Source organism: Ostrinia nubilalis, chromosome 10 (assembly GCF_963855985.1).
Source record: "Ostrinia nubilalis chromosome 10, ilOstNubi1.1, whole genome shotgun sequence".
Classification (NCBI taxonomy): domain Eukaryota; kingdom Metazoa; phylum Arthropoda; class Insecta; order Lepidoptera; family Crambidae; genus Ostrinia; species Ostrinia nubilalis.
In genome coordinates, this window is record NC_087097.1 from 13,654,553 (window position 1) to 13,797,588 (window position 143,036).

Genomic DNA, 143,036 nt, shown 5'->3' on the forward strand with positions numbered 1-143,036 from the left:
GGAAGGGTTTTCTTCAAAACTTTTCTCTCTTTTATTATCCTCTTCATATTAATAAAATTTCTGACCCAATGCCAGCTGGGCCCTTTTCTATTTTCCGGGAATCAACGGTTCCCTTAATAAAATCACTTCGCAGAGTGCGGGAAGGGTTAACAGTCATCGTAGGGCTGGCAATTTAGACATTGGACTTAAATTGAAAGAATCGTGTTCAGTATTTTTTTGTTTTGACTGCGAAAATCCGTCAATTATTATTTAATTAAGTAGATCATATCATAAGTAGGTACAGACTCTATGTGTAAATCATTCCTAAGCATAAATTCTCTTGAATGTTAAGATTTTTTTAAAATAATGTTTTTTATACTGCACAAATAACTAACATTTCCCGTAATATTCCCGTAAACCCCAGCAAAATAATGTACTTAAGTTAGGAGTGGATTTACCACAATAGTCAAACGACGGAGTTTGAACTACTGACTTGAATCGACACTGATACCGTTGGGCTGTTGTCGCCTAAATTATTTCATTATTCAATTCCTCAATTCATGAAGTAACATACTTACCAGCCCTAGGGTTAACCCCACAGCTGGAAATAACCCTCTGAGTGCGCGACGTGAGTTGGGGTTGATGGATGAGTTCCCAATCTGACCCGGCTGCAGCTGTATTTCTGTTAACATACAGCTGACAGCATATAGTGGTAAACACCGGCTTCTCATGTTGTTGTAATAATTTCTATTTTTCAACAGAATACCATAGAGTCATGTGTAGATATCATGTAAGATTGTGCAGTTGGAATTCTAGTTTATAACTTCAATAACAAGAAATCGTATGTATTATCGGCAACAGTGTTAACTGCCCATTGCCAGTCATGTCATCTCGTTCTATCGCAAAGATTAATCACCATTTGATTAGAGCGAGAGCAAAAACGGAAATGGATAGTTAACAGTGTGGCCGTGTGTACTTATCAATACAAAAGTGATAGTTGACACTTGTTGTTTTGAAAATTAATTGGTTTTCAGAACTGTATATTCTTTTTTAGATAAATTGCATCAGGTCTAGTTTAACATATTAATTTTACCTCAGATAAACGTTCGTATCAAAAAGTCATAGAAAGGTGATACTCGTAAAGTGATCTTAAGTTTTCTGGAATCATATTAACAATCTTTTTGTAATATTATAAAAACAAAATCCCTTATCTCCAATAGCCCAGAACATTGGAACATCGCGCAAACTGTATCTTCATTGGACTAGTGGTTTCAGGCCACTTGCCCTATTTACAATGGCAGCTCTCAGAAAGGGGTTATGTCATAGCTCAGAAGGGCACTCGATGGGGTCAGAAGTAGCAAATGGACTGGTCACCAGCCAATCAGGTGGAGAAGCCAATTTGAGCTGGATTTATACTTAGAGTCGTTAATTTTACCACTTTAGCGTGAGTTAACGTCTCTAGCTACTTAGTAGTCCCTAGATAGTTTTTTAAGCTAGTCGATAATATAATATTTTTTCTCCAGTTAGCGTTTATTACTTGAATAAATGTGTCATTTATACTAAGTATACTACTACTAGGTACTGATTAAAATTAGTGTAATCGTTTTCTGAAAAGCCTCTCAAAATATAATCAATCTTCTCAAGCGAGATACCTGTAACGGTTAGCGTTACCGCTGACGTTATCTTAGATCTAAATTCTAATTTAATTACTATTATCTACCTAAATAAATAAACTTTAATAATAATATATCTAAATCTACGTAAATTACCTAACTAAATAACTTAATTAAATAATTCATATTGTTCTACACTAATAAAATAAATAAAATAATAAATCTACAAGCAAACCCGCGCGAAACAAGTTGTTCAATATTTCTTTTGTTCTCTGTCGAGCGGGCGGACTGTTTTTTATGTATGCGCAAGCGACGCGCCTACGGCCGCGATGCTCCCGCCGCGTCTCCTAGTCCGAGCCAGAGCGTTATTGAGCACGGACGTATCGCTGTCCGTCACCGCCGGACCCGCGATGTACGTAACTTTATAAAACTCCAAAATGTAATCGCGTATTGGTGAACCCCGCTACCGGGTGAGTGTTGCAAAAGTATTTTTAATGCCTAGATTTTATACTTGTGCTAAATGTAAGTACGTAGCCGCCATTTTGTTCTTCAGGTGTGCAATCCATGTGCTCAGTGTATCTGGACGATGTCATTTCGTAATTTAAACCGTTGCTACAAATTGTTACTCGTAATGTTTTACATCCTACTACATAATAAAATAAATATTTTATGAAATGACATCGACACGTCATGACCTTACATGACCTTGATCGTACTGTAACGACACTCTTTCCAAATTCTATTTAATTTGCTAAATTGAACTATTCTAATCTTATTCTACTTGTTCTAATTATTCTACATTATTGCCTACCTATATTGTTTTACAAATTAATTGCCTACATAGATGATATGCTAAATTATTTTCTACCTACATAATTTAATACTTTTGCCTACTTCACTGCAATCACTTTCACTACTGTAATTCTGTTTGACTGCCACATCATTACATCACCATTTATTACCAAAATCATTCCATCTGCTTCGCTAGTATTTTGATGTCGCAGTCAAACGGACAAAAGCTAGCAACTGCTTTAGTGTCCGCTTTGATTTGCAGGGTTCACGTTTACCTTCACGCTCATCTTCTTCACTACAAAAACCTGCCATGCATGGCCAGCGCACTACAGCCGAACTACCACTTGGCTCCTCAACCCGGCGGAGCTGCCTGCCGTGTCGGACGGCCCGTGCGCACATTCTAAGTGGCCCTACACCACAGTGCGTACGGCCCTAGCCGTCTGGCGCGTCGACAGCACTGCGGGCCCACCACCAGCGAGGAACCAAACCACATCACCATCAATGCTAGCGAGGACAGTGGTTTGAATATACTACCACCGGTGACGAATCTCGTGCGATACGATAGTTTGCTCGTAACTCACACCCTTAAGGTCTCTTTTGCTCTTAAATCTAAATAAATTACTTGTTAACCTAAGTCTATCTTTTATTTATCTAACTATTAATCTAAATTCTAATCATGTCACTTGGCTCTAAAGCTTCAAACCGTGACATTGGCGCCCATACCGGTCTATTCTGTCGCACTTGAGACGTTACCAGTGAGTTTTACTTGTAATAAATGGTTATTTTTGGTGTTGGCATTCAAATAACTTAGTTCTAAGATTGTAACTAATATTGTAATCTCTGTGTGGTAGTACTAAACTTGTAATTTTTGTGGAGAATAGCTACACTATTCTACCTACTATAATTTTCTTAAAAATAAAATGTATCTACCTACATTTTATAATATTAACTAAATTCTACCTACCTTTGGTAATATAATTTATCTTTTACTACTACCTACCACACACAGATTTTGCTTTTGTTAAACTAAATTGTAATGCTTATTGTCTTTTTGTGTAATTTGCAACACACACCCGCGTGCCTACCTAGTATTTTTTTTTATATTACGTACTCGGTAATTCTAACTAAAATATAAATTTAACGTGTAACTTAAAACGTTACTTCTAAATAAACTGTTAAATTAAATAATAAATTGTAAATACTACTAAAAATAAACAATTTATTAGACCTTCTCGTATCTTACCTACTGATATCTCTTAAACCTATAATTTGAAAATCTACCTTAATTTAAAAGTCTTAAACTATTTTTAACTGTCTTGTCTGACGCACCATCTAAAATGGATTGCAAGGTACACTCTACTAAGTACCTCTTTGCATTGCTTAGGACTCAAGATAGGAAGTTGTTGGGTGCAGCAGTTGCTAAACAACTGCGCATACTTGTAATTAGCTGTAGTCTACCCTACAGATAATATTCCGACCTCTTCATTTAATTTATGGTTATCTTATGACTTTCTCTAAATCTTAACTTAATGGATCTTGTGAGTATTATGAGATCTACTAAAAATCATATACTCTGTACGTCAGGTTACAAGTAAACAGACCTAAAATGTTTATTTTGTTAGTCAGACTCAAGATTAGCTAGTACAGTTGAGATAGCGGATTTTCCTTAGGTAAAATCCTACCGTAAAAAGGGGGATATGTAACGGTTAGCGTTACCGCTGACGTTATCTTAGATCTAAATTCTAATTTAATTACTATTATCTACCTAAATAAATAAACTTTAATAATAATATATCTAAATCTACGTAAACTACCTAACTAAATAACTTAATTAAATAATTCATATTGTTCTACACTAATAAAATAAATAAAATAATAAATCTACAAGCAAACCCGCGCGAAACAAGTCGTTCGAGATTTCTTTTGTTCTCTGTCGAGCGGCGGACTGTTTTTTAAGTATGCGCAAGCGACGCGCCTACGGCCGCGATGCTCCCGCCGCGTCTCCTAGTCCGAGCCAGAGCGTTATTGAGCACGGACGTATCGCTGTCCGTCACCGCCGGACCCGCGATGTACGTAACTTTATAAAACTCCAAAATGTAATCGCGTATTGGTGAACCCCGCTACTGGGTGAGTGTTGCAAAAGTATTTTTAATGCCTAGATTTTATACTTGTGCTAAATGTAAGTACGTAGCCGCCATTTTGTTCTTCAGGTGTGCAATCCATGTGCTCAGTGTATCTGGACGATGTCATTTCGTAATTTAAACCGTTGCTACAAATTGTTACTCGTAATGTTTTACATCCTACTACATAATAAAATAAATATTTTATGAAATGACATCGACACGTCATGACCTTACATGACCTTGATCGTACTGTAACGACACTCTTTCCAAATTCTATTTAATTTGCTAAATTGAACTATTCTAATCTTATTCTACTTGTTCTAATTATTCTACATTATTGCCTACCTATATTGTTTTACAAATTAATTGCCTACATAGATGATATGCTAAATTATTTTCTACCTACATAATTTAATACTTTTGCCTACTTCACTGCAATCACTTTCACTACTGTAATTCTGTTTGACTGCCACATCATTACATCACCATTTATTACCAAAATCATTCCATCTGCTTCGCTAGTATTTTGATGTCGCAGTCAAACGGACAAAAGCTAGCAACTGCTTTAGTGTCCGCTTTGATTTGCAGGGTTCACGTTTACCTTCACGCTCATCTTCTTCACTACAAAAACCTGCCATGCATGGCCAGCGCACTACAGCCGAACTACCACTTGGCTCCTCAACCCGGCGGAGCTGCCTGCCGTGTCGGACGGCCCGTGCGCACATTCTAAGTGGCCCTACACCACAGTGCGTACGGCCCTAGCCGTCTGGCGCGTCGACAGCACTGCGGGCCCACCACCAGCGAGGAACCAAACCACATCACCATCAATGCTAGCGAGGACAGTGGTTTGAATATACTACCACCGGTGACGAATCTCGTGCGATACGATAGTTTGCTCGACAACCCACTCCCTAAGAGTTCTCACTTCTCTAAATTGTAATAAATGACTTGTTAACTTAAATCTATCTTTTATTTCTCTAAACTTAAATCTAAAATTCTATTATGTCACTGCTCCTAAAGCACTAACCGTGACATACCTACCATTAAAATGTATATCAATCAATGTACAATTTTTTTCGAACTTAGCTACAACCACATAAAGCGTAAATTTTGTATCATAAGCGTCACGAGTCAATGTGACTTAGCAGTTCCTAAGTTCCATTTAAAAGCCTGGATTTTCCCTCTTTCACACAATATTCTTAAACCTTTTACGTCACTCCAAGTTGTTACGTCACGGACTGGACGTAGGGTCCAGCATTGTTAGACGCCGAGATTACGAGTGACACGGCAATCTCTTAGCTTATTCTATTAAGCCTTGTGTAGGTGTGATTGTTTTTGATTTACGTTGTATTTATTTATGTACCTACAATAAATATTTACTACTAGCGCGTAGCGTACGCGTGGTTCCCGTTTTACATCCTTAGGGGTGGAGTGTCGTAAAATCTTTTCTTAGCGGATGCCTACGTCATAACATCTACCTGCATGCCAAATTTAGTCCAATCCGCCCAGTGGTTTGGGCTGTGCGTTGATAGATCACTATATCAGTCAGTCAGTCACCTTTGAGTTATACAATACATATATTTAGAAGATGTAGGTAGGTATGGTATTATAAGTTTACAACAATTATTATAAGTGTAGAATTGTCGTTTATTCTAGTCATTCTAGATAATACTTGAATACAGAATTTACTTGTTCTATTTATCAAGACATGAGTGGCTATACTAAATGTATAGAAGCTGGAAACATTGAATTTTCGGATAGATCCAGTTAATTCTGTAACCTATTGTTGATACCGTTTAATAGAGCTCGTGAAGCACTTTCAGGATCAGTAACTATGATCGCTATTATGTATAATATTTACAAATAAACGAGTGAGATCACATTATCGTTTCCACCCTGTATACATTTTCCGCCGTTAAATTTTATTCAAACACACAAAGAACATATTTTTTAAAGAACACCGCCGATCTACCTCAGATACGTGCCAAAAAACAGTTGAATTTGACCCAAATACAACACGTTTTATCTGCCATTTATTAAAACTAAAACATGTTCGCTACTTCTTCACAACTTTAATCTTTCTTTTATTGCACTGGAATTGCAAAACTAAAAATATATGGACTCCTATGGGACATTAAACTTTGTGGTAAGACCCAGTTAACTTCGCAGTTAATGCCAACCTAGTTAATTTTATTCGGAGTGCCGAACTTGCAGCGGTTAAGTTTGAACCAAGAATTTAGTGCTTAACCAAACTTCCCGATTAGAAAGTTCGCTGAACTGATAAGATGGTTACATGCCGATGCGGAAATTGAGTTTAGGGTTCTACAAACATTAACTTACGATGGTTGTACGATTTGACAGCTGAGTTACTTAAGGCATTGATAGACAGCGTGCCTTCACGGAAATTACACTTTCAATTGGGTGTTCTTGGTGAGCTAACAACTATGAATAGTAGCATATGCCAGCACATCTCTTGCGTTGATTTCAGCTTATTACAGAAAGTATCTATCAAATTTTTACCACATCACCCAGTCAAAAATGCTTTACATCCCTTATTTACTTGAGAAATGATGAATGAATTGATCCCCGAAGTGAAGACTCATTTTCAGGACTTCGGATGTCGATCCATACTTTTTTTTTTCAAGAGCAATCTTTCAATCAGCTCAACTATAAATTGTCATTACAACATTAAGGCTGAGTTGCACCACCTAACTTTAACGGTAACTATGACGATAACCGGTGCTTTTTGTATGGAGTTTGACAGATTTTTGACGTTTGTCAAAGATAATTATGATGGTACAACCCAGCCTAAATGCTCAAACAAGAAACTATCAGATAATATCTACAGTAAACCTGCATACAATTTATTTGTTACAAAATCGTGCTTATGGCAACTCCACAAGATGTCCCAATTTTGTAACTCTATGTGCCGTCGTTCGTACAGTCGTGGACTGCTACTCTAACGAAGCACTCATAACTTCCCCTAGTTGATAACTATGTGGGCAGAGTGCAAGACCTAAACTCTACCAGGTATTTGTGAGCCTTAATGACATAGTAATACGATTTCTATTAGGAAATACAGTCCACAAGTTCTTGGAATCGTCTCTGGATATTAAAGTGATCTGGAAGGAAGACTTTTAAGTTTTTTATGATTCTAGGTAAAGAATAAAAATTGTGTCTTGCCAAGGTTGTGATTGCTATCACTATCTCATTTTGTTCTATTGAAAGTGAGCGAGATGCAGACCTCTAACGTTGGGGGCGCATTTTGTTTACGTGACTTAAGTTATTTTCTTCACATGCTACATAATATTTGACTAAGTCAAGGAGAGAAGAATAAGGGAGTGTGGAGTTAGAAGCTTGGCTCTACATGAGATCTGATAACTTAAATTCTCAGTGTGAGCCATATGGCTCGTCTTGGTAACAATTTACATAAACACATTTTTGGTAAGACAGAAAACCGATGGCGATTGTTTCTAAGGGTTTCGTACCATCGTCAAGATTTAAGGGACACACTTTTACTCGTATTCTATCGAGAGACCCTAAAAAAGATGTCACGTTAACTTTAAAAATACATTCACATCAATCCGCACAAAACCCAAAAACAAACACATCCCTTTGACGAGGGTTCTTTACACCCTTCCAGCTACTCAAGGACAGTCATTAAAACTTTAAGTCTCTAATCCTGGAAGTATACGACAATTGCGTATTTACTACGGATACAATTCGCTCAAAAATCGGACAAAAAGGTCGCCCTTTACAAACGACAACAAAACGGTCTGTTTCCGGGTAAAAACGGGTGTACGCAAAACCGGGCCATTCCCGTAATTGGCATTGGATGCGGGTGTATTCTGGAATCGATCGATAATTTTTTTATAAATTTTTACAGTGGCAAAAGTAAATCCATTAATTTTTTGATGCAGAACAAAGAAGGTATTTGACTGTGTAATCACACCTGATGAAGTGAGATGCACTCTCACCTTGATGAGGCCCGGATTATAGTGTTCGGAAAAGAGCATCAGGCAGTGAATGTCAGTCCCTAGTTGTTCGCATTATAAAAGAGTATACTGAAACGCTGAGTGCTAAGGTCGCACTCAGCGTTTCAGTAATGTGCAATCTACACAAACAATACACGCTTTTAATATATCCATATCTTCTTATTAGTATTCCTCTCTAGTTCACAAGGTGCTAAATTGCATTGAATCCGATTCTAAAGCCTTCGAAGTATTTGGCTTAGTGGTATCGGCATTTGGTGTTACAGGTGCTCCCGACGCCTGCAAATTGGCCGAACTGCATCCACTAGAAATTCACCAACAATTTCTAACGTCAAAGCTAGTTTGGTTTCGTTAGAAGCGAAATATCGGGGAGCTTGTTAGAATAACCCGTAACTTTTGATTTAACGGCTTGTAGTATTATTTTAACTGCCATGAAATATACAGGGTGGAATTTTGTAATGCCACCTGAAGAGAAAGTACTCTTAATACTGTAGATAGAAAATTTTACTCAAAGAAAACATTCCTTTATTTTTGAAAAGAAAGAGAACTGCATTCAAAGATTTCCGAAAATTTGCTTGCCACACCCGAGAAGTGATCCAACTAAAATCTGTTAAAAATAACACCCTGTATTTTTAAATAAGTAAAATTAAGCAAATAAAATTTTATATCTACAGTATTATGAGTACTTTCCCTCCAGGTGGAATTACAAAATGCTACCCTGTATAATAATTATGTGGTCCAGTGAATAAAAATGGAGTCTCTCGAATTTTTGTATTAGTTCCTAGTTTGGTTATAATATTGCAAGTTTGACTGTCCAAAAAATATGATTCCGTGCTTTGGCTATCTAAATAGAGCCATATAGGCAGTGTAGCCTTAATTGTAACCATCGTTAATGGTTCAAACAGATACTATAATGCTCCTTGTATGAGAATGAGGGCTCTCTCATCAAGTAAAAATAGCCAAAATAACTTAATTTTCTTATTGTGATTGAATTACATGTCAGCTTTCAAGGAGGAAATTGAATTTAAAGTCATAAAATACAAAGATTAAAATCGCTCGACAGCAATAAGAGCGCTTCCAAAATACCCGCCTTCCTGAGCTTACCCAGCGATCCAGCTCCCAAATGAGTTGTCAGCCTTTGAAATATAGTTCTATTCCCATTTCCAGTAAGCAATTTGTTATTTATGCTTTGGGCCTCAGATAAGATGCAAACACTTTTGTGTTTGTCTTTTTCAATCGGCGCTTACTTTTTATTGTCTTTTTACCTGCGTTCATATTTTTAGAGGACTATTTAAAACAGAATTTAGAAAAAAAAGTATTGTTTACTCGTATGAAAACTAGTGGATGGTCGCCATTCAATTTTATGTGCCAAGTCTTCAAATCTTGGTATCAATTGAATTTCATTTTTTAAAAATATCAGTCTAAATGCTCTAGTTAACGTGCAACTTTTGATGTAGTTAGGTTTTTCAGGTTTTCATAAAATTATTCACCACAATCACAATACACACACTGTTTTACCTACCTAGTATCATTTTACATACATAGATAATTATGTGATATTTAACTTATAGAAATTTACTGTAAAAATAACTTTATAATCAAGTTTATCCTATAAAAAGCTGTCCAGTGATAGAGTTCGTTTATAAAAGTTCCCTTTAACTACTTTAACTAGAAATTGCATTCTCAATTCAGCCGAGTTTTTCCAATTCGCTTGTGTCAGAGGCAAAGATTCGATGTGCGATACCATCTCACGCGCTGGTGACGTAGCTCAAACACAGCAGTCAGCCCATTCACATGAAAAAACTGTGAAACTGTGAGACTGACTTTCGTTATTATTATAATAGATAGATAGATGATAGACTTAAGGTTTATTTGCAAAATACATTGACACACAATAAGCAAAAAGTTTATATGAGTAAAAAACACAGGAGTAGCAGAAACAAACACATAAGTGAGATTATAAAGTACTTTGATTTGCTATTTGTAAGGCTAAGCGTGATGTAGTTAGTAATAAATTACACTATCTAATAAATTTATTGCAAAATGATACCTATTAAAACCATATATTATAAGATCTTGCTTCATGTGCTGTCGACTCTACTTCGGAACACAATTTTGGAACAGTGTGAATGTAAAGTTTCCATCGTTTATTGTTTCACTCAATCTTTTAAATTATTCACACTGTCTGTGTGTCTCCACTACATTTATTATTAGTGAGGTTAATTATTATAAAACGATTTATCTACTAATACTAATCTACACTACCACTTACATTTATTATTTATTGATGTGTCTCGTGTTAACCACAAACTTACTGTTACTTATTTAAATTTCCAAGGTCAGAAAGCTAGCTAACCCAATGACTACTCTGATGGGCAATTGTATTAACTTCTTATCATTTGAATCTTTCATAAACTTTGTAAAATAGCCTTTTATACTAACGGCTTCACTTATCCTCTAAAGTCTAAGCACATAATAGAATTAAAAAATTCACTTATCCTCTAAAGTGTGTCTCATCGGAATTTAATCGCAGGAACGAACCAGGAAAGAGGAGAAAGTAATAAATTAAATAGAGAGTGAGAGAAAGGGTGAACTGGCTGATTTTATTGTTCTATGTCTGTTTGAAACTCGAAACTTTTTGCTTTCGCGTTGTACTGACCGAGATATCGACTCGGACAGGCTGGACCGATAACACCATCGATTTTAAAATACCCAGTTGTAAGCTTCTCTTTAAATGTAGATCAACTGTGCACTACATACAGTATGTACAGTCAGTATCCAAAGTGACCAAAAAGACCCAACAAAACCTTATTCCATTTGTAACAAAGACGTGTTGCAAACTTTTCGGATACTTTGGGTGTCACTATTTTTGACGCTGACTGTACACAATTAATTAGACTGACTGAAGTGCATTTCAATACTTAAAAAAATATTAAAATCACTGACACAACCTGTGAATAAGAAAAAAAAAACAAAATCTTAAAGGAAAAAAACATTCCTAGTGAAAACTGATAAAAGAAGAACAAAGTCAAATCTTTATTTGGCTAAAAATTGCGGAATGAATGTTAATAAAATACAACCGGCAGGAGAGCACGGCATAATACTCTACATTTTAGAGCTCGTTATAAAATAATTCAACGTTGCATTTGATCCGTGGTTCGCTCCACAATAATATTTTCGGATGCACTTTATATCCGGCTGGCAGATCTCCAGGGTGATATCTTGGATATATCGCTCGAGGCTCCTTTATATCTGTCCGCGGTAGACTTGCAGGCGACTTGCTTTATGGCGTTTTTCATGGCTAAGGTGCCTGTAGATTAGGTCGTTACGAGCGAATGTGTTTCCGGAATGTGCTGGTTACGAGCATCATGAGGTTGAACGTATTTGGATATTCTCTTGGTTGTTTTTGGAAGTGTAGAGTGTTATTGGATGAATTGAAATAAAATATTGAAATAAAATACTTTATCTCAAGTTTGATTTCATGTGCAATAAATTGTGGAGTATCGGTGGCATGTGATGTGAATCTAGTAAGAAATATTTTTATGACATACCAACTGAACGAAATTGCTGCTCATATTTTGGTAAATAATGCTTTTTAGTTTCTTACAAAGTAAACTAAAGTGATACTTACACTTTTCAATAAGTAAACTTATTATGCGTAATAATTTATCTTTTAGTATTCAACTTACTTTTTATTTAAAAAAATATTGAATACATCTACTTTTAAGTCCAATGATATTTTGGGTTATGGGACATCTGGCCCATGCAGAAACTGGGCTTCGGGTTGAACTGCATTGTAACTAAAATAAATTAGGCAGCCCAATAATGTCTCTCCACCTTTATTCAACTTTTCAGCTACGAAACTGTTTTCCTTTTCGTAGCTCGTAGCAGTGATAAGCGTCGTAGCGTCTAATAAAGTTAGTATTATCGCGATGAAGGAATTTATTTCACCGTCTAGTGATACCTTTGTAACTTGTTTTACATACATTTCTGTTTTGTTTTGCAAAACAACGTTGTCTTTCTACAAAAGTGATATATGTATAGCATGATGTTTGATAGTGTCATTTGTTGTAAAAGAAACAAAGTTGTAGCTTCCTTCTAAATTTTTTGCTGTGATATCTTGTAAGTTGGTTTCATGCCAAGATTCTCTGTGACATGCTTTTGTCATTGTAAGTTATGTGATGCTATATCACGGCATGATTTTGTAAATTATATACAACTAGCTGACCCGGCGAACTTTGTTCCGCCTTAATGGCAATAAAAAGTATCCTATGTCCTTCTCCTGGCTCTAAACTACCTCCCTGACAATTTTCAGCTAAATCGGTTCAGCCGTTCTTGAGTTATAAGTGGTGTAACTAACACGACTTTCTTTTATATATATAGATAAGTACATTAAGTACAAGTCACACTGCTACAGAAGAATTTCAATTTAATTATTTATCCATCATTAACAGTCATAGTTACACACAGTTGTTTACATAATACATCGGTAGTGTCTCAAAGTACATCAGTAGCGAGGTAAAATTAAATCAAATAAGTACCTTACGAGTAAATTGCGAACCATAATAATATTTAATGTAAATCTGGGTACCTCTTAACGTCACTTAACGTTAATCCTGCTTTATCTTATCACCTAAAGGGTTATAACAAGAAAACCACATTTTGTTAAGCCAATCCAGCCAAATAATTTATTCAAACCGACTGCGTTGGCGGACTCTACACAATAAAACAGAAAACAGTAACTTAACTCTCATACTGCTTTCTTTAATGCTTAATTATCTATTTTCTTTTCAATATTTTTTGAGTGTGTGAGAACACTTTAACTTTTTTTCTCTTTTGGGTTAGTCCCACTAGGGAACTTACTTTGGTTGGGTTTTCTTTGCAACCAAGCTGCAGATCCTGGCTATATGGGAGTTATGAGGCGGGTCTTCGTAAATAAGTATTTATGGATTGTCTGTATTGCGTTTATGTCCAAAATCTTGAAAACCGGCTCTGGTAGCTGGGAAAACGTGGAAAATGTGACAAAAAAAATTATACGACTGATTATTTTCCCTTACGACAGTGGAGGTTTCAGTTATCAATATCTAGCTGAAGTATAGTGGAGATACCACAGATCACAGAAACTAAAGGGAGATGTGAAAAGGGGGCGGGGCCGGTGTCGCAGCAATATGCCCAAAAACAGAACACATTGCTGCAGACGTCATAATGTAAACAATATACATTGCTTGCGTAGTACTAAAGATTTCGAACGTTGAGTACTCATACCGCAGTGGATAATGAGCACATATTTTGATTACTTTGTGTCAATTTCTAATGCAACACTGAGTTTCGAACTCAGCGCATTAGTTGGCATCTCTCTATATCTCTATGGGAGATACGTTTCTGTATGTATTTGTCTTATGCCTGCATAGACGGCCGGGTGACCGCGTACCGAAATTGGATAACTTCGAGCCCGAATCTCGCCTATGATGAAATTGTGGGTACGCTACCCCATTTTTGGGGTAACCCTCTGACAGTCGCGGCCGGGGAATATGCATAAGTAATGTATTCGGGCAGTTTGGTCTCATGAATAGTTCTTTGGTTTGATGAAATACCAGCTGACGTTACAGTTGGGTACGGTAGATGAGGAAGTAAATTAGTGAATCAGTTTAGATCAGCGAATTAACCTACCCTTAATTTAATATTTTGGCTTGAGTCTTATGTCACAGCATGAGACTTGTTTTATCATGGAACATTTTGATAATTTTTGAAACATTTATTTATATTTTAAATTTATTCGCGTTTTTATACTCAAGGTCTCAATCAGCATGGTTTAGTTAAATATTCATTTCTTTAACACTGATAGAAAATATACCTATACTGCTACGATTGTAAAAGACACATTAAAAATAACATTCATTAATGTATAATTCCTAAGGCTGGGTTGCACCACCCAACTTTGACCGTAACTTTGACGATAACTGGTGCTTTTTGTATGGATATTAACAGTTGTTTAGTTAAAGTAAGATGGTGCAACCCAGCCATAGTGTCGTTTTTCAATAACTGATTAAATTTTTTTTTTTTTAAATATCTTTGGACAATCTCACACAGCGCCATCTAGCCCCAAAGTAAGCAATTAATATGCTTGTGTTATGGGTGCTAGATTAACGGATATACTACTTATATACTTTTTTTTTTAAATACATATATTATACATAGTAACACCCAGACCCGTCACAGAAATTAAAATTCATCATTTCAATTTCTGCCCGGCCGGGAATCGAACCCGGGACCTCTCGGCATAGTAGTCCGTTCTGAACCACTACACCAAACGGCCGAAAAATTTAGGACTATACAATTTGTGTGCAGCTTCTCTACTGTATAATCAAACAGTTACAACTACTAATATAATCGACTATACAAGCATGGCTTAACTATATCGATCGATATTGATCGCACACGAGAATAGGTTCATACGTTATTGAGCAATTGGCGAACGAGGCTTGTAATATCCGTGCATTGTTACTGCATAACATAGTTCCTGCTCACAGTGTCACGCTACACAGTGCACGAATCAACAGAAGACTCTAGTCCAAGCGCTGACGAAGAAGCGGCTATCTGTCTACTCACTAACTACTTTCTTGTGCGTGAAAAGTACAATAAATATACGTAGATCACGTGACAGTTTTAGATTAAAATAAATTAAAGGTTAGATACACACTTTCAAAGTCACAAGAACTGTTAGAGCCCCCTCTCTCCTAACCCCTAATTTTCGTGCCCATGAGAGTTCTTAATACTGGTCTCAATGCTTCAAAAATGCTTGCTTAGCGGTCAGAGCACTCGCTATGACTACATTTATTATCATACACTCACTTAAATAGTGCAGTGACAAAAATATCGAAACTTAACTTTTGCCTTGACTCGTAATTTAAAATCTCTCGAGTTTAGTTTATATTTGGAGATTTGAAGGCCCCGTCTTTAGGGTTTTTCGACCATCCCTTACCCTTCTTGTTAGTTGAGAACGGCGAAAATCTATATCTCATCCCTTTAGAATTTACTCCTAGCGAGATAAACTAGCACATAAACGCAATTAATATTGTTCGATACTCGATACGATCTACCAATCCATGCGTCCATTATTTAAAACTAGCTGGGCCCCGCGGCGTTACCCACGGTAAAACGTAGCCTATGTGGTAATCCAGGGTGTCAGCTAACTTCATACCAAATTTTATTAAAATCGCTCCAGCTATTTAGACGTGAAGAAGTAACGTGTGAATGTACACACTCACAAACTTTCGCGTTTATAATATTAGTGTGATGTGTTAATTAAAGTAATTACAATAATACTTATAGCTTCCAGAATAAATACTATGTGTCTCATTAATAAAATATAATGGCGTATACGTTTAACATAGACAATAATATGTTTGTATGTGATTAGGCCTACTGTTAGATCTTATGACATTGCAAGCATACTAAAGTGGTTGCCCTGACGGATGATGGCGGTTACTTGGCATTTACAACGATGTCAGTCTTGGGGTCTGACTGTTAAGACGTTGTCAAGCTCAGTGGAAATTAACTGCATGGACTAATAGTCCAGTCATTTGGTACTGTTACCTTGAAAGTTATCTGGGAGTGCTGAAAATGGGTATTGATTTAAATACCATTAACATCTTTCTTTATTTTTCATGGATCGTCATAAGAATCAATCACTGTTATCGCAGACTGTCTACTCACGGACATTGCCCGCGGGCGGCGTGACCGGAGGGAGCGGCGAGCGTTCGGCGAACGAACGAGCAATGTTTGGTTCGCGAGAGAACATCGAACGATCCTGACGCACTCTCTTCAACGACTTTGCACTAAACGGTCTCAATATCATTGTTAATTTATACCGAATAGACAATTAATTGTATACAGTCCACTCTTTCATTTAATTAACTTCCACTACACTCACTATCGAAGTAACACAGACAAAATTAACAATTCTTACGTACAAAGCGACTTAAACTCATATAATCTATCATTTATGACGCCTAACGATGGTACTCAAGAGCATTGACTTATCCGAGTGAAATGCTTAATTTTGTACATAACTTTTGAGTCTAAAGCCCTCAGACCCCTCAAAACTCTCAAGTATGTCTGTATACAAATCAAATACAAACGTTTTGAAAGAAATCTATAAATAATTCACACAATTGTCACCGAGGAGTGCTCTCATGCCTAACCCTACATTTGTTGAGAGTAACAAAGTCTTGGAGGGACTGGAGTGAGGTCCTCCACGTCACTCCAAACCAGAGGGAACAAACACGAGGGAATTTCAACTCTATCCCTTCATAATTAAACACGAAAAACCTGTGGAATCCGTGGAAAATGAAATGAAAAGAATGTTTCGTTTTTTGTGGCAAGGTGTTAATATTTTAATAATAGACACTTCGGTAAGCTTTATCTTTGTAAGGGGTGCTTACTTTGCCCAAGCTCGTAAAATTATGGCGATGTTTATTAAATTTGCCAATTCATAGCAAGTCCAGAATTTGAAGACGTATTTTGAGTTGTATGGTCCTGAAGTACCTATACATTTTTCTAGTTTGGGAGTAGTAGTAGATGGTATTGCATAGTGTCTAAGACCCTATTCCTGAATTGAGGTTTCCAGCTTGAGCGTGATTATCTTCTACATACCAAAGGAAGAATTTATAAGCATGTTCAAGCCAAAAATATCAATACAGAAACCTGGTCTAAGGGTATAATCTACATCATCATCATTATTATTCTATCTATGGCAATCCACTGCTGATTGTAAAAATCAGCACAAATCACATAGGTGGAGTTATCAGGCCTTCGAATAGACACCAAGCAAGCAACGTAGGTAATACCATAGAACGCTTACCTGTTCCATAGACCGACGACCTCAAAAAAAAGCTGAAAATGGTTGGATGACTAATTTTGATAAAACTATCAAAGATCTAATGTGAATCATAGAGTTCACAAAGGGTTAGCACTTCACCTGAACATGACAAAGCAGAAAAAAATCAATTAATTATACCCCTCATTTGCAACCAATACATTGTTCATTTGTTCAAGTTTGATGCGTTGGCATATCGACCAAAGCATACACGAGTCATCGATCCGGCCGTGACCCGATGAACTGATGCAACCGATGACTGTTGTGTTTGTTAAGTCTTAATTATTCAAATGCGGTTTTACTATTTCCAAGTTCACTTTTTTGAGACAAATCGAGAACCAAATAAGAGATGTCTTCGTCATCATTATCAGCTAAACATATGGTGTACCTACATGAGAGGTACTTTTCATTTAGGTGAATACAAAAAAATCTTAAATCTTTTGCGATGCTAATGTCCGTTTTCACCATCAATTCATAATTTTTAAGTGACCCCTATGAAATCAAAATTCCTGTTATGTGTTACCATAGGGGTCACTTAAAAATTAGGGACTGATGGTGAAAACGGGCATAAATACTGTTTTTATTAGGACACTCATTAGATCCGAATTATGATTATAATGAATATCCTACGGGTTGGGCATAATATTAGTAATTGCTATACAATAAATATCAATATTTTTAAAAAAAGTTGAGCCAATTACGTTTAAATTATAATAACAGTCCCTAATTACTTAAATACCATCGACACTATTAACTCCAATTATTTATTTAATTGATACTTTAATTGGTCAATAACGTCCTCAAAATCGTGTTACAGAAACACTCAACCGTTATAATAACAGGGTTCGGGAAAAACCTTATTTTCCAAATTAAAATGTGTATTTGAAGAAATAAGGTCCTTAGCGTAATGAGAAACCCCGGAGAGTATTGGGGTCAAATTACATTAATAAGCGGGGCGGATGGGAATTGAGAGAGTGGTTTTAGCCTGTCAAAAATTATAAAATAAATGGATTTTTTGATGATGGAATTATTGTAAAATAGAAATACAATACGGTTCTTATTACAAGAAGACACGAGAATAAGAAATGGAAGTTAATAAATTGATTTCAATTCATCCTAAAATGACTTATGTAGGTATGTATAGAGAATGACAAAAGAAAAATTAGGGTTTAGCCTATCAGAAAAGAGAAATAACAAATATAATTTAAAATAGAAGAAAAAATTATGACGTTAAAGCTCCATAAATTGTATGTTGAATAAAATGGACAAAATAAATAAATAATTTAAAATGTACTACCTACTACTCATGACCCTTACAGGCTTTGTAATGTATTAAGAATCACGTATTTCCGTAGTTTGATTTCTTTATAACTCAAGATATCATTTGAAATTGTAACGTAGCCCGCTACCGCCACCGCTTCAGCTTCTCAACAACTGCTTGTATAAAGAACGTACATACTTCGTAATATTGAGCTCACAAGCCAGTGAACTAATTAGAAAGCTCCTTTCAAAGCTGCCGCTTTTGTGTGTAACGTTCTCTTTCGAATTTTCTTATTATTTCCACTCAGCCCCTAATATACAGTGTGAGTCACGTTAAAGTGTACATATGAAAATAGATGAAACTAGACCTATTTTTATCGACAAAAAAGAGGTCAAAATTTTTTTTAAATTTTTTAAAAAAATTTTATAGAATTTTTTTTCTTCCAATTACTTATTGTAAAGAAAACGTAATAACTTTTAAACTAAGCGGTATATCCTGATGAAATAAAAACAGTAATAATGCTAAATAACAGGCAATACTAAAAAAATACATAAAATACATAAAAAAGGCCTACAAATAATAAAAAATGACACTTTTTGAAAAAAATCTGCTTTTAAATTCGTGTTTTTTTCGGTTATTTGATAAATATCTCCAAAAAATGCCCCTATAACCGGTAGTTTTTATTACTTTGTATTATTCTCTATCGTATTACCTTCGTAAAACCAAAAATCGCATGTCTCTATCCCTATCACAACGTTTGCAATGATCGTTTGAACTAAGCCTCTCCGGGCGCGCCATTCAACGCTTCGTTAACAACGAAACTGAAAATGGCTCTAGATTTGTTATTTTGATAAAGACGAGTTAGATTTCAAATAAAAACAAAAGATTTCGAAGCAAAATAAGCATTTTAGTTAAAATTAAAATTGTCTCTAACTGTAGCGGAGAATAATGTTGTGGCAGGCCTTTGTTCAAACGATCATAGCAAATGTTGTGATAGGGATAGAGACGTGCGATTTTTGGTTTTACAAAGATAATACGATAGAGAATAATAAAAAGTAATAAAAGCCACCTGTTATAGGGGCATTTTTTGGAGAAATTTATCAAATAACCAAAAAAACACGAATTTCAAAGCAGATTTTTATCAAAAAGTATCATTTTTTATTATTTGTTGGCCTTTTTTATGTATTTTATGTATTTTTTTAGTATCGCCTGTTATTTAGCATTATTACTGTTTTTGTTTTATTAGGATATACCGCTTAGTTTAAAAGTTATTACGTTTTCTTTACAATAAGTAATTGGAAGAAAAAAAATTCTATAAAAAATTAAAAAAAAATCTCAAAAATTTTTTGACCTCTTTTTTGTCGATAAAAATAGGTCTAGTTTCATCTATTTTCATATGTACACTTTAACGTGACTCACACTGTATTTGTTTCACTGGCAAATGTATGGTTTACATTAAATTCTCCTCTGCAAGCTTCACGTTATTTTTTAACATTCCAAATGTTTGAACAGTCTGCGATTTTCAATGTAACCAATAGCGAAACGATTCTAAAACCAATTTTATTTTTTGCAGATTTTAGAGAAATAGCGAGTTCAATTAGCAAGTTCAATTAAAGTGATATTGTTGTTCGAATCAATTGTTATATTGAAACAACGAAAACGGCAATAATTTGTTAAGTTTCTTCGCGATATTCAAATAAGTGTTACTCGAGTGTTAGTGCGGAGTAGTTTTAGTGAATAATTCTAAATATTAAAGAAAAGCAATTTTAAGTCAATTCTAAATTTTAAATCTGTGATTTGGTTCAATTGAAAGTTAAAGTCAAGTTTGTGGACTGAATTTTGGGACTCAAGTGTTTTTGGGACTAAAGTGTTTCGGACCTCAAAGTGTTTTGGACCTCAAAGTGTTTCTGGAACTAAAGTGTTTTGGACCTATAAGTGGTTCTGGGACTAACGTGCTTTAGACTCCAGTGAAGTGTTGGGTAGAAAGTGAACAGTGGCATACGAGTCGAGGACGCTTCTCAGCATCAAGATGGCGTTCGCAGCAGCCCGGATGATCCTGAAGGACAAGAGGAGGAAGGCTTCCAAAGAGGACTTCAGGGATACACGGAACAGAAGCAAGGTATTTTTTTCTAATTTATTAACCCAATTATAGCTAATTTGATAATGAATTCGTGGGATTTAAAAGCGATGTTTCTCCCAAACATTTTTTTTTTAACTTTAAAATAAATGTAAAAAGTTGTATCCCATTTGTTAACCGCAGATTTTAATATTTCTATATTTTTAATGTCAAAAGAAAGTTTATTTTTGAGATCAAGAATAAAAATAATTCAAATTTTTAATATCAAAATCCGTCAGCCACAGAATTACTAGTAGAAAATGTTCATCTAAAAAAGCCTATCGTCACATAAAATGTATTAATTTATTTATTAATTAGGTACAGGATAAAATCGTTTGCCAACATCTAGTTATAAATATATTTTTTTAAATGAAAGATGAATGAGCTTGCTTAATAAAATAAATTATGTCTAAATGTACCAGTCATTTCACAAAGAAAACTTAGTTCTGTTATAAATTGAAGTAAGTATTTATGATGCAAATAACACCACATCGTTTTTTAAATCCTCTATTTTAGTAACAATGTGATTCGTGTAGAACAAGCTAGCTGGACAAAAGTCATTGTTGATTTTCTGATTATCGTTTATAAAAAACGATAAACAACATCTTAGACATTAAGGATTCCACAATTTTTTACTTTGTTAATTACCTAGTCGTGAGTAATTAACATGGTAAGTAAGGATATGAGGATAGTGTAATTTTTAATTCCTAATTTTGCTCGACTTTCGACAACACCTGACATTATTTTTTACTATGGTGACCAAATATTTGTGTGATGGATTTTGAAGATAAGGGTAAGTACTTTTTATTTTCTGTACAATAAGGTGCATAATAATGCACATAGTTTTAAAAAGTATGGCGAAATGTTGACCTTTATATTTTTCTCAAAATTTTATGTTTGGAAGACTAGAAGTTGTATGCCCCCACTTGACCCCAGTCTGGAATTTATATATATTGTAGCTGTAACCCTCTAGTATTCAAGTATACCAGTTTCAGTTTGCACACTTTTGCACAACAATTTTATTTTTTCAGATTAATAAAAAATCAAGTTTTTTGATTAATGATTAAAACATTGAAAAAGTGACCAGAATAGCATGATTTTTAATTTATATTCTCAAAATGTGATGTACTGGGATCACGAAAATTCGCTGAGAGAGTTGAAGAATAGCATCAGTCGCATTTCAATTTCATTTCAATGGACGAAATACGGCAAAACAGGGAACGCTTCATGAAAAACAAAACTGAGTGGATTCCCGGAGCCATAGTGTTACATGTTTCTGTTCATAAAGCTCAGTCTTCCACGTCGAAAGATTCTACACCTGGACGACCACTCCAAGAGTTCGACGAGTCCAGCAAAAAGACGAAAAGAAGAAGACTTTTAGACCTCATTTCCTCAAGAAGTACTTGAGAACTGATATTGGCTGCTGAAGCTGCAGCGCAAATGTCTGCTGGCCACAGCAACTTGGCAAGTCATTAATGTTGTCCCAGTCTACCCACTAAATTAAAAAAAACTGAGATTCTTTGTTCCATATAAATCGCAAAAATGTTTATATCGAAAAATTGATTTTCATTAAATTCTCCATAAAAAACGGGAATTTCATACTTTAACACCTAATACATCATAAGACCAATTATTATTATACTGTAAAGTTAGTTTCTTCTTTCCTTTTTAGCCTGTTTCTCTTGATTTTAGGAAATAAATATTTTATTACCAAAAAAAATTTTTTTTTCAAACCTACCTATAATAATTATAATAACAAGCCTAATTAATCTTAAATTGCACAAAAAAGTAAGTAATGCGTGTATTAAACACATTAAAGTAAAAAAATAATATTGTCCAGCTAGCTTGTTCTACTCGAATCACTGTGAAACGGTTTAAATTCATTGAAATAAAATTATTCGCCAGTGAGAGTTGCCCTCGTAATTAAAAAGCCTTCAGAATCCACAATACTTCATTAGAATCGGTCGGAAATTGCTCATTAGGCTGACAGGCGATGGATAAAAAGGCGTCTGTCACACCGAACCGTGCACACGAACTTAGCTCATAAAGTTTAGCCCACTTTTGTTAGCGAGGATTTCGGGTTTACACAGAAAGTCAATATGGCGTCCATATTATTATAGTATCTATTCATAACATTTATTTATCATCAAAAAAGCAAAAGAAATTTAAGAAATGTAAAAACTTTTTACTGTGAACTCTGATTAATTTTAGAGACTAAATTAAATCCTTCTCGTGTGTCTTCTTATCGAAAATCAACATAATTCAGCGGCTTATGCAGACCACTGTTCTCTTACATTTTCTTAGGCTGAGTTGCACCATCTAGCTTTGACCGTAACTTTAACGATAACCGATGTTTTTTGTATGGAGTTTGACAGATTTATGACGTTTGTCAAAGTTAATGTAAGATGGTGCAAACCAGCCTTAAATTTTCTTTTTCATTGCCGTTATCTATCACTGTTATAAAAAAATCTATGTTTTATTTTACGATAATCGCTCGCTTCAGTGTAACGATCAGCGTTCACCAGTCAGTCACGGAGCGCCTTAATGAGTTGCCGTAGAGTGTATTACCGCGCGCTTTGTCTGCCAAACTCCCATTGAAGGCTGGATTAATACGTGATTCTGATCTAATAATCAAGAAGTACGAACGCTCTTTCTTTGAGAACAGTAAACAATAGCAATCAAAGACTTTTTTGTCACGGCTTTTCTCGCTAGAGTTCATATAGGACCCAGAGAAAATTGATCAGAGATAAATTTGTGTAGATATCGTAAAGGTAGCAGGGAAGCGTTGGACGCAGGCCGCTACCAATCGATCAACGTGGAAATCATTAGGGGAGGCCTATGTTCAGCAGTGGACGTCCTATGGCTGAAATGATGATGATGAAATTTGATGAAATCAGGTCAGGTCCAGTTACAGCAAAAGCCTCAAAAATGATTCAATGCTTTTGCCCCTGGCTTAGATCTACAAGTATTACCTGATATCAGTCTTACTGAATTATTTGAATAACATTTTTAATGGTTACTTATTATGTAAACGGGCCGTTCTTTTCATCACAATAGAAATGGCAATTTCCAGTTGAAAGCTTGGTAAAGCTCGCCCTAAGTTCCGCAGAAAACGCCGCGCCGTGGCAATTTATCTTCCTTTATTATTGTCCCTTTGAAGACACGATATTATTGTTTCCCAAATTCCTCTGTAATAGGTGTGTAATGATATTAAATATTAAATTTTCAAAACGGTCACCCATCCAAAATGGGCCAGAGATAAGGCTGTAATATCAACCGCCTCTGTGGTCTAGTGGCAAGACCACCTGTTTCAGACCCATAGATAACGGGTTTAATTCTCTGTAGGGACAAAATATTCTGCTCAGTTTGGTCGGTGGTAGGGCTTGTGCTATATCCGCCTGACTAGCTATCACCATCTTATCTAAGTCTGTCGCATTAACAATAATGTTAACAGCATTGTTGTGTTCCGGCAGTTGAAAGTAGGATAGCCAATTCTTCTGTGGTTGAAGTTCGCTTCCATATTCGGCCTGATCTTTTTCCATCAGGCCAAGAGCTTCCTCGTGGATGAAAAATAAATTCAATATACCTACAACGCTTAGCTCTTAATTTAGGGTGCCACGAAATTTCCCTATGTATGCAGCCCATCTATACAGCTTCAACCAGACAGAGGATTTATTCACGTGGATAGTGATAAATGCACTCGGATTAAAGCACTCATTAAGGCCCTCGTTAGAGTTCAACAGGAATTCACACCCCCTATAAAAGCGTTTACGCGAAAATTATCCTTATTTACTCAGTATAAAGTCGATTTTGTTAACCTAACAATAATCAAGGGAAAATGGGTCTCTTTACAGAGCTGGCTGGAAATTTTTGCTCTGGATTTTACGTTGGAGAAAAGAAAAAATAGTTGAAAGATTGAATGAAGATTTTTCTTGGAATAGGAAGTCTTTTCATACGAAGATTTCTTTTGTTTGATGATTCTTGTAGGACGATGTCATTTTGGAAAACCATTGTCTCTTTAAAAAAAAAAAAGTTTTAATTTAATAATAATGTAATACGAGCATATTCGTCAATGTCCATTTATCTCGACACACATCCTACTACCTATTATAAATGCGAAAGTTTGGATGTCTGGATGTCAGGATGTCTGGATGTTTGTTACTCTTTTATTTAACTTTACAGTATTATTGTTTATAACCCAGAATAACATATAGGCTATAGTTTATGACGATCTGTGACAAACTAAATTTCACGCGGGTGAAATTTTTATTTTTATTTAACCAATAAAAAATGACAAATAATCCATTACACTAATTTTCTTACCAATGTAGGTACTTTAATAAGGTTTTTTGCAACTAAAAGCATATTAAGTCCTTTTCTAAAGTCTTATTCTATCTCTACCAAAATTCATGATAATTATAGTTAATTGTAGGAATAAAAACATTCGGAGCTACTTTCGTATCTAAGTAATACTTGTTTATACTAATCTGTTAACGTGACTTGTGATTTAAAAGCTTATCCCATGATTACATCTATCATTAATACTAAGTACATCCACGACACTAATACACTGTAATTTCGCTGTATTCAGTGCGAGTGTAATTAACTAATTACAGGCCAACATTTATCAATTGTTAATTAATCACCTCGATCTAACCAAACATTATGTATGAAGTAATTTTGAAGTGTAGTTTGTACATAATCGTACTTCAAACACGGGGAATTTAATGATCATTAAAGTTGTTGTCAATAATTATTTACTTGCCTTTTATAAATTACACGAATTTTTTTTAACAAATTTCAACATGAAACGGTGGTTCGGCCTTTCATTAATAAAGTGTGAATTTCGGTCTGTCTAAAAAATTTTCAGTAGTATTTTCGTGAAAAGTTACACAAACATCCATCCAGCTAGCCTCACAAGCTTTCACATTGATAATTTTTAAATGACATTTGAAAAAAAAATTGAAAGTTTTGTATAGTGAAATAAAAGCCTTCAATAAACCAATGCCAAATACCTAATATTGTTTACCTTAGCCAATATTGTTCTTTACCCAGTAAATACACTCGATATCTATGCTCGGTGCTTCGCTACATGGCCACCGGAAGCGGCGGTACTACCGGATATTGCGGCGCCACCGTCGCTGTTTCCTTAATACACTTGGCAATACCGATGACATGAAAATGTTTGCATTCAGAATATTAGAATACAATACTGAAGAATGTTCACGTTTGTAAGAGGAATTTTATTAATGAAAATTAAATAGTGAAATAAGTACATGACAAATAATGGCCGTCAGTGCTGTGTAATAATATAGGGTATCAAATCCAGGATTTAATACTTTGAAATTTTAATTTATTTTATTTTTACTGACCCGCTTACTATCTGTAATCGGCCCTGACCTTCTTTGAAACATATTTTATTCTGTTTCTTATAGTTTCAATTTAGCTTCCTACACACGGTTCGGTTTGGCAAGGAATAAATTACGGTAATATTTTCGTTTTCGGAGTTTTCTTTCCATTGGTTTTCGCTTTTCACGCCTCATAACGTGTAACACAACAATTGTTACACCTTGCGGTTCTAAGAATAAAGCTCAAAATAGAGGCAATTTTTGCGATTATAGGAATTCCTCTGATGTTACGTGACGCGTAGGATTCAATGGTTGTTACAAAAAAGTGAGAATTTTCAGGGTCTGATTTATTAAAACTTACAACGAATGAACCAATTTTAAATTCCATAAGAAAGATAAATAAAACAGCAGTAACTTTAAAAAATATTGAACAAAATGAACAGAATACATATAAAAATGTTAAAACTATTTATTTGTGATGAGTTGGCAACGATATTATCCTGTATTTACTTTATGCATGAAAAAGTATCAATAGTTATGTAATCTGTGGCTGACGTTTTTTTTCCATTGTGATATTGACAACATGAACGACAAAAAATAAAAACCTACTGGAACCAATGCAATTTCGTTTTATTATTACGAATAGAGCAACACAAGTTGTTCACTATTTTATTATTATTACCTTACCTTTTTATAAGGGGACTGTAGCCTACATAAAATATGAATAAATACAGCACGTGCCCGCATATCTAAACGAGAAATTGAGGAGAATACACGGTCCCCTTACAAAAAGAAATTCTTCAAAGATTGGAGGCTTTAAACCGGTTTCGGGCGGATAAAACTGGATTTACTTCGCAAAGATTCTTTATTAGAATTTAATATTATGATATATTGTTTTTCGTGGAAGTTCCTGTCACGTTACTTTGGAGTTATGGGGATAGCTTCCGAACGTTCGAAGGTTTACTTTCTTTATTATTTTCTGTGAAGGAATATCGACTCACGACGTAACCTGCTCGCACCACGATATTACAGATAGCAGCACATCAAGCTAAACCCAAGGCATCTTATGTCATTGTAATAGGTGGTATTTTGCAATAAAAATGTGTTGTTTGATGTGCTGTTGCCTGTACATATTCAATGAGAATTTTGGTGCGAACAGATAATGAGTTGAGGCATCTACACCTTAAATGTTTACGTTTTCTTTCCTAATCTAGCCTGAACTATGCGTCTAAAACAAAATAAAGTTCTTCAGTTTAAGAATATACATTGACAATTTTTACCACAGGTATGAAACTTCTACCATTTACTATCCACTGGAATGACACTTCCCAACTTTGCTATCACCCAAGTTTCTTTCAGGTACGAACGCGACACTAATCACTACAACGACCAAACTACAAACCTTTAACGCTCAATTTGCACACTGACATCAGCTGATTGTGTACTTATATGTTTACGCAAGATGTATTTGTTGTAAATAATTTGGTGTCGCTGAATGTCTTGGCAAATGCTTTAAATGTTCTAAAAGGACTCTTTACATTTTTGAAAAAAAAAAAAAAACAGCAATTTAAGTCCGTTGTTTAATTACATTCAAAGTTTCAAAAGAGAATAATAAGAAAGTACCCGAATGGGAATTGAATTCTATAACTTTAAGTTCACTTAATAACCAGACCTAAATGAAATTTAACAATGGACTCAAGCTGAAGAAGTATGTAAACTTATTCTTGAGAAAAATAGTTATATGTTGTAAAGAGTCACTTGATGTTGGTTGCAAATCTCTATCTGGCTTCTCTCTGGCGATCCTTATGGATACCTGACTCACTGTTTTCGATTTCTATTTATTAACACGATGAATAACTGCTTGCCTTATTATATTATTTGTTCTATGTTTTGGAGCTACACTTGACTAATAAAACCTTAATTTCATTAATGATGATGATTATTAATTATTTGTAAATTGGTGTCATGTCAGATATGACAGGAAGTAGCACTTAATAATGCAGTTTGTGTCCAAAAAGGCAACGAAAAAATTTAACTTCATACTTTTTTACCTGTTCAAATGTAGCTCCAATTTAACTGTGCATTATATTTATACTGTTCTCTGTGTACCCGACCAACAAGATCACTGCACGTACTATCTCCTTCCCTTCTGAGCTCTGTCACGTATTGCACCGACTATTTAGATGGTAAAACGGTCGCAGCCAAGACTTTTCCTTGAAAACTTTTAACGACCTCTGTTTGTGGGTCAGTGAAAAGATTTCAGTGTCCGACTAAAGAGGTCAGTAGCTTTATATCTATTTGAGAACTCTTCTTTAGAATAAAATAACGTTAAGTTGTTCTTACTGCCCATTTCTATCTTCGACGTCAATATCCTAAAAGACATTTGCTAATACTAATGGATTAAATTACTTATAATAAACTTTACGACCAACTAGCTATTAACCTTTTATGCTTCCAATGCATTAAAACTAATTTCTTTGTCTATATCCTTTTTCTCTTATATGTCACTATATTTTCTCCTATGACAGGAACCAACATTGATTTCTAGAGGTTTATCCCACTCTTCTTATTTCACAATTTTTTGTGTTAAGAACAATGATGTCGTCTAAGTAAGTGACTGGAATTCAAATTGAAAGTCAAGTCCCCAATTAAAAAAAAAACCTAGAGGTGCTTTGCTGAATCAAAATGTTACTCAATGTTGTAAAATAAATATTCAAAATAACTGTTTATGTATTTAGATTCTAGTGTCAATGTTGTAATTCTATTTGATGGAAAGACCGTTGTACCTCAAAATAGATAAATGTTAGCATGTGAATCTTCTTGGTCGCCAAAAGCTGTGTGTGCTAGTGTATAGGAATGAATGTTTCTTCTTACAGGCTCGGAGCGCTAGCACCAGTAGCTTTAGGAGCGTAAGCCAGGTAATGGAAGTACGCTTATCACGCCTCTTCATTTACATTGTCTGTTTGATTTGGTTGGTTGTTTTGGTCGGCAATGATTTTTACTTTAACTACAATCACTAGCACTTTATGTGTAAAAACTTGTCTTAACTTAATTATTAATTTATTAAGTTCCAAGACAGAACACAAGAATTTTCAATGGATGATCCAGTCTGAGTAAGCTTATCAGTTTAAATTTTCTATTTACAGAAATAGTGATACAAGTAAGAGTCGACTTTTCAAAACAATATTAAAAAGTCATTGCCAAAATGATTTTTGTCATGACCCATGAGTCATTCGCGTTACTCTTTGTAGTTTGTTTTAGCTGTAGCAGTAGAATCATCATCATCAGGCGTAGAATCGGCGACGGTAAGTGGCGACACACAATCAGACAAAACATCATCTCATCGTAGAAATTCGATAGTTGAAGAACTAATATTCATTTTGGAATAACAGATTTCAAAACAAAACAACATACCTACCTACTCGTAACAAGCTGATTATACAAATAGTTACAAACTGGAAATAGTGCTAAGTACCTAGTCAAAACAATTTAAGTGCACGGTGTTAACGGATTACGTGTACATACATATAATGTGTATATTAACACTTAAATGGTTTTTGGTCGAACCAGTGATTAATTAAAACAGGGTTTCAGAGTTGCAAAAAGCTTTAGATTTTCGTTAACACTTGATTACATTACTATTACAAACTAGACTGAACTCAAAATTGTAGGCATCAATTTTATTTTTTATCAAAATTAATAGCTCTTCAGAACAAAATAGTACCTGATCATTTATTAACGAAAACTTCATTATGTGAGGAGATTTTCAGGACTTTCTTTTTTACCGTAAGTATTGAGTTATTAATTAACAAATTACGTACATTGTAACTATTTTATTTTAGTTTTTATTCCAGAACCTACCTATTACAGGTCTAGTGTCTTCATTAAGAAAAAGTGATAAATCATTCTCCAAAAATGAAATTCGATTCGTTAGCAAATGCAAAACGAACAATCGCTTGTACTTCGAACTCTGCTCGATCCCGAAATTAGGTCACGAGTCCCACCCAGACTAATGAGCAATTGGTGGAGTACGATCCAATAGTGGGACCGTTATGAACAACGATTTAATGGAGCCGTTATGAGCAGCGCCATTGTTACAACGGGAAAGGCTCTTTTATTACAGCATTAGTCTACGGTACTAATAAATATAGAATTATCACTGATGATTGCTAGATTCATAAACTACTTCTACTTACGAGGTTTTCAATTGCTCACACTTATCAACCCGGAAAGGGATCGTAACTGTATCAACTCGAGGCGGTCAGTATTCTTTGTATGAAAGTCCATACTGCAACGCACACTTATCCGCACCGTAACGTAAACACCTTGCCTCACGGTTGACAGCGCTCAAAAGGCGATGACAGCTCGCGAAAGGCGATACGGCGTTGATCCCTTTCCAAGTTGATAAGTCTGCTATGACCTTTAAATAGCGTTAGAGTACTTGTGAATGCAATACCTTTGGTATTATTCTATAATTTGTAGAGCGATATTTTTTATTTTACTTATATTACGTGGTTAAACTAAATAATTCCAGTACAAAAACAAGTTTTGTATAAACTTGCTAAAGCCTGGTCCGCGAGTCGCGACAGCAATATAATTACGCGCGAGCGATAAGGATGGGTATCTTGGGGTCATTGGACAAAATTCTACGTGCTCAAAAACCGGGCTTTAGTTTATTTATTTAAACTTAGCTGAGAGAAATAAGGGAGTAGTAACCGGAGCTCTTTCGAAGCACTGTGTGATTTCCATGCTAAAGTGTAAAAGGCTTAAGCTCCAGCTTAAACTGGGGCTGGCTTAGTTCGATCCTGTGAAATTTATTCGAAGCCTGAACTAAATCCTTTCCGAACACGTGTAGACAAGTGCTCCAGAAACCTAGTTTCACTCTTGTAATCTCATTTCAGTAATCCTGACTAATTCGAGTAATGCGTGAGCTCGGCCTTTATATGACGCGACTTTTTGCAGAAAACAAGCGCGATATTGTATTGTTGTACTGTCGTAGGTACGGTCGCAAATCGTGTAGGTATTTTTAGGTGTTGTCTCAATATGGTGAAATGAATTTGATCAAGATGAGAAGGTGAACGTAAAAATGTTTACTACCAGCTGCTGCTGGTAGTCCGCTTCACAATGGAGGGAAGTCAAACCTTAACTTCGAACTCCTCCTATGTTCTTCTGATTAATTTCGTTGCGGGTCCAATGACAGTTTAACTTTCCCCCGGGATTGCCGGGACACACTTGACCTTCACTGGTTGGGTTTTTATTGGTGGTCAAGCTGTAGATCCTGGCTACACAGGAGTTGCAGTGGTGGGAACGAGAGGTGGGCATAGTCCCGTACCAGCTGATAGAGCGCAAAAAGTTTTACTCTAACGCGCGCTCTTTGATTCTATGTAGCATCAATAAAGTTGTAAATTATTTACCTTTACATCCACGTTATTAGAAACCGAGCTACTTAACATTCGCTGTCTAGTTTTATACTAAACTTCGCGCTTCGTATTGTATAAACGTGCTGCCAACATAAGGATAAGTCTCAAAGTTGTCACCAGTCATTTGTAAACACGTTCACAAATTAGCCGGATTACCCCGATTCGATATCACAAAAGTTTCGGCAAAGCAGAAAGTCTCATATTTCTTTCGAAAACTTTTCTTTTACGCCCAATTTGTCTTGTGCCACGTTAGCAAAGAATTCGCGCCATTTATTTTTCGGGCACGGAAAATGTTGACGTGTTACTATGCAGGTGATATATTTTTACATCAAATAGGTAACCGTTGGCAACACACACGGCCAACGGTGTGTGTTGCCAGTGTTGCCAGTGATGGTGTACGGATCTGAGACGTGGTCGCTTACTATGGGCCTCATAAGAAGGCTCAAGGAGTTTCCCTGCGTGATCGAATCAGAAATGAGGAGATCCGTAGGAGATCAGTGGGCGGGGCACATAGCTCGAAGAGCTGATGGGGGGCAGGAAAGTTCTTGAGTGGCGACCACGAGCTGGAAGACGTAGCGTGGGCAGGCCTCCCACTAGGTGGACCGACGATCTGGTGAAGGTCGCGGGAGGTACCTGGATGCAAGCGGCGCAGGACCGGTCTTTGTGGAAATCCTTGGTCCCAGGCCTTTGTCCAGCAGTGGACGTCTTTCGGCTGAAACGAAGGTAACCGTTATAAGCAGATTGTTTTTTAAAATAAAGTTCACAAGGCCGGCCATACATTTAAATTTAAACAAGACGAAATTTTCTAGTTTTTTTTCTAAATTATTTTAACACATATTTTTAAATTTTTTACACGAATTAGTTTCTAAAACTAGTTAAGCAGGTAGGGGTCTAAAAAATGTGAACATGTTTTATACCTTTGCGCCATGTAATATAAGTTCATGTTCATGTGTGGTTCATTTCAAATGTTTATACACCACAACACTACATGTTATTTTCAGATCACCTCAGAAATGTGAATTTACCCAAACGGCTGAATTCCAGTCTCACATTAAATTTCTCCCAAGCGGCTCTAGCATTTTATTCAGCGGATCCTTTACACTGTTTTCATTTTCTATTTAAATGCATGAAATTCAAGAATCTTCTTGGGGCCTGCGATACATTATACGTAAATTCAAATTCTCTCAAGTATGTGGTTAAGTGAAAAGATGATAGCTTTGGAAAATATTATATGACGCTTGAGCTTTCAAAGAAAGTGATACTTACCTACAGTGATAATAAATATTTAATGTGGTGTAAGAATTTGTACATGCATGAAGTTTTTAAGGTAAATGCATGACTGTATTGTTTTACTTCAGTTACATGTCTTTTAATTTAGAAGTATCTGAATTTGATAAAAAATAAAACATAAGATTGAAAAAAAAAAAACATGTGTATCGAATACATGAATTTTGTAACAAAACCAAATCTCTATAATTTTTTTTAAATCCAGCAATCAAAATATTAGTTATGCCAAAGTAGCCAAAAAATTTGCAACAATATTTTGTAACGAGCTATTTGACGCTGACTGTACTGTGATGAAGTACTTACACAAGGAAAACTAAACGAAATAGCTAGATTTTAGACTAAACTGCTTCGGCAAAAACTTCAATAGATAGTTAAAAAAAAAAAAATAGGTAGTCGTACTGCTTATGTCAATAGCAGTAATTCAGTAAGTGAACACAAAATGACAGTCCAATGAAATAATATTTAATTCAGTGGTGCAATCAGTGATAAGTGTAGGTCTAGGTTCGATTGCTAACGCTGTCATTATAGTAATTTCTTCAATTCATTTTGAACTTTATTATAAGGTTATAAAGAATATATTGGCCCTTTTATAGTAGGTTGATTTGCTGTCGAACGAAGAGGTGCATAGAGGTGTATTATTTCAGGATAATTGAGGTATTATTATTATTGATTGTAGTTATTCAAACACACGAAGAATATAATATTACCTTTGTACCATGTTATTTATTATTGATGACCATTGCTCGGAGTCGTTTCTTTGGATTTTTTAAACATAAAGGTAACAAAATAAAATAAAGGTTAATGAAGCAAAAGCTATTGTCTCTTGTACTAAATTTTCTAAAATCATAAAGTACTTAATATAGAGTTGTAAAATCGATGTTAAGGGAAGTCAAACCACTTAACCTGATGGGATAAATAAACTAAATTAAACAGTGAAACAGGTCATATAAAAATAATAAACTAAAGCGCTACTACTTAATGACGTTAGGTGCTCTTGTAACGTTTTACCTTTTTAATCGACTTCAAAAAGGAAGAGGTTGTCAGTTCAACTGTTTGTTTGTGTTGTTAATTACTATAATATTGCTGTGCCCTATGAATTACCACACTAAAATTATGCACTAGGCACACCTAAGTTTAAACACTGCTATAGATTTATAGGCTACTAGCGGCCGCTCGCGACTTCGTACGCGTGGATCCCGTTTTACCTCCTTAGGAGTGGAGTTTCGTAAAATCCTGTCATGGATGCCTACGTCATAATATCTACCTGCATGTCTTTCAGCCCGATCCGTCCAGTGGTTTGGGCTGTGCGTTGATAGATCACTATGATCTGATCGGTCAGTCACCTTTGAGTTATAATTTAGATAGTAGAAAGTGAGTGTTCATCTTTATGCTACACCTACTACGCCTCGGGCACGCTGTCAAAGTAAGCTCCCCACAAAGACATGTGAACTCCTGTGACGCTGGCACACTTTGTTTGTTCCAGCGTTTCTTCTCAGCACTTGCCATATCGTTTGTCTCGAAGCGCTGGTAGGGCCCAAAAGATAAGGAGACATGTAAAGTGCCCCATAAGGGCTACCTTTTCTTTTTTTAAGTGCCACTTGTGGTCTAAACTGAATAAATATTTTTGATTTTGATATTTTGATTTTTGACACGACACGTGCGAACGTAGAGGCATTCAGGTTTGCGCTACATTTTATACTTATTCTGAGTTGCACCACCTAACTTTAACCGTAACAATAACGACAACTGTTTTTTTTTATTGTTGACAGATTGTTTTATGTTTGTTAAAGTTAAAGTAGGATAGTGTAACCCAGCCTAAGACATTATAAAAAAAGATCCGTAAAGAACCTAAAATATATCGAGCCCAAGGATTAACAATTTATCGAGGTATTGGCTTTTGGCCACGTCCTCACCTGCGTAAATTTCGGTCTACCTCAGCAGAAAAACTTGCTCGCATGTAAGTCTTTCAAAACCAGGATATAATTTCAATACTCAATAATTTATTGCATCCATTTTTACAAATGGTGATATGTTAAGGTTAGATACAATTATTCACCCTATCGGGCACTGCATTTTAGAAGAGAGGAAGATTTTTTTTAATTGTATTCTATCTAATCTTTTAGTGGGTCTTAAAATATCCACTATCTACACCAAATTTCATAAAAAGCGTAAAGGACTGACAGATAAAGTTTCTTTCGCATAACTCAAGCGTAAAAGGTTGTGTAAAATAATAGAATATACATAATTTTCTCCCCACAACCCCGCAGACAAAAATTAATCTCAACAATGTACCACAGTAACATTTCTCTAGCTTACCGCAGCTTACAAAATGGTGTACGTAAACATCATTTCTTTAGACACACAAAGTAGAAGCACATTTGCCTCCAGCCATGGTCTGAAGTGTCCTCTGCGAAAACACCACAAAGCTCCAGGACGGCGCTTTGACGCGTTTGAAGCTTTCCTGTGTTAATTAAGCTCTAGTTTTGTCGTGCTTGTACGAGTGGTTGGACTTTCGCAAGTTTCTCTAAGTTAAGTTTATTTTTATGAGTATTCCCTGTTTTGCTGATACAAAACGATGTAAGAAACTTTATGTTTATATACCGTATAATATGTTCTAAATAGTTTATACTTACGCGTGGTCAATAAACAAATAAGAAGTAATTCATAGACTTTTTATGCTATAGGTATTCTAAGTTTCCACATACTCGGTATCAATAGTTAAACTAGGCGTTTTCAGTTAAGAGAGCTTAACTTGTCAACCAAGAATGCAAACTAGTCTAGAACATTTAAGATATCATTAATTTAATATCATCATTTTTCCCTAAGAAACTAGTACTTAAGGAAAAGCCAAAATGTTACCCTAATTTTTCGCAAGAAAAGCGAACAATGACTAATAATCTGTCACATCAATAAAAAACGTCTTCCATCACGAAGGTAGCGAAATAAAAATATGCGGCATAAAATAAAAATATCTGTTTATTATAGTGACTAGAGTATCTTTACGTTTAGGTGTTATTTATCACCAACGATCGGGGTTATTGCGTAAATACATCATTCATCGCAATTGCAATCGCTTTGAACTTAAATGGCATTACTGAACTGTCTTTGATAGCGATTTTATTTTGAAAGCAATTGATTTTGAATGATATAATATAATATCTTTATTAGTTGCATCGTTCAATTTATTCATTTTTTATGTCAATTTAGTGAATGAAGAATAATACAAAAACTATTATTTCTGTTACCGCATCATAAAATTCGTATTGCTTGTTATAAATAAAAAAAAAATATGTCTAAAAAAAGTCTTAAAAAAAGCCTAAAAGTTTTTTTTTGGGAAACTAGCCTATTATGAAGCATGCCGAATTCACACACATTTTGTAAATAATTGTAGTTACAAAGTTAAGGATAATTTATTCTATCAAAAACAGATGTAATGTGCAAGATTAAGCTTCGGCACCATTTAAAAGTCGCTATTGCCATTATAATCGCTATCCATTTGAAAGCGATTGCGATGGATGTGTAAATTAGACGGTGAGGGCGCCACCGCTCCAGTTAATCGCCAGTCATCATCTCCATGAACTCTGGAACGAGAAGGTTCATTTATTATTACCCGAGCTAAATTCTGGGGAAACTGGAATTATTATTACAGATTTTAATTTCGGAAACAGTATTTTATGGATTAAGGTCTTGAGTATTTTGATTGGAATTCTAATCATTAATTTTTAAGGAGACAGTGACAGTTTTCTTCTGTAATCAATCAGAAATAGACTCAATTTGTCTTGTGCTTTAATCAGATAATGGACTGAATGAGCTACAGTGTCAGGTGGTTATTTTAGCTACGATGATGTAGTAAAGTCTGGACTGGACTGGAAAGAGTTATAATTAAGGCTGTAAGCAAAACAACTAGGCTTTTCTCACTCACTCTGAAACCTACCATCAATGTCTACAAATAGAGTCCCAGATTAGTTAGTATCAATCTCTGAAGACATCTCGTCAAACTGGTCTGAAGTCATCTAGTAGTTCCAACACTACAATGATGCAGTGGTTCTGCAATGAGATTGAATTTGTTGGCTGCATACCACTGAATCTATTTTTTCACCAAATCCAAGGTATGTACCATCAAAGTCTACAGTCCCAGAATCATCAGTGTTGATGTCAGCGATCATTTCGTTAAGATGTTCTGGAGTCAGCTGGTCGTCCAGCGCTGCGAGGATCTAGCAGAGTCTAGCCATTGGCCTATTATCTGTTGCCTCAGCAACAAGCCACTGGGCTTACTTGCTGACAGTTAGGTCTACCATCAAAGTCTACAATCCCAGAGTCGTCAGTATCGATCTCAGCGATCATTTCGTTGAGCTGGTCCGGAGTCAGCTGGTCGTCCAGCGCTGCGAGGATCTAGCAGTCTTGCAGGTCATAAATCCGTTGCCTATAAGTAATTTTGGCCATTGATCTTACTGGGTAAGTCCAGGGTACCAACCAACAAAGTCCACAGTCCCAGAGTCGTCAGTATTGATCTCAGCGATCATTTCGTTGAGCTGGTCCGGAGTTAACTTATCATCGCTGCGAGTATCTAGCAGTCTACCAATTGACATGAATCCATTGCCTCTAAATAATTTGGCCACTGGCCCCATTATGGGTACATACAAGCAAAGTCGATCTCAGCAATGCTCCATTGAGATGGGTAGCTGACAGCTGCTATAAGCATTTTGACAATAGAATAGTTTTACTATGAAGTCCAAGGTACATACCATCAAAGTCTACAGTCCCAGAGTCGTCAGTATCAATCTCGGCGATCATTTCATGGAGCTGGTCTGGAGTCAGCGACTTAGTCCTTCCAGCATGAGTATAGCAGAGTTTAGTCCGCTGCTTCTAAGCTATTTAGCCACTGACCTTACTGGGTAAGTCTAGGGTACCTACCATCAAAGTCCACAGTCCCAGCCCAGAGTCATCAGTTTCAATCTCGGTGATCATCTCATTGAGCTGGTCCGGAGTCATCTGATCATCGCTGCGAGTATCTAGCAAAGTCTACCAATTGACATGAATCCATTGCCTCTAAATAATTTGGCCACTGGCCCCATTATGGGTACATACCAGCAAAGTCGATCTCAGCAATGTTCCATTGAGATGGGTAGCTAACAGCTGCTGTAAGCATTTTGATAATAGAATAGTTTTACTATGAAGTTCAAGGTACATACCATCAAAGTCCACAGTCCCAGAGTCGTCAGAATCGATCTTATCGATCATTTCGTTGAGCTGATCCGAAGTCAGTTGATCTATCCAGCACAGTTATGGTAGTTGGGATAAATGGAGTGTCTGTAAGTAGCTATTGGGTTTTTTGGCTTTCTCCAGTCCAGGTTACCTACCATCAAAGTCCACAGTCCCAGAGTCGTCAGTATCGATCTCAGCGATCATTTCGTTGAGCTGGTCCGGAGTCAGCTGGTCGTCCAGTGCCGCGAGGATCTCGCGCAGGCTGGATGTGGGTATGTAGCCGTTTCCTGGGAATAAATGTTTTTATTTACATAACTTTTTGGGAGCCTACTGCTTTATCACATACTCTTCTTCTTCTATCATGTAGAGTTACTCTCCTGCAGACTGTTAACATGAAGTGTGAGGAGATCGAAATGAGCATTGAGTTTGTGTTTCGTTTTAACATTTTGACAGTCGTATAGAGGATTAGTAAACTAATTTTAATCGATATACGAGTAACTTAGTAGACGATAACCTGATAACTGTAGTAGTTATAATCGAATTAATTGTCTTGGTTGCTTGTACTTCTTACACGGCAATAAGCTTTCAAACGCATGAATAAAATAACAATACATTACGATTATTTCACGACAAACCCAACTCTATTTCATTAAAACTTCCCTTTCATCCAAAAATCTTCAGCACCAAGTAACAGCAAAACGATTCCAACCCCTCAATCCCAAGGAGAAAGCAAGGTCAAAACTATGTATTTAGTACAATCCTTGTTTACGGACCCACTAGACCAGTAGCTCCACAAACAGCAGGTGAGAACCCCGCAAATAATCTACGGCAAATAGTTGCTTAGGAAGCTTCGCTAGATTGGCAACAGTTTCTTATGCCCGTATTCACAAACGATGCTTGCTTATGTGAAGCAGCAAATCGAACGCACAGCCTTGAATAGGGCTCTGTGATTGGTTCGTGTGTCACCATGTGCGACGTGCGTCCACGCGCACTGTTAGACCTCATAGTAATGTTTGCGAATACGGGCGTTAGACGGCTACTACAGTTAATGTAGTAAGTAGATAAGTGTATTAATATTTAGGAAACTTCCTTTGTAAAATGATAATAAATGAAAAAAATTCTGCTCAGTAAGACCAAACAGTTCCACAAAAGCTGAAGAACTAGGTTGAAAGAACAAATCAAAACCGTAGTGACAAATTGAATCGCTTTAGCGACCAAAAATTGAAAATAAAGATACCTCTTACCATCTGAAGCACGGATTTATACAATGTACTTAACTATTTCGTTAGTTTTTTTTAACTTTATGTTACGACACAAATTAATATTCTTCTTCCTAAATCGCTTGAACTGTGACAATATCTAACGCTATAGAACAGAATTCAGTGACACATTAAATAACTCTTATTAATCCTCTATTTAATAAATGTATACTTAGGTTGATATTCATTCAGTAATTTTTTAATAATTTTGTAAAGAATGCTTGCAGTGCTCTACAAAACAATTGAACATCAATAAGATACAAAAATAGTGTCGTGATATACAGTTCAAGTGTGGTCTTTGTCAAATCGATTTGTTTGCTCTATCGATATAAATGTACAACGGATACAGCATCATATCGTTATTTTGCCAAGCATTTTATAGCCTTAATCGCGCCCATATCAATAGTCGGGCATCGTTTGGAGAGCGTCCAACGAATCGATGCGAGCAATTATCGCCAAAATTCATTGTTTTTTCGTACTCGTAAATTGAAACAGCATTACAATAACGGTTTACAGTAAGCAGTAGTGTGGCAACATTGATTTAAATACTACGAAGTGATATACAAAGTAATTAAATAACCAGCAATTATCTCAACAACTGAAAATATTTAAACCGTTTGTTACTAAACAAAAACTTTGCAAAAATCTAGATCTTCCAATATGTAATTAGCAAATAAGAATAAGGCTGGGTTGCACCGTCTTACATTAACTTCAACAAACGTCAAAAATCTGTCAAGCGCCGTACAAAAAGCACCACTTATCGTCATAGTTACCGTTAAAGTTGTGGTGCAACTCAGCCTGAGTATGACAAACGTAAATATTATTGTAGTTTTTCAACAAATCGAGACACCAAAGAAATATTGTTAGGTGCCGCGGTCTCATACCACTTAATATTATGCTTTTACAAGATATTTCTTTAGAATAATCTGGTTTTTATCATCAATCATCAATATTATGGAATTGATGAAAGTCTTAGGCAGCATTTTTGAAAACATAATTTAACATTGACCATTTAAAAATACAGATTTTTTTAGTTAAAGCTCTATCAATGTATCCCACAAAAAGAAAATAATTACTTACTTTACAATTCCTACAGTTTAACATTTTAATTACATTTCATGCAAAAGTCATCCCGTTAACAATTTATATCATTTTAAATAGCAATTCAATTCACTCGCTCGTGATTTACGATGCCCATTTATGTTTCAATGTTTAATCAAACTACTTCTGTTTTCATGTGGCTCAATATTTATTGTTATTTAATGAGAGAGAATCAACTGCATTGAAATATTATTTATTTTTAAACAGCTTTATACCAAGTTGCTTGCTAGCTTTGCGTGAAAACAAATGACATGAGTATTTTTTCAGGCAAAATTTATTTGAGTAAAAATTTTCAGTAACGGATGCGCGTTCAATTAAATCTACAGGAATAGTTTATCAGTTAAAAAAAAAAGAAACGTTATGAGTAACGACTGTAGTTATTTTACCTACCAAACAGCTGGCTTAACTATTAATAGGTCATACAAGCATACATACACATTATTTAGCATGTTTTCAACAGGAAAACTTATAACGCAAAAAATCACTAAAACGAACTGGTTAAAAATTTATCGGACATATAAATTAACATGTTGGTTTTAAAACGATTTAGCTAGCATGTTGCTGTACACCCGTGTTGCTGAGTGCTATCAGCACGATCGAAATACAAAGCGTGTTTAGTTACTATAGTTTGGGCCAGTAGACTTGCTTACTAAGTGGGGAAACAGCTTAACAAATATCGCTTATCTTGCGTATAGGTCTAGGTATCTCAGAATCATTTAAGTCAAAGTTAAAATTTCATTATTTTGTTTAAGACTATTTAAATAGTACTTACAAATCGTCAAATATTTTGCTCTTCAAAAGCCTCTACATGTCTCATAATCTTTTTACCCTACCAGCGCTTCGAGACCAACATTTGGAAAGTGCTGAGATGTTAAATTCATTGTCGCACTCAAATATTTTTAATTGGAAGGCGATACTCTTCATAGCTTCACAATTTTTGAGATGAGAGCATGAATAATAAGGAATTATTTTGTATGGAAAAAGTACATCTATCAACACATGAATAAAATTACAATATCATGCTATGGTTCTTACTACGGTAGTCCTTCTGTGACAGGATAGCACACCCTGGTCAAAAAGCTCCTTTTAAACTAATATAGCCAAGGTTAAGTGGATAATTTAGGCTCTACTTTTCGTTAGCTTACTATGGCCTGTCTAAAATTTGCCAAACAAATCCCCCGGGCGTCGGTTTGTTTGTTGACAAACAGCAACTGCTTTCATGTCCGTCGGCCAATTTAGCTGGTATCAGTGAGTACAAGGGCGTTACGTAACTTTGTATACTCGTAGCACATACACTTTAAATTGGCAGTTTAGTTGCTTTCAGTAGTCATTAATTTTGTTTTTTAAGAGACACGTTACGACATCGAATCAGAAATGACGAGATCCGTAAACGAACTAAAATCGCTGTCATAGCCCGATGGATTAGCAAGCTGAAGTGGCAATGGGCAGGGCACATAGTACGCAGTACTGACGGGGCAGCAAGGTTCTGGAGTGGAAGCCGCGTACCGGAAAACGCAGCGTGTGATGTCCATCCACAAGTTGGACCGACGACATCATAAAGGTTGTAGCAGGAAGGCGCTGGACGCAGGCCGCTACCAACCGGGCAACATGGGAAGAATTAGGGGCCTATGTTCAGCAGTGGACATCCTATGGCTGAGATGATGATGATGATGATGATGATGATGATGAAGAGACGTCAACTAGAACCTACTCATTCTAAGGGATTTAGCTAGAACGGTAGTAGAACAGTTTTATTTGTTTTCATGATTAAGAGGGATAATCTCAGGTCATTAAAATGGATCGTTTTATCTTTAATGTGGAGTTCGTAAAGTCAATAATATTGTAAAGGGGTTTTAAGGTGAGATATACATAATTTATTTTGACTTTAAACTCGTAAGTCTCATATTTTGGAAAAACTAAACAACATTCCAGTCACTGGTTCTTAGCGGTGATGCCTTTACATTATTTTATGAAATGAATTTTATTGTTCCTTTACATTTTATAAAAAAATTCTCATATTTTCCATACACGTGTTCCTGGCTACCTGTTTGTGACAGCCGTTTATCTACACCGCTTCCAGCTCTTCACAAAATGCAAATCGGAAAAGTTTTCAGCGCGTGTTTGAAAATAACATATTTTATAGGTACTAGCTTCCACGCTTCGCCCGTGGATTTTGATCCGTCACGTGTTTGAGTCACATTTTTATGACCATTTTTAATAAAACCGTTGATGTTATTCTATAAAATTAGCCTAATTTTCTTCTGTATAACATCAGCATCATATTGAAAGGGCCATCAAAATAAGTTTAGCTTTTACGGAGAAATTAAATAAATTCAATTAATTTTACACCCCTCACCAACTATGGTTTACCAGTTAACCATCTTTCTTACAAGTTATTCACGAGTACTACGATGACAATGCGGATGCGGGCAGCGCAGGACCGGTCCTTATGGAAAGCCTTGGGGGAGGCCTTTGTCCAGCAGTGGACGTGATTTGGCTGAAACGAACGTACTATGATGGCAATAATAATATTTTCCCAGAAAAACAGAGACGTTTCCCCTTGGGCAAAACGAGCCGTACAGCAATCTTTCATGTCATACCCACAAATCATATCGCTTCCTCAAAAGTGCGGAGTCAAAGCTTACTGCGTTCCATTTCACGCAGATTAGGCACTCTGAGCGTTTGATGTGAGCGGAACTGAGAGTCTACTCTTTAGTGAAGCAGCCGTCGGTTCGAATTCAAATTTGGAATGGAACTCGCGGAGATGAACAGGCCTGGTACAAGGTAAAGGCATGTCAAAGCAAGTTAAGAGAGTCCTACACCCTTATTCACAAAATTATTATGAGGTCTCACAGTGCGCGTGGACGCATAAGGTGACACACGAACCAATCATAGAGCTCTATTCAACGCTGTGCGTTCGATATGCTGCTTCACTTAAGCAAACATCGTTTTTGAATACGGGCGCTATGCTTACCATGAGTTTACGTGCTGGCTAGCGAGTGCGTCAAAAAAATCTATGAAGATTTTAGTTTTTGAAAGTAGTCGCTAGGGGTGCTGTACAAATTGTCATAAATTTAATGTCTTTTTTTACGTAGTCGATATCGAGCACACCTAATGTAAACTCATGGTAAGCACACTGATCTCAGTTACAACTTGACAGATTCTCACAAGTTATTTATACATCATAGCGCTTCTCCAAACCGACTGTATGCCATTTCACGCCGATTATGTTCTGCATCGAACCGTTTCATGTGAGCGGAACTGATTCTGAGTGGCTCTCGGACAGTTTATGGGACAGGACATATATTAGGACTTCCAAGGGTCTGGCTAGGGCTTCCTTTTGATGTCTGTCAGTGAAATTGCAAGATAAAGTTAATGGAGGATTAGAAAGAGAAATACACTGACAAATAAAACTACACTGTAGGTACTGGAGAGTCAACCTAATGACGTCTGTTAAAAGGTCATGGAGTGGACTGTATGTTGCTGAGATAGGCCTGCTGGTGGTGATTAATGCAAGAAGCAATTTAAGGAAAAACTCCAAAAGGACCGAAACAGTGTATTTGCTCAAGACAAAAAAATAGACCGGCACAAGAGCCAGTAAAAAAGCAACTTCAAAAATCCAAAAACAATATTTTTAAAAAGTAAAAATCCATAAATATTATCAAAAAAGGATTGCTGGCCAAACTGCCAGCAACAACGTCTTTCCGTCAAAATAAAAATAAAACAATTAAGTACCTAGCTATTAACAGTCTTAACTGTAGGACTGTAGGGATATACTTATCTCTAATACGAATAATTACTTTCCCCCCTAGATGTTTAGAATATGTTGCATCGTACTTACTTGTGACCATTACTCAATATGTTTTTATCTAGCTTACAGACAGCTTACGGAGCTGACATCGTGACATCTTATATTTATGATTGTAGGCACTATTTAACATTAAAAGTATAAAGTGCCCAAGCAACTGCACTCAGGAGGATTTGATGAGTGCTACTGACAACGCCACTCTTGTGGCGGAGTTTTGGGCTGACACTGTGTAGGTTTGTTGTCGACACGAAAAAAAGAAGAAGTATAAAGTAAAGAGTAAACTGTTATTAAGGAATAGTTTCTATCACTGACCTTCTTTATCGTAGAGTCTAAAGGCTTCCTTCAGCTCCTTCTGTAAGGCTTCGTCATCCTCGTCCAGGAAATGGGTGGCCACGCGAAGGAAAGAGTCGAAATTCAGCTTGCCACTGCCTGAAAGTAAACAAAAACATATTATGTAGGTATTTATTACTTTCTTAAAAAAGTTTGAAAGATGTTAGTTTAGTCTGGGCGCAGACCATCGATTTTTCGTCGGCCGATAGTTAATTCAGGCAGTTGATCAGTATGGGCATGATGGAAGTGCGCACATTACACCGATTTGATTTGGCCGATTCTTCATACAATTTAAAATCGGGCACAACTATCGGCCAACTAAAAATCGGTGGTCTGCGCCTAGTCTTAAGGACAATATTTATTTATTTTTTTATTTTATTTTTTAGAACTAATTGCCTGAATCGTGCCCTTTCAATTTTGTATTTCTTTATAATGTCAGTTTTGTTTGGTACAATAGTCTAACTACATTTAATTGACTTCCTCAAACCATTAACCGTATGACTGATCTTTTGGGTGTAAGAGAGTCTTTTTCTGACGTAGGTAACGTTACAAAGTCTACTAAAAAGTAAGCAACATCAACTATATTATTATAACACAGAAATATTTAAATGAGAGAGACAGTAATGACAACTGAAAATTTACTAAAACTAATCTTTTAGTGAGTAAAGTGCTACAGCACTCACAACTAAGCATAAACTGTGCTCTTAACTAACCGCACCAGTTAACTGGGGCTGTTAACTCAACTGCTAACATTAAGAGTTTCTGTAAGCTCACAGCAAATAGAGAACAGCTAGCTCATTTATAAAAGGTTGTTGTTGAAATCGTTGAAGTTAACCAATAAAAAAAAACTCCAATTTAAGTTTCGAACCCACGTTTCAAACTTTGGCCGTTTATCGCATCCACGATGTATTGATATTACTGAAAGTCTGCAATTTCAGCTGATGTTCCATCCTACTTAATGTTCGGTGCTGTACTTAATGCAGATTCTTTTATTTAAATCAGCTAACGAAAGAAAAAGATGGGAGGTTTTTATACGAAACAGGCACACATCATATTCACAACGTAATTTTTGTGAGAATTACAATCTAAACAGAAAGTAAAACTGTTAGCACAGCCTCATGCGACCAGCATAATTAAAAGTTGGCTCATATATTCTGGCTGTGTCGCTTATTAGTGTAACGGACTTATCTCCAGCCATTACGCTTGTCGCTAGAGATAAGAGTCGGATGTGGTGACATTACGAGGCTCACTTAGTGATAGTTACCAGTGTGCTAACCATGAGTTTACGTTAGGTGTGGTCGCTAGCGACTGCGTAAAAAAATTAATTAAGGCTGGTTTTAGAGTCACGCTGACCGCACAACTACTACTACCGTATGTAATTGAAGGGAACGTTCCTGAGTGACGCTGATCGCTCGGCGCCGACGCTTCATACAATTCGGCTGTCAGCGCTGACGGTCAGCATGCGTCAGCGTGACTCTAAAACCAGCCTAAATGTATGACATATTGTGCAGCGCCCCTACCGGCTACTTTCAAGAAATAAAATCTTCATAGAGTTTTTTGACGTACTCGCTAGCGAGTTGACTTAACGTAAACCCATGGTAAGCACACAGCTATAATCACAAGTGGTGTTGCTGACTTCTCTGCGCTAGGGGGACTGAATTGAATGTTTTATAAAGTTGGCGGTAACTAAAACTGTTACGTTTAGATTCAGGAAACTGGATTAACAGTTAATGCCTAATTATGAAGTTAGAATGCTTGTACAAATTGTAGTTAGTTAATTGTAACATAGCAAATCTCAAATATTTCAATAGATTTTAATATTGTACATGTATTGTACGTACATTGGCAAAAATAGCTTGTTATTATTTGTTAATTATAACAGAAATAAAATGACCTAAATATAGGTCAATACTCTCTGACTCTCTGTATATTGAAACTACATTTAAATTATTAATACAAATATTATTTAACGCCAACTTTAGCCGTCCAAAATGAAATTAAACTTGGTGATTCATTAAAATTCAGCAATTACTACACTGAAATCAACTGTATTTCAATTATTATAAATTAATTCCGTTCACAATATTTTATTATGTTTAAAATAGTGTTGTATTTTCATTATTGCCAACAAACCTAAAACGAAGTCTAATAACTTCTAATAAAATGTATTTTTAGACCTTTGTGGTGCTTTGTGTAAACACAAAAAAAAGATAATAATGATCATCATTTCAGCCACAGGACGTCCAGTGCTGAACATAGGCCTCCCCCAATGACTTCCACATCGCACGGTTGGTAGCGGCCTGCATCCAGCGCCTTCCCGCTACCTTTATCAGGTCGTCGGTCCACCTTGGCCGATGGGGCAGCAAGGTTCTGGAATGGAGGCCACGTGCCGGAAAACGCTGCGTGGGACGTCCACCCACAAGATGGACCGACGACCTGATAATAATGATGCCAAATATTAATTTTTTGAAGTAAAAAAATATACCCAAAGTACCAAACACAAAATTCGCACTAAAAAAACGAACGGCCAACTCAAAAAATCCAACTCTAATAAGACAAAAACTTTTAAATAAGAACAAAATACCCCTAAAGTATAGCAATGGCGAAACCCCGAAGTCCTGACGTGTGGAAACAAAAATCTAATCACGGAATCGACCCACGAGTTTTTGCTACAGTTTGAACAATTCAAAAGTTGTGGGACGAACTTTTTGAATCTTCTGGTACTGACAAACTGACATACGGGACGAGCTATTTTGATTTGGAATAAAAATATGGGGCTGCCTTTTGATTGATTTAGGTAATATAGCTTTTTTTTGGTAATAATTTTGGTAATAGGTAAGTATGGATGTTTGGTAATAAGTAAGGTATGGATATCAATAGAGCCATTTTTAGTCGGGTTGAATCATTTTTTTATACCACGGGATATTGCAAAGGATTGGGTTTCGAATTAATTTCGACACTCTCATACTATTGTCTGGTCTATTAGACCTTATTTACCAACGTTTTAATTGAAAAACATATCAACTGTAATTTTTATGATTTTAATATTGTATGAAAAATTATTTTATTCATTTCATAACGAATAAAACATATTGTCATAAAAATTACTTATTGTATACTAAATCTTGGCGTTCTTTAGAACCATTGACATCTAGTGTACTTACTAGAATAAAAACTATAATCTGAAAGTCAGTCCCTAAAAACAGGGTACATATCTACCGACTTTCCTTCGATCGAGTAGGGTTGGTAGCTAGTAACTAGACTTGAGAGAAGTTTGATTTATCGCGATTGACTTCGGTTGTAAAATCGTCCTAAATATGACATCAAAATCTAGTACTCAAACTTAGTTATAGCTTTCCCTAGACTTGATTAGATACGAGAATATAAAACGTTAATGCTCAGCTATAAACAATTTTCACAGCTTTATGCATCCATCCTGTCATTTTAGTTCGGAGTAAAGAAATAAATCAGGTTTTCATATCAGGTTGGCGCTCGTTTAAATTCAAAAGTAATTACTAAACTCCCACTGCACTTGCACTCTACCTACCAATTTTTTACTGAATAACAGGTGGTTTAACCTTAATTACATAATTAATAATTAACTTTTAAAAAAAATATAACCGACTTCAAATGCGTGAACACAAAAAAAAACTAAAAATTAAAAAATTTTGATAATACCTATTCAACAAAAAAATAATCGTTCAAATTGGTTTATGATCGGCGGAGATATTGCGTATAAAAAAGTTCATCCCCAATTTTCCACCCTTGGGGGTGAAATATTTTCTTCAAATTCGCATGAAACCACCCTTTTGATAATACCTATTCAACAAAAAAATTATCGTTCAAATTGGTTTATAATCGGCGGAGATATTGCGTATAAAAACGTTCATCCCCAATTTTCCACCCTTGGGGGTTGTTTTTTTATTATTAAATTTAAATGGGACCACCCTTGAGGTATTACCTATACGCCGAAAAAAGATTTGTTCAAATCGGTTCATAATTGACGGAGTTATCGGGTAACAAACATAGAAAAAAAAAAACATACGGGTCGAATTGAGAACCTCCTCCTTTTTTTGAAGTCGGTTGAAAATCAAACCAAAATGTAGGTTACCACAAGAAAAAGTTAAACTAGGAGCAACTCTCCTTTTAAATAAATGGACTTTCCTCTTAAATAGAAGAACTTTTAACATTAATATTATTTTTATACTAGCGGCCGCCCGCGACTTCGTACGCGTGGATCCCGTTTTACCCCCTTCATCTATCTTACGCGGTTTAGATTTTTTCATACAAATGTTTTTTCCCGCTAACTCCCGTTCCCGTGGGAATTTTGCAATATCCTGTTGCAACTAAGCTTTACGTTTACTAAGGTACCTGCATGCCAAATTTCAAGCGTCTAACTTAAGCGGTTTAGATTTTTCATACAAAAGGATTTTCCCGCTAATTCCCGTTCCCGTGGGAATTCCTAAGTATACTATAACCTGCCCAGGAGTATGAAGAATAATTGTACCAAGTTTCGTTAAAATCCGTCAAGTAGTTTTTGTTTCTATAAGGAACATACAGACAGACAGACAGACAGACAGACAGACAGACGGACAGACAGACAGACAGACAAAAATTTTACTGATTGCATTTTTGGCATCAGTATCGATCACTAATCACCCCCTGATAGTTATTTTGAAAATATATTTCATGTACAGAATTGACCTCTCTACAGATTTATTATAAGTATAGATATAGATTACTATTGTTTTATTACAATTTCACATTTTCACCCATTATGTGAATCACCGTTATTTTAGAACAAACAATTTCAAAACACACCCGTGTCAAATGGTTCACTTGCGAACAAACAAACTGCTTACTGGCCAGTGTTACTAAAATGAATTGCATTGAATATTGTTTGGAATGCGAAATGTTTCTGGCGCCAACACTTAACGCTAGTATAATACATGTATTATGTCTGATACATAGATACATACGAGTATAGGTACATTAGCTTAAACGTATAAGCGATCGTACTCATAATAATTTGCTTTTAATTTTTGTCCCTAGTGAAATTAGAGCTCATTATAGCTGTCAATGTAGATTTATAAAAGAGTTGTGTACAAAAAATAGTTTATCTTTAGATTGCATTTTTGCGGTAGGTAATCATGACATTATTAACCATGTTAAAGACTTCTTAGTTTTAGAATAAAACTAGAGATAGAGTGTAAGTTTAGTAGTGACTGCGACTAATAGAGGGCGTTATCCCGTTTTAAGAACACAGTAATGTGCTACTTTTTACTTCATTGTTTTAGACACATAACCTTTAAAAATTGCATTAGAATTCTATAATTTACTATGATACATTAATTAGCTATTATTTTTTCATTTATTTACCAAATAAAAATAGTACAAAATAAACACTAAAATATTTGATTTTCTTTTCATTCACTTCTAAACTTCTGTAACAGCATTCAAAATTGGGTATAATCTTTTATTCGTTTAGGGTCAGGTAGATAATGACCTAGATTTCCTGCTTCGTAGGGAAATTCTCCCGGGTCGGTGAGGTTATAATGAGTCCGTTTCGACCCTTCTTGGACAATAAAATTAACGGCTGGATCAGCGCGAGGTCAAATACTTATCTTTATCCTCATAAGTGAGCTAGCGACCTAAAAATAAATCCCTATTTTAGTAAAAAAAAATGAAAACCTTCCAACTGTGTGAAAGTTGGGGGATCACCCTTAAAATAAATGAACGCCTTGACACAAGATACAAGAATAGTATTATCGCACATAGAGGCCAGACTATTCTATAAATAAATAAACTAACGTATATTGAACAAATTCTCTATTGAAAATCGATTCCAACATCAGTCGTAGGTAGTAAACTTGGCACCGATAATCCCTTGTCCGTTCTGCGTGCTATTCTTTGCCAGCCTTGGCATATGACAAATAAACCAGAGATTTGATGAGGCAGTTATATCACGGAACTGTGTCAGGGCCGCTGTAAAGCTGCCTCAAACTCTTAGATTGTCCCCTCTTGTATTATAAAGGACGTAGCACACTTATCGACCCGCAAAGGGATCAACACCGTATCAACTCGAGGCGGTCAGTATTCTTTGTATGAAACGCCATACTGCAACACACACTTATCAGCACTGTAACATAAACGCCTTGCCTCGCAGTTGACAGCGTGCGAGAGGCGATGACAGCTCGCGAAAGGCGATACGGTGTTGATCCCTTTCCGAGTTGATAAGTGTGCTCCGTCCTTTAGGGTGATCTGCGTATTTATGAGATAGTCTCGGTTTATTCTTTGCCATTCTTTGGGAAGATAAATCTGCCTATGAAATAGGAAATGGATTGGGATTATAAAAACAACAGACAAGTCAAGTGGTTAGAGTTCCAGAATAAAATTATTAGGTTTTTGATCCCTGAATAGAGGTTGGCTTTTGGTCTGATTATTCACTTTTCATCATGGTATTTTGGTCAAGGTATTAGTTCTATCTACAATCTTACAAATTATACAAATTGATCTAGTTACAATATAATTATGTTAAGTTTAGGACTGAGTTAGGAATTAAGCCATGTATTCATTAGGCAACATTTGTTGATAAACTGTTTATGACTATTGTGAAACAAGTTTACCATAAACACAGGTTTCTGAAACTTGGCCGTCCACACTTGCTCTCCACTCATAGCGGGGAACACGGCAACATGTATCATAAACAATGTTTCATCACCTATGTTTATGGACTGTTTACAGAGATAATGCAACATTATGAAACATTGTTTATGAACAGTTTATAAACAGTGTTTATCAACAAATGTTGTCTAATGAATAGGTACATGGCTTTAACTTATTTTTGCATTATTTCATAGACTGCTAAATACACTGTAACCACATAAAACTGATAATCAGAAAAAAATAGGTATAATAGCTACGTTAAAACAGCAAAGTTTATCTTATTGTAACAATCAAAGAAAACTAAAAAGTAGTTTATTTTACTCGTAAACTCTTTTACTTCTAATTTTTAATCAAAAAAATAAACTATACTGCAATCGCAATAAATTCCCAGTCAAGTTTTTTGTGTTGAATTGGGCTAGAACACAGGTGTTCTATGTTGGTATTATTGCCGCTTTTTTTCGGTTTTGTTCTGGTGAAATACTGCGAGAATTTAAACGGCAAGTTTATGTCCTTTCTGAGTCTAATAAACTTGATAAAGTGGTTCTCCCGATGTATTAATGGCTTTCCTATCGAAGATTGCCGTCTCAATTTTGGCAAAAATAGCTTAGGGATTGCTTCAAATTAGGTACCACTCCAATAGGCTTAGTTTTTGTTACTATTGTCTTTACAAAAACTGTAATAGGAAAACTAATTATTCAGGCAAAATGAGCATCTAAAACAAAGGTGATCCGTCTGCTCGTTTGCCTCCTGTCACATAAAAAAAAGGATTGCATGCATCGTAGGATTGACTTTAACCTATCTGACTATTTTGTACTTGTTTTTCGCATATAAAAAATGATATTATCATATTATCATTGTAAGATTTGATAATTTTTGAACAAATAATGACACAATAAGGTTAAATAGGTACAATATTTCCAAAAGTTTGAATTTTATTATTTACGTTTGTGTAGTTGTGGTCGAATTTCACGAACTTATCAAGCTACAACCACTACCATACTCATAAGTGTTTTAGTCGTGGACCACTACTAAAACACCAGGTGATATATTCAAGAACCGATCCCGTGACCCTCTAACGCTCACCACTGGCCCTCGTTAATGGTACCCAAGTTTAATCTTAACTTGTAGATCATTAAGCACACGGGCCTAGTCCCCCTTAAGTCGTGTAACTCCAGTTACACGCGGCGCCGTTTGTATGCAAATTGTGACAATACCTCAGGGATGTACGATGATGTCGACTCTACACGAAACTTTGAAGTTTTAGAGGTTTAGTATTAGAGTATTAAACTAATTGTTTGGAGCAGTTTGTGGTTTTAAGTATAAAGGACGAGGTATGTTTTTCATTGAGCTTTTTTAAGTCACGTGAATGTCGTATGGTCGATTCGAAACATATGATAGCAGCGAAGAAAACTCAGAATACCTATATAAGATGTTCAGATAAAAACTCTGTTACAGTCACCTACAATAACGGAAAAGTAAAGTAGGTACCTACCTAATGAAAGCAAGATTAGTTTATATGTAAGTTTTGCTCGCAAGTTCAAATCCTTCTACGAGTATTTTCTCTTTTTACGAAAAATATTTCAGGAATGGCACCCCGTATTTATAATAAACTGCCACAGGGTATAAGAAATAAGGAGGACTTATTCTCGTTCAGGGAATGTCTTCATAAGTTGTTGGTAGATAAGGCGTATTATTCGATAAGCGAATTCCTCCTGGACAGTTTCATGTGTTTGTAATGTATGTAGTCCAAATCTAATACTTTTGACATACCCAGTACAATGTAGTTGACATTATATAGGTAATTTTAGTATTTTTAATTTATTATTTTTGACTTGACATTAATGTAATTATTGACCCTGAGTTGTCTGACATTAGTTTTTATAAATGTGAATTATATTTTGTTAATGAATGTAAATGACAATTACAGTAATAATTTTGCATGCCTAAAGGTGGAAGATGGAGATACCTACTTGAAAAATTGTAACACCTACTGATGTAAACCCATTTTCGCAAAATAAATGATTTGATTTGATTTGATTTGATTTGATTTGATTTGATTTTGTGATCATACCTCTATCAAGATTGATTTATTTACATTTAGATGGCTATCAATTTGTTACGTGTCCTTAAATACAAAATAATTACATATTTTTGTATTTTTTTTTGTTTATTATAAAAGATTAAAAACAGTTAAATGATGTCACCTTATTTACTATCATCTTCTAACACCTTTAACAATGGTTTCATGACACATTTGTTCAGAATAATATGACTGAATAATTGATAGGTACCTACCATTGTTAAAATATAGTATTCACTTACATGGTGCAGAACTGTGGGTAATATTCCACAAACAAAGTCGTAGATGTCAGGACAGACTGCATTGTGGAAGTTGGACACTGAGGCCGCCATTTGTCGGGGCTGAGGCAGCTTTTGAAGTCGGGTGGGTTGGAATATGCAGCGGAAAATGCTTTTTGTTTATTTCCCATTATACAAGATTTTAAACTTTCGCGTTCAAGCCGAATACACAAGCCGTGACTACATAATGTAACTCATTAATAAACGTCGCGTTAAGACCCGTGTCTTACTATTTCCTATTATTTGACAATAAAAATAGCGCCGTAAACCAAATATTAATAGTTTCATAGTTTTAAACAGATATTAGCCTAAGGCCCTAAGCTATTAGAAAAAATAATAATTAAGGGCAATTAAAGCAAAGTTTAAGGCTAAAAAGAAACTGCTGATCCACGAGTGAAACCTTGCAGTATATTATTTTGTGGTTAAAAAGAGGTTTCCCATACCCCTATAAAACCATGTTAATAACATTTTTGGTTTTGTCTCTAAAATCAAAGTTTCACAGTAAATGACCAAAATAAGCTAAAATGGTTTCTAAACTGTGTTTGCTGTTGGTAAATATAATTTTTGGCATGTTAACATAATTAACACACAATTTATTTGTTTGGTTTGTGTCTTGTTTCGCCGCTAACACTGAGGACCCGCCCGAACTCAAAGCCAGAACATCTGCGAGCGTCTCTAATTACTTTCTTAATTGCTGTTGGTGTCAGTTGAGATGGCACTCTTGTCATATCGCTTTAATTGTCTTTTTATTTTGTCATCAGCGGTCCAGTGGAGAGATTGCTTAGCAATCAAGATGTAATAACAAGCTTATACTGAAAACATGTAATAAATGATAGCTGTAGTGATTACCGTTGTAAACTTATTACTTATGGAAAATCTCCTGGATTTGAAGATAGGTAACTTTAAGCAAAGTTTTCCTTTTCAGGGCCTGTTTTACATTCCAAGCTTACCTGTCACAGAAATATATTCGGCTACCAATGACAGTGTGGTTTTTTTGGCAAAACAAAAAAGAAATGTCAAATAATTTGATCTTTTGTTGGCCATCTAGCACTTTTCAACTAAAATAGAGAATCACGGGTCATTTTTATATGACACATGTAAAAAATGTCGCGTTGAGACCCGTCTTTCTTTATTTTAGTTGAAAAGGAACGCGAAAGTTTGAAATCTTAAACTAGCACTTTTATAGAGCAATTGAAAACATGCCCCTATTAGGGCTTGTTCTTATTTTACGCATTACTGGATCCCGTAAAACGGAATAGCCGTGGGAACGAGCCCTTACTCTTCGACCGTGATTACTGATTAAATTATCCCTCTAACCCATTTCCCGCCGCACGACCCCAAATATAACACATTCCTCTCGTATAAGTACTTTGTATAATTTGGAGTAAGATTTACGACAATCTAATGCACTCCCTAATTAATGTACTAAAGACACTTCGCAGACACGTCCCGTTTCCGTCACAGTACAGTAACTAAAGCAGTAACACAAGTTCGTGCAAACGTGGACTTAAAATCATGTTTGGCATCGAAAGTTTGCCATTTTGATAACATGACATAAGCATATCTAAATATAATGACTACTTTACTATATGACTGAGATTACGATGGCTTATTTTTTATAACTGCTATGCTTATCGGTCATTAACTTATGATAATAATTACATAGTACATATTCCATTTCGCTTCTATCGGTTGTTGATGATGACCCTTGAATGGAGTTGATTTATAGTTACAGCTTTAGATAATAGAGCGTGATTTTGTTACGAAATGTGTCGCTTTTCAACAACGTTGAATTTCAAAGCGAAAATGATCCAATGCACTTGCTTTCCATTAAAAAAATTGTAACATGCGAGCGAGCGAGCGAGCAATTAGCGATTGAAAAATCCGCCAGATGGCAATACGTAGACGCGAGGTCCAAATGCTGCATGATTGGTTATTTTTGACATGACATTGACAGATATGTCAAAATCCACCAATCACGCAGCAGTCAGACCCCACATCCACGTCCCGCCATCTAGCGGATCTTTCATTCGCGAAAACCCTCATTGCAACATCACGTAATTATACAATTTTGTGTATTTTTTCATTAACTAGTGTAGGTTTATGGGCCTTAATAATAAACAGCGGGATGTCAATCAACGCTTCGAATTGAAACAGAAATACCCTAAAGTAGGTCAACTTGACATACTGCTTTATCGATACTGTTCGTTCGAACTAAATACGTCTACCTTACGGCGTCAATTCCGCGCATATTGAAATTCACGCTAATTTGAGACAAGCCAAAGCATTCCTCAATTAACGTCAGGATGACGGGCTGACGGCGCGACGCCGAGTACACGTCAAAGTTGTCACTTGTAGTATCTGATATTGCGTCAAGTTTTAAAGGAGATAAATTGGTTACGATGTTCTGTTGTGTACTAGGTAGTCAATTTTGCTTGATTAAGGATGGTGCGAAAAGAAAATTTTGTGCTTAAGTTAGATCTAAACTTTTAAAAGATTTCTTAAAGATTGATTGTAAGGGAATTTTTCTGTGCACAAAGAAGGTTATTTTCACAAAGATAAAATTACATTAAATATCTTCGAGTATCTCATATATTTATGTAAGTTATTTGTTAGTAACATAAGTGAGTTTAGCAGAGATTATATTATACGAGCAATATTTTCCATAAATTATTTGACAATAACAATCATGCCTGAAGTCAAAAGTCTCCATTGAAGTATACGTAGTACATTATAACTCAATGAAAATCTCTGTCTTTTTTCAGGACAGATATTAGCAGACAGCTAATTCCACTCCCTAGCTCCATTATCAAAGAGTTAGCAATCTAGACAAAGTAACACACCCTGTATACTGAAATTTAAGCGTCGCGACACGCTCGTAAAGTACCCGCAAAGAGGACGCCGTACTGATTAAGAGCAGTTTATTTTTGTAATTTTGTTCGTGGCCAGTTTTATGACCGGACACTGTAACTGTGGGGATTCGGTTGATGCTCTTTGAAGATGGTGACGACATATTTACTGCGGCGCGGTAAGTGTTGTTGCCTGTTTATTGTTGCAAGTGATACAGGGTGTGTCCACTCAAATGTGCGGACATTAAAAATTCACATCAACTATCAGGTATATTCACACTATGACTGAGAGCACGTCTGCGATGATTCAATTCTCAGTAGTAGTCAAGACAATTCAATATTTTGTATAATATGGTATGGTATCCTTATAGACTATGAGATAGATGACACTAATCAATACTGACCAATGTCTCAAATAACTCCCATGTTGCGCAGCACACATTCAGCCGTTTCCCGTGTCCCTCACCAAATCGTTGATCCACTGAGTCGAAGGTGTAACTACGTTATGGCGTGGTTGCCACTAGATATTTTTTTCTGTCCCAAGGGTCAACTATTGAAAGGATCTTTTGGTTAAAAGAAGCTAACCATCAACGTCCTCGCTGCCCAGGATCTGGTCCAGCTCGCGGTCGTCGAAGCTGTGTACCATGGTGTTGAGGATGGTGTGCACCTTATCCTTCTCAATGCAGCCTTGCTTGCTGGAGTGCTAGCATATTAGATAAGTGATAACAACACTAGTAGATAGTGACTCACCATCAACATCCTCGCTGTCCAGGATCTGGTCCAGCTCCCGGTTGCCAAATCTGTTACGCTAAGGCCCAGTTTTTTTATTCATAGTTAAAATAACAAATTGTTAAATTTTGCTACTAATGGTTAAATATTAACAAAATGTTAACTAATAGTTAAAAAATGTACTAAAATTCAAGCTAACCATTGTTCGAAAAACATTTTTTTCTGATATTTAACCACTTGTCATTTGACATCTGTCAAATTTGACCATTGGTTATTTTAACTACGAATCAAAAAACCGGGCCTAAGGTGTTGAGGATAGTCCGAATCTTCTCCTTTAGATGGTCGTAGCTGTATAAGGTGTTGAGGACAGTCCGGATCTTCTTTCAAAGAACCAGTAAACTATGGAGTTTAATATTTCCAACAACTGACCGTCAACGTCCTCGCTGTCCAGGATCTGGTCCAGCTCGCGGTCGTCGAAGCTGTGTACCATGGTGTTGAGGATGGTGCGCACCTTATCCTTCTCGATGCGGCCCTGCTTGCTCGAGTACTAGCATATTAGATAGATAGATAGATAGACCAGTAGGTAGGGACTAGCCATCAACGTCCTCGCTGTCCAGGATCTGGTCCAGCTTCTGATTGCCGAATCTGTTACACTAACGTATTGAGGATCGTCCGAAACTTCTGCTTTAGATGCTTGTAGTTGTAGAGTAAGGTTTCAAAGAACCAGTAAACTGTGGAGTTTTATATTTTCAACAACTGACCGTCAACATCCTCGCTGTCCAGGATCTGGTCCAGCTCGCGGTCGTCGAAGCTGTGCACCATGGTGTTGAGGATCGTGCGCACCTTCTACTTCTCGATGCGGCCCTGCTTTATGGAGTACACCATTATACTATTGCATACGCATCTGTACTGAGTCAGGTACTTACCGTCAACATCCTCGCTGTCCAGGATCTGGTCCAGCTCGCGGTCGTCGAAGCTGTGCACCATGGTGTTAAGGATGGTGCGCACTTTCTCCTTCTCGATGCGGCCCTGCTTGCTCGAGTCGAACATGCTGAACGCTCGCCGGAGCACTGTTAAAAAAGAATTGGTTGTAACTAGACTTTTTCTTTCTTTTTATGGACTTCGTACTTATTTTATAGAGCTTTAGCTGAGAACAGAAAAAGGATACATTTTACTTTAGTTTATTCATTGAGTATGCCAAGAAGTTGAGACAGCTTCTAGTGGGAAAAACAAGAGGTACGAATTTTCCTTTAGATAATAAAAGTTTCCTATTTCCTTCCAAAATTAGTTTGCTCTACCTCTTTACTTCTTTGGGACAATAATAATTTTAGCTACCACAAATTCTGGTTCTAACAAACCAATCTTTTGTAAGTTCAGATATTTTGTCAAATCTGATAAGTTATCCTCATAAGACGGATTTCTAAAGAAGTAAAATGGTTATGATCAATCGTGGCAAAAAAGTACCGTTTGCATCTAAATTCTTATCAATGTGAGTAATACGAACAGGCTCGGCCCATGTGTTAACTAAAAAAACATACGAGGGCTAAAATCGCAGCAAAAACCGTCGGTTCTGTTGGTCCAACGCTTTCGAAGCGTCAGCACGACCCGCCTCAAAATACAGATGTGCGATCAAAAGTAGGCTTTTTTCTATTTTTCTCTGGAAATGTTTAGTTTGAACAGATTTTCCATTATTGGTTCTGAGTCTGGATTTGAGCCGCCATTTTTGTCGTGAAACTGGTGAAACAAAGAAAGTTTCTAGGCTCTGAATGGGCTAGTTTCTTCTGATTTGTGAAAGAGTAAATGTCAGTAGTTACATTAAGCATTTAGTTTTTATAAAAAGGTAGGTATTTTATAATACAATATAAGTGAAATGGAGAAATGGTTAGAGTACTTAAGTGCTTCAAGCTAGGCTTTGATCCATCAATTTAATAAAAATATAGCTTGTTACATAGACATAGTCTGAGGCAGACAAAAGCCAGACAATTTCATATCTATTACAACAAGTTAAATTGAATGGTTTCTTTGTAAAATATTTACATAAACTATTACTAAGATTCTAACAAAAGGGAAATGAGAACTCCATCTTCATTCACAAGCTTCAACAAAGGCTAGGGTTTACTATAGACCGTATATTATTGTTTATCTAGCTACAGGAAACCGCTGTAAGGCTGAGCACTAACACCGGAAACGGAAACGGTTGTGACAACCACGCAGCTGATAATAAATGTCCTCGGTAGAGACAGAGGCGGAGTTAACGTTTCATAACGGTGAAAAATATGATTAAAATAACAAATTAAATTAATACCTAGTATATTAAGATCTTTTCTTTATGAAAAAAAGATGAGAACGATCTTATTATCTGGTAAGGATTATTTATAATAATCTATATAAGATTATTTATTATAACCAAATTGGCTAGATTTTTGCCGCTTTAGTAAAAATGCTGCGTTGTGTTTCTACCGATAGTTGTTAGCCCTTTGGTAAAAGTGCTAAGTTGCTCTTCTAAGAGAAACATAAAATATTTTTAAAAATGAATTGTCTGTTTAGTAATTTTACTATAGTATAGTAATATCAGTTTCCCATTCTTTCTTTCTTTTTTTACCTACCTATAACATGTTATCATTATACCCTTTCAAAGCTACATTTTGTTGTCCTCTCATTCAAAACTCGCAGTCAATCCGTTTGTCAGTCCAAACACAAAAGTTGGCGTTCGTAAGCCGAAACAATTTAAACTGGATCGCACTGGATTGCGCCAGTTCTCACTGGACTGAATTACGAGTAAAGCTCTTCTAACTTTCCGAAGTGCGGGTGGTTTTAGAATACTATACTTTGTGTAAATGTTCAAAGTTACGCGGCCTCGATTCGTGGAATTTTTTGTTTAATTGCTACGTACTACGAGTAGAACCTCTTGCTGAAGAATTTTAGTATCTATTCTTACTTAATACTAAACTACAAATATATTTTTTCATTTATAAAAGTAGATTTTTTCATACAATTTCCATTATGTTATTGAAAACTTGAAATAACCGATTGCTTCAGCTATATGCTAGCTTTTCAAGTAACTCACCCGGTAAGCGTAGGATCGATTTTTTCAAGTTTGAAAAATTGTGTATGAGATGAGAAGTCTTAAATGCTAAAGTATTAATTTGATTGGATTTTAATAGAGGTTTTCTTTTTACATAATCAGTAGGTACGGAACCCTAAAATGCATTTGCTTATTAAATTCCGTGGGGTGGACCGAAATAATAAACGTTTCAGTGCAATCCTCGCATAAGCGCAGCGCGCCATTATTTACGGCTCGCGATAATAGTTTTAATAGAAGTTTCGTTTTTTCATTGATTATGACTGATGATTATGATTCCGCACTAATTGTACGGAACCCTAAAATGCATTTGCTTATTAAATTCCGTGGGTGGACCGAAATAATAAACTTTTCAGTGCAATCCACGCATAAGCGCAGCGCGCGATTATTCACGGCTCGCGCTAATGGCCGTATAATTCATTCGAATCGCATCACAATTCGTTGGAGTGGATTAAACCACTTACCTGCATTCACATTTTGAAATTTAATCATTTTAGCTGCAGCGTGTGAAACATTGTTTTTCATACTCTACCGTTAGTTTCATAAAACCAACAAAAATTATAGAGAAATGTCGTATATTACTACTACTTTAATATTTAGAGGAAAGATTTTGTTTCTTAGTTTGTACCTACTTGGAAAAATTCTTTCACTAATTGTTCATTACTATATCTATTGATTTTTGTACTGTCAACATTCCTGCAGGTATCTTAGTTTAAAAGTTAAACATAAATTAGGAATAAGTTTATCTTGAGACATTGTCTTGATTGCCTAGAAGTAGGTATTTATTGTCTATTGAATTACAAATAGTATGGGTAGATAACATGATGGATTTTATTTCATTCCCGTTTTTTTTTCAAATTCCTACTCAACCCTAAAATGCTTTAAAAATAACTCTACCAAAATACAAATATTTTACGGCAGCTTATATTAATAGCCGTGTAATTCAATTGAATCGCATCGCAGAACTTTTTGGACGAATTAAATGATTCAATCGTGTTCAGCTCCTGAAAACGTTTTCATTCATCTCCAGTTTGAAGGCTTACGTTTGCAGTTGACGTAACAATGTGATTCAAAATACAAAATGATAATTGATATTTTTTATGACGAATGTTGTTTATACATATAATCAAGACTAGCTTCTTGTTGGTATTTAAAAAAGTGTTTCAACCACATCAGAACAAGGGCAAGATCTACCAAGATATCTTTTTGCAAAATATAAAACTATTGTATAATAAATACTACATTGTATAGATTGATAGAGATACTGTTGTTGCTTAGCTATCCCTTTTGGTATTGTGACAAATGATTAATAATACCATAATTTCATCCATTATACCTTCTATAGCATCATCAAGCTAACAATCAACACTGGGGCACCTTAACCCAGATGAACCTACCGACCCATACATGGGTTGTGAGAAATAAAAAAATCTACCGTAATTATTTTATGTTATTTATACAAACCAAAGCATTTTTTTTAAACTTTAGGAGGTACTTGTTGATTATAATGACAACTAAAGCAGTAAACTGAATCATTTCTCTTTTTTATTTGCAAGTGAACAAGTGCAGAGAAAAAAATTTAAAACATGTCTTCAAAATGGTAAGTTTATAATTACTTGATGTTATTATTTTCAAAATACGGAACTATTACTCTAAAATAGAATACATTGTAGATTGATTATGTAAAAAAAAATTAAATCAGCGTAATTTTTTCCCTCTTTTATTTAGCCTTAGATTCCATGGACCCATACATAGGCCCGTCGGCACAACCATAATACATTTGATCTATATGAGTAAATATGCTTGATTTTGCTATTTCAGATCGAAACCTTTGTCCTTGCATGAAATATTGCATGAACTAGAAAATAGCAATGATCCGGTCCCAGAATACATTACATTTGAACCACCTGACAACGCAAATACCGTTGTTACTGATGAAGATTCAGCCGTTGGAAGGACCCAAAAATGAGTTACGCCCTTTTATAAACTATTTTGACCAATTATTCAATGATACAGCGATAAATGTTAGTAGAACTTCGAGAAAGAGGCCAATCGTCGAATCCAACTCCGTTGGGCAGCGTCCGGGAACCTTCGCGATATACTCACGTCCGAAATACCGCAGTGTCTCAAGTCAAAAGTCTTTGACCAGTGTGTGTTGCCAATGATGGTATATGGATCTGAAACGTGGTCGCTTACTATGGGCCTCATAGGAAGGCTCAAGGTCACCCAAAGGGCGATGGAGCGGGCTATGCTCGGAGTTTCCCTGCGTGATCGAATCAGAAATGAGGAGATCCGTAGGAAAACCAAAGTAACCGATATAGCTCGCAGAATTGCTAAAATCAAGTGGCAGTGGGCGGGGCACATAGCTCGTAGAGACGATGGCCGTTAGGGCAGAAAGGTTCTCGACTGGCGACCACGGGCTGGAAGACGTAGCGTGGGCAGACCTCCTACTAGGTTGACCAACGATCTAGTAAAGGTCGCGGGAAGAGCCTGGATGCGGGCAGCGCAGGACCGTTCATTGTGAAAGGCCTTGGGGGAGGCCTTTGTCCAGCAGTGGACGTCATTTGGCTGAAACGAACGATGGTGGAGATCTTGATTACCTAGGTTTTCGCCGGTCTGTTACAAGATCCTTATCAGAAACTTTCAAAAGGTGTGAAAAACGTGGGCCTTGCCCTGTACCTGCCACCTTGGAGATTCAAGATACGATCAAACAGGTCATCTAATCAACTATGTCAGTAAGATTCTAAAATGCAAAATGTGTAAAAAAAATGTAATTACAAATTTTGTGTGAAGTGCAACATAAGAATAAGAATAAGAATAAGAATAAAAAAAATGTAATTACAAATTTTGTGTGAAGTGCAACATACATTTACATCCTAAAGAATGATTTTTTAACTATCACACAATATAAAATACTGTTACAGACTTACATAATTATCATAAAATAAATAAAAATACCTATTCATACTAATACATACATGTTTCATTGATAAAAAGTGTTTTATTTGAATATCTATTTATTGATATTAACAGGTAAGTAAAATGTAGTATTTGTGCCGACCGAACCATCATTTTCCCGCTTTCCCGGGGGTGACTAAATTTTTTAATTATTTTTCGTAGGGTACTGGGATCGTAATAAACCGTATATCCAAAAATCTCAAAATTCTAAGGTAAAAATAGTTTCAGGCTCATCTGGGTTAAGTTTATTTTAGGCTAGAAAAAATTGAAGACATGGGTACCATTTATACTTTTCTTCTTCTTTTCGTGTCGACAACAAACCTACACAGTGTCAGCCCAAAACTCCGCCACAAGAGTAGCGTTGTCAGTAGCACTCATCAAATCCTCCTGAGTGCAGTTGCTTGGGCACTCAGGGGCCAGGGCATGACATCTATACTAATATTATAAATTCGAAAGTAACTCTGTCTGTCTGTCTTGCTTTCAAGCCTAAACCACTGAACCGATTTTGATGAATAGTTTGAGTCCCGGGAAAGGACATAGGATAGTTTTTATCCCGGTTTAAACAGGGACGCGCGATAAAGGTTTTCTGTGACAGACAAATTTCCACGCGGGCGAAGCCGCGGGCGGAAAACTATAAAAATATAGTTCGGAAGTTCACACTCCTTATGTTGATTGTCTCTCTCTTTAGCACCTCTGTCGTTTAGGGTAGGTAAGTATCAAAAAGTCTTCATTATATCATGTATATCCCAAATGTTGTTTGGAAGTCACGACAGCTTGAGCCTATCTCAAAGTCGAGCTTTTTATGAGCTTTCTGCCTGAAGCCTACATTTTCCCAATTTATTCCTAAGTTCATTCGGAAGACAACGGTTACAGTATGGTAATAAAAACTTTGTGCTGATATTCCGAAGGCTGAAATTTAATTGCACTTAGGTTTTATACTCGTACTTAGTCATCTTCGTGTCGAAAGAACAAATTGGATTTTAATTGACGTGTTTTTGTGTTTTAAATTAAGCCTAAATTAATACACTTAGGGCGTATTAATTTAGGCTTTATTTATTTAGAGTTCATCGTAGGTGTAAGGGGTTAGGGTGGATTCGACCAAACAAGAGTAAATATTAAATCTCAGAAAAAATCGTCAGTTTTGCCATATTAATTTCCCATACTGAAACTGTCAATGTGCCGGTTATACCAGGAGTTATTCTCGGATAAAAGTTTGTTCTAATCGGGCCTTAGTAAATGAGACTTATGTGGACAATTCCTACGGGATACTATAACAGATGATGAATAAAAATATTGCACAAACTGAGCTTAGAAACTTGTTTCAAAAGACAAAGTTTTTTTTTTTATACTGTTTCAGTAAAGTTGGCTACATTTTATTTTTGAAGTTAGAGAAATAAATACTACAATATCTGAAAACTATTACTTTCAAAACTCAACTGCTGCTTTTTTCACGAGTGAAATGTCGACTTTTTAACAAATTTTTTCATTCTATATTACTGTTTGTGAACTGCTTTCAAACAGTTTAAATCCTCTGTTTCCTAATATTCTTTTCATAAGTATCGCAAGTTTTTAAAACGAAACTGCACAATATGGCCGCTATATTTCATGTAAATTGATAATGACGCGGCGCCGTGCGGTCTGCTACCGTTTTCATTTCACTTACATATTTTAATTTTTCAATTTGGCACCGTTTTCGGCAGCCCATATCATATTTTAGTTTTCATGAAAACTTTAATTAACTATGCTGTTGTTTTTAAATAACTTAAAAATTAAGCATCTTTTACAATTTGACAAAAATGTATTTAATAACATTACTGAAACGAATGAAAATGGTTATCTCTAGAATGAAACACATTTTATTTAATGTTATTTTATTTGCTTACACAAAAAAGTGACTAGCGAACTGGAGGTTACTATAGTTACACACTAACTACTAATATTGTAGTAAGCTAAACTTGGTTTGGTTATATTTAACAGTTAGTTTCCAAAGTCACTTTTTGTGTACTAAACAATAACCAAACATTTTTTACTACCATTTTTTATATCTAACAGCCTTACGTTATAAATCAAATAATTTCATAAACTTCGACTATTATTCTGTACACAGTAAGAATTCTTTAACGCAATACTTTGGTACAATAAATAACCAGAGCTTAGTTTGTCTTTTTTGTTTATTTCTACTACGTTCTAGAACATAAATAATCTAGGGTCAGCTTATTGTGGCCATAAGTGCCTTGTGTTCTGTAATAACCATCCATTTTCGGAATTACTCCTAAGTACGAAATAAAAATTGCCTTACTTATTATTTCGGTGATAGAGCACCAACAATATTTGACCAAGAAAATACCTACGTATTAGATATACTTTTTGGTTTACTAAATAGTTTTCAATGATAGATAATACGAGTAATAGAAAAACTTACTTGTGATTTGTTCGTCATCTATTTGATTGGTTTGCTGTAATAAAACAAACGAAAGCACACTGAATTATGTTTCTTCTAAAATACACAAAAACAAAAAACAATCATTGACATTAAAATTTTCTAAAACAAATATCTTAACACTGGCCACGAAAGCCATAGAAAAAAATTAAACACACCATTTTGAAAATTTGAATTTCGAAAGTTCCTGAGAATACGCGGGCTTGTCAATGCTTGCGCGCGCACCGAGTCCGTAGAAGAACTGGCCACGTACGAGCTTCGAAATTTGAACCAGATTCTGGAATTCGACATAATTGGATACAATGGACAGTTTTGACGTTAAGAATTTTCAGACAGTCTAACTTTGCCCGGGGGTGTTTTAATTATAGGTGAAACTTGCAAATTGACTGTAAATTGAAAGCAGTTAGAGAAAGATGACTTATGTATTACAAAAAAATACATAATAAACTCACTCTGAGTTAAAATAACGTCCAATAAGTAGGTATTTTGAAAAATCCTTAAATGCTTGCTTTGTTCGTTCATAAATAGAGATTCGAAGTAAATAATAATTATTATGTCGAAGTATCTGTAATTCTGTAAAGAAAGGGAAATAAAGTTTTATACACATAAGTAAGTAGGTAGTACGCAGGATATTTCTTGCACAATTACATACCTAGATAGTGTAAAATAAAGTTTTTGAGGTTTTTTCAAAATTAAATCAACAACTGTCATAACCTTTCATCAGATTCCGTTTGAGAAGAGACATCAGATTCCGTTTATAATGAATTATGATGAAATGATCCATAAGGTACAAGCATCTAGATTTTCACGAAATATGACCTATCTGACATAATTTATTTACACTGCGAAGTATGTTTTCCTCCAGGTGTCAGAGCGCTGCAAACACGTTCCATTACCATAAATATTAGAATAAGTGCTATTGTAACGTCGGGTACAATGGATTTATTCATGGATTCCTTCATGTACGGCCTAGGATATGTGAATTGTAAATGGGTTACGGCTGTGTGACTATCTTTAGAGCTCAGTTCAAGAATTCCTTTGATTTGCGAAAGTTTTTACATTTTATCTAGGGCCACTTCTATGGTTACCATAATGTGCTTTATGAGCTATAATAGTTAAGCACCATAATGTTCACCCAAAGAGCTCTAATTCCAATTCAATTTCAAATTCAAATTATTTATTGCATGTCACATGGTAAGGGTTGATAGAACATAATTTTGCATGTGACGCCCAGTGAATGCGTTGCAAAAACTTAAAAATAACATCAAAATATAGAATTTTATTATTTGTCAATTTAAAATTAAATAAAATAAACATTAAATTATCAAATTAAATATTATACTCATTCAGTTGTTGGTGATTAGTATCAATAACTTCTGCCTGTGCATTTTATTTAGATAGGTAGGTATCCATTTTTTTTATATTTACAACCTGTGCACAGCCGCGTTGTGCCGCAATAATTTCTTCTTCTACATTCTGTTTCTTAGTAATAGGTATAGATACCTAGGTACCTACTTATTTACATAACATATATTAAGGTCAACTAGATCTTATCGTAATGTACCTTTAAATCTTGAAATCTTATTTACAGATACAGACATTCAGCAAGTTCCAACCTTGCAATGTCTCATCCAAACTGGTGACCACGAAACCCATTTTCTTTTCTCCACAATTTAAAATGTAGGACAGACCAGGTCAGGGATGCTTGAGGTAAACAAGTGCAGGACAAATGGCAAGATCCCAATGTCGTATAATATTGCAATTCAGAGGTTTCTGAGGATTACTTATGGGATGGGGGACGTGATGAGATATAGCTAAGGATTTAATTTCCGCAGTTAAATGTATATTGGGGAAAGGATGTAGTGAATTGAATCATTTGAATGATTTACGGATGATATAAATTCTATAAACTGTTTTGCGGTTTCGCCTACACGAATTTTAGTTTGACACGGAAAGATTTTACCGCATGCGTGTACTTAACTGAGATAAAAAAAAACCTTTTGTTTTTCCCTGGGTGTACAATTTTGTTTTTTATTATGATGTTTTGTATGGATTATAATAACAGTCCAACCGGTTGGGTTAGCTACATTAATAAGTACAGGCCATAAAATTAATTAAAGGGGCATTACGGGTACAAGTATAAAATTCCTTAAAAAGAAATTAAAATTCAGAGAATCTCTAGAAAATTGCCAGCATCGCCGCCCGAAAGTCTGTCCATTTACTTAATGGACAAAAAAGGCAATGGGATTGCCTGATAGTCGGTTAACGTGGCTTAAATTGCAGTTCCTACAAAGCTATTTTGTCTTCAAACACAATTTAAAGGAGAATAGAAACAATTTAGTTTTCCGATTGTCTTCGTGGAACGGCAGAGACGACTTTGGTCAATATCAGCACGAAATTCTTTATTATCAGTGCTTCGATTCTTTTAACTATTCAATTTGAACATCAAAATATTATTTATTTTATACTAGTTTTTGCCCGCAGCTTCGCCCGCGTCTAAATTTGACTGTCACAGAAAAACTGTCGGCACGCGTCTCTGGTCCAAAAATCACTCAAACTATCATCGTCACTACACCCATCAAAATCAGTTCAGTGGTTTAGGCGTAAAAGCGTAAAAGACAGATAAACTTTCGCTTTATAAATACTACTAGTTTTCCGCCCACGGCTTCGTCCGCGTGAAATTCAGTCTTTCACAGCAAAACTTGATCGCGCGCGTACCAGCTTCAAAAACCGAGATAAAAACTATCCTATATTAAGTATTTCGTGGAACTCAAACTACTTATTCCTCATAAAAATCAGTTCAGTGGTTTATAGCTAGAGGAACCCTAAGTCGCATGAGATCGCAGTAACAATTAATTTCTAGTGTGCGATTCGCTGGTACTTGGAAGGGTAGTACGTGTGAAAGCGTAACAGACAGACAAAGTTACTTTAGCATTTAAAATATTAGTACGGATTTATATTCGTACGAGTCGATATTCCGTATTTTATTGCACAGTTACCTCAAATCTCATACTCCCCGGGGTGTGCGGTGAAATTATAACTTTCAGATGAGCAATGGCCAATCTGTTGGCTTTATTGCTGTAATCCAATCGCAGACACGAGGGAAGCTGCCGGATTTCTCACGAGACTATAGTCATACTGAGGGTTTGATCAGCAAGCTCGTCTATGGTCAAGTCAATTGAATGATTTCTAAAAGCGCAGTTGCAGCGCTACTAGCTACCGTGATAAACGCAAATGGTAGTGGCGCTGCAACTGCACTTTTAGAAATTCTATGAAAACTAGCAGTGGTGCCGTAAGCGCGCCACAGTGGCGCCACTGCAGCGCTTCCTCAGCCTCTAATTTGAAGGAGCCCTTAGACTTGTAGTTGTGCTTTTAGTCTTTGCGGTAGAAAAGACACTCGCAAGGTTACGGTGAATGACGGATTTTAATTGCGCTCACCAGTTGGAGCCCCTGGCGAGTAAGGTTTTGTCACTTGCTAAATGCTAGTGGCTTGTCGTAATTATTTACATGTTTTGTTACGATTTGAGGGTGTACAATTTTGAGTTAGAATAGCTCGACTAGAAGTAGGTATACATAGAAGAAACGGCCTCCGGCCGCTCCGCTAGCAATCCGCCAGTATTGCAAGGCTCTAAGAGTATTAGTTGGACAACTACCACCTTCACGGGACTCGTGGCCTTCTTTTCTCATACTTACTTGTTGAAAACTTTCTGAACTATATCTACTTGAATAGTATTACGTATAAATCCTTGTCTACTGTTCTTATTTTCACTGTGCTAGAACTGTTGAAAATACGTTTTAAGCTTTTACTAGCTAGACAAAAGAATATCTATTTGTAAAAGTGACAACCTAAAAGGACCTAGTCTGGGAATTCGAGAGCGCTCCTGTGAGCGTGATGTAAATGTAAAACAAAAGCAGATTCCTGATATAAATAAAGATTTGTTAACTTTGAGAGCCAAATATTTTCGTTAGACGGTCCAGAGACTAGAGATAAAAGTAATTTTTAGTGCCTGAAAGAGTTGGAAGTCATAATATCATTTTGTTTTTACAAGTCAAGATCAAACTAATACATGGGTACTAGATGGGCCTTTTATCAAAGTTTGTTTCTCCAAATGTCATCTAAAAAGGTCATTGCAAAATTGAAATTTTATGTTTTTGAAGAGACGGGCCCTCGATCGCAACTTCTTCAAAAATAGGACCTCTAGTCAGTGGCCTACTTGCCGGAATAATATTAGTTTATTTGCATGTCCTCACTCTATTTTGCTAAAGCACACAACACAATCTGTACGTACCTACTATCATAAAGTGAAATTCAACCCAAAGTAAAGTCTTATGACTCTTATAATAAGATATGTCACGTCAAAAACATGACATTTGGGATATTCCCAACGAAGTTTGGGTAAGTCAGTTAATTCATGCATCGTCGCGCAAGTGATGTTGATCCTCGTCACCTCACACTTAAAGTTCCCAAGTTTAGTCAGTTCCATAGTGAAATAGGCATTATGTCAACAGAGAGAAGGTCGACCTTTGTTTGAATTAACTTATTATAAAGGGTTCAACTTTGCTTCAGGCAATTTAAATATTTAAGTAATTTGCATATTTAAATTACCTTAAATATTTATTGTAAGACATTAAGAGAGAAATAATTCTAGAGCCTTATGCCCGTTTTCACCATCAATCCTTATTTTTAAGTGACCTCTATGGTAACACATATTAAAACAGGAATTTTGTTTTCATAGGGGTCACTTAAAAATTAGAGATTGATGGTGAAAACGGGCATGAAAATCACATCTTAAACCTAAAACGATTTCACCCAATATTTTTGCTACTTAACAGCTACTACGCATTTTTCCCGCATTTTCTGAAGAAATTTTGCTAACAAAATTCGCGCCGAAATCCCATAAAAGCATTTTCCTCTTCACGCTCGAGAGAATATTAAAATTCACCTCAATAATCATAATCGGAAAGCCGATTCACGCGGTGCAAAGCCAGCGTGTGTAGCATAGTAATACGCCAAGAATATAGTCCGTTTCAGACAGCCATGGTTGCGGCTAGTGGCGTTAAGGCTCGTGTAGACTAATGCTACTTTTCACTAAACTTGATCCAACCAAACTCATCGTAACTTAACTATTATTAACTATTATTCATATATCATCGTAACTAAACTTGATCCAACCAAACTCATCGTAACTTAACTATTATGTAACTTAAGTAAACATAAAAATAAAATTAAGTAACTAAAGACATCACCTAAGGCAATTGATCTATTTCACCGTTAACCTTTTAACTGTTTGGAATACATTTTGTCTTAGTTTTGGTATGGCGACTCCTGATTATTTAGGAATCGGCTTTAGACGATCCCTGTGACTGTATTATGTTATCTGTTCATATATGAGTGAAAACGTGCAAAATGGCTCTTTAGACGCAGTAATCTAACATATTTGACCTAAGTACAAACATAACAAGCTAGGTTTTTTAATAGCTTTCATCAAAAGCCCTGTTAATCAGACTAATTCATTTAGCCCAAAACATAATTGACTGTAGTTAATATAAGGTAGACTCTAAATAGGCACACACAAAACTGTACCAAAATAACTAATTCTCTACTCATGTGGACTAACCTTTACTACAGTGTTTATTAGGGCCTTTATACCTCGTTAAAAGCGTTTTTGTAAACTGAGGTGTTTACAGTGAAACACGCATTAGAATCACTGAGTTAGTGACCACACGGTATTTGGGGGCTCCGGTTGAAAATAGAGGCTTTAGAAAACAACTGTATCTACAGTTGTAGTAAAAACATAAATAGGTTACAAGTCATCTTGCATTGGACTTGGTTCTTGTGACGTAGTTACGTTATTTAGCTTTTACTTTATCAAGTTACTAGCGGTCGCCTGCGACTTCCTACGCGTGGGTCCCGTTTTACTCCCTTAGAGGTTGAATGTTGCAAGATCCCGTCTTAGTGAGCACCTACGTTCTAAAAGGAACCCCCATGCAAAATTTGAGACTCCTAGCACTTGTAGATTCTGAGATTTCGTGATGAGTGAGTGAGTGAGTGAGTCAGTGACCTTTCGCTTTTATAGATATAGTAGATTTTTAAAAATCTTCCTTAAAAGACGGATAAAGGGTTCCTTAGTTTCAGTAAGGATGTGGCTCTTTGCCATTGTTTGACACGCGGACTTCTTTAGAGAACTTGAAATTATGTACGTTCACTGGTTTGTTTTATTTGCCTACACTTATGTCTATTCACGGACAATTTAATGGTTAATAATCAACCATTATAACACAGTTAATAGTCAGCTAAACACAAATTTTAGAAAATAAAACAAAACTGCTGAACGGCGCTTCACTTTTCCGCCAAGAGTCCCTCTTAACCTTTTGTGTCCATAATTTTTAACCTATTTGTCGCAACCAAATTATCTCAGAGACTTTATGTAACTGAATTATGCCCGGAGTAGTATATAAAATATTGTATTTTTTTATCGTTTTCCTCTTTGCTAATGGCGCGAGAATCAAGGATTTATTGAAGTAATTTCCTTAGCTTGAAGGACACAATGCCAGCCGATTATTTATCATTTTATACCTGTGATTTGGACGCGAAAATATAAGGCTGCATTTATTATTCTTTGTTATTGTTGGTAGAATGAAAATACAATATACGAGCTCTGATAAAATACATTATGTAGCAGATTTGCGCTCCTGCACACAACGCCGCCACCGCGCCGCCGCCGCGCCGTCGCCGCGCCCCTACACTGTTCATACGCACCGAGTAAAGCCCGCCGCCGCGCCGCCAGCGCGCCATCAAAGCATAATTTCGCCAGCGGCGCGGCGGCGGCGCGGCAGCGGGCTTCACGCGGCGCGTATAAACAGTGCAAAGGCGCGGGGGCGGCGTCGTGTGCAGGAGCACTAAGAGAAAAATCAAACGATGTCTCTAGAAAGCGCTTTACTAAAATTGCAACTACGCACAAAGTTTTTATATAAATCTTTTATCTAAATCGCTTTGTAGAGATACCGTTTAATTTTTATTTTATTGAAAAATCTTTGCATTATGATGATATTTTGGTTAGTTTTGAAAGAAAGAAAGAAAAATGGTTTATTTGGTTCAAACAAACGTTTTACACAATTTAAATTACATACATAATTTATTGAACCAAAATGGCTCCTACTCAGCTTGTATCATGTTCCATTCAGAACATGAATGCAGGTATGTTTCCAAGCAATCACATGAAGATCATTGCCTCAATTTGAAACGGTGCAAACCTATCCAATTGGCATAATATAATGTAGTTACTTATTAATAACTTTAAGCAACACAAGCATGAAATAAATCTACCGGAGAACCACTTTAGTACTAGTAGGTATGCTAATTGTATGCACCGATAATCTTAGATTGTGTAATCAATGGATCAAATCCGGATAACCCTTTGATCCGGAAATATCCATCCGGAACCCGGATACACGTATCCCGACGCTGAAAAGAGCGGGCTAACTAAAAAGCGTGCTTAGAATTAAACCTCCATCTATCTCAACTTTAACCAATAAGCCGCAAACTCCTATTTTTAGATAATGAAAGGGAACCCGAACTGTTATTAGTTCCGTAACTTTTGGAAAATGCTGTCTATCCCTTATGAGCCTACAATATTAGAACTAACCAAAAGATAAATTTTGCCTTAACCTATTACCCGCCAACCCCATGGAGGCAAGTCGAATCTTAACTTCGAACTCCTCCTAGTTATGTTCATATAAAGACGTGGCGTGAAGGGCATGGAAACGTTTGTCTTCTTATATTATTGATGAAAGTATAGGTACTAATAAGAAAGTTAAATAATTTAAAACGCGGGTTAATGAAGTCCACTTGAACAAAATAGAAACGAGAATACAGTGGCGCCTCAAGCGGCTAAAGTGGAAAAGTATTCTTTTTAAACTAAGACTAGGCGCAGACCACCGAATTTTATGTGGCCGATAGTTGGGCCCGATTTTACATTGTATGAAGAATCGGCCAAATCAAATCGGTGTAATGTGCGCACTTTCATACATGCCCATACTGATCAACTGCCCGACTAAACTATCGGCCGACGAAAAATCGATGGTCTGCGCCTAGGCTAAGGCAAATGGCGGTTGTAGCAGACCGAAGACCGTGGCGCTGAAAAGGTTAACTGAACAAAACTAGGTGTATGAAGTTTATTACCTGTCAGAAGTGTGAAACTTTGGAAGAGTCCTGGGGGATACCCTAAAGTTTGCGGGATTTTGTCTTCACCGCATGTCTTAGTAAGTTCTACAATCATGATAAATGTTTGGCATGAAAAAATACCAATCGGAAAAATAACACAGAATAGTAACAAGTACCTACCTACTTCGTACAGTGTGCCTACCATGAGTTTACGTTAGGTGTGCTCGCTAGCGACTGCGTAAAAAAATGACACTTAAATGTATGACATATTGTGCAGCGCCCCTAGCGGCTACTTTCAAGAAATAAAATCTTCATAGAATTTTTTGACGTATTCGCTAGCGAGCTCACCTAACGTAAACTCATGGTAGGCACACAGAAGATTTTGTTCGCGAGTGTATTTAAAAAAAATTAGCTTGTCTCAAGAGTCATGCACCATTTTGTTTACAAACGTCGTGACCGGTACTGCGCCGAAGCCATAGGGCTGACTTAGCTTCGGTAAAAGAGCACCTACATTCTAAAAGAAACCCCCATGCAAAAATTGAGACTTCTAGCACTTGCAGTTTCTGAAATTTTATGATGAGTGAGTCAGTCAGTCAGTGATCTTTCGCTTTTATAAATTAGGGTATTTTAAAATTATTCACATACGATTAGAATACAATAAAATACAATCTCATTGACTTTACCCTCTTATCTTATACTTGTACCTAGATATAATGCCTAGGCTCGCTTCCAACTATCTGCCAGGAAGAACGGGCGAAATTCCTAGACTTTACGACTAAATTCTATCTCAAATATCGAAACACAGACGACGTTCGGAAATTGGTGTCCGACAGCGACATCTGGTGCACGGAGTATGACTTACAAGTTTCCCGCGCAATTGGCCGGAAGGCGTTGACAGCGTACTTTTGCAAATATCAAATACACATCACTAGAAGTTTACAGTAATGAACTCTATATGGATGCGGTTAAGGCCTAAAGTCGTATAGTAATTGTGTAGTCATGTGAACTACTTATTATATCATTTCATTCGGAAATATTGGTATCAAATTGAATACACGTTGTGCTCTGTATTAGAAGCTGCACTTGGATTTTGGAACTTTCGGCCTAATTGCATCTGTCTTTAGAGTATGTTCTTCTATTATTTATTTAGATTATTTTCCAACATTGGAAATGGTGACGACTGTCGAGCTGGTGAAACAATCATAATATTGTGTACACTGCAAATTTTTTATCTTAGGATATTTTATGTGAATAAATCAAATCATACCTGATAGATGATAGAAATCCAAATCATATAGTTTCCTAAATCTGCAATTTTTTAGGAAAAATTTGGCGAATTTTTCTATTCTTATTTTTAACTCTAGCCTTTCGTGAGCTTTGCGCTTACTCGTCACTATCTAACTTTGTATTTTGTCTCTACTGTCATTCTCAATATACATCCAGCATTTTACCCGGCTGCGCCAGAAGGAGGGTTATGTTTTTGAACGTATTTTTTAAGATTGTCTTTTGTCTCCAGGCGCGGAACAAGCCAGCAGACGGTGGTGGTCATGTCAACCAGAAGAATGCAGCTGGCCAGAAGTCGCAGCCGGCGTGTCAGAAAGGTATATGAAAATGTACTTTGTAGCGTTGTAGTAGATGCCATTTTGCAATACCTAAAGATGTTTAGACTGGTGTGCTGCTGACTGTAACTTGTTTTATGGACCTTTTGAAGGAAAATAAACTCTTCACACTGTTTCATTATGAATGGATTTCTAGTAAACACTGACTAGTTTTCAATATTTTCGTCTACTAGATGATCCTGATAGAAATTTAAAATGAAATGTATATTAAAAACTTTTAAGAACAGAACATGCCAATTCCGTAAAATGATTCAGGGATAATTTGAAATCTTCAAAAAACATTGTATTTTAATATTGATATTTTTATTCAGCTTTTATACATCTTTGATGACACACCATCCTCATCTTTCAACCTTAAAAAATGAGGAGCTCCTAGCTGGAACTACTAGCAGAAGACAGCATACAAGATACCGCTAGATACATCTTATAGAAGTTGGAAATAATGTACAAAGCAAATAAGAAAGAAAAGTAAGATTAAATACTATTCTTCATCTTCTGTACTGTATCTGATGTACGGAGTATTACACCCCTTCTCATATGACATAATAAACCACTAAAAATAACTTGAATCTGTTTGTCGAATATTGTATTAACAATATAATTTTTTAATGACACTATTAGTGATAAAAAACCTGTTTTCTGGCAATAACGCATCCTATTGTATAAGCCTACCACACATCCTTGGGTGGACCGACGACATCGTAAGGTAGCAGGGAAGCGCTGGACGCAGGCCGCTACCAATCGATCAACGTGGAAAGCATTGGGGGCGGTCTATTGCTGAAATGATGATGATGATGATGATAACATCCTTGGGTTAGCATAAGTATGCAACGAACGCCGCGTGGCTAATTAGCCTTGAAAAATACGTAGATTTTCAATCAATGTATAGTTACTCCGCAAAGATTTCGTCTTTCCAAACTCTACCTTTCCAAGCAAATCTTCCCCGTTAATGGATACTTCACACTTGCAGGCACCAAAGGCGGCCCTAAGACTCCGGTCAAGCCATCAGCGCAGAAGGGGCAAGCGAAGACAGCGCCACCCAAACAGGCGGCGGCGGCGGCGGCCGTCAAAACTCCCCAGGGCAAGAAGAAGAAGGGGCATAAACATCAGCAGTATGAACTCATCGTTACTATCAATTTGGTGAGTGGTTTGTTTTGTAAAATAAATAAATAGTGAACCTGATTTCTAAATTGCAGAATACATTATTATGGTGCTAAAATATATTATGTTTGGCAAGAAAAATTGTAAATTCTTGTGTAAATATTGAGTACTAAGCATAGCGAGTCAATCGTTGCCTGGGGAAAATAAAAAATACATATCTATAGACTGAAACTGAAATGTTCGCAAAAAATAACGTTCAAAACATTGTTATTTTAATGCATCTCAAACTAATTTGAAAATTATAAATAACTCGAAAAACTCAAAACATTATCATTGAATCTCTACTATTTGCCCATAAGTCTGTAAAAAACTCTGTCTCTGTCTCTGCCTAACATAATCAGCTTCATACCCGTCTCTTTCTTCCACCAGTCGTTACAATCCTTGGAAATGTAGTCTCTTCATTGATTAACACACAATATGCTCAACTATCAAACATGCTCTTAGGAACAAAGGACGTTTGTCTTTGAGTTGTCTCAGACCTAGGGCTTTCAAAGTGATCAAAGTCCTAAGTACGAGTAGGTATAGTTTAAAATCGTTTGACTGATATCCCAATTTCTTTTCAATTTAGTGACAAACCGTACAATTAGGAAAGTCCAACATAAAGAAATCTATCCGTCAATCTCGAATCCAACTCGGCTGGGCAGCGTTCGAGAAACTTCGCGACATCTTCTCTTCCAAATTACCTCAGCATCTCAAGACTAAATAAAGTCTTTGGACAGTGAGTGCCACTACGGTCTTTTAAGAGTAGGCGCACACCGTTGATTTTTAGTTGGCCGACAGTTGTGCCCGATTTTAATTTGTATGAAGAATCGGCCAAATCGAATCGGCGTAGTGTGCGCACTCCCATACATGCTCATACTGATCAACTGCCCGACTAAACTATCGGCCGACGAAAAATCAACGGAGTGCGCCTACTCTAAATGAGAATTTTAACTCCCTTTAAATCAATAAATAATCACTAAGGAAAGTATTTTTGAGAAGGCATTCCAACAACGATAAATAACTCCGAAATATCTCCGATTGGTTTTACAGATATTCAATTTCCGATAAAAAATACATTTACACGGTATCTCGCCCGGAAGCATCCGTATCGGATGGTGTAAACGGTCCTAACGACAATGGTTGGCTTTTATCACCAAGAGTCAAGGCAGAAGTATTTGCATCTATATATATAAAAGAAAGTCGTGTTAGTTACTCCACTTATAACTCAAGAACGGCTGAACCGATTTAGCTGAAAATTGTCAGGGAGGTAGTTTAGAGCCAGGAAAAGGACATAGGATACTTTTTATCCCGTTCGAAATAAAAAAAAGTCTGCTTATTTATTGCCATTAAGGCGGAACAAAGTTCGCCGGGTCAGCTAGTTTATTATAAAGAATAAAATACAATTTACATCACTACAGTATTTTTTTCATAAGCAATATTTCTGACTTCTGCCCAGTAAGTACCTAAATATGTCACAGTAATAATATGTAATATTTTAAACGGCACTATCTATTATTATAGACTTTATTCTTTTTACTATCATGCTCATCATCAATAAAAAATTGTTGCGAAAACTTGCCTACGATGTTGCGAGCAAAGCTAGTCAAAATATTTATACATTTTTGCTGAAAACTAGCGTGTTTTACAATTACAGAAGACGCTACAGTGAATTATTAATATGCCGTAGTGTTATTTGCAGAAATAAAAGTTACGTAACTACGTATAAGTAGTTATGGTCAACGTTAGAGAAGTTTAAACGTATGGCAATATGCAGAGAGATTCTATTCTGCACTGTTTGCTATCTCTAAAACTCAGTCTTTTTATTTCTGTCCTTATCATAAAGTTTGAAACAACTTTGGAACTATCAAACTAAATTTAGTCTTGCATTTACGTTTTCGCGATATTTTATCTGTGATAGATGATAATGCTCTCTGAAATTGTCTATGGCTGATTTATTTGAAAGCCTTTTGAGTTTACAAATGGCTGTCCTTTCTCGTTTACATCGGAATAAGAGAGATTTACTGAATTTTAGCTTTAGATACCAACAATTTATTTATTTTAAAGAGTCGTTTGTGAAAGAAAAGTGTGACTGGGCACCTTCGTGTAGGCATATTGTTCTTTATGTACTTTTTCTGGCCACCACTTTGCTGGTGGCTGGCTTCAGGCCTTACTCGTAAGTGGCTTTAATCGGTAAGCCTTATTCCGGTGACATGCCTGAAAATTCTCTGTAATTTGCCATTTTCAGTTCGATGACCTGAATGATTCTGTGAATATTACCTGAAATTAGATGAAATACGCTAAACGATTTCTGGTTCTCTCTTACACCTGTAGGTGTCGAAGTAAACAGAAAGAGACGGCTAGATAGAGTTCAGGTGTTGCTTACCAAAACTACGCGTGAAAAATGAATTGCATTCCATCACGAAGTTCGTGAGAGTATAGCATGCTTTGACTAATGAAAGCTGAAATACATTTATTATTAAATCGTTAATGACCTTAGTGAGTAATTACTTTAGAACATGCAAAAATTGTATTCTAGTTTAGTATGATTCATTTTTATTAATAAATTGTTATTTCCAGGAATTAGGCACTGGCTTGTACAAAACATTGTTACCTATTTTAACATTCGTGATAAATCTATACTAATATTATAAATGCGAAAGTAACTCTGTCTGTCTCGCTTTCACGCTTAAACCACTGAACCGATTTTGATGAAATTTGGTATAGAGATAGTTTGAGTCCCGGAAAAGGACATAGGATAGTTTTAGAAGCCGCGGGCGGAAAGCTAGTACTAAATGATGATCGTAATCTTAGATTCATTTATATAAAATTCGTAGGTACGTTAAAAATGAGGTAGCGAAGTAAGAGTTTGTCTGAACTGCCCGTTCTTTCATTCCAATCTATTGGAGGTTCAGTTCATTATGTTAAAAGTTTTCAAGCATTTACTTTTCTTTTTAACATCCAGGCTACACCATATTTTTTGGAAAGAAAAAGTCGCCGTCTAGTTTCATACAATCAAACATACTTTAAAACTCCAAAAATTTTTATTATATTGTGCGAGAATCGAACCCGGGACCTCTGGCATAATAGTCCAGTACGTGAGCCAACGTTTCAAGCAGTCGTTTTGTGCAAAGAAACTCTTTTAAACTCTTTTACTCTTAAAAATGTAGAGACTAAAATGGGCAATGAGTTTTTGGCCGACCACTTAGTAATATTTCACAATTAGGTTAGTGTTTTAAAACGTTTTCTCTTTAGTCTTGTTGTAGGCTAATGGGTGCCGTAATATCAAACGATAAGGGTTTTTAATATATTAATGTTAAAGGTACTTTTTTCTGTTTAATATATGGTATTGGCAACAATAGCGTCTTCTTTTGGAAAACAAGGTAACAAAACAACGTAAGGTTGAAAAATCAAAATGATTGAACAGGTTTGCTCAAAAAACAATTTAATTAAAGCTCAAAATAAACATAAAATATTAATTACACCATCGGGAAAGGCTGGCAGCATTGAATAAATTATAAATGATTGAGAATTTAAAAAATAAATGTTTTTGAATTTTTAAATTTCGAACATCAATCGTCGATTCCACAAAATAATATTGTTATACTCTTTACTAATTTTACTCGGTTCCTGTGAAAAATATTGTGCTTTATGGATACTTAGTTAAATCCTAAAAATGTATTTAGTTCACAATACAAAATAAAAAAACTGTATTCTGTAGGTTGACTAAAACAATAATTTATTATCAACAAATTACTAGTCAGTTAAAAGGTATTCGGCTACATTTAATTTGAATTTCATTCATTACTAAACGTTTGAAATAACTGCAACTATTTTCAGTTTCCCGGAACCAGTCATTATAGAATTTAACATCAGTCACGAACTTTTACGAGAACTCGGAATAAATAAATTATACGATTCAAACGTCAACAAAAGTAGCAGTAAAAAGTGCCCATTGAACAACTGAAATAGCTTTACGATGTGTTGAGGAAGAAATAATTTGAGTTGCGACTAAAACGTATTATGAAACAACGCTTGAAACTTGATGCAAAAGAAAAGATTTCATAAGTAGTGAATAGGTTGAATTTTAACTGAATGTTAGTTTGAATCTATTGTTTATTACATTAATCTGTATAGCATCATATTTACAGCCGAAAGAACATTTAGATATTTTTTTTTTATTTTATAATAAGTATCCAGGGTGTTCCAAAAACAATGGATAACCCTGCAACTATCGGCCTCCTCATGATCTCTATAATATTAAGTTTTGACCTTAGTTTTCAAGATTTTCATTTTTAGAAAATTGCCACCTGTGATTAGTTTTTCTCATGCAATTCAATAAAGTACCTAGTCAGTTCAAAACTAAGAAAAAAAAAAGAAAATTGCAAAAAAAAGGCTTTAGTTTTTAGGCTTTGATAGAGACGACACGGGCTGTATCTAAGAGACTGTATCCAATGTAAATAAAAGTGCGTATTTATCGTCTATCTACTATAGTGACACGTGTCCAAAAACAAATAAACCTAAGCTCTCTCATTCGATTCTAAAAACTGATCGCATTTTAACACCGCCACATCTTTCTGCCGACTGTCTTGTGTTTTACTTTTTATTGCCTTCAAAAATGTTGCCGCTACAAATAAATAACGTGGCTGTCCAATTACTATGCCTTTGATTGGTTTTAGTCAACAACTCGTTAAATAAGTATTTTTATGATGTGGAGGCAAAAATGGCCATTAAAATTACCATAATATTATGAGATCGATATTAAAATTGCAATTATTGAAATGAAAACTCTATGATGTTTGTAGGACTTTTTTTATGTCGAACTCATACTAAAGGTTATTAAGCTAATAATATTATGACCTTGCATTTAGAAAACTCTTTTCCTAAAGATCGATGGTTCGTCGTATAAAAAAACATCATTTTAAGATATAATTTCGGAATACGGATCATGTTGAAATCTGTAAAAAACGAAAGCCAAAAAGGTAATTTCTTATCTCAGGCTAGGTAGTCGATTAGTAATCCACAGACAGACAGGAAACATTATTATTTTACGCAAATTTCCCAATTTGGCTTTAATGCACTCTACATCATACTGCAAGAAACTACTCGTATCTTCCAATGCTATGATAACAAACATTTTAATATGAAGCATGTCGATAGATGGCGCTTAAAGTATATCTCATCTGATTCTTGAGATTCCGGGAAGAATCTCTTCTACTCAACAATTTTCAAAAGCAATAAATTTAGTGCGACTGCCAATAAAAATATTGTGGTAAATTTAACATTTCAGATTCAATTTTAGTTAAATTCAAATGCCACGCCATAATAATATTCCGATATTATTTATTTGGGACGGCGACCAAAATGCAGTGTTTACGATTTATTTGTAGAATCGCCGGCTATTTGAGACAATTTTCCCGCCAAAATTAACGCGTTCCGCACACGCGCGTGCCAAGATAACAGAAAATATTAATTCGTTCTACAATGGTCACATTTAATTATGAATTAAATATTTATTTATTCAAAAAAAGGCAAACTTAATGCCATATGGCAATATCTCTACTAGTCAACCTTTGGGCCAAGCAGAAAAGAGATATTATATTCTTGATAGCATCTATTTTACAAAAGTATAATAAATTCAACAAAAATTAAATAAACCTTCATCTAAAATTATGTTTAAAAATATTTTGGTAATAAATTAATTGTCCTTTGAAATAACAAAATAAACAATCTGAAACAACTAAAGCAATGAGGGCTTCGGGTTTAAGCAATCATCTCTGATCTAATTTATAATTAATTATTGTTATGTGACACTATTCCTTAAAATATAGCTGCTGAATGCTACGTTAACTTTGCGGACAATGTAGAGCGCCCGGCTAGCATATATCGTGCAAAAATATAATTTAAATATAGAGTTTTACATCCCAGCTGACAATGTCGCGCTCGCCTGTCAATGCTGGCTTGTTTTGATTACCGGCTGTGAAAAAAAAATCAAACCGCTTTTGACCGTACGCGGCGAACGACCTTCTTGGTCCAAACTTTTAATTACCAGTGTTATACAAACTCCTCGATAAAAACTTTTTTATTAGTACGTGATTGAGTGCGCGGGAAAATTGACGTTTCTTTTTTTACATTGTTTGCTGTAAACAAGAGCAAAGAGGTTCAATGATAAAGTTTTGTGGTAGTGTAGTGTAAAGTTTTAACTGCCAGTGTCGTAACTTGAGGATTCTTCGGAGAAACCCAAGTTTTTAAAGGTATTTTGTTACTTTAAACTTTTGAAATGGCTAAAACCATGGCCACAGATGATATTTACAACAAGGAGTATCGGAGACTGAGGAGGTTAACTAGTGATTTGGCTATACGACAAGTTTCGGTAGGTATCTTAATCTTCAAGTTTCTTATAAATTATTGAATATAGCTAATGTTTTGTTTCTTTCGTTTGCAGTCAGAATATGGACTTACAGAGGAGCAAGTTGCAGGTAAGAATAATTTTCTGATTCTTTCTATCTTTTTCTTATGAAAACTGAAGCATCAAATTAACTGTCATGAAAGATTTTATGAATTTTTGTCGATAGGATATCATAAATTATCTTTTGAACATTTCTTTTGAGTTGATAAAGTGTGAAAATATGTAGTTAGATGTTACGGGTTCATGAACGTTAAAATATACCTACGTTTATGTTACGAGTTATTTTGCACGTCCCAATTGATCCGTTTGTAATTTTTCAAGTTCAAATTGAAAAAGTTATCTCGTTAGAAATAAAGGTTCTATTCTGTTCTTCTATTCTAATCTATCATATTTTTATCTATTTATCAAGTGCTAAAACTGTTAGTCCTAAACCGACTTCAATTATTTACAACCGATTTACGTGATTCTTTTTCTGTTCGATGCAAGCTTAAGGCGATAGGTGAGGCAAAACTGCAAAATAGACCTCTCTTTGAATCCCTACTCCTCCTAAATGGATGATCCAAACAAAAAAAAAAAATATGTGTGAGATGTATAATATCTTAAACTAAAAAATTGTTGTTCGTTTTTTTTGTTACAACTATTAGTTTTGACAGAAAAAAATCTTAACTTTCTTCTAATTTCATCAAAGAAATTTCCTACTACTCCTAAACGGCTGAAGCGATTTTAATGATTCTTTCACCAAATGATAGAAAATTTAATTATCTAAAAAATTGTTGTTCATTTTTTTTCAAAAATAATGTATTACGTGTCATACATTCAAAATACCCTGTAATTTCCACACGCGGGCCGCGCGAATGCGGGAGCTCAGTCTTTCACTAGCGTTCGCACGGGGAGGCTGTGTCGCACATCGGCACGCTCCGCTTCTTTGTTTTTCTATAAAGAATTTATAGCGCAGATGGTACACTCGGTACTCATAGTAGTTCGGCGGCTGAATGAAAGTGATCTAAGTACTTACTACGTCATTTTAAATATGTATAGGTATTATAAAATGTTTAAGATAATTTAAATACATAGGTATACAAGATGCTGATTATCTATTTTTTCTAGATTTATTTGTCTGATTATCTATTTATTCTAGATTTATTATATACTTCGAGATATACATAGGTATTTTTTTATTATGTATTAGTAGGTAATAATAATAAAACAACGCACTTAGGTATAGGAAATCACAAGACAACAAAAAATACCTACAAAGGATTATTTAAATTCTGTAATTAGCAAAACCGTATTTTATTAATTTCTTGGAAACAATCACATCACTTTTGTGCATTTTGCGTTTCGATTGGTAATTAATCTACAGGGTACCCCGTTTGGTATATTGGTTTTGGTTGGTATGAGTTTTTTTTATCTCATTGGTCTCCACAAAAACCCAGGGAATTTTCGATTCATCCAGCTCAATCATCTCGTCGCGAATAAGGTCAGGTAAATTGATAGGTATCACCTATTTTGATCCCTGATAATAATATATAAAATATACCTACAGGTGTTTGGTAGAACGTTAGACAAACTTCGCATGTAAGGTTATTTTGAATAAAGGTTCACCCATTTCACCCTAAATGAGCTACTTTTTTTTATTGATATTTTTATAAAAAAAAAAAGCCGAAATTTTACCTAAAACTGCTTCTTTTTTTGACGCGTTTTCAACCGATTTTTTTTATTTGGTATGAAGATCCAATATGTCTTTACTCTAATAAAAACATTTTATATCCAGATAATGATTGGATAGCTAATTACGAGCAGTCAAAGTTTAACAAAAGTATAAAACACGATAAAAAACATAACTTAAATTGATTAAAAAAATGAAAATATGTGTGTTAGTAGATTGTTTTTAAGATCATTAAAAACATCTAATTATCTCTTCTTTCCAACGATAATAACTAAATATCACTTGTAGTAATTAGATATTGGATTTCGACAAAAATTCAAAGTTTAGTGATGAAAATGTGAAAATAATACAAAAAATTATCCATCAAAAGTTTCTTCAAACATCTCCATCTTTTCTGATATACTGTTTTTCATAGCTTTTTTATATGATTTATTTCAAAATCAAATCAAAAATAATAACCGCATAGAAAAAGAAGTCTGTTTTGTATGTGGCTTGATTTACCCTCATATTGTCATAATGTTACATTGTAGTGGCGTTACCTCGACACACAGTATTCGTATTCGTACTTGACATGTAACTCATATAAAAATGTCGCTCAATCCGTGTTTATCTATTTTAGTTGAAATGGAACGCAAAAATCTAAAAACTTATTTTTCTCTCGATCTTACCAAAAAATAATAACGGAGAAAGTAAAGTCTTAAATTGTATTCGATGATCAAACATATTTTATTCAATGTTGACCGATATTTGACCAATATTTTGAATACCTGCACAGACAGACATTTACATTTAGGTAGGTACTCGTACACACACTTAAAAACTGTTTAGAAGCTCACTTAGACACACGAATATCGTCAGCCTAACTTTCAAATTGCTTAGGTATGTCCCTTTTTGCAAACTTTACAGGAGGAAATAACTGTTTATTTTTCATAGTTATGGTACTAATTAAAGTATAATGATGTCTAATTGAAATATAATCATTTATTTCAATTTTGTTTCAGTTTGAAAATATGCTAACGATAATTATTATTGTTCTGTATAATGATTTATTTTCTTTTTTTAAATTCTGTTTTGAAACACAAAATAAGCATCGCAATTTTTTTCGATATGCGTAAATTAAAATCGAGTTAACATTCCCGTAGGCAGTTATGTTAGAATTGGCAGCGCTTCGCATCTGTATTCTGAGCGCACTTTGGTATCGGGCAAGAAGCGCGGGCGCGCGGCGGGTGGCTCGTTGTCTCGCTCTAATGCTCAAGGTCGTTCGGCCATGTAATCGCCTTAAAAAGATTAACTTCTCTTGCAGAATTCAAGGAGGCCTTTATGCTGTTCGACAAAGACGAGGATGGGACGATCACCATGGCCGAGCTGGGGGTGGTGATGCGCTCCCTGGGACAGAGACCTTCAGGTAGTTATTTTATTTATTTATTTACAACTAATTAACATTCATGTCAAACATTTCTCTTATGAGCGTACTTTATAGTTATTTCCATTGTCACAGGCGATACGTCAGCACTGTTGATTTTTACTACAGGTACTTCTCATTTTATAAAACTCGGCATACAATAGGTACTTAGTCGCAGTTTTTATACAAAAGCCTTACAAGTTTTTTATAATTCGCTCTTCTCGAGTGAATGTCTCTATGATCAAGATTGTTTTGTCTGGCATCAAATAGGCTCAATCGACCGGTCGATCGCGATCGACCGGTCGATTGCGAATATTAGTCCAGTCGATCGTGGCAAGGCAAAAAATACTACATGATTGTGTAATAAACTATGCTGTTTCATTTAAGATCGCCAGGGTTTCGTTAGTAAACAGTAGATATTATGTCTAATCATGTTGGCCTCCCCTGATCTAAATCATTGGGGGAGGCCTATGTTCAGCAGTAGACGTCCTATGACTGAAATGATGATGTTCATGACAAAAGCTGTAAATATGGCAAACCATTACGGATCAATGTTAGTCGGCCTTGCTTGTTTTCAAGCTTGTTAATATCTACGAGTATTGACTGACTATACTTATCTACTACGTGTCAAGATGAAGACATTGAACATAAATAAACCAAGACGGACAAACAGTGAGACCGCAAGATGTATTAGTTTCAACGTCTCAATATCGGGTTTCGACAGATAGGCAAGTTCATGATTCATGTGTTTGGGATCTTTAGACGAATTGTTTCTTGCCAAAATTATGTTACTAGTGAAATCACTAGTAACCAAATGTTTTCTAGTGAACGTTAAGAGTTTTATTTTAACTTAAAATATAGCGTACTTTTTAGACAGAGCGTTTGTGAAAATGACTGTTAAAGAGGGAAATACGTGGGACATAATTTATGATCTTGTGACTTTCTTTGGACTAGATAAGAGGTGAACATATCAAAATGAGACACAATTTTAAAACAATAAGCCTGTTTAGATAGGATCTGCTGCTGTAAAGTTTTATTTTAAAAGTTAATTAAAGTATTACCACACAATGTGATTATTACTGAAAATTCGGATAATCATCATCCTCGGCAAAATATTATTGAGTTACAGCAGAAAAACTGCTCATTATTTATTTCATTAACAATCAAATCTCTAACTTTACACGTTTTCTCAATGCGATAGAGTAGTTAAATTATTATTCCTACAAGTATATCAATATTATAATTGCTGTTAAATTAAATTTACCGGAGGCAAATGAAGGATTTGGCCTACAATCAATACGCTGGCCAGACGGGTTGGGAATTCGGACGTAGTCCAAGATTTTAATTCATAAATTGGGATAATAAAGTAGATAACTTATTAAAACAGATTACCATATTTCATTTAACTATTATTTATACCCAAATCTTGGCAACGCCTGCCGCTAACTGGCTAGTTTATTGCACTTGCAGTTATTTTACTATTTTATTATGGAAGGGGAAGCGTAAAAGATTAAAGATATTATTGTATGAACTCTACCATAATTATTAATGTAAGACCTTTTTCTTTTGTAACCAAAATGATTATTATGAATGGAATTATATCTTTGAGTCTTTATGAGAAATATTTTTTAGTTAATTGAGCGTATCTTTTCAGTGTCATAATTAAAACGTTTCTCTTGCCTATTTTCATTAATTTTATTAATTTTACTTGAACTGAAGACTAAAGAAATAAAATAACCAAGATCATTGCTTTTAAAAACGCTTACACCTTTGACTCTACATAGCAAAATCAATAATACTTATCGGTTTAAATGATAAATTAAATAAAACATAAAACATTACCACTGAAAATACATAATATTTATGTAAAATATTATTAGATCAACATGAAATTAAAATTCAAGCCAAGTCAAGCCATATTTTGGTGATTCAGTTAAAATGAATGTCCGAGGCGTTTCGGTACAAATTGGCCGAGTCCACAACAGAATGTTGCCAAATTCCTGAGCCGTCATTAACATTAGCAGAAACAATAAGCTAAAAATACCACAGACAATAACACTCTTTGTCTGTAAGTAACCCTCCTTGTAAAACTAAAAAGGTCTTATTATACCGTTATTTCTTTTGAATAAAGTCAATCTACAGGTAAAACGGTTTTTAGCGCTGTTTTATAAAAGGCGATTTCTAATGGTCACTTTAATCTTTTACTTATCCCTTTTCAAAATAAGCATATTACAAAACTTAGAAAGTGTATTATTTAGATTAGGAAAAATATGCCATGTTGTTTATAATTTAGAACCCTTTTATTGATTTTTTAATAGCTTAAAATGCTAAGATACAAAGTTTTTGAGATTTTGCTTGAGCTCTATGCTACCTTAGCTAGCACATGCCATGGTATGATGGTACCTGGAAGGTCTTAGTTGATTCAAAAACTCAATTTACATGCGTAAGAATCGTATCAATCTTGAGAAAAAAAATTAAAGACGTAAAAATACAAGTTCACAAAAACTGCTATTGGCACATAAAACATAATTTTAAAGATAAAAAGTAATATATACTGTTGAAAAACTAAGGTAAAAATTAAAAATAAAAAGCAAAAACTTGCAACTCAACTTTGCTAGGCCCCGACGAGATTCGAACTCGTGATCTCCTGTTTACTAGACAGGCGCTTTAACCAACTAAGCCACGGCGCCGTTGCTGCGAGTGACGAAATTAGCTTACTAATATTAACAATGGGCGGGGCGACTGGGTTTATGTATGATGAAATCGTGATTTTTATCACCGGAATAAAATTCATTTACAATGTGAATGTGATGATAAATGGATGGATGCTTCTCCTCCATGTGAAAATTATAGGACTTCCAGCATAATATTTTATCTAAATCCATGCCAGCAAAATCTTCTAGTTTTTATTTTCATACGATAAGTAGGTTTGCTTAGGTGAATGGCATGTACACACTATAATAAGTGCATATTGAATTTAGCACAGACAGATAACTCATTCACCTTTTTGTCTTGAAACATTGGTAGAGTTAAAATTACACTAAGAGGTTTAAAAGAGTTCTAATAGAGTGTTTTCGAATAATTTACGACTTTTTATGACTCTACATTTATAATGTTCGTTCGTTTCTGTCAAATGACGTCTAAAATAAAATGTGTTCTATGAAATGCGTATTTACATGCAACATTTACTCTTATTTTTCCTATAAATGATACCCACCAGTGCAGTGTATGGAGTAATTTTATTCATATGTGTATGGTTACACATACTTATTCATCGGATATTCAAACAAACACTCCCGTAAGCGATTCTAATAAATAATTCAACACATATTTTGCGAATGATTTGGGATTTTATTAGGGGACGAAACCCTTTGTCCATTTGCATGATGGAATGAATTTACTCGTAATTTTCATGGAAATGCAATACAAAATATGAATGAAGTATAAATATTTTCATATCTACCTTTTTAGTCATTTGATAATACAAATAGAAGCTAGAGCTATAAGTTACAGTTCACAGGGAGTATTTTGATTGCTTAGGTAATTACACCTGTTCAAACTAGTCTTGTAAATAATGCTAATATAAATGAACAGGAGTTTAAAAATGGTAAAATGTGGGTATTGAACATTAATGATTTATACGTATTACGTCTACGATATTTTGCAACAGACTGTAACTAAAAACTTCATGATCTTAACTAAAATTCTAGAAATAATTTTAAAAAAGCTAGTAAAAATCTAACGATATACATATAAAACATCTAATAAGTTGACAATAATCACTTGTTAGAATTTTGCCAATCATGAAAAACTAATAATTGTAATTTCATTGCGATTTTTGCATTAACTTTATAGAAGAGAAGAAAAAGTATTTTTTGCACAAAAAGCTCGGGTTGCTAGTTGAAAACAATATCTCCCCCTAAAAATGTTGTCGAGGTGAAATAAAAATTTATCCGTAGTCTTTTATTTTTATGACTAAAACCGTGAAATGAAACGCCAGAGTCTGACATTGGTAGTAATTTATCGCCTGTTACATACGAATTTAAATCGCCTACGAAATTATCTAGTCTAGTAGCAGACTGGTTCGCATAGAGGGAAATGATAGAATTAACATTGGGTACAAAAATTATTTAAGTACTCTTAATGGACGCAGGCTATTATAGGCATCTATGGTTAATAATTAAAATCTAAATTTATTGTAATTTGTTATTATTGTAATTTATATTAATGTAAAATGAATTTATTTTTATTATTTAATTTAATTCTTATGGTGCCTTTTTGTTTTTCTCTTTATGTTTGTTTAATTTCTCTTTTTCTATTGCGCCCCCCTGCTGCGTTCTCCCTGCTGCCGGACTTGTGGACTCCTTTCTCCTCTTGCGTCTCCGTCAGCAGGGGTACGCCGTGACAACAGAGGGTCCCCGCTGAAAATCAGTTTCAAGACAAGCCCTGGCGGTCTTGATGTACGCTGAGCGTCCCTTTTTGTCAGAGGGGCACAAGCAGTTAATTGTCCTCTTGTTTATTTCTCTCTGTTTTAATCTATGTCTTGCCTGCTTGTATACCTTTCTTGCAAATAAAAAGTTTTCTATTCTATTCTATTCTACTATCAACCGGTCAACTGCAACATGGAAATCATTGGGGGAGGCTCATCAGCATTGTACGTCCGTGAGTAAGTGACCGCAGGACAAATCATGCTTATGAAGGTTAACGAACTAAACCATTTCAATTAACAATGTAGTGCGACAAACAAAAGTTAGTCACGTATGAAACATGTAAACAATGTTTTGTAGGTAAGGAAGATAAGGAACTTTTTAATTAAAAGCAATTTTAAGTTAAACCTTCAGTAGTTAGCTTACAATTACCTTTATAATGTTTGAATTTTAACCGATATCGATAAAGGCCTGGGGATACATAAAATGCCAAAATCTCGACGGGTGTTAGTCAGGACAATGTAAACGAGGAAGCCTGGTAGGAAATTACGGCATAAAATACTGTCTAAATAAATAAATATCCCAAAAACAATGTCCCAAAAATAGTGTCATGCTGAAATCAAGGTGTAGAGCATCACTAGAGTTATCCGAATCAATCCCATGTACGTTCCGCGAACTCGAAAACTATCAATTTTTTTCGGGACAACCTGTATGTATAACCGAATGGTATATTTGAAATTTCAGAGACTGAACTTCGAGATATGGTGAAGGAGGTGGACCAGGACGGCAACGGGACTATCGAGTTCAACGAGTTCCTCCAAATGATGTCCAAGAAGATGCGCGGGTCTGATGGAGAAGACGAGCTTAGAGAGGCATTCAGGTAAGCATGAAATATGTTGAGGAATCAGGCAAATACCTCAGTTGCACCATCTTAACTGTAACCGTAACTATAAATTTAACCGGTAGTTGAAAAAATACCAAATATTGTGTAAAGCGTGAGTTCACATTTAATTTTATTCGCAGATGCGATAAGTCTCCTCTTAAGTGAAGTCAGAAAAGAATATTTTTGTGTTTATTTTGAAAATGACAGAGTATTCAACCTTTTTTTTAAGAAACTGCGCTCCGCACCTAAAACCTTCACTTTCAGTTAATCGAGCCGATCCGCATATCAATTTAAAAATATTTTTCTTGAGCAGTCCATAATAAACAGGAATGAAGTTTCTGTAAGAAGACTTACAAAGACTAGTAGAGTTTTCTGGACTCTAAGACAATGCCATTAAGTCCAATGTCATCAATTCCAGGGTATTCGACAAGAACAATGACGGTCTGATCTCCTCGGTGGAGCTGCGGCACGTGATGACCAACCTGGGCGAGCGGCTGAGCGAGGAGGAGGTGGACGACATGATCCGCGAGGCCGACCTCGACGGCGACGGCATGGTCAACTACGACGGTAACTATTACGTAGGTTAAAAGGTTCAAGAATGGAGGCAACGTACTGACAAATGCAACGTGGGACATGCAGCCACCAGGTGACCTTATAAAGGTTGCAGGAAGGCGCTAGATGCGGGAGATCTTTGGTCTTTGGGATATCTTATGAGTGACCCTTGTCTTGGTGAACGCAGAGTTTGACGCTTCCATGCAAGATGAAGTAGGTAAATTAGAAGGAGTTGAGATTTTGGGAACAATTTGCCCAAAGTCTCGAGTTGCAAGGTATTGTATTTGTCGATTGCATTAATTGCTCATGACAGACAGGGTTGGCGAGTGCTAAAGTGTCACATATCTTAGCAAAACTTGATACATCACCATCAAGTATGATGGATCAACGATATTTGCACTACGACGGTAACTTGTTCTGACATGAGCAAAGTTGGCGACTTTTGAGGGGCCCAGCGTCTTGACTAAGACAGAGCTTGGCAATTCAAAGCAAGATGATGAAGCAGAAAAAAGTAGCTTCATACTTTTAGAAGTATAAAGTGGAGGAAGTAGTTGTATTTTCTTTCTTTTCTATTTTTTTTTACATGTTTTTATTTATACGCCAGAATCTTATTTTTTTGATTAAAACAAGCTTTTTTTTTTTTAGAGTTCGTAACAATACTGACGTCGAAAAACTAGTATGCAGAGAAAAGGCCCAAGAGAGCCCCTCCCGCGCCCCGCCCTCCCCTCCAGGAGGACCTGTACAAGTTCGGAGGGAAAGAAACTCTTATCTAGTTGAAGTGTTAATGCTCTACCGCAACGGTAACGGTTAACGTTATTTATAACGCTTGGTGGCAGTGTATACGTACATGTGATTTTTGATGTGTTTTGTTTTCGTTAAACTCGTCGCCAACTTCTTAAGTTCGGCGCGTTCTTTTGTTTTTAGCCATGCATGTCAATCAGAACCAGAAGTACTGTCAAATTGAAACCTTTATCTAATACCTAATCTTTCATTTTTTACTAGATACTTGATAGTTCTATCAACAAAACTTTGCAAGATAAATTCTTGCAAAGCAATAAAAACTCAACGAAACAAAGAATAAACGTACACCGATTGAAAATTAAATGTATTCTAAAGATTATTAGAAAAAGGTATCAATTTGTATGACTGTCCTAATGACCTTTATGTACAGTATGCATTAAAAGCAACAAAGTCAAAAAAATTAAAACAAACATACGTAACTTAATTCCAAAAAATCTACCACCCAAAATTCCAATCAACTATTTAAATTGGAATTGTATACACCTCTGCTTAACACGCACTACAAACACAAGAAAATGTATTAATGCTTTTGCATTTTATAATGGCACTTTTTTGGCAAAAATGTTATCACGAACTTTTTACTAACACATTTTTATACTTTGCTACGTGTGCAAAAACAGTGCATTGACCTCACAGAATGTCTTGGGCTCTAGCTGAGTACAGCTAAAATTAGAAATAATGAACTAAATAATATTTAAGAGTAACTTTAAATAAATGAACCACATTTAAAGAGAGAACAACGGATGTTCAAGTATTTATACAGCCCGGTTTTTTTATACATACATGGAGTATGTAATTTCTAAATGTCAACAAGAAACTGCTGAATAGTTACAAAATGTAATGTGGTGTAAATAAAACCGGGCTTTAGATAGCATTTTTTATATTTTATGCCACGGAAAGCAGGGTTGACTGCCATCCATCCTTGTATAAATACTTGAATTATACATTCAGGCCGTTTTTTTCTAAATTATAGGTGTATTGATTTATTTTTTCTTACGTTAATATCGGCAACGAATATTATCATACTTAGTTGAACATTAATAATTTCAAGTGTGTATAAATATTCAAATATTTATACAAGAAAATTTTCTTTTGCCTATTATTTTTACTAGAAAATACGGTAAATAACTGTTAAATTACATACTTAAATGTATGTCGTATAGAATTTTTTATATAATTATTCAAAAGAACTTATACCTCCGAGATTGTAATAGAATTGAAAATAGATTTAGTTTTCGGTGAAATTGAATTGTAGACGTAAAAAATCGATGTCATTGTAGTTATACATTTTAAATACATATTATGAAAACAAGATCCAATGCATAAAATTATGTAATGACCGTATTTTTAACTCTGTCGAAATTTGACACTGTCAAATGGGTCATAACAGTTAAATGTTTAACAATATTGGGTTTTAGATAACCGTGTACCATTAGAAGTAATCGCAAATAGATAAGTAACTTACAACAGATAAATAAAATAGCTGTTAAAAAATTTGGTTGTGTCTACATTCTTTGTAACAATTAACATAACATACTATATCCAGTAAATGTAACATTATAACTAGAGACCCGTACGTATACACGTTGTTTGAATATGTGTAGTTCTAGATAATTGTGTGTATTCGAAATGTTCAATGGAGGTTTTCGTTAGTCTTCCATTTTGCGAAGGTTGACTGAAAAATGTTGAGCCAAAGATACCAGGAGTTCATTAAAGTTACGAGGAATCGAAAAATTATATTTATAGAAATGAAAATGCTAGTCGTGAAATTAATGTTAAGGTATCATTATTTTATTGGTTCAAATTCTATGGAGTTTTAAAATTTATATAGGCACAAGAAAAGGGTACTTTTTATTGTAACGAAAATAGTGAAATTTCTACATTTTGCTATGCTAAAGACTTAAGAAGTTTTAATGGAAATTAAGGTTTTTAATTGTAGAGTTTTTATTCGTCACCCAAATATTTCCATTGATATAAATTGTATAATTTCGTGTTGAAATATGTAGGGAAATCCAAGCGAAAGATTTGTATAAGCCACTCTAGGTAGAGGCATAACATTATGAATTTAATGTAAAATTGTTCGAAGTGTAGGGAATGTTAGATGTAAAAATCTGAATTTTTGAATGTGAAAATGGCAAGAAAAAATTAAGAACTTCAATTATTCTGTGAACTTGTGTTAATTTTTTTTATAATATTATCTGGTTGCCTTTTAGTTCGGTACTATTGTTGTTATGGGGTTTAATTAATAAAGCGCCATGATTATTTATTTCAACTTGCTTGTTTATTGCAATCTTACACATGCAAAATATAAATTACAACGGAGCACATCAAAACAAAACTTTTCAGTCGGCCATTTTTCCACAGAGAGTGACCATAGACTTTGAGCTAGCTTTTTAAACTCTAAACCATAAATAAATGTTTAGTGTTGTCATTACTCAACACTCTTCCTCAACATAAACATTTATTTACATATTCATACAGTCCCAAACCTTCAATTAAACTATAGAATACATTTTTACTTAAAGGCTTAGTTAAGATATCAGCTAACTGATTTTTAGAATTAACATAAACAATATTTATCAAATTTTCTTCAACCTTTTGTTTAACAAAATTAAATTTTACATCAATATGCTTTAATCGCTTTATATCACAACCTTTCAACGATTTAATTGTACTCTGGTTGTCTTCAAAAATAGTTACAGTTGGAACATCTACATTTAGGTCATTTAGTAATTTAATCATGAAACAAGCTTCCATTACAGATTCACACAAACTAACATACTCAGCTTCAGTTGTACTAAGTGCAATACTACTTTGCTTTTTAGATTTCCATACAACAGTATTGTTATAAACTTTAAATAAATATCCAGATGTTGACTTTCGATCATTATCTCTAGCAAAATCAGCATCTGCATATCCAACAAGTGGTTCACTTAAGTCATTTTTAGTATAAAGTAATACAAAGTTAATTGTCTTTTTAACATATCTCAATAATCTCTTTAAAGCACGCCAAAGTTCGGCATTAGGTTTTGATTGAAATCTACTTAAATAATAGACAGATGTAGCTAAATCTGGTCTTGATCCTACAGTTGCATACATGAGAGAACCTATGAGAGATCTACATTGTTTTTCATAAGACAAGTCAATTTCCAAGTTTTCATCAAATTTAAAGTTATGATCCATAGGTGTGTTACAGCCTTTACAATCTGACATATTAAACAGTTTTAAAATTCTTTTAAGATACTTTGACTGATCAATAAAAATTCCTTCAGAACTCTTTCTTATAGAAATACCCAAGTAAGTTAAATTATTATCCCCTAAATCTTTCATTTTAAATTGAGCTTTCAAAAAGTCTTTTACTGAATTGATATCTTTAATATTTTGTCCAAGAATTAATAGATCGTCTACGTATAAAAGTAAGTATGTTTCCCCTTTAATATATAAACAATAGTCATTATCCGAGCGTTTAAAACCATAAGAAGTAATAGTCTCATTGAATTTTTCATACCAATATTTAGGTGATTTCTTCAGTCCATATAACGATCTCTTGAGTTTGAGTACACAATTTTCTTTAACATTCATTCCTTTTGGTGGTTTTAGGTATACATCTTCGTCAATCCTCCCATACAAAAAGGCTCCTTTCACGTCCATTTGGTGTATAGTATAATCCCTCTTAGCAGCTACTGATAACAATGTCCTTAACGTTTGTAGTTTCAATACCGGTGAATAGATGTCTTCAAATTTCTCTTCCTGTTGGAAACCTCTAATGACTAATCTAGCTTTACATAATTTACCTCTTTCTGTCTCTTTCTTTGTAAATACCCATTTTCCATCTAATATCTTCTTATCTTTCGGTTCTGGTACGATTTCAAATGTCTCCGTTTCTTCTAAAACTTTAAGTTCCTCTTTTACAGCTTTTAACCAATCATTTTTGTCCTCTCTCTCTTCAATGTCCTCATATCTTACCGGTGTATCTTCATGTTGACTGCTTAATAATGCAAATAGAGCTTCATCACTTTCTTCGTCAAAATCCGCAACATAGTCCTTCTGCCATAATGGTTTCTGTCTTTTCCTTTTTTGTCTTTCTTGTTCTTCCTTTTCCAGTTCTTCACTTTCTTGCTCATTTTCATTGTTTTCAGAAGTTTGGTTCTTTTCTTCTTCATTCTCTATACTAGTTTCTCCTCCTGTTCTGTCTGGTTTCTGTTCTTCATTTTCACACTCTGTATAGTCAGGGATAAAAATTGTCTTTTCCGGTTTCTTTAGGTTTTCATCAAATATCACATTTCTTGCCGTCACTGCCATGTTATTTTCTTCATCAAATAATTTGTATCCTCCTACATTATATCCAATCATTATCATTTTCTTGCCTTTGTCATCCAATTTCTTCCTCAATTCTTTAGGAACGTGATTGTAAGCAATGGATCCAAATACTCTCAAATTCGAAACATCAGGTTTTCTTCCTTCCCATAATTCACTAGGTGTAGTATCTCTTCCTGCAACTGGACTCCTGTTTGTAACGTACGTAGAATATAATACTGCTTCTCCCCAAAATTCTTTTTTCATTCCTGCATCTATCAATATTGTTCTCGCTTTATCCATGAGGGTTCTGTTCATTCTCTCCGCCACACCATTCATCTCCGGATTATAAGGTACTGTATGCTGCATGACTATTCCATTTCTGTTACAAAAATCCCTAAACTCATTAGACAAGTATTCGCGCCCATTATCCATTCTCAATTTTAAAATGTTACTATTAAAATGTTTAGTTACCATGTTATAATAATATAAAAACTTTTTGAAAACTTCAGATTTATGTTTTATCAAAAATACCATAGTGAAATGTGTAAAGTCATCAATAAAAGTGACAAAATAATTTTTGTCATCCCAAGTGGTTGGTGAAATTGGACCACATACATCAGTATGAACTAACTCTAAAGGTTTCTTGGCTCTATAGCCTTTATGATTGAATGGCTGTCTAGTACTTTTACCCAATAAACAAGATTCACATAAATCACTCTGTGTCGTTTTATTTTTTAAGTCCGATAAACCTTTTACCATGCAATTTTTCGCCAATAAATTTAAATTACTTGAACCCAAATGACCAAAACGTCGGTGCCACAATTCATAAAGATTTACATCAGGTTTATTAATTAAATAACAAGATTTTACTGAAGTTACTAAAACATTCACTGTGTACAAAGTTCCAGAATTATTACCAATCATTAGTATGTAATCTTTTTCAAAAACTCTTACTTTACCTTGAGAAAAACTGACAGTCAAACCAGCATTTTCCATTTTTGATACAGACAATAAATTTTTTCTTAAGTCAGGGACATAGTAAACATTTTTAATTATGCATTTATATTGCCTGTTGCCTACCTTACTAATTACCTCTATGTTGCCAATTCCTATTGCTTGTAAATTAATACCATTTTTGGCAGCAGCAATGAGACGTGGTTTTGTTAATTGTATATAGTCCACAAAATGTTCTCTTGTGTTAACTAAATGATCTGAACACCCTGAGTCCACACAAAATTGTAGTTCGCAATACTTTTCTGCACACTTATATTTTTGCACACTTTCTTCACACTGATTATTTTCACTCACAAATGCACTAGGATTATTTTCCGTATAATTACTCTCCTCTCTCCGTTCTTGACTCTGGTAGTTTCTCCCTCGGCCATGGCTCCATCCTTGTCCTCGTCCTGTATTGTTGTATCCTTGTCCTCGTCCTGTATTGTATCCTTGTCCAGTATAGTATCCTCGTCCTGTATTGTAGAATCCTCTTCCTGAATTGTTATTTCCTCCTCTATATGTTTGTCCCGATCCAGTAGTATAATTTCGCCCTGTAGAATAATTGTTTCCTTGTCCTCGACCTCTGCACTGGTATTTCTTATGGCCTGGCTTCCCACAGTTGTAACAATTGAAGGCACTCGAGCTCGTCTCTTTGTTGTTTTCATTAAACTTTTTCTTCTTTTCTTCCTCTGCGAGAAGTCTTTCCATGACTGTGCTCAGTTTCAGGTCTCCCATTGTCTCTAATGCGGTGACTACGCCCTCGTAGCTTTTTGGCATAGATAAAAGTATGTAGTTAATTTTTTCCTCGTCTGACAAAACTGATTCTGCCTCCTCCAACTGAGTGCAGATTTCTTGAATTTTGGTAAAATGTTCTTTCAGTGGTTTGCTCTCTAGATACTTTATTTCGTTCAGCTGTCTTCTCAAAAACAATTTTCCTCTTGTACTTTTTTCTTTGAAGTTTTCCTCTAAGTTTTTGTACATTTTAAATGCACTTTCTTGGCGTACATATTGAAGATGACTATCAGCCACTGCGCTAATTATTAGAGCCTGTGCCCTTGCTTCGAGGCTCTTATTTTCGGCTTTCTTGGAGAAATTTTCGTCAATCACAGCGCCCAGGCAATTTGCCTCATTTAGCATACTTTTCATTCTAAAAGCCCAATTCGAAAATCCTTCCCCATTGAATTGTGCAATGTTATATCTGTTGTCTTTCGAACACGACATGATGACGATGATATTCGTAGATGTAATTTTCGGTACTATAAACCTTTCCAACAATGTCCTCCACTCGTGGATGCGATTGAACTTAATTTCTTGTGACAAATTCTTCTGGGCCCATAACTATTGTTGTTATGGGGTTTAATTAATAAAGCGCCATGATTATTTATTTCAACTTGCTTGTTTATTGCAATCTTACACATGCAAAATATAAATTACAACGGAGCACATCAAAACAAAACTTTTCAGTCGGCCATTTTTCCACAGAGAGTGACCATAGACTTTGAGCTAGCTTTTTAAACTCTAAACCATAAATAAATGTTTAGTGTTGTCATTACTCAACAGGTACTAATAACAAAATTATTAGATAGAGTTAATAAACAATACTTCATGCTATTGATTTCAACTGACAGGATTTTTTCCAACATTAAGAAAAAATCAAACACTTATAGGTACTTACATTTTATTATTATATTTGCTGTATAAATGCTAAGATCATTTGAAGTTGTGGGCTTCCTTATGATAAATCATTTATCATTGTGATGCAAAATTATATTCTTAAATATCATCAATAGATTCGTTTTGATTTTTAACACTCAGTTCAATAGATCGACAATAAAATAATTATATTTGTATATTTCAAATGAATTTTAAATATATTAGAGGAATTAGTTTACTATTATTGTGAAATTATAACATCACATATCACAAGCAATAAAAATATATTATTTACTTGTTATTCAAGATGATATTTACAAAACAAATCATGCTCTATAACAAACTAAATTATTATTAAAACACAGGATATATTTTAATTACATGTTATTGAAGAGAAATACATTTATGACTTATTTATAATCAAATTATACTTAATTATATTTCAGTCGTTAAAAATATTTAAAAGTATGAACTTTTTTAAATGAACGTGAATCCATTTTTACGAGACCAAAATTCATTATAAATTAGACGGAAAGTTAAAGTAATGTTACATATTTTAGCCTATGTAAATTGCATAAATACTATATTCAAAGTACCTACTTTCAATTGCCAATTAAATGAATAAGGCATTATCATCTTAACCAACATGGTAGTAACCTTAGATTGTACCTACTTTTAGTTATAATTTTCTTTTTTTTTATGTTATAGAATAAAAACTAATTGTAAAAATTGTACATTGAGACAGACGTCCCTCATGCTACTTAGAATTAACAATTCGGTAATTTTTAAATTGTGCGAAAATTATAAACTATTAAAGTTTAAATTTATGTTGCAAAAAATATAATAATTGCAATTTTACAAAAAAAAAGTCATGTAAGAGTTTATTTTTTAGTTTTCTTCCATTCTGATATAATAAGATCTATAAGTTTTTCTAATGATAAAAAATGTTATTGAGCAATTTAAAATTGGACATAAAAAGTTTCCATTAAAGAACTATCCTTTGAAGGATTTTCGACGTGAGAAAACACTAGAACAAATCAAGGAGCTGGTTTTTACTGCCTGCCAATCATTAACTATCGGGATGATTGCATTTGGTAGTTTTAAATATAAATAACTTGTGGGTCAAAAAATAATAAGTACGGTCTCAAAATAATACTTAAAATTTGAATTATAATATTATTCAATAATATAAATACTTCTTTATAGAACCAAGGTTATAAAATATTATTTTTCGTTTATAAAAAAATTAAATATTATCTTTTTTTGGGGCTGACGTACGTTACTTGTACTATGTAGTATATGTTAATAATATAATAATGTGACTGTACTGATAATGTCACGGATATTGTTGCTTTGTAAGTGATAGAGAGAGACATACAATATTAACCGCTTAATATTATTTTTAAATAGATCAATGTTAACAATTTTTGATTTTGCTCTGTATAGAGTTTTCGATATTTGTACTGTTGCAAGCACAGCAGACTATTACAACTTTATATTTTACTGCAAAATCACATCTATAACGACTACATAAGATAAATTTGAGAATTGAACGATTGCACTTACAAACTTACTTCATCAATAATATAAATTATACTTATATGTATAAAAGTATGAATATTGAAAACTCGTATACCCATTTCACGTATGAAAAACCTTATAATAATATTGGTACTGATATTCCTCGTGAAATAGAGTCATAATGGAATATGTGTGTGTGAAAAATGTTATACATAAAGTCAAGTTAAATGTATGTGTATGCAAGGTAGAAATTCGATGTAACTAGATGAATATACAAGCTTGGTATGAAACAAAGAAATTTTAATAAAATTGATATGTGAATATTTGTTGTTTTATTAATTTATTCCGAATATCATTCAGTTTCTAAATCAGGATTTCTCAACTATTAGGGCATAAAAATATGTTAGTGTTCTTTTTCGGTCGGACTCACAATCAGACAGAAAGATTCGCTAAATGTGTTGCTTCGTTCGTTTCAGCCAAATTTTAATGACATCCACTGCTGGACAAAGGCCTCCTCCAAGGTTATAATAAAATGTGTTGCTTAGTAGAGTAAAACTCGAGAATGTCTGAACCAATTTCCAAAAATGGAAAAACGTTAACAACTATTTTTTTCGTCTCTTATGGGGATGCTTAATCGAGGGTGTGTACCCTCGATTAAGTTTGTATGGTCTGTAATAGAATGATCATTCAGTCCAACTACTTAGAAACTGGATAGCGTGACAGCCAACAAAGCTTTTTATATGGGAAGATTTACAATGTAATTACCGAAAAATGACAGTAAATTGATAGAGTCAGGTCTGCTTATCGAATTAGCTAGGTAATAATTGATAAAACAAGGTCATTAGAATCTTTAGGTTAGAACCCAATAAACCTAAATAAAAAGCATTGCCGAATAGGATCCTACAAGATGACCCGGCCCGCGTGACGTCACGGCACGTGCGCGTTGGCCAATGGCTGTGCGCGCGCACTGACACACCACACTACGCGCACGCGTCATGCGCCTGGCGTGTGGCGCTTTTTACTCGCTTATAAGGAGACGGACTTCGTATTTATGAGGTCAGAAATATTTTTACACAGTAGATATTTTTACTACAGGCGAATTAAACTATAAAATGTTGTGGAAAATCGTCACACCCGTTATTCATAAATCTTCAATTCAAATACAAATATATTTTATTTTAGTACTTATGTCCTTTTCAGGCCACTTGTATGTTATCATAATCATCCCAAATACAGCTTGCTCTCCCACCACTTCGAGAAAACATTATGGGCTGGTGCTGAGAAGAAATTAACTGTTCAGCTGTTTTCAGGTCCTCAGCGCTTCATTACGTCCCAAAGCTACGGAAAGTGACAGTAGGTAAATGTATAGGTTAAAAATCAAAATGTAAATTATATTATCAAATAATTTAACAGTTATAGTGGTTATAGAGTGTCGCGTAGTGGGAAATTAATAAATAATCAACACTAGCGTACACAGATAAAATTACGGTTTATTTACTTTTACAAAAAATATGAGGGCGGGGTTCTGATGCCCGACTGTGGGTATGCTTTCGCGGTCCGTGACTTCCCTGGCGAGGGCGGCCGAAGGTAGATGGTGGCCGTAGGTGCTGGACGTAGTCGCTGTCAGCTGGAGGCGCCTTGGATCTCGAGCCGCAGATGGTACGCGTTTGCCTCCGCGTTAGTCCCGAAATTCGATCCCTGGGAATGAACATTCCAGCTTAAGCCACTTCCGGTCTCAACATCCGGAGACTGCAATCATCGTCAAACCAAGCCAAGAAAGTCGAGCCTAAGTAAGTAGGATAGCAGGCGAAGTGGCGATGAATGCAATCAGATCGGAGTTTACAAACACAGCATAATCAAAATGAAGTAAACAATATTATGATTTATTATTAAGTACGCCAAATGCTTTAAATTAACAATTTGTATGAATAATTACGCCAATAGCGAATAATTACTATCTAATCTCTGCTAAGGGAAATTTATGACATAATAATTAGGGTTTCAACAAAGCTGGATAGCTAGGCACTAACTAATCGCAACTTATAGTTAGGTAGATTATCTGCTTAAAACTAAAGCGAAAGAAGAATTAATACTTGTTCATCACTTACCCTATCGGGGATGTATTCACTACACAGTTTTATCGTACTTATTTATGAAATATGGCGTAATAACTTGTACTTGCAGAAATTTGTACTTTGCAATCTGTATTTATTGCATTTGCACTAAATATTATAAATTATTTGAAATGGAATCGGCGCGGCGGCGATAGGCAGGTACGCGGCCGTACTTTTCAAGTTGGTTTGTCGAAATGAAGCCGGGGAGACGTGCCCCGGCCGTCGATTTTTAAAGGTCAAACGGCTTTAGGCACCGCCCATTAAAATCATACGATGTTTTTGACCAATGCCCACACGCAAAAAGGATTGAAGAGAAAGCTGCTTAGGGTCCCGCGCGACTGATAAACGAACCATTAGCAAGGTCACTGTAATATTGATCTATTTTATTTTAAGCTAGTTTTAAGTGATTTATGTAATTATTTGTTTTGTAAATGTTATTTATTTAGTGATAAGAATAAAATCTTGTTTACAGTTTTTTGTTGTTTTATGTATTTGATAGTTTTAGTTATTTTTATTCATTCTTATGTTAATTCAATTATATTTTATTCGTACAAAAATCAATAAATGTAATTATGTGACGTATAACGTTACAAGAGACTGAATGAATCAATCTTTACATGATTGGTGCATGAAATGTTTAAAATTTATTAATTTTTAGGAAAATAATCCTTGAAATTACGTATGCTTATTTATTTATTACCTTGTTTATAAAATCTTGCGCCCGTATTCACAAACGATGCTTGCTTAAGTGAATCAGCAAATCGAATGCACAGCGTTGAATGGAGCTCTGTGATTGGTTCGTGTGTCACCTTGTGCGTCCAAGCGCACTGGGAGACCTCATAGTAATGTTTGTGAATACGGGCGTTAGTTTCAACAAAATTTTCAAAGTCCGCCTCCGCTCTATTGCAGCCACCACCAAATTAACGAAGGCACGTCTGTCCCAAAAAGATAAATAGCGAGCAAAGTAAATGTCATTTATCATGTTTACACAGGCCATTAAAAACAAGATTATTATAACTAAAAGAAATATTAGACTTATCACTTAGGCGTACACAAACAATGGGATTTACTGGATTCCGTACATTTTTATTATAACTAACTACAGGTTTAAATTAAGTTAATAAGATAACTAACTTTAATTTTTGTTTAAAGGGACTTATACAAAATATCATAATCTTATAGTCTTTTAACCTTTTTCAGCGAGTTCTCAAACTATTTTTTTTGCAAAATTGCAAAATCGATTCTCTCGACCGGTTTACCCAATGTCAATAGATATAAGTAAAAGATCGTGGGTTCGATTCCCACATGAGACAGTTGATTTTTTCAGTATTTAAGAATTTAGCGTACCTACTCACTTATAAGTTGATATTCAGTATGCAGATTTGCAAGTAGTAAAGAAAATTTCTCATAATTGAGCCTAAAGCTGAACCCTATTAAGTTACTTTTCAACATTTTCCATAGTAATACAAACAAAACTCTTGGAGGCAAACATGGCCATGGTACTGAAATCACATTTCGGACGGCGTTTTGTTTTAAAAGAGATTAATTCTGTATTTGACTTATGTGGAAAAGTGGCGATAAGGGTATGACATTATTTGTGTTACAAATACTTTAGTATTTTTCACGTTAATATAATAGGAAGGTTAAGCAAAGTTAACATAATTTTCCACATAAGGTAAGGCATATGAAACTTTGTAGGTACCTACTAACTAGTACTATAGTTTGATTATAAACTGTATCAATAGTATACATAATGTACAAAATTATTATGATGGTCAGCAATATCTCAAAATCAACCTTATCAGAAGTGCGGAAATGTAAGTAGGTACTTCGACACATCAATAGGTATTAACAAAGCATGTATTTGAAAATGCTTATGAAATAGATAGATAGCATACCTACAGTTATATTATTAATTAATGTTCATCATGCCTTATGTTGTATTCCAAAAGATTTTTCCGATATGAAAAAAACATGAAAATCTAAGGTTGCTGAAATGTCGGCACTGTAAAATTTTGTGTTTTAGGCCAAATGGGTTTACTCGTTTAAGAAACGATAGCTACATTAATATTATAACCGTAACCATGTGCTGCCCCTTATAAATATTCTTAACAGGAAATAGTAATTTTATTGATAAGAAAACCTGAAGAATATTAAAATCTTTATATCAAGTGATTTTTCCAGCTACGCCTGAAAACTATGAATAAATGTTACATTAAACAAGGACCTTCCTGCTATTAAGAAGTAAGGTAATCATCGTAGTTATTGGCAATTGCTTATTAAAGTCGTAAAAACAATCAATAGCATTGAGGGTTTATTTCAAAAGTCATTAAATAGGACAAAACCAGTCAATTGACTGATTAGATTTAGGTTTATTTATTTATCAATCATATTCATTTATTTTCCGTAAGTACGTTTTTAAAGTGGCGACCACAAGCCGGAAGACGTAGTGTAGGCAGACCTCCCACTAGGTGGACCGACGATCTGGTGAAGTTCGCGGGAGGTGCCTGGATGCGGGCGGCCCAGGAGCGGTCTTTGTGGAAAACCTTAGGGGAGGCCTTTGTTCAGCCGTGGACGTCTTTCGGCTGAAACGAACGAAGGCTTTTAAGGAACACTTTTACACGTCCCAATCCTACCATTGCTTCGGGACAATAAAGGTTTAGCCAAACGGCATCACACGCGATCAGCCGGCGTGCAGCGATGGCCATCAATGCATTTAAGTCTGATCGTCATCGCTGCACGCCGGCTAATCGCGTGTGATCGCGTTGGTTTGACTGAACTGAGATGGGTCAGTTCTGAGAAAAAACAGCGCAAGAATATCTAGAGTTTATTATATTTTTTTAAGTTATTCTCTTGTATATGATTAAGCAAGACGCAGGTATTTAGGTATTAATGTAAATCCTAGGATAATCTAAAGAAACAAAATGAAATCACAAAGCCGTAATCTATTTGCTCCAAGGATTATTATTGTATTAACAGTCATTTCTGAAGAACAATGAAAAGTTTACATTTCTAGACTATTATAATTACAACGGATTATCTTGAGATACCATTATTGTGACTGAAAATCTACTTAGGTATAAAACCTTATTGCTAAATAGTGCATTATTGATTTGAAAATTAATCAAAACGGCTACTTTGTAATAAAACCTTTGTGCTGAAATATTTCATGTTCATCTAATTTTAAAATAATTCAAAGTGGCACCAAATTATGATAAGTTAGAATGTTTTTAGCAGCGAACTAAGTAATATTAGTTTTGTTTACAAATCCAAGAGATGGCTACAGGTGCCGGTATTTCCACTTATCACGAAAGGGATGATTAAAAATATTTATAAATGTAGAAAAAAAAGTTAATATTTGCGTTTGCGTGTAGCCGTACCGTTAGGCGATTATCACACTGCGCCGCGCTCCGCTGCGGTACGCGGGACGACAGATTTAATCATTGTATGCAAGTACCTCAGTTTGTATGGAAAACGCGCGGCACAACACACTGACAACGCGTCTGCGCGCGGGATTTTTTATATGAAATCACGCGGACCGCGGCGCAGTGTGATAATCGCCTTCTAATCTCATTATTTGTTAATAAATGCTGTTAAAATGCTGTGTTCAACACATACTGATTTTATTATACTCCCAATAAAACGTTTTTCATAAATAAGGTTCCAAATGAGAATATTTTCACGCAGTTGGGTCAAAGTCAACCTTTGACCAACCTTTGACCAATGCCAAGAAATAGAGTCAGTGTCAAGCAAAGATGGTTTAAATTAGCGCACGATGGATTCGAAATACATCACGTAGTATCATTGATTCATTCGTATCAGCCAAATAACGTCCACTGCTGGACAAAGGCCTCTCCCAAGGTTTTTCACAATGAACGGTCCTGCGGTCGGGAAGCTTCACGATATACTCCGAAATACCACAGTGTCTCAAGACAAAAGTCTTTGACCAGTGTGTGTTGCCAGTGATGGTATATGGATCACCTTAGTATGCTTGGTGTCAATAGAAAATCAGACTATACTTAATTTTTGTTGTTAAATAGCACCTAAATACGACTACGTAAGATCGCGCAGTGGTTAGCTTAACGTGCTGTCGTGTGTACGAGTACATACTTTAAACACCAGAGTACAGGAAAATAACAAAACCTTTTTTTAAATTTGATCACTAAATGGACACAAAGTGGAAAAACCTAGAAAAAGGAGAAAATTTGCTATATATCTGGAAGGTTCAGTTCTTATTAGATCGGGCGAGATACTTGAAGAGATCTAGGGGAATTTTGGTCCTAACTACAGTGCCAGTGTTTTTAATAATAACTAACTCTGACTTTTTTCTATCAGAATTTTTATATTTTGGCGTAGTCATTTTAGTTTATTTTATATTTACATTGTAGAATTTAAACTCTCTTGACAACAACGAGCGATTATCAATCACTTAATTAAGAAGACCCACATAATTATTTTGATGTAGATAACGGTACATTTAATATAAATAAATAGATAGTTTTATAATTCATGTTGTACATAATTTTATGTGTCTTGTCTCTAGCTCTAGGTATTTTATCAAAGAAATTATGAAGATAGGTGATTAAGAGTCATCACTGTATTTATTATCTTTTGTATTTGAGAAGGGGTAAGTACTTTTTCCAACAACACATTTTTATTGCATTATTGTAGTTCTATGTGCCGTCATCTGTTAATCGCATGAGAATCGGTATTTACGACGTGTTATGGACGTTAATTTATTTAATAATTTTTTATAAGAAACCATAGCGCAGTGTCAATTTCTAAGCTAAAATGTTTAATAATGTGTTACTATAATATACGAGTAGGTAAGATTTACTTACTGCAGCAAGTGAACTTAAGTGTCAATACTAGTATTTCGTTGAGTTAAATTTTAATGTCATAAGATAATATGAGTGATAAAAAGACGTGCGTCACTCATCCATAGATTTTAGACCCACACGGTGAGCGGGCGTGGCACTATACAGGGTGATGAGTGTCAATTGTTCGTTATTTTCAGCCGTAAGCCTAAGTCCAGCAGTGGACCTAATTTGGCTAGCCCCATGGATTTCCTCCTGTCATATATGATTTCGTACTGTGCTGCCCGCATCCAGGTGCTTCCCACTACTACCACCAGATCGTCAGTCCACCTAGTTGCACATTACTACTGCAGGAGTATGAAACTTTTTTATTTATTAGGGGCAAACGAATCCCAGTCTTTACTTTAAAATCTTTATTTTTGTTCTGTTTGTATTTCAAGACAATTTAATGATACCTTTTTGATAATTATAGCCAGAACCCGAAAAATTTGGTAAAAAAATGTATTTTAATAAGATATACAACTAAGATAACTCTTTAGACGATGAGTTACAATAAAAATAAAGCACCATGTACAAACAAGTGTTTAAGTATAATAACATGTTCAGTACGATAATCTCGTAGTGACGGGCTCGCCTCCGACTGTACGCGACATGCGTCCGACTGTACTATGTCTGTTGGCGTGCGTCAGCGCTTACGGTAAGTAGTTTTATTTACATACATAAATAAGCTCGTGGTAATTATAAAAAATATGTAGAGCAAAACGAAAAAAAGCATTTATTAGGTAGGTATCTGCAGGTACTAATGTGTAAACCATAGGCCATAAAGAAAAAACTGCATAATGGTACAGTGTTACTAAGGCATTGTTGGAGTTAGGTACTAATTTAAAATAAATTTTGAAAAATCTCATCCATAATTTTATGAGTCACTTGATATAAAAACACTGAATTAATTTCATTTATACATTACATGAAATAAAAGTAAATTAAATAAATAATAGACAATTTTGTAGTACCTATTTTGTACACACAAAATTGTGATAAAATAATATAGGCAACTCATACCACGTAAAATCCTCGTAAAAAAGTAGAGACAAGGATAAAACAACAAACGACTTGACCAAGTTTTTTAAACGTCTAGTACTTGTCAAAATTAAAGGATTTTCCTCAATTCATAATCTAACTAACTAATCTAACGACTGCAACTCATGTAAGCTACATGAACAGAAAACAAGAATTCTGTATCATTGCCCAAACTACTAATATAATAAGTAGGTAATCGGGATTACCCCTCCAGAGTACTGATAGGTACAACTTTAAGATCTTATTATGATCATTCTGAATTCTGAAAATTAAAACACCCGTAATGAGCCCTAAAAATATCCTTATAACCTTTGTTTTAAGTTTGCAATAAATGTGTATTATACGCTATTTATACAAATACAGGTCATCGCCCAATACATATGACTGAGGTCTCTCAACACATTGCCATACGCAGTCCGTCAATTGGAGCACAAAGCACCAATTTATTGCAAGGCTAAAGGTACACAGGTCCTCAGTAGAGTACTGAGTTGCGAAATATGTCGAAATGATCCGGCCCTGACAAGTTCTATGGTGTTTTCACTTTAAATTCTTTATTAAAAGCCCTTGCCCATGGGTCAACTGTGACCCTTTCAAAAACTCTATAGTTACTTATTGCTACCAAAAATTGATTGATTGCCATCATGAGGAATGTATCCTCATTGTATGTACTCCCACACATTTTTCACCTCATCAATAGATGATTTTTGGGTGTCAAACTCAATAAATTGGTTTCGGACGGTCGAGCATTAGTAAGTATCAATTTTAATATTGAAGTTTTTGACTGTAGCACTTTCCTAAAAACTTAATTTTACAATTTTATGTTTCTTTTCTATGGGACAAATGGGCATAATTATTTTACGTAGACTCAGAAAGTAAAGACATTCATGATTTCATTGGAGTACCTTTTACAAGAAAGAGGAATGGAGAGGTCGTATAGGACTTTTCTAAGTGAAGTTGGAACCCTCAGCTTACAAATCCGACTCGCACTTTACCGGTTGTTGTTTATGTAACACTCAAATCTAATTAATAGACCGTAACAATATGACATAACAGATAGTATTTATTACAAATCAGCGAATTATCAACAAAGTAATCCGAATCTAGTGATAGGCAATATCTCATTTGTATGTCAAAGATCGGCTCTTACTATCTGTTTACATAATTATTGAATTTTAATTAGTGTTGTTTTGAATTAAGCAAGATTACGAATTTACAGATTGTCGATTTCAAATTGCTTAGCGATGTCTGATATTATTTCTGTTGTTAATTAGAATTAATCTTATCAGTTTTCTTTACTTCACTTATTATTCTTAAACTAAGTAGGCCAGAGCATCTAACATGACGATAATGACAATTCCCAGCAGTGGGGGCAAAATGTGATCCGTTAACCGCCTCTGTAGTCTAGTGGTAAGACCACCTGCTTCAGACGCAGAGGTCCCGGGTTCGATTCCCAGTGGGGGCAGATTTTTCTGTTCGGTTTGATTGGTGGTAGGGCTTGTCCTAAGTCCGCCTGGCTAGCTACCACCATCTTACCTAAGTCTGTCGCCATACCAACAATGTTAACAGCATTGTTGTGTTCCGGCAGTTAAAGGTAAGATAGCCAGTTCCTCCGTGGTTGAGGATTCCGGGTGAAGCTCGCTTCCACCTTCGGCCTGATCATCATTTACCATCAGGTGAGATACAGGCCAAGAGCTTCCTCGTAATTGATAAAAAAATGTTCTACACGGTTTTCTTTGTGGAAAATCTAGTTCTAAGTGCGCTATCTATCACCATCTTGCCCAAGGCTGTCATAACAACAATGTTAACAGCATTGTGTGTTTCGGTAGTAGGGACGTACGATAGCCCGCTCCTGTGTAATTGAGGATTAGTGAAGCTCGCTTTTACTTCAGCCTGATCACCATTTTCTACGAGTATCAGGTGAGATGCAGGCTAACTCCCGTATTCACAAACGATGCTTGCTTAAGTAAAGCAGCAAATCGAATGCACAGCGTTTATTAGAGCTCTCTGATTGGTTCGTGTGTCACCCTGTGCGTCCACGAGCATTGTGAGACCTCATAGTAATGTTTGTGAATACAAGCGTAAAAGCTTCTCTGTTGAGGGAAAAGCATGTAAAAAAATGTAACCTGTACCAGTAAAAGTTGTAATTATTCTGTATTTTGTTATAATATTTAATACCTAACTCTGACAATCCTAGGAGCTGTCATCATACTATTATCTTGCCCTTGACACTTACCAAGCCCACTGCAATCTGATAATCCAGTGTCTATACCACTCCGTTTGTTAATTTTGGAGTTAGTTTTATTTTGATAAGATTGTGGGAGTGAGTAACCGAAGTTCCCTGAGTGGCAGCCGACATGTTAATCACGTGCACAAACAATTGCTATACTTTTATTACTTTTTATGTACAAAATAATACAGGATGTAACGTACGTACTGGTAAGAAAAATTTACAATAATGCATTGTTAATACTGTCTATCTGTGCATTGACGTCATTGTTACTGTCCCTGCGGCGTTCAACGTGGTAAAATAACAAAAAAATTAGTCAAAGGTGGACATTGATATACCGAATTTACAATATTTCTAGTGATTTAAGTAGGTAAATGAATAGGCTAGATGACAAAATTTCAATTATTTGTCCGTCAGACAGATAATTAGAAAATATTACTCGTATTTTTTATTTTCTTTCATAATTTAATAATAAGAGTGCTACATCGAGTTAAATGGCGCGATACTTCACGCTTGAGTATATTTTTTACTCAAAAGTGACGTCACGCGACATTTCAACTCAATATAATACTTTAATTATTCAATTATGAAAAAAATTAAAAAATATGTGTCCAAATTTTTTTTATTATCTATCTGACGGACTAAATAGAATTTCGATTTCATTACCCAGTCATCATCCCTGTTGTATTTTGTTTCGTTGTTGATTGCAACGTGAAGATTAAATTATGGTACATGTAAGAGTCGAGATAGAGTTACAAAATAATATTTGGTACAGCTATTTTCGATACCACAGTATTTAGCTTAAAACGTCCTAGTTTATTTTAGATCTAAAAACAACACAATTAAACTTGAATCCAAGTTGAAGCAATCATTTTTAATGTTATCACACAATCAGTTTAATGTTATCGTCTTTTTAACAACTATTGCATTAGCTGGGACACGTCAATTGCGTGTAATCCTGTCGGTATCTATCAGATATTTTATTATAATTCGGTCATTAATTCCATGTTTTAATAACATCTTAAGCAATCATTTCGCAAGCAACAAGTAACTGATAATCAACTCTATCTTAAGAGTTTTATAATATTCATCTAATGTTAACGAATTGTATTACTTACCAATCATCTCAAAAGCACGAATCTAGTTATTTTCTACTTAAAAATATATTTTTACCCCTAATTTACAACTCTCCAAAAACTGCTCAACAATATCGTGCGTAATCAGCCAGGAAAAAGGGTTGTGAAATTGTGAGCTCGTTGCTTGCAGTGCACGTGAGCAAGAAGTTCAAGCCTCCAAACACAGATGGCGCTGTGCTGACTTAAATCACGCAAGTTTTTGATTTTTTCCCAAACTCAAATAGATGGGTAAAGAGATCTGATTTATTACTCTCACTGATACGCATATAGAGTAGGTTTAATAAATCCGCACGTAAATAAAATTTTTGGAGAACAGCGTACTAAGTGTAATGTACGCTGTTTATAAAAATATCAATGTAGCTATGGTTGAGTGCAAACAGTCAACCGGTAGTTAGTAGTCCCTAGTTGTTGATGTAATACTTACCTAGCTCATTTTTACAAAAAAAATACCGCAACAAAAGCTAAAGCCGTTATCTACCTGACTGGGTCCAGTAGTAAGATAGGATAAGATACATCACATCAAATTATACATAAACTCGAATGCAAAAATGCACCTTAAGGCTGGTTTTAGTGTCACGCGGACTGTCAGTGCGAATCGCTCCGCACAGCCGATCTGTCTGATCTGCTAGGGAGCGGAGCGGTTCCTCCGGACCGCATTACTCTAAAACGCTCCCTAGAAGTTCATACAGATTTGCCGTGCGGAGCGGGTCCGCACCGGACGGTCCGCGTGACATTAAAACCAGCCTAACACAAGGAAAACCAATGTGACCGACAAGGACCGCAGAATTGCTAAAATAAGTGGCATTGGAAGGGGCTCATAGGTCGTAGAGCTGATGGCCGCTGGGGCTGAAAAGTTCTGGAGTGGCGACCACGGGCTGGAAGACGTAGCGTGGGCAGGCCTCCTACTAGGTGGACCGACGATCTCGTAAAGGTCGCGGGAAGAGCCTGGATGCGGGCAGCGCAGGACCGTGTATTGTGGAAAACCTTGGAGGAGGCCTATGTCCAGCAGTGGACGTCATTCATTTGTTTGAAACGATATGACAATCGACGACGATACGTCACACAATATTTAACTTGCGTGAAAGATGCCTTAATAACCCATTTTCCTTGAGTTACCAATTCCATTAAATGTGCGTCAATATGCAGCATTCAAAACTGTGACGTTTTGTTCTTATAATATTAAGGCCGTGTCTATAATATTAACAAACCACGCTATATCTAGGTATCAAATTACACATTAATTATGAGACACATACGTATTGTTTCAGCCAAATGACGTCCACTGCTGGACAAAGGGCTCCCCCAAGTATTTCCACAACGACCGGTCGACAACTCATGTCGGTGGGTCGGCGAATTGTTGTGTAGACTGAATTATATTTTCTTCATACCAATTTCGTTGTGAGCTCAATGACAGTTCAGTTCAACGCTCTCCAGACAGAAAATTATCCTTGAATGCTTGGGTTTTATAGCAATCAAAAGATCAAGGAAATCATCTATGTTGTCTTACCGACATACGAACTGGGAACTCGTAATAGTATGGGACCGGCTGATGGGGAAGACATGGTGGAAAAAACGCAGCGTGAATCATTGTGTCAAAATAACGAATGTTAGTTGTAAAAACTCTAAGTATGAGAAGAAAGATAAAAACTATTATGATAAAAATAATGGTAACAACCCGTCTGGCTAGAGTGAGGAGTGTAGGTCAAATCATCCCTTTTACCTCTGGTTTTGATAAATACGTCCTCCAGTACAGTAGGGGTTATAATGACCTGATTATGAAGTTTGGGATAGCCCTGTTTCGATGCCTGGTTTCAATGGTTATATGAGACGCGGAAAGTGCTTGGATACGGGCAGCAAAATACAGGTTATTGTGGAAATCCTTGAAGGAGGCCTTTATTCAGCTGTAGATGTCATTCGGCTGAAACGACATGGGAAAAAAATTATGGTGATAAAGTAGAAACTATATTCAGTTACGAGAACCTTCACTGATTGGGTTTTTTTATTGGCGGTCAAGTTGTTGATGAAATGAAATAGTTTATTCAGTACATGGGCCTTTTCCAGGGTACTTATACCCGTCCCAAATAACGCTTGCCCTACCACCACTTCGGGACAACATAATGGGCTGGTGCTGAGAAGAAGTGGCGGGATAAACTCAGTCACCTTTGTCAGCCTCCTGGCCACACAGAAGTTGCAGCGATGGGAACGAAAGTTAAGAATAGTCCTGTTCAGTCATCATTAAGAAGTAGAGGACAATCAACTAAGTAAGCGTTTATTATTATAATATTATTGGCAGATAGGTAGTTGCTAATTGCTCATAAGATAGGCCCCCTTAATTGATATTTATTGTCCGTGGTGCATAATCTTTTTTTTCTTAAAGGTTTTAAACCTTTGTTTGTCACCTGTCATCCGCTTTGCAATGGAGGGAAGTCGAACCTTAATTTCGAACTCCTCCTAAGTTCTTCTGATTAATTTCGTTGCGGGTCCAATGACAGTTTAACTTTCCCCCGGGACAAACTTGACCTTCATTGGTTGGGTTTTTGTGGCGGTCAAGCTGTAGATCCTGGCTACACAAGAGTTGCAGTGGTGGGAACGAGAGGTGGGGATAGTCACGGGACTAGTACGTAGTAGACTAGTGGTGGTACGGACCACCACTTCGGGACAACATAATGGGCTGGTGCTGACAAGAATTGGCGGAATAAACTCAGCCACCCTTGTCAGCATCCTGACCCCACACGAGTTGCAGCGGTGGGAACGAAAGTTAAGAATAGTCCTGTTCAGTCATCATGAAGAAGACGTATAGTTCACCGTAAGTTTATTAGACCGATCTTGTCGCGACAAGGAAAAATTTCCGTGCTTTTAAGCGATTTTGTGAAAAATTTTATTGGCAGGTAGTTGCTAATTGCTCATAAGATAGGCCCCCTTAATTGATATTTGTTGTCTGTGGTGCATAATCTTTTCTTAAAGGTTTAAAAACCTTTGTTTGTCACCTGTCATCCGCTTTGCAATGGAGGGAAGTCGAACCTTAATTTCGAACTCCTCCTATGTTCTTCTGATTAATTTCGTTGCGGGTCCAATGACAGTTTAACTTTCCCCCGGGACAAACTTGACCTTCATTGGTTGGGTTTTTGTGGCGGTCTAACTGTAGATCCTGGCTACATAAGAGTTGCGGTGGTGGGAACGAGAGGTGGGGATAATCCCGTACCACCACTTCGGGACAACATAATGGGCTGGTGCTGAGAAGAACCCAGTCACCTTTGTCAGCATCCTGACCACACACGAGTTGCAGCGGTGGGAACGAAAGTTAGGAATAGTCCTGTTCAGTCATAATTAAGAAGTAGAGGACAATCAACTAAGTAAATTAGTAAGACACGGGTCTTAATCGCAGCCGAAACGTCAAGCCGTGAGTACATAATGTAACTCATTAATAAACGTCGCGTTAAGACCCGTGTCTTACTAATTTAAGTTGAAATGGAACGCGACAGTTTAAAATCTTATAAATCAACTAAGTAAGCGTTTGCCAGCTGCGTCGAAACGTCCGCACCTATCTGCCGTGTTCGTTGATAAACGCAGGCGCCGGCGCACCTCGCGCAGTGATGGCGGGATTTCGCGCGTGTCTGCTGGCCGCGGCCGTATGCGCTTATGCGCTTTCAGGTGTGTTAGCGTGTTTGTGATTGTGTGGTTTATGTTTGTGAATTAATATGACAAAAATAATATGTGAATTGTTTATGTCGTGCGTGGGAAATGTTTAAAAACAGCTAAATCTTTGCGGAAGCTGAAAATTTACGAATATTTTATTAAAATGTTTGTGTTTACCAACACCTTTCAAGTTCTAAATTCGCAAAAACATGTCTTATATTTTGTTATTTATTCATAAAAACTAAATCATCTAACTTTACTTCTTACATTTAATCTTTTCAGTAGTAATTTTCACCCTAACTTTTTAAACCTGGACTTTAACAATAGGTTTTCAGACCCCCACAAAATCGTTAAAACTAATGTGTTTGCTACTTCCAATAATAACTTTTATCAACATAAAAAAATAAAATAAAAAACATAAAAAAATTAAAAAATAGAATTGAACATTTCTTTCACCACATCTTGCTATAGGTATGAATGAAACATACGTTCCTTTTGACTTTTGACTGCCTTTTTTCGAGAAATTCAGGAACAAATCTCTACATTCCCTTTCTTCCTAACCAAGAGTTGTTCCAACGCAATTTTTCAATTATTGCCAATTAATTATCTAAATAGTTCGCATTTTTGCATACCTTGTAATTTTTATGAGTTTCTGTCCAATCTATGTACCACCTCCTTTAATCAATCTTTATTCTAATATTTAACCCTAAAACCGCAAGTGTTCCTTACGTTAATACTCGTCTCATCAAGATTTCTATTCTTGGGCGAGCTATACTGCCATTGTGGTCAGTCGGATCACAATTTAACCAGTTCAATCATCCTTTACAACGTCCAGACCGCAGAGGCGAGTTTATAAATGTTACAATACCTACTCCGTTGGCCTTACCAGCTCCACATTTGAAATCCCAGATTAAACTTACAGTTTTATAAAAAAAAATCTTAATAGGATTGAAAATTTTATTGAATCTGTCTGAAAAATATCTTAGTGTGACATTTAAATCAAATCAAACGATAGCGTAAATTACGGTACTGAAAAAATAATTGGATTCACCTTGCCAAGACTGGTAAGTCCTTGTTTTAGTTCAACAAACTTGAACTTTGAAAAGAAAATAATTTATCTTCAGGACTTGCTGCGTTAAAAGAAAACAATACACCTCCAGGACTTGCATGTTATGCATGTGTGTGTCATAATTATGAATTAAATATGATACTATTGTATCCCTTCGTGAACATGCAAAGGGTTATCCTGAAGTTTAGTTTTTAGGTCATTAGTATCATCATTGATTGAATTTTTGTAGAAAAAAAAACACTAATTAATGTAAATGCTGATGCCATTTTGGTGCATGTACTTTACTGTTTGGTTTTGTTATATCTATTTGTTATTTTATTTTGTACTAGCATCGAATAAATACTTTTCTTTCTTTCTTTCTTTCTTTCTAAATAGTTCCTATGTGTAAAAGTGAATGCGAATGTATAAAATTATTGTTTATTTTAGTAGTAAAGCATCGGTAAATTATTCCAAATCACCGCCAACCTCAAACGTTTTTAACTAATCGTGAAATCATAAAAAAACAGACACCAAAACAATGGAAAATCACATGTTTTGACATTTACTTTATCAACCTGGCAGTAACACAGTGCGATAATTTTTACCTGGGACGTGACTTTATTGAACTAAGACGGTAATACTGGACGTGATGAATTCTATGTGTATCAATTTAATTAAGTAATATATCTATTGGTAAACCAACGCTAAAACAATGTGTTTTAACTTTTTTATCTACGGTTGAAAAAATAATTTTATGTGTCACCGCAACTTTACATAGATTGTCTATAGAAATATGTTGAAGTATGGTATAGTTCTATAAACAATGATAACGTTTCAGACGCTAAAGAAAACATATTTGCTATCATATAACAATGCGGCTTATTCTCCGAAAGCGTGGAACGTTAGGCCAGGGTATTACGCATTAGTGGGTATGCCTCGTCCTTCTGACTTGGTGAGCCCCACATAACCTACCCTGTCCCCGCAGGGTAGGTATGCGATTCAATGCATTTTCTTCCCGTAAAAAAAACGCATATGCTAAAATGCAATCTAAGAAAAAATTTAAAACCCTAAAACAGCCTAACCCTAAACAGTTGTTACTTTTTAAGTAAATTAAACCAGAATAGCCCCCTTTTGCTTACTTATAATTTGACTATCATACCAGAATCAGTCTATTTTTTTCATTCTGTAGAGAAAGAAAATACTGAAGAAAGCATATTCCACCTAAATTGAAATGCATTGCTCTACATTACCGTGACGTCATAGTACACGCAACCTTCAATTCAGCAATTAAATTGGCACCTTAAAGATGTCTCTGACGTAGGGGTTTGACCCAAGGCTGACCAGACCGGGTCAGAATAATAAAATTGAATGATTAAAGAGTCAAAAATTGCATCGCGAGTGGATCAAGGTTCGCGTGCTCTTGCATATTCGATTGGGTAATAAACTTAAGTTATGATGCAGTTTTGAAATTAATAAGAGGTCAAAGTTCACAGACACAATAAAACAATTAAGATAATATTTTAGTGGGAATCATAATATGATTACCTACCAAAAAAGACTAAAAAAATTATGAATGGAATTTATTTAATTTTAAATCAAAAAATAATATTGTCAAATTTGTACTACATAAGAACAATGCAAAAATGATGAATGAACATGAAACTAGCTTTTGTTTGCAGCTCTGCGTGAAATTCAGTTTGTCACAGATCATTATAAATGACTATGGCCTATACATAAAGTTTTATCAAAATCCATTCAGTTGTTTTTGCGTTAAGCAATAACAAACACAGATCCTCACAAACTATCGCATTTATAATATTTGTAGGATAATTATGTCATTCTGATGTATGTATAAACAAGAATAATGTAATATTTTATCAAAATTCGTTCAGTAGTTTTAGAGTGCAAGAGTAACAAACATACACCCAACATCATTAAAAACTTTCGCATTTACGATATTAGTAGGAGATAGTGGAAGAACTACTCAGAAAAAAGTACTTACTTGAAATCGAACTTCCTTTTCATATTAAGTAGCAATACGTAACCAAGGTCAAGTTTATCGAACCAACGACCCGACCTCGTGCGCCACAGACCTTATTAGCCGTACAATGCGATATTTTAACGGCCCTTTTCCGGAAGATCCTGAAGTGTTAAAAAGTCCTTTACCTTGAGTGAAACAAGTTACAAATTGTAAAGTGTAATGCAAATAAAATTATCATTTTTAAGATATGTTTCCTTGCCTATTTCTTTGTGTCTGTGACATTATGTACATTAAAATGTCTATACCTAACTAATAATGAAATAGAAACAGTGGCTATAAATTCGCCGTAATAATATTTTTTGAAAGCAAAGATTCAAAAACTATAAAAAAATACCATGCCTATTCAAGGGTTTAAATCAAAAACATCTAATACATACTAACCATACAAATATTTACATGTTAAAATAGGTCAATTTATACGAGTTATTGTCAATTTGCCATAATACCATAGATTCATCACACTTTTGTTGAAAATAAAATAAAACATACTGAACTACTTGTAATTTTGTAGAGACATACTTAATATCACATTATAATTTTAATATAACAATATAATTTTATTGTGATGAATATTTTTTATTTTTATTTATTTAATCTTTAATAAAGAAACATACAGCCTTGTTTGATACTCGTACCACTCGTACATGCAGCTTAAAATTAAGTGAGTTACATACATACAGGGTGTCCCAGAATGGGTGAATCAAACTGCTAGGGGAGGTAGCTCTACTAATGTACTATGCCTAAAAAATATGAAAAAAAAGCGCATAAAGATACAAAAAATTTTTTTTTTTTAAAGTGAAAATAAATTCAATCAAAAGGGTTTTTTAAAGTGAAAATAAAATCAAAATCAGCTTTGCCTAAGTATCTGGCTATAATTGCTGCGTTTGGAGTTTATTTGTACTTTTTTCTTACTAATTATTATTTGTACATGATCGCTTCGTTTATGATAAACGGTTTATCTGTAAACAAACTTTTGAAAATTATGACTAGATTTCGAGTTTAGAGCACTTTATTTAAAAAAAAACGGAATCAAATTTTTTTTCATATTTTTTTGGGATAGTACATTAGTAGAGCTACCTCCCCTCTTGGACACCCTGTATAATTTTCCATGTGACGAGTAGACTGTGGCAAATCGACGATAACCCAAAAAGACCACGCACTAACCATCCCTCTCTTTACAGAAGAGATCGTGTCCACACCAAAACCGAAAAAGGTTTTGGACACGGTCATGAACCCTTCGTACATTCCTGCCGAAGAAAAACATGGTAGCTACTGGAGGAAGCTGGCATCTACCACCTTGAAGGCCAAGCTGAAGGAGACCCCCAATACGAATAAGGCGAAGAATGGGATCTTGTTTATAGGAGATGGAATGTCAATTACCACAGTCATGGCGGCCAGGACATTTGCGGGGCAGTTGGATCGAGGACTTGGGGAGGAGAATGTGCTGGAATTTGAGAAGTTCCCCGTCACTGGGTTGGCTCGGGTGAGTTGTTTTGGATCCTATTTTCTAGGGATTAGAGTTTTAAAACTGGAAGCATTTCGATTAAGAGCTCTACATTGAAACCAGTTAAGTTCTTGTAGATACAAACCAGATGGAATTAACGGATCCTCCCAAACCTTTTTAAATGCCAAACTCATCGACATTTACTTATTTTGACCCCGCGAGATTTGAACCTACACCAATAGCTTGCGACCACTCGGTACCACCGCAACCACTCCAGATATGACTTTTTACACTTTGAGTACCTACATGCTTCTTTGAGATTTCTGACGTTCTAAATGTAGTATCTTATTACGGGTTCCAAAACAGTTCTACCTTCATCGTTTAAAGGTTTCCTTGACCAAGCTTTTGGCAGATGGGAAAGAGAGCTGGGATTAGTCCCGCTACCAAAAACTGGTAAAAACCTCTACCAAAGCCGCCATTATCCAGTAAAAAAACTCATTTACGTGACACTTACATTTGTTCGTTTTATAAGCAAGTAAATAAGGAAGGAAGTCGCAAAGCACGGCCCGTTATCCAATTGTACCAGATTTCGGTACAAAAAGATTTAATCGACGCACGTTGTTGTCAATTACCTACTACCAATGGACTTTAAACTCTATTTTTATAATCACAAAAGTGATAATTACTAGAGTTTAAAGTACCGATCGATGTTACATGAACTTTTTTTCTTATTTCGTTTTGGATTACTGTTAATCTGTCGTGGATCATCGGTCATTCGAACTAATCGAGAGGTAGGTATTTGAAATTGCATCTGTATACTTTACATTTAAAGTTTTTATTACTTTGATAGGTCATTTATGATACTAAAGAATAACATATTATTTTAATAAAGAAATATGTAATTTCAGCAGTTCATGTTACATATTTTTAAATGAAAAAACATTTAATTGGGGGTATGAATGAAGAGGTCGAATTGACTCTTGGTTGATTATTTGAAGAAGTTAAAGTTTATTTTTATTTGTTTTGTGTAAAATGTTACACAAAATGAATAAACCGGAAAATTTACTTAAATTGTTAGTTTAGTTTGACCCATTATCGGTTTAGGTATAAAAGAATTTATGAAACGGAACGAATAAAAAAAAATCAATAAGTTTTTTTGTCGGTCCTTTGTCAATGTCATCTGGGGGCACGGCAGTGCCCCCGCCAAGTCGAGCGCGAAGCAAACACTGCCGTACCATCCTTTACTGGAACCATTTCGCCGCATTTTCAGGCCTCTATTTGAGAACCTTAGGATAAGACCAGAACGCAGAAATTTTCGTCATCTAGTAAGCTATAATCACACACTTAAAATCCAAAATTTCAAGTCTGTAGGTCAATTAGTTCCGAAGTTAAGCGAAAGCAAAGTTTCGCATTTATGACACTCACTCACTCACTCACTGATGATCATCAAAATAGAACTAGTACTTCCCATTAACTCAGAGAGCTGAAATTTGGTACAGAGTTAGGGTTTAATGGCCACATAAAGGGAAAACTATAAAAACTAAGAAAATCGAAGATCTGGAGTAACACAACATTCATAATCAATACTACTAGCGCCACACCGGCACCGTGGTGTTCGCCTGTACCCCTCACCGCTAGATGGCGCTAGCACTTTGAGCGTCGATTTTCTGCACCGCGGTGTCAAGATTTTTTTTCCTTTCTAGACCCCCCCATCGATTAAGTTGAATGTTGTGTAATTATTAGCATTTCCTTGATTTCGTTTATATCGTGAGGTTCGCTAAGGTTAAGTTATTAAAACAATTTCTGATTCGTTGTCCATTTTAAAGGTCGTTGAGTTTATTTGTGTTTAATATCGTAAAAAAAATGTCGATAATATTAAAAGAAAAGACGACGACGTTAAATTTATGCCACTTTCTACAAAAAGAAGTGAAATCCCACCAAAAACATTCTGTAAAAAACTAGCCAAGTCTCGATGGAGCTGCCTGTTTATCTCTAAAAAGTAATGAAATCTAGACAAAGTCGTGCCAAGTCTATGGTTCCTTACTGCGATTTCTTTATTATTATAGTTAATGTTGTGTGACTTGGCCGTTGAACAACCTTTATTAAGATAATCATACATAAGTATTATAAATACGCACTTAATAAAGGTTGTTCAACGGCCAAGTCACACAACATTAACTATAATAATAAAGAAATCGCAGTAAGGAACCATAGACTTGGCACGACTTTGTCTAGATTTCATTACTTTTTAGAGATAAACAGGCAGCTCCATCGAGACTTGGCTAGTTTTTTACAGAATGTTTTTGGTGGGATATTACTTACACACCATCGATTTAATTCTGGTGCACTATATTTTCTTGAAGCTGACAGCACATCGGATTTTGCTAATACAGATTTGACGCTAAATTAAATTTTGTATAGATCGTTTCATCCACGAAGACGCGCCCCACCAATTTTTAGTTCAGGGAAGCGCGGGGTTCGGGAGTTTGGTCCGAGCAATCCGAGCGGCATTATTGTAGTGTGCGTGTGCATGGATATTTAGCGTGTACCGATAACACTCAAACATTAGCGGAAGAATGGTGGGGCGCGTCTTCGTGGATGAAACGATCCATGCAACTGCTAAAGATTGACATCTTCTATTTACATCACTGACTTGATGCGAAAATACCTCGTATTTAACTTGAAGTGCAGTCTGTACATCAAGGAAATCTGGTGATTTTTTTATGTTTTTATTACCTTATCGTTCAAAATTTTACTTTTTCCTGGATAAGTAATATCGCCTTGTTGTAGTTTGTTGTTATTTTTGTAGTGGCCTTTATATTTGCATCATTTTATGGAGTTAATAATTGAGTTTTCATTGACCTAAAAATAAACAAGTCTTTTATTGTAAAGTAGCAATTTCAGTGATTAAAATTATCCGCTAATAAATATTGAATTGTCATTGATACACATTTTCAAGTTTCCAAGTAATTGCGGGGTATTTATCTTAATGTCATTATAATCATCTTCAGGTGAGTTGTCTCCATTGCAAGAGCATGATCCTAGAGAGGCTAAATTAGAGAATTTCGTTCGTTAGTTTCAGCCGAAAGACGTCCACTGCTGGACAAAGGCCTCCCCCAAGGATTTCCACAAAGACCGCTCCTGCGAAATTAGAGACTTTACTAGATGAAAATTAAGGATTTGGCCTACGTTCCCAACGCGCTGGACAGACTGACTAAGAGGCCTGATGTTCGCATATTCCTCCCACTTACCCTAAACGACATACGCCCGTATTCACAAACGATGCTTGCTTAAGTGAAGCAGCAAATCGAACGCACAGCGTTTAATAGAGCTCTGTGATTGGTTCGTGTCACCCGGTGCATCCACCACACGCACTGTGAGACCTCATAGTAATGTTTGTGAATACGGGCGATAGGCACGCACGGGAAGAATGAAAGTATTCCTAATCTACTCTGCTTGAAATTATGAAATGTAATCTGTCAACGTGAAATTGTGAACTTTGTCAGTTTATAATATAACGCGTTAGATTGTAAACTAACAGTGGGTTAGGTTAGGTTAGATTGTAATTTAACTACGTCAGATTATAATCTGACGGAATTCACAATTTTACGGTGACATATCTATCTCTTACATGAATCTAAACATATTCTATTGTCTTCAGCTTTTATTTCATTAATAGCATCAAAGTAACTGTAGTGGTTTCAAAGGTGACCACGAATTCAAAGGTGCCATATTTTTCTTCTCTAATATTAAAATACTAGCTTTCCGCCCGCGGCTTCGCCCGCGTCGAATTTTGTCTGTCACAGAAAAACAATATCGCGTGCGTATTTGCTCACCGATTAGACCTACCCTGTACTATGACAAACATTTTAAAAACAAAGTCTCAATCGGCCCAGCCGTTCTCGGGTTTTAATCAGACTAACGAACATCAATTCATTTTTATTTATACAGGGTGGAAACGATAAGTGATCTCACTCGATTATTTCTAAACTACCTAAGATATCCAAAAACTGGTTATTGATCCTGAAAGTACTTCACGAGCTCTATCCAACGGTATCAATAATAGGTTATAAAATAAACTGGATCTATGCGAAAATTGAATGATTCCAGCTTCCATACATTTAGTAAAACCACATAATATTAAAAACTATACAAGATATCCAAAAACTGGTTACTGATCTTGAAAGTGCTTCATGAGCTCTATCCAACGGTACCAATAATAGGTTACAAAATAAACTGGATCTATCCAAAAATTCAATGTTTCCAGCTTCCATACATTTAGTACTGCTACAGTCATGGCACTCATGACTTGATAATATTATAGCAAGTAAAGCTTAAAACCAATGATTTCCATGAATAATTTTACATAAGAATGCAAGTTGGAGTTCAATTTAGGTGTTTATTATTTAATAAAAAAAATTAACACTTCTAATATTGTGTGGCTGGCATACATTTAGTATGGAGGCTAAAAACATTGAATTTTCGGATAGATCCAGTTAATTCTGTAACCTATTACTGATACCGTTTGAGAGCTCGTGAAGCACTTTCAGGATCAGTAACCAGTTTTTCGATATCTCGTATAGTTTAGAAATAATCGTGTGAGATCACTTATCGTTTCCACCCTGTATAGATAGATAGATAGATAGATTATGCCCCATGTATGACACTTGTTGCACTACTTGCACTATGTTCTATTTACTGCACAAAAACATAGTTTGAAGAGCTGTCTGTAGAATGACGACGTATTTAATTAATGGCACCTTTCACGACCACGAGTCATAGTTAGACCTTTCATTAGCTGAAGTACTTATTAAGCGAGCGAGTCTACCTCGATATTATCTACTTATCCAGATGAAACTGCTTCTTTTTCGTAGTCGTAGTTTTTTAAGTAAACTGAAATAATCTACTTGTGTTAAGTTTTGTAATTAAATATTTCAAATCAGCCATTAAAAAACTAAGATTTATTATTGTGGCAAAAAGTGGCAGCCGCATCGCGGGCTGCGGCAAACCGAATATTATGTAAATCGATGACTCTAAACTAAAGGCTCCATTCATTGACACTTGCGTGTAAAAGAAGTGACACGACACGACACGACACTGTCACGTTCATGATCAAGGAGAATGCGCACGCGCCGAGGTCTCGTTATGGTCACACAAATAAACTAAGACGTTGTGTTTTTATCCAGAGGAAGCTCTTGGCCTCCATTTCATACGATGGAAATTAAGTGATGATCAAGCCAAAAGTGGCAGCGAGCTTTAACCAGAATCCTCAACCACAGATAAACTGGCAACCTATCATCTTACCTCAAACTGCCGAAACACAACAATACTGTTAATTGTTGTTATGGCGACAGACTGAGATAATGATGGTAGCTAGGCAGGCGGACTACGAAAACAAGCCCTATCACCAACCAAACCGAACAAAATAGTTGGTGGTTAACGGAACTATTAGTAATTTGTGCAATACAAATACGGACCTCTACACCAAACGGCCAACAATTGACCATAATAATTAAGTAGAAGTCTCTATTATGTAAGCTATCATAATATTTTTATACAAACTACTATCACTGTAACATTGCTATTATACTGAAGGTATTTCTTTTCAAGGAAAACCAAGGTTTCAATAACTGTCATTAGGTAAGTGTTTATTATTCAGAGCTGTTTTATTTTTAAGGAAATTCTTGACGGTGAAGTCCCTTTAGGTAAATGCAATTTAAAACAATAAAAATAGATTACGCTTCTACATAATATTCCAACGGAATAGGTAGAGTATAATGTTTTTCTAAGGCTGGGTTGCACCATCTTACTTTAACTGTAACCAACGTCAAAAATCTGCCAAACTCCATACAAAAGCACCGGTTATCGTTAAAGTTACGGTCAAAGTTAGGTAGAGCAACAACTCAGCCTAAGTATTTGTCGATATTACCTTTTTTCATTTTGATGATGACTTTTTTAATTGGTAACTGTATCTACAGTTTTTTTATGGGATAGGAGGCAAACGAGCAAACTGATCACCTATAGACTAATCCCACTTCTTGTACCCACCACTGCAACTCCTTTAAAGCCAGGCTCTATAGCTTGACTATGAAACCTAAACAGTGAAGGTTGAGCAGTCCATGAGATAGTGGACTGTCTTGGAACCAGCAATGTTTAACAGAAGAATGTTAAGGCTGAGTTGCACCACCTAACTTTAACCGTAACTATAACGGTAACCAGTTTTTTTGGATTGAGTTTCACAGATTTTTGGCGTTTGTTATAGCTTAAGTAAGATGGTGCAACCCAGCCTTAGAGTTCGAAGAATGAAATCGAATTATTTGCTCCAAGTTTACAGCTTATTTAACGAAACAAGTGAACCCATGAACATTATGAACAGTATACTTGCTAATTAAACGGTTCCAAGTGGATTCTCGAGGGCGCTTATTAAGTATACTTACTTCACAATACCCTCAGAAGTGATACGCGTATTTGTCAACAATATTACAATGCGAGGAAGGAAATAGGAAATTATGCTGCTTAATTGTCAGTCCAGCCGTATTCACGACCAAGGCTGTGAAGACTGCCAAAGGCTGCAAAGAAAATCGTGGAATAAGAGATGTTTTACTCTTACATACAGGAAAATGGTGAAAAAGTCACTATCTTTACAATAATATTGTAAGGTGTAACGAGTTGTATGTGGTTTTTTTTGAGTCATAGTTTATCATGTATGTATCATGACAAATATGCTGATCTAGGTCCGGTTTTAAAGAAAAGTAAAGAAATTTGAAAAATCACTTTAATTATCAAGAGAAGTAGGAGTGGCTGACAATTAGCGCTGTTTAGCACAGGTAGACCTTGGCAGCACGAGCTGAACCGCTGTCATATTTTTCTTTCTACTTTTTTAATAATAATTAAGTCTTTTTTTGGAATTCCTTTTTCTGTGTAAAAAGCAATTAACGATTTTATTTGTTCATCTATTTACAAGCACACTTTAATAATAATAAATAATTTTCAGACAACGTAGTCCTGTTAGTGGTTAGGGAGTTAGATTATTTTGTCTCAGAGGTTCCGAGTTTGATTTCACATACAAAATACCTATTCGTGTCCATAAAACTCTCTTAGATTTCCTGAACTGTATCGCACTACCAATAGTGCCAATTAAGCTCTATCTCTCCTTTTAAATGTATTTCAATAATGTACATAAATTATACCCTGTCTAACTTTTTTTGTCTTCGGCGCTTTTTGAGTTTTTGGTTATAGTACATTATTAGGATGTGCTCACAGTTGATTGAACTTCGGAAGTTCTGAGCGCAAAGGGCGTTTGATTGCAGTCTGCTAATGGATACAGTCTGCTGACCTGTCTAACTTTCATATTTCTCCCCAGACATACTGCCTGGACGCACAAGTGGCGGATTCAGCCTGCACTGCCACGTCATACCTCTCAGGCGTTAAGACCAAGTATGGCGTCATCGGCCTGGACGGCAACGTCACCAGAGGGTCCTGCTACCCTCAGCTGTATAAGGGCAACAGGGCCCTCTCTATTGGCGAATGGGCGTTAAAAGAAGGACTGGACGTTGGTAAGTACTTTGGAGATCCACAGGAGAACCAAAGTGACCGACATAGCTCGCAGAATTGCTAAAATCAAGTGGCAGTGGGCGTGGCACATAACTCGTAGAGACGATGGCCTTTGGGGCAGAAAAGTTCTCGAGTGGCGACCACGGGCTGGAAGACGTAGCGTGGGCAGGCCTCCTACTAGGTGGACCGACGATCTGGTAAAGGTCGCGGGAAGAGCCTGGGAAGACCGTGCATTGTGGAAACCTTGGAGGAGGCCTTTGTCCAGCAGTGGACGTCATTTAGCTGAAACGAACGAACGAACGAAGTACTTTGAAAAAGATGTCAGTTAAAAGTGTCTCTATCATCATCAATATTCATCACCTGCCATTATTGACAATTTTACAAGACAAATGTGTGGGCTTTATGCCTCTATGAAAGTTTATCGTGACGATCATCCTAGACATCATATACAGGGAATTTAGTTTCTACTGCAGGAGCATGACCCCTCTAATTTATCAAAAGCAGATGGAGAATTTGACCTACAGTCCCTGGTTGCACACTTCTCTCATGTCGCCTCTAACGAAGGAAGGTCATATCCTACTCTTTCTTAAATTAGTTTATTTGCGAAAACAATACTTACTCGGGCAATAATAATTTGGTAACATAGACATTTTAAACATATTTAATGGGTAATATTTTAATCTATATCTAACATTAGATGGCTGAGTCTGTGATGTCTAATTGTAGCTTTTAAATACATGCCAATTGAGTCATTTAAATAAGATAACTTGAAGGTAGAGTCCCTTTCTCATCAGAATAGAATAACAATAGAGTTTTATGAGTTTAAAGACCAATAATAAATATGCATACACGTGCGAGATCCTGATCATTAGTTGTCTAAGTAATTACAACATCAAGTGCTTCTATTGACCATAATACATCAAACATAGTAGGTACATAAAACATCTAACATTTTCATACAAAGGCTATCTAATAATAAATTCTCTCTGTAATAAAATTATTGTTTTACGTGTTATAGATGTCACAGAAAAAATATTTGGTATTATAAGTCCAGTGCTTAGCTGAGTGATTGCCTGAGGTAGGAGCGGCACGAGAGAGTGTTTTTGTGAGATCAAAATTTAACGTCCGAGACTTCAGATCTCCTTCCTTGTAGGATCTGTCACGTCATAATATGTCAATGCCACCCCTCCCGTGCCACTTTCATACCTCAAAAAGTGATTGAACTAGGCGCTAGACCTTATAAAAAATGTTTTGTAACTTGCTATAGATGTCACAGAAAACGCGCCTCCTGTCAATGTCACGGGTGGGACAGTTCAGTGTATTGGGTCTATAAAGGCTAGCTTAAAATAATTTACAACTAAGCGGCATACGTCATCATCATACTTCACATCGCAACTGATCATACTAGTTTCGTAATGCAGAACGAAGCTCAAAACAATGTATTCTTAGTCCAAAACACAGAATAATTTAGTACTAGGTACGTAGTCCAGTGATTGGTCTATACCTCAGATTATAGTTTTAAACTATCGCCGCATTTTATCGATAAAATTCTACTAATCAAAAGGCTCATTCTATCAAATCTTGAAACTAAAGTGAGCGTTGCCACGCTCGAAGTTTGGACTAAGAGTTCCATAATATGCAACTAAAGACGGCGATTTGCGCCTCACAGAAAAAGCGACCGAGACGAGTGATGATGATGATCATTGATGATGATAATGATGATGATGATGATGACAATAAGGGTGAAGATGATAACATTAACTATGTTCTTCCAGGTCTAGTAACAACAACGCGTGTGACCCACGCGTCTCCAGCAGGGATGTACGCGCACACTTCAGACAGAAACTGGGAGGCGGACGCCGACGTGCCCGAGGAGTGCTTAGCGCTCGGCTGCAAGGACATCGCCCACCAGCTCGTCATGGGCTACCCTGGGAAGCACTTCAAGGTAAGCTGCCTAGAAGACAACTTTCGTGGTAGTTTAAATCTTAATCGGACAATGTTGGCGGTCAAGCTGTAGATCGTTGCTGCACAGGAGTTGCAGCGGTGGGAACGAGAGGTGGGAATAGTCCCGATTGAATCCTGATTTGAATTGCCTTACAAAACATAGCTGGTTGAAGGGCAGGCAACGGATTTTTAAATAGTATGTAAAAAGAAAATCTCGCGGTACAGTGACTTTTTATGGAATTTATTCTGGGAAAAAAGCAAGATTGGAAGGATACACGGAAATAATCAGTAAACTGCAATCTGCAATTAATTGAAAGTGCAGAATTAACCAAAGTTAATCATTCAATGATGTGGAGTTTTAGCAATTTCAATCTACTAAATCTAATTACATACATGGAATACAATTTAAAATCGTCCAAATAAATTAAAACAAGATGCGGTCTACCGCTATTTCTAAAATTATTTTTGTTTTGTTTTTGTTCTTGGTAAAAATACCTACGTAAAACTAATTAGTACTCGATACCGATACCACAGCCGATACACAGAAACCTAAGTAATTGAGGAAAACTTTACAGAAATAAACAAAAAGTGGAGTTCAAATACCCTTCTTTCAGAAAAAAACCGTCAATAGAAAATTAGTTCCGTACGGACAGCAGTAAATGAATCATCTAACAATGATGTTGAAAATACTTGTGATAAGAAAAGAATCGATTGCACATCAGACTATACATTTTTGATGCAATATCGCTCTTATTACAACTACTTAAGACACTACAGTGTGTAGTTTTATGTGCTGTGGTCTGTATTTTTGTCATTGAGAGTCCTCCAGCTGTGTTTCAAATTTCTGTCATGCAATGAAAGAGATTTACGAATACTAATGCAATTCCATGAAAAATGAATATTTTAAACTAAATTACAGAATTTGATCCATGATTTATGTTCTTAAATCTTTGAGGTAGAATACAATAGCAAAACCCGTGACCTGCATTATCTTCAATATATTTTGCGATCATCATAATTTAACTATAATTACAACAATTTATTCTTAACTTTAAAAATTCTGATTCCCAAGTGAATTTGGCAACACTTGGCTTTGTTGCTTCGTTAATTTAGAAGGAAATGTATATGGACGAACACAAATAAGACGGTTTTATCGCAAAAAGCTATCATGATAAGGATAACGTATAAAAAAAGAATATTATTGATTTGCTATTACTATGCAAATTATTAATAGTCTCGTTACCCCTCCAGCTGATCTAAATAATAATGTAATTTGTTTCAACCATTGCAGGTCATCATGGGCGGAGGCCGCAAGGAGATGCTTCCCAACATGTCCAGCGCGCTCGGTCCCAGCACTGGGCGGAGGCTAGATGGGCTGGACCTGACGGAGGTGTGGCATGAGGACAAGGTCCGGAGGAACGCCACTCATCAGTACGTGACTGATAGGAATGAACTTTATAAGGTAATTAAGAAGAGTGCCCGAGCAACTGCACTCAGGAGGATTTGATGAATGCTGCTGACAACGCCACTCTTGTGGCAAAGTTTTGGGCTGACACTTTGTAGGTTTGTTGTCGACACGAAAAGAAGAAGAAGTTAATTAAGATTTTGCAATGCTATTGCTCTAATATAGTGATGATGCATCGCCAGTTCCGTATCACATAAAATTGTAGGCATGGCCTAAAATTGGGTTCTAGCTCTACCACTCACACCCTGAATCGGCACGCCTATGCTCATTTATGATACCCATCCTATCTAATACATATTATTAAAATGTAAAGGCATGTGAAGACGTAAAGATGTTTGTTACTCTTACTCGCAAAAACTACTAAACGGATCTAGCTGAATAATATACTATTTTTTAACCGTCTATAAAATCTTGTGTGTATTTCCAGGTCTATAACTCCGACGAGCTTCCAGAATACCTAATGGGCCTGTTCCATGACGACCATATGAGCTACCACCTGCAGGCTCAGAACCAGCCCACCCTTGAAGAGATGGTGGAAGTCGCCATCAAGATGCTGAGCAGGAACGAGAAAGGATACTTCTTGTTCGTTGAAGGTATTTAATGAATCATTATTATCATCAAATCTTTTAAAGTAGAGTGGAATGTCCGCCCGCAAGGTGGACAGCAGATGACCTCATAAAGGACCTGGAAACCGGCCAATCTGGAAATCCTATAGGACTATGTCCAGCAGTTGGGCGTCCTGTGGCTGAAATTATGATGATGATGAATGGTATTCTACTCTGGCTAGAGATTGCAAAATACAGCTGACCTAGAATACTAGATTATGGCTCAGATTCAAAATACTTGATCCGAAGTTGAGCAGCTCTTTGACCTGCTTGAGTTTGCCTATGGTTGAGTTTCTACTTACATTATTTTGGTTGATATCATTTTAAGTGAGTATAATCTAGTTTCAGAATTAAATTCAACTGGACTAAGCGAGGAAAGAAGTTGGAGCTTAGTATATTGATTCTTTTCCCGGACTTCACCCATGACCACCAAGCCAAATTCTTTCATCAAAAGTCTGAGTGAATCGCTACCTGGAACGAATAGCCGAATAACTTTTTAATTTGCAAGCAACCTTGACATGCCCATTGTTATCACGAGGGTCACGGTTCACAATGCAATAGTTTTCGTGATAAAACGCCATGATTGACATTGATTTGATTTGATTTCAAGTTATGTAAACATTGATATAATAAGGCCGGTGACGTGCCACCCGCCTTTCGATGCGGTTTCGATTGGTTCCTAAATGACGCACGCGTTTTTATAATCCTCTAGAAAATCGTTTGCCTCCTATCACATAAAAAAAAAATGCAAGGAGTTATTTAAGACTTTATAACACTATCAATAAAGATCTTAATCACTTGCATCATAATAATCATAAAACATTTTTCTTTTATTCTTTCAACATGGAAATTAACACTGTATAAACTATGTGTAATTTGGCGAAACATGGGGAAATCAAAGCATTTTTTAATTATCAAAGTGATTGTTTTTCTCGATTTTTATAAAATTATGAAAACCTGATGACGTAAAACATACACTGCTAAATCATAAATTATTGTTACTCATAGGTTTTACTCAACCTCTTTATAATACGTGCATCCATGGCATTATTTTACAGTATCTCTTGACCATCTTAACCCATGTCGTTATAATCCTACAATAGAAGAAGATTATTTTACGAATATCTTTTACTTTCAGGTGGAAGAATTGATCACGCCCATCACGACAGCTTAGCACACCTGGCCCTCGACGAGACAGTAGAATTCTCCAAAGCTATCAAGAAAGCGAAATCCCTTACGAGTGAGCAGGACACCCTGATCGTCGTCAGCTCCGACCATGCCCACACTATGACGGTAGCTGGGTATCCTTCAAGAGGCAACGATATCCTGGGAACGGTGGACACGGCCACTGGTGCAGATAATATACCGTATACTACTATAAGTTATGCCAATGGGAAGGCTGATTCCATTGGTGCTGATGGGAAGAGGGTCGATGTGACGCTGCATCAGCAGTTTATGAATCGTAAGTATTTTTAAGCACTCTAACATATTAACTTACAGAAGAAACGCAACGCCTTCTGCACCTTCTTTGATAAAACGTTACGTATGTATGATTGTGTAACAGGGTCGTATGATAGCAACACAGAGATCTATAAAATTGCTAATTACTTTTTGTAAGCAAAACACCTACTTACTTACGAGTATATCATGATGCTCTACTAGTGCTTATTCACTCTACCAACCACTACGTGAGACTAATCTTACCTCTCGTTCCCACTTATAAATCTCTTAGATAGTCAAGGTCTATAGTTTAGCTGCTAGCTAATGTCTCTGTCCAAAACGTTACTGGCAGTTGCTAGGTCGTAGGGAGACCCATTTGAGTCTTTAAAGAAAAAATATGGTTTACATTTAGTATTTTACGTATTAATCTTTATCCACCTTACTGATCTCAAATATTACCAACATTTCAGGTGACTTAGGTTACTCCTACCCAAGCTTAGTTCCCCTCGACTCCGAGACCCACGGTGGAGAAGACGTAGCCGTCTTCGCAGCAGGACCCTGGCAGCACTTGTTCACCGCCAGCTACGAACAGAACCTCCTGCCCCATATGATGGCATACGCCATGTGCATTACAGAAGACAAGCACAGCAACTGTGCACCAAAGATAAAGGAAAGCCGCTTCTGGACGACGGGAGCTGGATCCAGGAGTAAAGCGTCGTATGTTAGTTTACTGACTGTGATAGTAACGTTAAGGTATTTTTACTGAAGTATTATGGAGGCAAGTGTTAGTAAGTTGATCTTAAGTTGAGTTGGAAGCTTACAAAATATTGACTTTTGAACGGATTGTCTGATTTAGCACGAGAGGCCGTCGTTTTTTATGTCACAGTCAATTTATTCCAACTCATGGTTTTAGTCAAACATCGAGAGAGGTTTATGAATACGAGCCTCAATTTTGTTGTTACCTATTACATCAAATAAATTTCATGGATTTGTTTGGTGATACTGTGTCCATGTGTGTGATGGATGGAACAATAGGGTGAGATATACATACATACAGGGTGACAGTAACTCACCCAGTAGAAACTAACGTAATAGAATAATTAATAAAATACACTTTTGTTCCTTTTAAATAAATATTTACCTAATGTACCTATTTATGTAAATTATAACACTGGAAGTATATTTTTACCCTTCAATAAGTGAAGTCAGGAAGTCCAATGTTTTCATAGGTTCAAAATGAGAACCAAAACTTGTACATAGATTTATCTAAGATCCTTCATTACGAAATTGAACTAAGTAACTTTAAAATGAAATTGGAAGTGTTCTTTTGTGATATGTTACGAGTACAGTCGCCTCAGACTGTTCATTTTTTTGGTAAAAAAAATTTCTATGTACAGTTTGCGTCATATAGTTCGTGGTACCCAAAGTGAATGAAACTTTCTTATTCCAATTGTAGGTAACTAAGGCCCGGTTTTTTGATTCGTAGTTAAAATAACCAATGGTCAAATTTGACAGATGTCAAATGACAAGTGGTTAAATATCAGAAACTAATGTTTTTCAAACAATGGTTAACTTGACTTTTAGTACATTTTTTGTGTACATTTTGTTAAGAGCCATTTTACATTTTCGTGCGAATTTCTAAGATTTTGGAAGCATGAATTACTATTTTAAGCAACACCCAGAGATTATTTAATAACTGCGAAAGATAGGTCAATCCTTGGTGTTGACCATTAATGAAACGGATTTACTAAAACTCTTTTGCTTAATTCACAGTGCCCCATCTCCCACAACCATTTTACGGAAAAATTGCCGCAGACTCATTTTCAAAGTCCTGTATCTATTATTTACGCTCATATAATAAGCTTAAAAATATATAGTAATCATCGGACATATATTCTTGTAGTCCATTAATGAAATAGATTCTTGAATTTCATTACCATTATTGAGTAAAATCTAAAAATAATTTGGCAAATTTGAAGATTAACGTCACATTTTGATCGTGGTTTTTGGTTTAAAAACACAGCAATAACTGCAATAAAAGTATCCCAAAATAAAGAATATTCATTGTAGAATTGATTTCTACAGTTATTGTTTAAATATTAGTAACCACTTTGTCAAAATATTGATGTGAATATCAGTATAAATTACAATACGCAAGCCGACATCGATTAGTATGGCGCGAGCGCCCGTCAAGGTAGGACCTGTGTCATTTTTCCCGCCGTGACGTTTACGTGCGTTCGTGTCGTGAAGCGGTGATTTGTACGGCGACCAAATGCATTTGATACTATGCCGAGAGGCTGTTTCGAGTCGGCCGGCCGAGCAGAAATTGAAATGATGAATTTTAATTTCTTTGACGGATCTGGGTGTAACTATGTATAATATGTAGGTACCATGTATTTAATTTAATAAATAAATTATAAAAAAGTATATCCATTATGCTAGCACCCTTAACACAAGCATATTGGTTGCCTACTTTTGGACTAGATGGCGCTGTGAAATTGTCCAAAGATTTGTTTATTTATTTATCCGCTTTGAGTTTTGTTTCGTGAAGAAGAAAAAGAAGCGTTTTGTTTCGAGAGTGAAGCTTTGATGTTAAATCTATACTAATAAAAGAGGAAAGATTTAATTGTTTGTTTGTTTGTTTGGAGGCAATAGGCTCCGAAAAAAAATTCTTTCACTTTCACTTCAATTTTAATTTTTTTCTATGTAGGCTATAAAATATTTTCAAAAACTTTAGTCCAAAATCTTTGATAAAATTCGACGTTTAATAAAATTAGATAACATATTATTAATACTTTTTTTTTCAGTACGATTTTAGTACTTGTTTTTCAGAAATTCTACGATTTAACTAAACTTCTTAAGTGTTTATATTTTATGCATAATTTATTAACTTCTAAAATATACATATATCCTATTGATAGATGACGTGCTTCGTATTTTATTAAAATTATTACCTGACTAGGTTAAAAAGGTGTGGAATGTTATTTTGGAGATAACTTGGTTCCATAGAAATATAGAGAGATGCTAAGTAATGCGCTGAGTTCGAAACTCAGTGTCGTGTTAGAAATTCACACACACAAAGAAATCAAATTATGTGCTCATTATCCACTGCGGTATCAGTATTCAACGTTCGAATAATCTTTAGTACTATGCAAGCAATATAAACTGTTTACATAATGACGTCGCTACTGTCATCATTGCTTTCACAAGCAATATGTTCCAATTTGTCCCTTGTCACATTTCCCTTTAGTTTCTGTGATCTGTGCTTGTTTCTAAGTTGATATCAATGAAATATTCCTTAGTACTTTTCATTTAAATTATTTTTTTTATTTTGACACGTGTTTGAAAAATCAAGGTCAGATAACAATAAAATAACAAGTGAAAACGTAACATTGCATTGCAACTCGCAATTTCGCAATATTGATGAGGAGATTCCATTGGAAAGTCTGTATTCATTCCTAGGATTCCCCTAACACCATCAAATTCAAGAGAATTCAAGAGAGTGCAGTTTCCCATCTCATGCTTATGGACCACGGTTTAAAATAGTGTGGTTGCATAGAGCCTGCAACGGGCAACCGCGTGCGCAACTGCTCATACTAATTTTCGATGCAAAAGTAAGTGTTGGCGCCCTCACGAGTTTTAGCGGAGTTCTATATGGTAGCGGGAGTAGACTTAATGGAAATCTATGCTTCTCCGACGACCAGTTGTATGTGGAATACTCCAGAGTATGCGCACACAATAGCCTGGTGATTTTAGCACCTGAAGGAAAAACAAAAAAACATTGTTTACAAAGAAATCTGCGGCAGGTGTAGTGTTTTAATTTTGTTTAAGAAAGATCTCATAATTTTGTAAGTATTCAAATATTTAAACATAATAATTTGTAGATTTTATATCAAAAAATATAATCATTTAACAAAATTAATTTTCTTAGAATATTTTAATTCTATTAGAACCATTTTCCACTTCATCGCAGAAGAAGTCGCGGGCAAAAAGCTAGTATGAAATATGTAGTATTGCCCGCGGCTTCACCCGCTTGAAATTTAGTTTGTCACAGATCGTCATAAATTATAGCCTATACATTGTTATTCTGGTCGACGCCAGGGATGGATGAGCGTCGCTGTCGCTGGCGACAGGGTCTTCTGGTTCAGGGTTCATGGCGTAGGTCTCAGTCAAAATGAAATCCACTCGTAGAAATTAATAAACTCAGTGTATTCACGAAAATGATTACACACAGCACTAGAGTCGTATCGGAACTGAGTGAACCAAAGGTCTTGCGATAGGAACGTCCGACCCGAGTGATAGTTGAACACAGACTGCCTAGTACTGCTGTACTGTACTGTAAAGTTTCATCAAAATCTGTTCAGTAGTTTTTGCGTGAAAGTGTAACAAACACCCAGACATCCACACAAACTTTCGTATTTATAATATTAGTAAGACTAGTAAGAAGTAAGATAGTAAGATGAATTATTTTAGTTATTTGTTTACTTATAATAATATTTATTTATTTATTTCTTAGCTCTGTCTGATAATGGATCTGGAGGAGATGCAATGGCCACCTCCGTAACAAAACAATAGAACCCTATGGAGTTTGGGCTTGTGTGATTCGCCTTGACGAATAGTTCGTATCCAGGGTCCGATGATGGAGCTGTAAGGGGGCAGATTTTTTTTTCACTATGTGACTGTCTTTATTTTGTACTTAATATATATTTTACATATTATACCTATTCGTGTTTCATTATGAATCGAAATTATAAAAGACTTAATAAACTCTATTAAAAATTTAAATTAATTTATCAAATTTGAATACCTCATTCTACCTTAAAATTAATAACTTAAATCAAGTCTTAATACGGTCACGGCTCAAGATTTTTTTGTCCATTTCAGCGTTCTTTTTACTCTTTTGACGTTACGTTGACAGCTTTTACCTAAATTCGCGCGGAATATTTTTGTGAAATGGCTCTTAATATTTAACCATTAGTAGCAAACTTTAACAATTAGTTATTTTAACTAAGAATCAAAAAACTGAAACTAAGAGTAGGCGCACACCGTTGATTTTTAGTTGGCCGATAGTTGTGCCCGATTGTAAATTGTATAAAGAATCGGCCAAATCGAATCGGCGTAGTATGGCACTCCCATACATGCCCATGCTGATCAACTGCCCGACTAAACTATCGGCCGACGAAAAATCAACGGTGTGCGCCGACTCTAAAGAAAGACAAATTACGCTAAGTGAGACTATTTACTATAAAAACAAGGTTCTGTACTTATTCAAAATAATAATGAGAGATGTATGAAAGGAAACAGCAATGTAGAGATACATTTTGTGACGTGTATTATTATTTTTAAATATGGTTTGTATGTTTTCAAAATTTACGTAATATTTCTAATGCCTTTTATAATAAAATACTTTTTTTTATGAAACAAGTACATTCCTAATAATTTAAGTTTTAGATCTAGTTAGTAAATAGTAAATAGGTAGAGATTTTAATATTATTTTTTCATAATGTTTAAATTATTTGATAAGTACCTACATAATAATTTACATAGTAAAATACATTGTTAAAAGATGTTAACGCATTTAAATATTTATGTTACAAATACCAACTAAATCATACATTTTGTTTGATATTACGTCGTTTACGAATATGAATGTGATAATAATATTTATTGTTCAATTAAATACAATTGATAAAGATTTCCTATTCTTTTTATTGTTTTTTCCATACTTGGATAAAACATTTTATCTTATTAATCTGCGTTAAAATTATTCTTGCATGAAATATACATTTCATTGAGATAAGATAATAATAATACAGTTATTAATAATTGGCCTCAAATTACAGTATTATTCTAATAAAGCGCCATCTCTGCCTCTCTACATAAGTCGCAATGAAACGGTTAAAATAATTCTTAGCTCTACATTTGCTCAGGTAGAGATTCGCAGCAATGTCAGCAGATGTCGTTGTTAAGGAGAATCAAAGTGATGGTTAGTTTAACAAGTTTAAGGGTGGATTCTACCAAACAAGATTAATATTAATCTCAGAATAAATTGTCAGCTATTCGACATTTTTACATAATTATTATTTCCCATACTGAAACTGTCAATGTGCCAGTTATACCAGGAGTTATTCTCGGATAAAAGTTTGGTCGAACAGGGCCGAAACTTGTGTAAGTTTCCTGTAGATGTTAGCTGATTTTTTTTATTTTTATTTATAAAATAAAATGTTACTACTAAATTTCTGCTTGCCCACCTTTTTTCAGTAATTCATATGCACATACTCTGCTAGGTAGCTATTAAGATTTGTACTAAAAACACTTTTATTTTATTACGGTTTTTGTGGTTTGCACATAACCAGTAGTGTGACGTAGGTTAGTACAAATTATATTTCTAAAGGTTAATTAAAATTGTTTCAGTCAAGATGTAGCATTTTGCCGAGACCTAACGCGGACTTCTTAAGGACGCAAAATGTGCTACTTACTACTTGGGTGGGGTCAATAACACCAAAATTCCATACAATAAGTATTCTGAGTTAAAAATACCGTATTTATTCTTGTAAACATTGTCTTTCACTACATTCATAAATTATCTGTTGTCGCAAAAATAAGTAGGTGTGTCACCACTCACCCATTTACCCAAATAAAAATTTTAATTCTTCAAAGTGAAAATAATACCTGAAGAAGAAACCGTGGAAAATCCTTATACCACCGCATAAACATGATTTCATACCGAAACGTAATACGTAAATGGAATATCCGATATCCAAAAAGTTCTGTAGGTAGGTAGGTTACCAGGTGGATACTTACTTAGGTAGGTTAAAAGTTTTTGCCTTCCTAATTCTTACTTATTACCCTTAAAGGCGTGTCTGAAGTGTGAAAGTTATGAAAATCATTTATTTTCTACAAAAGTCTTTTAAAAACTGCTTTTACATTTACAAGTATTACTTTAACACTACCACTGCTTCAGAACAACAACATACTCTATAATAAGTAAGTAAGTCACCACTGTTAGCTTCAAGGGTCAAAAAAAATTCTTAAAATTATTCGATTACAATTTAACTTATGAACCTCCACAGAGTTATAGCCTGTACCTCCAACCGACTCTTTATGAACATTATGAATCTTTTTACACTGCGCTTCTAGTCCCAAACTAAGCAAAACTTGTACTATGATGGGTACTAGACAACGGATATAAACATACTTAAATACTTTTTTTTTGTAAATACATACATATACATAGAAAACACCCAGTCCAATACAAACAAATATGTTCATGCACACAAATGTTTGTACTGTGCGGGAATCGAACCCGCTGAAGAATGCATAAGATTTTCTGTGCCCTAAGCACGAACAATATCGTTCTCATTATAGTGTGTGTTGCAGATAGCTGGTCTAAAGACTATGCCAGCACGGAAGCGAAAATCAAAGAAACTTGAGGAAATAAGCTTTTTAATACAAAAATGTGCTAACAAGGCAAATAGACAGAAAGGCTATCAAAATACAAAAGCAAAAGGTATAAAACACTCTTATTATCACTTATCGGCTCTCAACATTAATAGTAATCGTTTATTTTTTATGAAAAATTGTCACTACGATTGTAAGGAATACGATCGATTACTGTACAACCACGAGTGCCATTCGTGCTCAAGGCACTATTTTATCGTTAAAAAAATAAACGATGGCAAGTGGCTTTTGAATCCTGTATTTTATTGGTAATTTTATGACGTTCAGTGGTTAGTCATAATATGGCTCACCTGACAAAGTGCAACTACAGATCCTTTAACTTACCATTAAGCTAGAAATAAAAATATTTTATTAGCTGGTATTTTCTATAATATTTATCAAGTCCACAATAATATTATGTAATTGTTATTGTTAACACGACTTTAAAATAAAAAGAAAATTACAAAATAAAAACAAAATTGACTAATTTTAAACAACGTCATCATAATTTCTCCTTAAAGGTTTCTTTGCCCCTGCCTCCTTTCTACTAAATCAATATTATACAGCTCTCTCTTATAGGTACATAATTACTCAATAACCCTGTAATCCTTAGGGCTCGCTCCCACGGCAATCCTGTTATTCCTGCATTACTGGATTCTGCAAAACTGGACTGTCGTGTGACACTCATTTTATGTGTTTGAAATTAGAAGATCGGTTTTTTACGGAACACGGCTTACAGGTTGTTAGTGTGAACGGTAATATTAAAACACGTATACAAATATACGGCAAAAAAACAGGTCCTGCAAAAAATAGGATGTGTCCGTGGGAACAAGCCCTTAAGTTGGTTATTCATTAATGTCAAATACGTCATACAGTATCTTACGTGACCACATGGCCAGTGCAATGCGTCCACAGCTGGGGAAAAGGGAATGTCCGACCGAACAGGGAAAGGAGTAGAGCTGTTTGTTGAATATTAGTATAATATTTATTTAGTACCTAATCATTTATGAAACTGAATATTTACTTCGGTAAATTCGGGCAACCGTTATTCGAGCGTATGTGTTTCCGGACAAAAATTATTCGGGATAAAATTATTTCGGTCAATCATTATTCGATCATTCATGATTCGGGCCTAAGTTGTACAATCATTAATTACTCTGCATCTGAAAATAATGAGGAAAATTGTTTGCCTTTATTTAAAAAAAATTGGTGGCTAATTTATTAAAGTACTTTGTTAAACTGTTGAAAAATAGTAATTCTAGTCAAAGATTTTAGACAATCAGGGGATTTGAAAACGCGTATTAATCATCTAGGTCTTATGCCCAATTTCACCATCAATCCCTAATTTTTAAGTGACCCCTTTGTTAAAAAAATTCCTGTTATGTGTTACCATAGGGGTCACTTAAAAAATAGGGATTGATGATGAAAATCTGGCATCAATCTGTAATAGAACCAATAAACCAATTTCATTGATCAAATAAAAGTTATAAGTCAATAACTTTTGACCAAGTGCATTATTAAGATAACTGCAACATCGATTAATATAACAAATTACAAACAAACACTCATTGTTCTGCAGATGGGAGCTGGGAACCGAATTGATCAATGTAAAGAAAATCATCAGATGCACAGCGGATGGATAGAGTCGACATTTTTTATTATAATTTTAACTTTGCAATATCAAAAATAACTTTTTTAAATTTTATTATAAACGAAAAATCTTTAATAATAACAGAGTACTAGGCAAACTTAATGCTATAATTGCATTCTCTACAATCTACATGCTTAAACAATAATAGTTACAATATTAAAAATAAAAATAACAATAATTAGATATTTTATTAATTAATAACAACTGTCTTAGTTAGCAAAAAGTTAAAAGAACTTTGTACCAAAACTATTATTATGTCATTGCT

The 143,036-nt window shown here is 35.4% G+C and overlaps 3 protein-coding genes and 1 non-coding gene across 6 annotated transcripts; 2 read left to right on the top strand and 2 right to left on the bottom strand.

Moving 5' to 3' along the window:
* The first annotated feature begins 20,564 nt into the window (after window positions 1-20,564).
* Window positions 20,565-101,452, top strand: LOC135075342 (calmodulin-A-like). 2 transcript variants are annotated; one of them, XM_063969777.1, is made up of 10 exons: window positions 20,565-20,757; window positions 28,979-29,020; window positions 75,275-75,359; window positions 76,348-76,517; window positions 82,963-82,996; window positions 85,899-86,000; window positions 91,169-91,304; window positions 91,726-91,874; window positions 92,505-94,877; window positions 99,516-101,452. In XM_063969777.1, the coding sequence occupies exons 1-9, from the start codon at window positions 20,668-20,670 to the stop codon at window positions 92,534-92,536; spliced, it is 840 nt and encodes a 279-aa protein (XP_063825847.1). In that variant the 5' UTR covers window positions 20,565-20,667; the 3' UTR covers window positions 92,537-94,877; window positions 99,516-101,452. The 2 variants fall into 2 exon arrangements, with proteins under 2 accessions (XP_063825847.1, XP_063825846.1); XM_063969776.1 differs by lacking the exons at window positions 20,565-20,757; window positions 28,979-29,020; window positions 75,275-75,359; window positions 76,348-76,517 and adding an exon at window positions 82,450-82,890.
* On the bottom strand, window positions 35,768-65,862 carry LOC135075347 (troponin C-like). Its single transcript, XM_063969782.1, has 6 exons — window positions 65,753-65,862; window positions 65,577-65,610; window positions 58,041-58,184; window positions 44,495-44,611; window positions 38,170-38,301; window positions 35,768-36,390 (listed from the first exon to the last, which is right to left on the bottom strand). The coding sequence occupies exons 1-6, from the start codon at window positions 65,753-65,755 to the stop codon at window positions 36,362-36,364; spliced, it is 459 nt and encodes a 152-aa protein (XP_063825852.1). The 5' UTR covers window positions 65,756-65,862; the 3' UTR covers window positions 35,768-36,361.
* Window positions 88,614-88,687, bottom strand: Trnat-agu (transfer RNA threonine (anticodon AGU)). Its single transcript has one exon. It is a non-coding gene; the product is annotated as a tRNA-Thr (tRNA).
* Window positions 101,453-108,695: 7,243 nt separating the features above from the next.
* On the top strand, window positions 108,696-136,299 carry LOC135075307 (membrane-bound alkaline phosphatase-like). Of its 2 annotated transcripts, none has more exons than XM_063969722.1 (8): window positions 108,696-108,757; window positions 120,410-120,711; window positions 128,036-128,228; window positions 130,002-130,171; window positions 131,462-131,632; window positions 132,063-132,228; window positions 133,379-133,702; window positions 134,151-136,299. In XM_063969722.1, exons 1-8 carry the CDS (start codon window positions 108,712-108,714, stop codon window positions 134,444-134,446), a joined length of 1,668 nt encoding a protein of 555 aa, XP_063825792.1. In that variant the 5' UTR covers window positions 108,696-108,711; the 3' UTR covers window positions 134,447-136,299. The 2 variants fall into 2 exon arrangements, with proteins under 2 accessions (XP_063825792.1, XP_063825791.1); XM_063969721.1 differs by lacking the exon at window positions 108,696-108,757 and adding an exon at window positions 116,084-116,154.
* The last annotated feature ends 6,737 nt before the right edge of the window (window positions 136,300-143,036 follow it).

Coding starts and splice junctions, on each gene's coding strand:
- LOC135075342 (XM_063969777.1), top strand. CDS start 20,668: ATGGCGTTCGCAGCAGCCCGGATGATCCTGAAGGACAAGAGGAGGAAG. Junction 29,021..75,274: donor GCTTTAGGAGCGTAAGCCAG/GTAATGGAAGTA, acceptor TTTTGTCTCCAG/GCGCGGAACAAGCCAGCAGA. Junction 91,875..92,504: donor CGGCATGGTCAACTACGACG/GTAACTATTACG, acceptor TTTTTTTTTTAG/AGTTCGTAACAATACTGACG.
- LOC135075307 (XM_063969721.1), top strand. CDS start 116,097: ATGGCGGGATTTCGCGCGTGTCTGCTGGCCGCGGCCGTATGCGCTTAT. Junction 120,712..128,035: donor CCGTCACTGGGTTGGCTCGG/GTGAGTTGTTTT, acceptor ATTTCTCCCCAG/ACATACTGCCTGGACGCACA. Junction 130,172..131,461: donor ACCCTGGGAAGCACTTCAAG/GTAAGCTGCCTA, acceptor CAACCATTGCAG/GTCATCATGGGCGGAGGCCG.
- LOC135075347 (XM_063969782.1), bottom strand. Junction 38,302..44,494: donor TAGACTCTACGATAAAGAAG/GTCAGTGATAGA, acceptor ATTTATTCCCAG/GAAACGGCTACATACCCACA. Junction 36,391..38,169: donor TGGGACTGTGGACTTTGATG/GTAGGTAACCTG, acceptor TTCTCGTTCCAG/AGTTCATGGAGATGATGACT.